This window comes from Falco punctatus (assembly GCF_963210335.1).
Source record: "Falco punctatus genome assembly, chromosome: 11".
Classification (NCBI taxonomy): domain Eukaryota; kingdom Metazoa; phylum Chordata; class Aves; order Falconiformes; family Falconidae; genus Falco; species Falco punctatus.
In genome coordinates, this window is record NC_137591.1 from 26104192 (window position 1) to 26210940 (window position 106749).

General features: G+C 45.2%; 1 protein-coding gene across 6 annotated transcripts; it reads right to left on the reverse strand.

The window, feature by feature from the left end:
- Nucleotides 1-30082: 30082 nt before the first annotated feature.
- On the reverse strand, nucleotides 30083-103658 carry TEDC1 (tubulin epsilon and delta complex 1). 6 transcript variants are annotated; one of them, XM_080406774.1, is made up of 8 exons: nucleotides 103503-103658; nucleotides 102409-102487; nucleotides 95307-95509; nucleotides 82520-82690; nucleotides 76116-76214; nucleotides 54877-54963; nucleotides 51722-51934; nucleotides 30083-31319 (listed from the first exon to the last, which is right to left on the reverse strand). In XM_080406774.1, the coding sequence occupies exons 1-8, from the start codon at nucleotides 103632-103634 to the stop codon at nucleotides 30960-30962; spliced, it is 1344 nt and encodes a 447-aa protein (XP_080262900.1). In that variant the 5' UTR covers nucleotides 103635-103658; the 3' UTR covers nucleotides 30083-30959. The 6 variants fall into 6 exon arrangements, with proteins under 6 accessions (XP_080262900.1, XP_080262901.1, XP_080262902.1 ...); XM_080406777.1 differs by lacking the exon at nucleotides 30083-31319 and adding an exon at nucleotides 31326-37597; XM_080406775.1 differs by lacking the exon at nucleotides 76116-76214.
- Between the last annotated feature and the right edge of the window lie 3091 nt (nucleotides 103659-106749).

A 106749-nucleotide genomic window follows, 5' to 3' on the forward strand; every position in this document is an offset into this window, starting at 1 on the left:
TTTTTCCAAAGTGCTGTGCAGTTGTGGATGAAGACACTGTCAGGAGGCAGAGGAATTATGAGTGCTCATGGGGAGTTTAATGCTGTGCACAAATGGACTGATGAGATTCTTGGACGAATAAAAAAGAAAAAAGCAAAGCAGAGATATGGGCTAGTATTGGCACTTACTGATTTGCCTACACATCTAAAAGCACATGTAGGAAAACCGAGAGAGCTCAGAGAAGGGTCATCTCTAAAAGCCACTTTACAGGGAGAAACCTAATGGTCTCAATCCATTTAGTTTGTCAGAAGATTGAGATGGTTTGAACACAATTTTGTAAGAATCTATGTGAGGAGATTATGCTTCCAGTTCTATTTATTTACAGGGCTTGTTTATATACAGGGCTCTTAAATCCAGCAGGCAAAGCCATAAAAAAGATTAAGGACAGGATGCCCTAATGTTTTTATGCAGGGAACGTAATTGACCCTCAGATGCTCCACCACAACTCCAGGCAAGCTGTTCCATCATCAGGCATTTCAAAGCCAGATTTCAACGACTCTTTAAAGAGCCAGTGTGTAGCTACAGGTAAAACCTCTTGCTAAGCTGGCTGGAAGGAGCAAATGATGCTGTGGGGGGATCTAAGCAATGCCCAGTGCTGGGTGTCTTGGAGCAGATGCCCTTCCACAGAGCAAGGGGCATCCCCGGGTGGCTGGCAACTGTCCCCACGCCTTGCCAAGGAGCGGGCTCGTTGCAAAGCAGCCTCTGATCAAAGTGCTGAGGAGCAGGACAGTGGCCAGCCAAGCAGGTGGCTGATGGCCCCGGAGATGCAGCAGCTCAGGCCTCTGCGCGCAGAGCCCACCAAGGACATCGGGGAGAACACGGGCCCTGCTCCTCTCCCCCAGCGCGTCCCATTCCCTTTATTTTTCCCTGCCTTGTTGCTGGGTAGCTCTGCCCAGCGTGGAAGGGCTCTGTTTTCAGAAGAACTCAAAACTAAAGCATTTCTTCTTCAAACATAAGAAATGATTAATCAGAAACTTGCTTGCTTTTTTGGTTTAGATTTTCTACAAAAGTGCAGCCAGTATGGAAAAAAAAAGGGGGGGGGAGTGCAGGGTGCGGGAACAGGCCTATAAACTTTTGACTACAAGCAGGAACAGATCTTTCTGCTGCTCTTGACTAACCTCACCTTAAAATTACATCTGACTTCGAGGTGTCAAGACTGCCATCGGTGTGCTAGTGATTTAGACAAGCAGAGATCAAGCTGTCGATGTGACGTGGCAGGGGAGAATCCTTTTCCTGGCCGGGCAGGGCCCTTGCCCTGTTTTGATGCACGGGCTGATGTTCCTCTCGAGGACAATCCCCTTCTGCTGCTCCTTCTGCTGTGTTTGCAAGTGCCCAGAGGTTTCCCTGTTAGTATCAAGCCCTCTGCAAAGCCAGGGAAAGCTTTGCTCTCTCTCTTCTTTCATGGCACAGAGCCTGCTCGTGGGGCTTATTGCAGGGCTTAAAGGTAGCTTGAAATATGGCCATCAAGACCTCCCAGCACTTTCTTTTGAGAACAGGTCACCTCTCTGCAGGGATGGTTACCAGAGCCAGCAGTGCCTCTGCCTTGTATGCTGCCTTCAGGGACCTGGACTTTCCCTGGGAGATTTTTCCTTCTCAAGTGCAGATCAGGTTAAACTGTTATCTCAATCTAAAATGCAATGGATTTCTCTTCTGGCTGCTGCAGCCCACGTCAGAACCAGATATTATAGCACAACACAGCTTGTGAAACGCTAATCAGACACCTAACGGGAAATGCTTAGAATAATGAGCTGAAGAAAAGCTCTGAAATTCATTCCCCATGGCAAAGGGGAAGCTGGAGGGAAGGCAGTTTGCTGTTGTCCAGGAAAGTGCTGTATTTCACAAAAAGAGAGATGTGAAGCAGTCCCAAGCCTATCTTCTGAAATTATTTAGCACACACTAAATCACTTAAAATGGGCATGATGGGATTTTTCATAAAGCAGTGGGTCACTGCCTAGCTTTTATTTGTGTGTATAAATAAGGGCGTGTAGGGAAGAGTGGGTAAATGAGAGCAAAACATTCAGAAGTCGCAGGGATGCAGCTCTGCACCTTAACCCAGGGAACCATCACCACGTCCAGGTTGTGATGAACTCACAGCAGTGACTGCTCAGAGCTTTGGGGTCGATCCTCCTCCTCCTCCTCTCCCTCTGCTCCTTCTGCCTTTGGGCTGTGCCTTGCCATGACCCGCGCTCTCAGTACCAGCCATTGCCATTGCACTCGGGCTTCACCACGGCGTTCATCAAAGAGCAGGCTGTCGATGGAGGCGACCTCATTGATCTCATGCAAACTCTGGTGAGAGATACATAATACATGATCCTGGATTTAGACACAGCGAGCTGAACCGCTGCTGCTTCCCCAGGACATTTGAAAGCCTCTTTTCAGCTGTACGGGATCTTGGGTCGGATCAGGCATGGCTGGATTTGCTGGCTTACACCAGCTGCAGGTAAGTGTTTTCTTTGATGTCCATAGGAGTACCTGCATTTTCCCACTCGTGTGTTGTTCAGGCTTTGTCTTCTGCCTCCAAGGCCAGGCAGCACGGGACTGCACTCAGAAAATGCATGTGATTTATTGCACCTCCCCGCAGGGAGAGAAGCACCAAAGGGAAACAGGACCAATGCCAACGTACACCATAACTTGCCAAATCATCCCATCGCGGTGCTGATACCAGCCGCTCGCTGGTGGCAAGCTCTGCTCAGAGGCTCACCGTGGGGTGACTCCTCCTGCATAAGCCAAGTCTGGTCTGCAACCAGCTTCACCAAATGGCTAAAAAATGGGTTGAATGAGAGGCAGCCTTTTTCTCAACACCTGATGCTAAAAGATGCTGGGTTAATCAGCCCCCACCAGCGGGGGAAGGATGGAGGCTGGGGGAGCCGGCGTTCCCCCCTTCACCCACCCCGCTCCCCGAGCTGGGCAGGATCAGGGGATGCACCGGCCAGCGCTGGGCAGCACGGCCCGGTCCTCCCTTGGGATTTGCTCCTCCAAGCAGCTGTCCTGGCTTTTTGCTGCTGCACAATCACGCTTGGTTAGTTCCCGGAAATACGGAGCAATATTTCCATTGCAATTTATTACAGTCACTGAGACGTAAATTCGGGAGGAAGGGAACAACAGGATGCTGCAAGAAAAGGCTTTCAGCAGGCGCGGGCGGGGGGGGCAGGGAGCAGAAATGAAAACCCTTTCCATTTTGTAGCTTAGGAAAGCTTATTGTAATGTAACACTGTTGAGGAGCCATTCGCAAGGACGTTGCTGGGAGGGAGTCCTGAAGAAAACAAATTGGATGGCAGAGCAGGAATCAGGGGGCAGGACAGGCCCGGCACAGCAGCGAGTGCTGAGGGGGCTGGCAGGAGCAGAGGAGCGGACTGCGCTTGGAGTGGATTTAGCCGCTGTCTTTGGTCTCCTGGGATGCATCGCCCTTTGCACTCCCTCAGAGAGAGATCGAGAGATGTGCTTTTGAATACTGAAAATCAATGTTTCTGTTGGTATTTAGAGAATTACTGCCAGGTGCCTTGTATCAGGATTTTGCATTGGATAAGGGAGCAAAATATGGCAAGGGTTGAGGTTTTGTGCTGTGGCACCACGGTGCCCACCTGGGACCATGCAGCTCCCCCGGCAGCAGCATCCCGCCTGGGCAGTGATGTGCTGCTCACTGCACAGACGCCTGCTGGAGCAGCAAGAGCAGTCCCTCAGGAGGAGGAGGAGGCACTTCGCTGGCACTTGGTTAAATTCAAACCGAAACCAGCCTGTGGGTGGTTGCTTGAATCCTTGCCAGTGGGAAAGAAGTGGGGAGGGAGAAATTATTTCTTTAGAAATGACCTTTTTCTCTTGGGTTTATCTGGATTCTCAGTGTTGTTCTTGATCAGCCAAAGAAGACAAAATGAAAGGAAAATTCCATTTAATGAAAACATATTGGTCAGAAATAATTATATCCAAGTGTAAATGTCCAACGCAACTCACTTTGCAAGGCCAGGAAGTGAATGGTCCGCCTGCAATCCCTGTAAAAGCACCAAAAATGGAGAGACACCTGAAGGAGGGAACCCCAGGAACAGATTGAGCTGATTTTGGCATGCTCTATGGGTGAGTCACGCCTGTGTGAGACAGAAGCTGCTCAGGACATCATGGGGACTTCACAGCCATGCGTTTCCAGCAGACATACGCTGTGCCGTGCTGGCCATCCCACTGCGGGCCAGAAGAACATTTCCATGCTCCAAACTCATCTTCTCCATGGGGTCCAGCCAGGCAGAGCAAGGGCTGAAGTGTGTTGATTGCTTCGTGCCAACAGCCTTATGCAATGAAAAACTGTGGGGGTTTTGTTCAATAACGTGCATGCACGGGGAAAAAAGCAAAAAAAAAAAAAAAAAGCTATGAATTTAGAGTTATTTGTGATTGAAGTGTTGAGCTCCTTCTGTCAGCCTGGATCTTCAGGCGTGTGGTGGACACACTCCCTCGCTACTTCACCAGCAGCAAAGATGCTCCAGGGATGAGGAGTGTCCTGCAGAAGGGATGTGCCTGAGAGCAACTCCCAAAACTTCAACGCAGTCAGTCCACGGTACTTGAGATTTAAGCACATGGCTGTTTGCTGAAAAACCCACAGTCCGATAATGCACGTAGGGGGAGAGGGATGTGAGGGTGGAAACTGCTCCAGCCACCCAGAACACCTCTGCGGAGCTGTGGCCAGGCCTGGAGGCACTGGGTTAAAGCCTGTGGCTGGAGACACAGAGGTTTCCTCAGAGGGCTGAGGATGAGCCGTGTGGCAGCCAAGCGGCTCAAGGCACGTGCAAGTAGCATGTGGTCCTGGCACGTCGTCCTTGCCTCGCCACGGAGAGCAGCGGGGAGAAATGACCGTGGGGCCAGGGCCAAGGAAAAGGGAGAGGGAAGAAGCCGGCAAGCCCTGTAAACGTCCCCCCAAAGCTACATCTGTGCTCGGTAGGGAGGTGTGACTCTCCAGCTAGCTGAGCAGCCATTAGAGGCGAAGCAGGGAACATGTTGAGGATGGTGACGTCGATGGAGCAAAACCCACGCTCGGGTGGACGTGGATGCCTGTCAGTATCTTGCCTTTGATGTCTCAGTGGCTCGAACCCATCCCAAGGTGCCAAGAGCCTGAACTGGAGGTTTAGCCTGCACGGAAAGGCTGTGCCCCTGGTGTAAAGGGAAAAAAGCACATGGGGTGAGGGACACCTGCCTTGTGCTGCAAGAGATGCTGGAGTTGGCCATGCAAAGCAGCAATTGCCTGGAGCCTGCAGCACGCCAGGGCTCAGGGTTTCTGGTGGAGGCAAAATCTTTTGAGGCAACTGTCTAATCAGTGCAGGGAGTGGATGTGGTCAGCCAGCCCCTGCCGCAAATAGGTCTGGTGTTGCTGAGTCGGTAATTGGGGATGATTTTAATGGTGTTACTCAAGCCCCCCAGGAGAAGCTGCTTGGCATCAGAGAAGATGAGCCTTGACGCAGGTTTCTAACCAGGCCAGGCAAAACACCGCAGGGAGCAAGGCAGAGACGTCCTGCTAGTGCCAGCATCTCACCGGGAAGCCAGCATCAAAAGGAATAGGACCGAGAGGCTCAGAAAGCCCAGGTCATGCTTGGTAGAGCCTGGGGCAGCTGGCAGGGCTGGGCAGGAGGGTGGGCATGCCCAGGCTGTGGGCAGGGAGAGGGGCGGCATCGGCAGGCAGCACCCGCCAGTCCCGAGGACCACATTTCCCCTGGGGTTTGGGCTTGGCAGGACAGATGCTCTTGGCTACAGCCACAGCTCGTTTATTCCGAGCGCTGAGCTCCAACTCTCGGTGAGTATAACCCAGCCTGCAGATAACGTCTCGCGCTGCTGCAAAGGGCCGGGGCTGATTTACTAGCTTCCTTGTAAATTTAGTAACTTGGAGTTAACCGGAGCAAATGGAGGCTCAAACCATAAACAAGGGTATACAGATGATGGGGCTCTCCTCCCTCTGCAGAAGCAGAAGTGTCTTGTAGCTGCAATGTTGCCTGAAATGAGATTTTCTGTGTTTTAAAGGATTTGCATTTGGGGATGCACTTGGGGAACTCTAGAAGCAGCCCAGAGCTCCCCGGTGCTGCCCCTCTGGCCCTCGGGGGGCTGGCAGGGAGCAGGGACCAGTGCCAGAAGCACCCGGAGCATGTCCCGAGAGGGTGCCGGGGGTGTTCTCTGCTAAATAACACATCAGCCCTGAAGTTAAGCACACACTGAATAATTCATAGGAAGCAATGAATTATTAAATAACTTCTTGTTATTGCCATTCTAATTACATACCTAATTTCATACCTAAAAGGTGCTGTAATATTCTTGCTGAATCATATCTTGCTGGCCTCAGATTTGAGGGTTTCAATGCACCAGTGGTGTTGGAAGATAAAATCAAAGCTGGGAGGGAGCCAAGGCCAGCACCTCAGGGGCAACTTCACCATTTGCCTTGCAGCAAAATAAATAATTCTTAAAATCCCCTTTCCCCAAACCCTGGGCAATATCCAATCCCCCAGATGCCTGTACCTTTTTCCTCTTACTGTATACAACTCAAACACATTTTAACAGGAGAGGTAGTTTGGCAGCCAGAGGATCATTCTGTAGGACAAAGATCTGTTTGTAGGAGACCAAACCTTGTCCAAAGGCTCTCCCAGCGGAGCAGAGAGACTGCCCACGGTGCTTTGCCAGGCCCGGGGAGCTGCATTTGCCGGGACAGCCACCACAGTGGGACCTCTCCAGGCAGCTCCCCGCGGTGGGCTGTGTGCTTTGGCAGCCTTCCCAGCATCACTGGGGGTCTGGGAAGTGCTGCTAATGCGCTCCACGCAGGTCCCTGTCACAGAGAGAAGAAAGGATCATTCCGGGGAAACGGCAGTTTTGCCTGATTTGTGTGAGTTTCCTTGCACTTTTATGGCAGCCCATAAAACGGATCATCTGTCTTAAAAGGCGTGGGCAGGTAATTGCGAGCTCGGCGGAGGGCTGCCTTGCACACTGGGGCGTGCGGGGGGACCCGGGGGGAGGCTCCAAGCCATCAGCCCCATCCAGAGCACGTCACTGCTGCATTTTCACCAGCAGACTGAGCTATGTGGAGACTTTTTGGAAAAAGTGCCTGGGCGGGGGTGATGCTCTATTCTCCTTAGGAGAGCAGGAGACAGCCACAACTCTATTTCCAGCTGGGGTTTCCAAGGCACTTGTTTACCAGCACTGCCAACGAAAGCTGTTATCGCATCAGCACTGCTGACAGCTCTGTCTGGAGCTGACTTTTCAGGAAAAGCACCTCAAGAGCACTGGAGGTAGTGCCTGGGCTTTGTAGGAAAGATACAGCAACCGCAGGCACTCACCCAGCCCTGAAACCTGTTAATCAGCACCTGAGACCAGGGACCCCACTCTCCGATCCCTTGCTGGGATGAAACCAGTCCCTGCTGACTGGTGCCAGGGGGTTGGTGTGTCCCTTTGGGGTGCTGCCTGCTCTGGGAGTGGGACCTGGGCTGTCCCTGCTGGAGAGCAGTCCCTGGCAGCTGGATCCTTACCAGCCCTTGGCAGGGTTACATGTCTAGGGGTGGCTGCTGCCACGCTGATGCCAGCATCCCCACTCAGCGTTGCCCTCTGAGCCTGCCTCATCGGCCAGGTCCAAATCTGCTGCATTCATACCTGATCTTCTCACCTCACCTGGGATGCGCCAGGACTCGGAAGAGGCTCTCCTGGAGACCCTGCTGGTGTATCTGCTGTGCTCCTCTCAGCTGGTCATTAGGTAATTGCCTGGAAAGTCAATTGCATCTGCCTGCATGAATCCTTTGCACACCCACGCTGCTGATTTCTCTCAGGCCCACAATCCATGAAAAGCTTCTCCCAAGCCAGGATGCAAGTGGCCAGCATCCTCAGGAGCTGCATCAGGAGACACTGAGCTGCTCTGGTGGAGCAGAGAGCAGCACCAGGATGAGCACAGCCGTCCTCCCTGTGCCAATTTGCAGGGTAGCATCTGTGCAGGGGTCTTATCCTGTGCTCCAGCTGCTGCTGTTACTGCCAGGACGCCCATCCTGTGCACCCCAACCACTTGCTGCCACATTAAGGCCAGCTTGGGTGTGCTGCCTCCCTGCCAGCAGCCTGCAGCATCCAGCCCTGGTCCAGCCGGGGTCTCCATCCCACAGGGCTGCCACAGACACCCAGGGGAGCGAGGGGACGCCTCTCCCCATGGACAGGGAGATGTGCCGGGGGGGCTGCAAGGTCCCATCCACTCCCATTTCAACAGCCCTTGGAGCATGGTGGGGTAGGCGATTTGGGGGGCATCATGTGAAGTTTCCAGCCTCACGTCAGTCTCTCATCAATTTCCTGAAGTAATGAAGAGGTAATTAAATTTTGCAGGGGAAGGGAATCTTCACCGATGGCAAGAGCATATTGAAGCTCTCAATGTCATCAGGGGAAATGCTAGGCTCCAAATTAAATGCGTTTACTGTTTCATGTACCCTCGCTTACAATCGTTGTAATGAATCTGGGAATTAATTGTTTGCCCATTTAAAACAAGTCCCCTCTTGCACTGTGCCATGCTCCCCTCCTCCCAGCCCTCCGTAATTTGATATTCTGGTTAGAAAACAAATTGGCATTCATTGGAAAATCAATCTTTTCATTGTTTAACTCTCATTTCTCTGGGGAACATGTGGGAATGGAATTACATTCTCTGATATGAACCCTCTCTGAATGCCTAATTGCAGCTGGGGAGCAGAGGGGCTGCCTGCATCCTGGGAGCCGCCGGGACCCCGCGCCGGCAGCATCCGTGGTGCTGCCTAAGGAGGAGCACGGTGATACACTGGCAAGTATCAGCCAGTCGCCTCGGTAATGAGCCCAGTAATAGAGTCTGTCATCTATTAGCGGGGATAAAATGGAAAGTGCTTGTTACGGCGGAGGAGATGACAACAGCATGAAGGAAAGCCTGAAGACACACCGTATTGTGTTTATTCAGGGTGAGGAGGGGAAAAACAAACAAAACATGTCCATTCGCACCGTTTTAGAAAAGCTCAGCTCCTGCACTCCGCATCCTGACATGCCGCTGCTCCTGCAGCGCTGGGCCTCAGGCCAGCAGGGTCCCCAGGGATGGGGGCTGGCGGGTCCCCAGGGTGCTCTTAAGCCTATGCCAGCCATCCCCTTTGCACAAGGACAGAGCAGTACCCACTCAGGACTTTGCTTTTTCCTTGTAAGAAGTCACTTTCTAAGTATGCCAGCCAGCTGGCCTGGCAACGATGCTTTTGCTTTCCACGGAGACACTGGCTGCTGAAATAAACTGCTATTTGTATCGGTAATATTGGTAATCTTTTAAACTTACTGCAGGAAAATGAATAGCCACTTTTATGCAAAAAGGTTTTACTGCGATATCAGAAGGCACTAATGAATATACAGAACCAAATTATATGGTACCCCATGAGTCAAAACTCCTGGACAGAGATTTACAGCAAAATCAGTAGCAGGCAAAGATAAAAGCCTGCAACCTAAGCAGGTCATATAATTAGAGACAATAAATTCCTGAAAAATTGAGCTGTCAGTCCCTTCCATCCAGACGCCCAGCTGCATTTCAAAGCTAAGTAACTTTGTAGTCGCAAAGAGTTAATGCAGCAGAGACAGCACCACAGCAAAAGCAGCTTCTGCACTTGCAAGGGAAGAGGTTTTCTCCGACCCGCCCCACACCTGCCAGGATGTGCTGGGTGGACGCTCTGATGCATGGGACCCCCCAGGGCATGGACAGCGGAGGGGCTGGAGCCAACCTACCAGAGGCGCAAGCCTCTGCCAGCAGCTTTCCCCCCTGCCAAAATGAAAGGTCCCATCACTTGGAACCCAGGGCACACGTCCATCCCCCGGCTGGGTTGGTGCTCCCTCGCTCGCTTTTCCTTTTCCCCTCCCTCTCTCCATGCACAAATTAGCAACAAACACGTTCCAGGTTGTACTAATTAGTTGTTTGGAAGATTTTAAGGGACCGTTTGGGCGAGCATATGCCACCGCTGGGAGCTGGCTCTGGCAGGCTGCCTCCCCACCGCCGCCTGCCAGCCACCCCACAGCCACCCAGGGCACCCACTGCCCACCCGTGTCCCCCTGCCAGGAGGGAACCTTCAGAGTCCCCAGAGCTGGCTGTACAAGGTGTAGTCACACTGCCAGCATCCTTCAGCATGGGGGGTGGGTCCGGCTCCACATAGCCAGCCCCTCGCCCACGTCAGCCCCAGGGTGGGTCTGGCACGGGGGGCATCAGTGGCGGTGCCGTGAAAGATGGTATGTCGTTCCGTGCAGCACCGTAATCACATTCCCTTCCTTTTCTCGTGGTCTCACTTAGCAACACTCCATGAGCATCTTTGTCAGGCACATATTAGGAACCATTCTTCATAAAAAATTAAGGGCTATGGAAATAAAGTGACCTCTCCGAGGGCTTCAATTACACTGTAAGGTAATTGTGTCTTCCCCAGGCCTCCATCACGGTGTTTGGGAGTCTTCAGCAACAATTTATGTATTTATTACAATTTAAGTATCCTTAGCCCTCAGCTCTTTCCAGTAATGAAAATATATAGCGCAAAACCCGGCAGATACAGACTGAGCCATGCGTAAAATATGACAGCAATCCTCCCGGCCATCACGCCGCAGAGAGAAGCGGCAGCAACCCCCCGACACCCTCGCAGGGCTGCGAAGCCGCTCCCCGTGTGCCCTCCCTGGGGCACATGCAGGCAGCAGGACAAGGGGAACCGTGGCAAAGGGTTGGGACTAAAACCCTCCGGACCAGGACTGGTACCAGGGCAAGGCATAAAGCCTTTCCTGGGGAGAAAAATACAGATTTAGTATTGTTCTTAAAACTAAAGGTTGCTTGGAATTGGGACAGAAAGGCAAAGCAGACACTTTTTTATTTTATTTTTCTTCCTGCAAAGTCTTTTTTTTGTGTGCAAACCTACCTTTTTCTTGCAGGGAAGGGCTGCAGAGGCTGGAGCCAGGCTCAGCTCGTTACACCCCAGGGCAGCGTCCCTGGGGCCAGCTGAGGCTCTTCCCAGCTATAAAGGCAGCGGGGCTGGGGCTGCCTCTGCCTGGGGGGTTGCCCAGAGCAGAGCCGGGGCAGCCCTTGGGGTGCTGTGGGTGGGATGCAGGTGAGCCCCAGCAGCCAAGCCCCGACACCGTGGGGTGTTTCCACATGAGCTGGTGGATCCAGCCAGACCAGCCACTGTGAAAGGAGATGCTGTAAAAAACAAGGTGATTTGGGTCCTTCCCCTGCCATCTCCAGCCTTGAAAGGGTCTGAGAATGGTGGCAGGGAGAAGTAGTCTGAAGGGACCAGGCTTTTTCCCCCCCAGCTCTGAGGAGCTGGTCTTCCTGGGCTGCTCAGTGCAGCAGAAGTCTGTGCTGAAGGATCAACAGGGAAAAAATTAAAAAAAAGGAAAAAGAAAAAAAGCCTTGTAAGATGATACTGGAAAAAAAGAAAGACAAAAAGCAGATATTTTTTTTCTTGTCAGAAAGACACCAAGTCCTGCACCTCGGGTGAGAAAGAGATGATTTAACAAGCAAAAGATGTCACTAAATCCCTGAACTATAAATCATTCTTCTTGCAGCGAAAATACTTAACAGCCGTTCTGTGCCATATCAGTGCCAGAGCCTGGGCTGGGGACTGCAGCTGATGTAGGGTAAATGGGCAAATGGGGCCCAGCCACTTGTCTTGTCGGAGTTGCAGGAGGAATATGGAGCAGCTAGGAAATATTCCTTGCTCCTGCTGCGTTCCAAGCTAATGTCATGAAGATGATGCAAATGGCATGAGGTGTGCCTGAAAGCCTCAAGGACTATGTGCTGGGGGCACCCTGAGGGACGGGTGTTGTAATAACCTTTTGATCATTCATTCATGTGTCATCATCAGGCAATTTAGGATATTATTTTTTTTCAAACAAAAAGAAAAGAGGGGGTGGGGAATGTCTGTTGAGTTAAAGTAGAGATGGGTGCCAGGTCCCAGCAACCTCTCTCCTGTGGGGTCCGGGTGGTGATGCTGTGGGGAAACCTCCACTGGGAATTTGTGGGTGACCGGGGTGAGTGTCAGGAGAGTTTCCCAAGGATTCAGATGGACATTTCCTGATACCGAAACTGTTAAGCCAGATGCAAGAGGATGCTGCGTTGCTGCAATGATTTAATTGCTAAAGAAGTGGTAATTGCTTAGGGAGTAGTAACCGCCATCTGATTATAGTCAGTAGGAGCAAACAGAGGGCAGCCCCAGCCAGTAACGCAGCTACTAGGCGCTCCAGAAGGGCTGCGATAAATCAGGGGGAATTACCAGCAAAACTGACTGGGTGGAAAAAAACAGGAATTAAATGACTGCGAATGGAAAGTTAAAGAGCTCTTTAAGAAGTGTTTAAGAAACAGTAAAGGAAACAAGTTTGTCAGAAGTTTAGCCTGACAGTTGTTAAAAATAAGTAAACAATAGCTGGAAAAGAAGGAAGGGAAAGGTGTCTGTGAAGGAGATGCTATGAGAAACAAAGTAATAGGGAAATTTTCAATGTTGGTATAGATGCCACTGTTCCAAGGAGGAGAATTTACCCAGTTAGAAAAGAGAAAGCAGCTCCTTCTGTGGGCAGGAAAGGCTTGCAGTTTGGAAGGAACAGGCAAGTGTGATTGAAAGAAGGAGGGCATGCATTTATACCGGCTGAAGATGATGGATGCTCTCTCTTCTGTTTGCACTAAGGAGGCATATTTTAAACTCGGCTGACCTACCTCTCTGCCTCTCCAGAGCCGGCAGCACTGCCTGGGTGAGCCCTGCCCCGCTTCGCAGCTGAACCAGAGCAGAGCCAGCTTTCCCTGGCTGGAGCGTGTGAAAAGGGAGGGAAACCAGGGGCGTGTGAGCACCATCCAGGGATGGATGGCGATGGGGATTGTGCCCAAGCCATGGTGGTGCCACTGCCCTCCCGCTCCCTGTCATTTACAGGGCTGATGCCCCGTGCTAGTGATGAGAGCAGCTGTGTGCCCACTGCTCCCAGTGCCCACTGCTCCCAGTGCCTGCTGATGGGGTGAGAAGAGGCCAAAAGCTGTGTGTCCACCTGGGAGCTGAGAAGACCCCACCAGGCTCGGCGTGCCGATTCTTAGGCACCTGGTATGGCCTTGATTATTGACTTGCTGGATCCGAGTTCAACTTCAAGGGTAACTGGAGAAGGCTTTTGGGTCTAATGCAGCCTGGTAATGCTGGGTGCAATGGGCCATGTCTCCCTGAGGAAAGGCCAGGCGGTTCAGCCAAGCAGCGGCATCCCTGCCTGGGCAGGCAGGACCTGCTGCCGATGGGCTGTCTGGGAGCAGCGCTGCTCGCCCACCCTTCTCCAGGCAGTTTTGCTCACCTGAGGGAAGCCGCTGTTCTAGTAAGTGCCCACTCAGTATCTCACTGCCCTTTCCCCCATGGAAGCTTTCTGGAAGAAAGCACCACAGACACCCTCTGCCCTGATTTTCACATTCATCTAAGCATCAAAAAGCAGATGTGCCGCCTAGCCAGCCAAAGCACAGCGTGGAGAGCTGCTGGCACTCCAGGGGCATCACCTCCTAATTGCAGAGCAGAGTCACCTCTTGGGCTGCCTGCTCTGCCCTCGGACCAGAACAACTCGATCACATGTTACTTTTGGTTTAGATCTTCCCGTTCTGATCCCAGAGAGAGCAGCCAGGAGTTAACTGCCATTTCTTTTCCTGAACCCTGCCAGTGCCACAGCAGTGAAGGTCTAATTATTGAGAGATGGACATTAACCTATATATGAGCCCTGTCTTGCTGCTTTTCATTCCTTTGTTTAATTGATTTTTTTTCCCTTTTTTTTCACTTTGTTCTTCTCCCTTTTAAAGATTCCTAAATTTATGGCCAGCTCAAAGGGAGTGCTGCTGTGGTAATGAAAAAATATAGTGGTTTGGTGCGATAACATTCTGGCTGTTTTCTTGGGCCCTTGTTACGTTTGTTTTCATCTGAACACCATTTCTGTATAACAGTTGCAAACAATATTGCATTAGCCTTAATTTTGACCTTGCCGCAATTTCTACCAGAAAATTGTTTCGGCTTAGAAATGGCCAGACTGACTCTTGAAGCCAATGAAAATAAGTCTGCAAGGTTGAAAAGAAGATGTCAGAAGCAGGCACTAAAGATCACTTTAAATGATAACAGTTGTACTTGAAGCAAAAATAATGCACAAAGCTTTCATCTAGCAATTTTCCTTCTTGGACAGCAAAGTGCTTTACAGTTGAGTTCCCTGTCAGCGGCCCTGTTTTTAGAAGTGAGCAGAAATATGGCTTTCCCTTTCTTTGCTGTGTTCTTCTACCCCAAACTGGCTTGTTAATCAGACTTGCCATCCCTCCTGCTCCCCGAGGATGTGCCTGTGCCCACCTGGCTGAGCAAAGATATTTGCAGCCACTGCCCTCCTCTTTTTTTTTTTTTTTTTTTTTTTTTTTTTTCCTTTTTTCTTTTTTGTCTTCCCATTGAATGTAGAGAGTTGGCTTTAGTCTGAGGGGGCGGGTAATGCAGCCATTTGGCTTTTGTGCCCTGTTGGCTCATCCTGGTGCTGCAGAGGTGGCTGGAGCCAAGGTCTTGCTACCCTGCTGCAACATGTCCTGTATCCCTGTTGTGCCCGGGGGATTGAGCATCACGGCATCATCTGAGCCAAACCTTAGCCCAGGCCAGGGCAAACCCAGGAGGTGGTGCAAACACATCCCGAATGGCCTCAAACCCATCAGAGCAGCTCTATGCGCCAAGAAGATGCATCCTACAAGAGGAAGAAGCAGGACCAGCCTGGACACCTGAGTCTGGTGTCACCCCCGAGCTGGGCATCCCTCAGCTGCCATCATGTCTGAAGGCAAAACACTTCTCTTTGCATTGAACAGGGCAGCACCAGCCTGCCAAGGGGGGCTAAGAGTCAAAATGGCAACATCCTGCTCATGAGGACTTTGTTTGTCTGGCTGTGGGGCAATGTGGGGCCTTGCTGCAGCTCCCCCTGCAACACCCCAGAGAGTTACATCTCTGTGGGCGAATGTGGTTTGTTAAATAAACCTTGGTGTCTCACATTAGTAGTTCTGGACAGCCTATTTCTTGTCTCTGTGTCCCTGGGGATGAGGACTGATTGGGATGAAACACTCACTGCACAGGCTGCGTTAAAGGAGCCGCTGCTGGAAGGTCTCTGTTGCCCCAGGAGTGGCTGCTCTTCATCCCGGACTGCACAATGCAGGTGCCTTTGAAGGTCTGATGCTTGGGGAAATGCAGGCAGGGCACAGCCCTGTGATGCTGCCCAGCCAGGGGACTCTCCTTACCCCATGGCTCAGCTTAGGCAGCCACACAGGCTGTGTGGTGCCTGTAAAGCACCAACCCCGAATGCCTGGCTGCCTGCTGGGGAGGCCAAGCTTGCTGTCTGCTGCCTGCCCTGCGCCTCTTGGGCACCTTCTCCCCATTTCCGAGCCGAACTGTGTCCTCATTTTGCTCAAGTGGCTTTTCTAAGCGCTGCTGAAAGTGGGTGGATTTATTCCCGAGCCGAGTGCTGCCTGATGGCACCTTGCCACCTGCCCGCTGGTCTTTCTCACCCCTGCCTTACACCCTTTCTGCAAAGTACCCGAGTTAAGCCCTGAGACGCAGCAGAAACGCCCGCTGAAATAGCTGCACAGAGGCGCGGATCAATCCTGTCCGCTGGCCGAGAGGCTGCACCCCCGGCCGGGCTGGCGCTGGCCTTTGCCTTTGCACCTCCTTACTGCTCTGGGAACGCTGGCACCGCAGAGTTTGCTGCCAGGTAAAGCTCAGCGAGTAAATCATTACTGCAGAAAGTTTAATTGCAGCCATTAAGCCTTTAATCTAACAATGGTTTGTACCTCTAAATGGCGATGCTGTCCCTGAAATACAGGCACGCGTCCACATACCTGCTCACTGCTTGTTCAGTGTTGTGTTTATGGCTATTTTTAGTGAATCAGAAGCAGGTAGTTATACACTTATATGGCCATAAAATTAATTTAAGAAAAAAAAAAAAAAACCAAACAAATTAAAACCCCCAAGCAAACCTATGCATCCTTGAAAAATAACCCCCTGGCTCACGGTCCCACTGACCGCGAGAGCCGTTTGCGGCTGGCTGCCTCCACCTGGTTTTCTGCTGTTGAGGCCCCACGTCCTGAGCCCACACGGGACACAGAGGACTCCCAGCCCCCCAGCTCAGACCCCTCCCTGCCACTGCAGCCAAGTCCCGGCCCCAGCCCGGGGCCACAGCCACCCTGCAGGGCGTACGGGGGTGCACAGGCAGGAGGGAAAAGCCCGTCAGTGTACGGTGCTCTGCTCCCTCTCATAAGCGCAGAGCAGCCTAGCTGGGCCGGACCGCTCCCCTTCCTGCGCCTGTGACAGTGACTCTGCCCAGCTGTCCCGTCACGCTGTGTGCGGGCCCTGCAACATGCCCACGGATGCTCACAGCAACGATCAGTCCCAGCGCTTGGGCTGAACACATGCTCCAGACCATAATAGTAATGGGGTGCGCTGCATGGTGATAAAACTGCAGGACCGGCGTGGCTTCCCTGGTGGGGCTGGGGAAGATGATGATGGTGACCAGCACGGGCTCGTTCACCAGCGGAGGCTGCTGGCATGGCTGTGCTGCAGGTGTCTGCCCCTGGCTCCCTGCTGGCTTCCTCAGCAGGGAAAAGCCCAGGAGCTCCCAGCAGATCCTGCTGGAGCTGTGTGACAGGCACGAAGCCTCCCCACGGGGACGGGTGGCTGCCAGAGACCCACCAGCTTCCCAGCCCACCTGACGGGGTTCGGCTGTAAAGCAGAAAGAGTATTTATATTTGTCCAGCCAAGTTTAAACGAGCAGTCCTGTGAGAAAACAGATGCTTAAAAGTTCCAGACAAACACGGACAAAGTGGGATACCCCCCAAAAGGCTGCTTTAAATAGAGACTTCATTTCATCCCAATGTCTTATTCCAGTAAAATCTTATCTGCGAGTTTCAGGGCTGCCTGGGAAATCTTGCTGCCTCACCAGGGAAAAGGATATTTAAGAAGGATTAAATCTGACAGTCTTATACTGAAACTGGATTTTTAAGACATAAGCAAAGATTCAGGAGGAAAAGGTTAGTGGGCTGTTGAAAACACAAATGCATTTAGGTTAATAAAGCTTAATTTCTAGTTAGATATTAACAGGCTGAATGTGATGAGCCAGGCTGGCTGCCGGGCTTGGGTACGGGTGAAGGCAGCGGCGATGGGAGGGGAGGGGAGCCAGACCCCCCCTTTCAGCACAGCCCCCCCCCCGCCCCCCCCAGACGCTGCTGGGGGTGAACAACAAGCACACCACAGGGCGAACAGCAGGTGCATGAAAGCAGATGCAAAGGAGGGGCTGGTTGGTATATTTAGACCCCAGAGGCAAGAAAAGTTTTGACCTAAATTTAAAGTACATTAGACACCGAAGAGCCCACTTCTCTTTCTGGGTGCGAGGTCTCACTCCCCTGGCCCACAGGAAAAGTCGTGCATCGATTAGGGCTCAGCTCACCCTTCTGCTGTGGAGGAATTCCACTCAGCATCCTTCTCTGGCAACACTTTCCAGGCCAGAAGATGCCGCAGGAGGACAGGACGGTCCAAAACCTGATGGCACAAATGCTGCCGAGACAGGATCGCTGTGACCTCAGCCATGTCAAGTGCCATCGAGACCCTGGCAATCACTGGGAGCTGCCCGCTGTCCCCCCTTCCTGCCCGCAGCTTGTTCCTAAATTCACCGGGAAACGGAGCAGCTTGTTCCAATGCAGACCGAAAATTCCCACCACGGCCCTCGCCACAAACGAGTTAGACCTCTGCGCTGCCCCTAACACACAGCAAAATTGCTTTTCAACTCTGTGCTAACAAAAAGCAGCCGTGCATCACTTACCAATATCGAGCCCGTTTATAAAAACATGGTTTTGCTCCGCTCTAATTGCTTCAAATGAAGCAATTGCATTACGCACCCCCCCTTCATCGTACCTTGCCGACAGACGCTCTCCACCAGCTCACTAAGTTTGCCCTCAACATGAATTAGATCTCAATGTTCAGGCGGTGGAAAAGTGGCCACCCTGCCTGTCATACCTTGCTGGGATGCAAACAGGCTCCCACAGGGTTCCCAAAGCCCTAACACTGGCAGGCTGGCAGGGGGGATCAGGACCTGGCCAGGCTGGGCAGGGAGCCCCTTCAGCTGCACCAAGGAGAGGGGGTAGGAAAGACGGAGAGACTGGGCAGAACTGCTAGCAAAGCAGGGATGGAGCACGCTCCTTTGCGCACTCTTGGCTCCTAAGCGGGGCTTTTGGTGCTGTTTCTGCCTGGTGAGGCTCAGCCTGGCTCTGCTCCCATCCCGGCGGGTTTTCAGGTACCCAGAGGATGCCTGGAGTCTTGCAAGCTGCGGACAACAAGCTGTCGCTTCAGTGCTAACCTAGCCCTTCGGGTGAAGAGCAGAATAAATAGTCTTATAAAGCTGGCAGACTTAAATATGACACAAGTTAGGCCATAACTCACCTGACCTTGTATTTCACATCATTTCTAATGACATTTGTCATTAATAAGCAGCTTGTCACCTCCCTCTGCTCTCGGGCTGCTGCAGCAGAGCACAGGACATCCCTCCCGCAGGAATTTACACCTGGGAGATGCTCCCCTTCCGTGGGCAATGTCACTGCTCTGGGTTTATTCCCTCTCCTCCCATAATTTTCCCATGCAACATTTAGCAGCCAGCAAGGGACACAGGACCAAACAGACCGGGACTCTTCTGCTTTGAGATGGCCCTGTTCTCCAGGGACAGCACCACCAGGGATGGAGTAGGAACACTGGTGCTAAGCGCCCCTGCACTTTGCTGCGGAGGAGCCGGGCAAAGGGGAGCGCGAGGGCTGCAGCACTGGCAGGGTCTGCGCTGCTCGGAAGGCTCCGGGCTCTGGCCTGGGGCTGGTTGTGCTCCCCGTGCCACAGCTCCTGTGCACACACACATGCGTGTTCACACACACACATGCACGCTTCCTGCCGGCCTCGGGAATCTGCCCATTGCCATGGAAACAGCGGTGACATCAGGCACGGCTAACCAATGACTAATTGCATTATGAGCGGTGAGCCCAATTACTGAAACAATTCCCAGGCCCCAGAGATCCATACCTAACATCCCAGGCAGATGCCAAAAAGTCTCCTTCACCTGCAGGGATGCCAGGCAGGGCTGGAAGAGGACAGCTGGGGACCCTCACCCAGGGCTTGGATGTGGGGCACAGAGGGGCTGTTTGGGCTCCGGGTCACTTCTACTTTGAATCCTAATTTTCTGAGGCTCCTCAAGAGCCATTTTGTACCTGTTTAAGCTGCCTGGGTAGTGCCTCCAGGGCTGCTCTCGCTGGCACCTCACTGCAGCAGGGCTGGTGGCACCGTCGCTGCCTGGTGTGCAGGGGAAGATGCTGCACAGCTGGAATGGCAGCCCAGGCACCCAGAGGGGGTGACCATGGACTGGTGGCAGTCACCTCTGCCAAAGCAGAGCCAGGCTTCTTTATTTGCTCCCAACATCGTTAAATTTAGAGATTTCCCCAAAACTTTTAAGGGCAGCCAGGGCACCTTCCACCCTGTTTCTGCAGTAGGGAAGAGCATGGTACCCAGAGCCATCCTGCAGCATGTGGGTGTCCGGGCCGGGGGATGCTGGTTATCCCCTCGGTAAGTAGTTTCAGAGACTTCATCAGACTTCAGAACAAGGAAAAACTCGGGGGGGGAAGGCACTTTGCCACAACAGCTGATGTGAAAGGCAGTCAGGGGGTTAGCTATTCAACTATTCTGCTTTTAAACGACAAACACCATAAAAAAGGTCCCAGCCAGAGGCAACTCATTGGACAGGACGATGAAACTCTGGCACTCAGCAGCCGGCAGGCGTGTGCAGGGCTGACTGCTCCCCGACTCCTTTTCTCAGTAATCTGCTGGATCCTGGGGCCATCTGAAACAAAAACAGGCTAGCTCTGTTTGCTTATTCATTTATATATTTTAAATCCCTTACTTAAGATAACGTGATGGCTTATTGCATCAGCAGTTTATAACCCCTGGCTCTCTACAGCATCCTAGCTGTTTACGGCACTGTATTATTTACTGCCTGACACTGAAATAAGAAACGTTATGAAAATATGTTAAGGAATTACTGGGGTGCCCTGGCTGCAGCCTGAAAGGCACCGGTGTTCACATCCCTCTAACACATTTAACCCTCCATCTGCCGACCTGCAGGCAGGACAGTAGCGGTCCCTCCCTCCCTCTCCGCAGCCCCCATCCTCCTCCAGGCCCTGGAGGACAGCAGGAGCAGGCGCTGACTGTGCATAATCATCTTCATTAGCGGAAGGCACCGATTTCACCCTTGCGCTGCTCTAGGAAGCATTAATTACAGCAGAAGGCACCAGTAACGCAGAGGCATTTCTCCCCATGCCCAGACCTTGGGCAGGATGGGTGCAGTGCCAGTATTTAGGAATTACCACGGTACGTTCTCACCAGGCTCCACGAACACTTCTAGCACAGCAGCTCTACTCCTAAATCCCCATCCACCACAAAAGGTTAGCCCCTCCAAGTGATGTCCTTTAAGGACAGACCAGTCATTTTTTTCCACCAACAAATTAAAACCAGTATTATTTCTCCTTTTTTTTTTCCTTTCCCCCCACCCTTTTCTGCACAGAAGAGCACTTCCCCACACTGGACAGACACACGGTGGGCAGCCCGGGGCTCAGGCTGCAGCCCGGGCGAGGGGGTGGCGGGGAGCCTGCATCAGCTTTTTCCCATTAATGGGCTCATTTAGGCAGCCGCACCCCGCAGCGCCCATTAACACACATGAGAGAGCGCCCGGAGGTGAGAGCTTCAGTAATCAAATGTGCTATTAAGATCCTAATCCATTTCATTAGCCCATTTCATTTGACACTTGGTGAGGCTCAGAGATGCTCTGTGTAACAGGGATGAAGGTGCATGGCCTGTCCTGCAGAAAAATAATCCTTTTCATTAGACCAGTAATTCCCTTTTATCATTTATTAGTTTATTTCGAAAGCCAAAGGGCACTGGGGGTGTGCAGCTCTGGCAGAGATGCTGTGGATTTTCCCTTTGTCTGTGTGTCACCACACAAAGTGCAAACTGGGAGGGATGCACAGACAGCAGCGATATTGGGGGGGGGGGGGGGGGGGGAAGAAACCCTGAAAAACAGGTCACCCAATTACTTGATTACATATTACTGGACCGTATTTTGGGGATGTTATCTAGAAGACCCTCCAGAGAATATTTTGGAGACTGAAATGATTAAATACCTCATCTGTGTACTCATTACATACCCATCTGCAATAATTTCTGATTTCTTTCATCCTTTGATTAGGAGCCATGTGAGATGGTCTCAAAGGTCAGCAGGGAGGCGGGAAGCGGAATTAAACACAGATTGTTCAGGAGGCTGATAAACCAGCGAGCTGAACTGGCACCGCATTAGGCAGGCAGGCTGACACCACTTAATTTTCAGTACAGATTCTGTATCACCTCTTCAAAACAAATGAACATGACGCTGTGTGACTCTGCCTGGGAACGGCACGCGGCCACGGGGATTTTGTGCATGGGGAAAGGTCTTAGGTTATCAGATAAGCATGCCTTAAGTTATCAAATAAGCATTCCTAAAGATGTGGACACCCTGCACAGAAACACCCTTGAAACTACATTAAACCTTCCTAGCAGTAAAGAAATATTTTATGAATTAATAATTTGGTGAATATAATATTAATTTCAAGGACTAGGTCACAGCCGTTCCTCAGGAATAGCTGGGGGAAATATCCACATCTTGCTGAAAGGCTTCCACTGAGCTAAGCTGAAGTGTTTCAACCCCAGGTTTAGCAAGCCCCTACCTGAAAGCAAACTTCTCCCTGGGTGTCTGAGGGCGATTTGGGAGCAGCCCAACGTGCCAGCAAGACTCCCAGGCCGTGCGCTGGCCCCGAAACCCCCCCAAGCTCACCCCAAGGGTCGCTGCTGGCTGCTGCCCAGCGGGAGGGCGGATGGGCCGGCCACAGCTGGGCTGGCCAGCAGCTCCGTCCTCACTGGGTCGGGCTGGTCCAGCATGGAACAGGTAGATGCAGCCCCGGAGCATCCTGTGCCATCCTCCCCTGGACACCCAGCCCCACTGGCAGGGCCCCCAGGTCTGCCCAGCTTCACCTTGCTCAAGACCACAGCATCGCCCTTGGTCCGGGACAGCAGCACACCCCCTGGTTTTCATCCCCAAGCAACATGTGAAAGGTGAGGAGCGACAGACCGGGGGGGGGCTCCTCCTTGCTTTTTCTCACCTGTGTTGCTATCGAGACAGGGAAACGGTGAGAGACCCCATCCCCACAGCCACAGGTGGAGGGGATGAGGGCAGACAGAGCATCTCGTAGAGCAGGACTTTTAGCAGGACTTGGGCCCTTCTGAAAATTTATTAGCATACAGAGTCTCTGTAGCCAAAACAGCAAAACCCCTGTTGTTTCCTCTGTTCCAGCCCATTTCTTTTGAGAATTTCTGAGCAATTGATGCAAAAACATATCTTGAAAAAGCATCTTTGCCCTTAGAAATTCAATCCCCTCTGCTCCCTCAGCATTGCCGGGGCCATTTGCCTCCCCCAAGAAGCTGGCAGAGGAAAGCTGGCTCCCACCCACACCGCCAGGACCCCCAGGCTGCTGCTTCAAAGTGCCCTGGGATGTGGGGGCGGGGAAGGTCCCCAGGAAAGCGGCTCCCCCACAGGCACCATGGTGCTCCGTAGGATCCCTGCCGGAAAAACAGCGCTCAAAGCCAAGTGCCCCACGGTTGCACTTGGGAAAATGGTGCCAAGAAAGAAGCAACGTGTGGCACTGCTGGGGGGTTGGGTTTAGCTCCAGATCCACCCTTGGCAATGCAGCCCGGGGCCAAGTGCACATGTAGCCAGGGCTTGCGTTGGAGAGCAGCAGCAATGCTGGGCTGTAGCTGGAACAGGAGGGAATATCCCCACCAGCCCCTCGGTGCTGGCTCAGCGCGCCCCACATGAACTACTCACGGCACGACTGTGGTAAGCACTGCCTGGACAGCACTGGGAAACTTCACCCCCAGGTTATCACTTCAAGCGTAGGAGAGAGAGTTTGTTGTTTCTTTTTTTTTCAAATGCACCATCATCTGCAAAAAATCCCTGCTGAGCAGTGAGGCTATAAATCACTCCCTTTCCTATCCCTGCCGGCTGCAGAGGCTGGAGCGTGGCCATGGCCGGTGGGCAGAGGTGTGCTCTGGCAGAAAGCATGCTCTCCCGTCCCCTGGACTCTGCAATTTTCTCCCTGGGAAGTTTCACAGCCCTGTGAGCTCATCCACGTTCCCACTGCAGCTCCCAGGGGAGCGGGAGAGCTGTGTACCCCTGCGGCTGGGCTGGCCACAGCAGCACCCTCACAGAGGTGGCATTCAGGGGGATGCCATCCATCCCTCCCTGCTGCAGTCCTGCCCTTCCCACCCTGCAGCCCCCTCCCTTCCCACAGCACTTACAGCCCAAATCACGGCTGGCTGACTTTCCATGGCAATGCAGGTTTGTGCCCCTCCTGTGCCGTGAGCCACCGTCCCCCTGCCCAGCCATGGCTGCGCCACGGAGGTGCAGACCCCAAGCGCGTCAATGAAAAGCTCTTGACTTTGTGATATGAATTACAGCATGATATAGAGGCCTATTAAAGGCTGCTTTCTAGAACAAATGCTGCCCCCGTGGCTAATCAGCAGAATATTTCCTACATTGAGAGACAAAATTAATATTGTTGTTTGGCAGATGCAGCGATGCCAAGTAAATAACTTGCAATCAAGCTTTATTGTTATGATGCCTTTTGTTGCTGGTCTTAGCCTCGAGAGGGTAGCAATGAAAAAGGGAGAATACAAATGGAAACCTGTAAGAGCCTGAAATAAATGCGTGCCCTGAAACTGTGGGGAGCCGGGAATTAATGGGGGACGTCAGCATTCCTGGCGCAGCCTGGCCACGCTGCCCTGTCCCCCGCCGTGGCACCCAGCCGGCAGGGGGATGGGCACGCAGCCTTGGCCAGGACATCTCCCCCAGCCCCACAGGCAGCCCGCACCCTCGGCTAGGGGCTTTACAGCATTATTTTCATTTTTCAAAGGAGTTAGTAAAGAGAGAAGGCGTTATGTCAGTGCCATGAAAGCTGGCATTAATCAAGGGTGACAGCGCGGTCTCCTTGTGGGTGGTTAGCATTATAAAACACATATTAGCATTTTTAATATTAATCAGCATAAGCAAGAAAAATCCTTTAAAAAAGCTAATTAGAAAGCTCATTTACTTAGAGGGTAAGAATGAATTAATATCACATCTCAGGGCCATGAAGCATTCGCACAGAGTTGAACTTCTCCAGGCTCATGGCTCGTCGGCACCTCACACATCCAGGTTCTTCCCACACCTGATCCAGACACCCTCCCCTCCCAGCTCGGATCGGGGGCTAATCCCGTTCCAGGAGTCACAAACCGTCTGGTGCCAGACACAGGATGAACTGCACTTCAGAGCTCACCATCAGCCTAAGGCTTCTCACAGCTCCCTGCCGAGCCCGCGGCAGGAGCGGTGCAACCTGCACCTGGAGCAGCCAAGTCATCACGGGGGCCTGACGCTGCCGAGTGATGGGGCTGGGCCAGCACAAGAGGCAGCGATTTCTGTGCTTACAGAAAAAGCACAAGGTTTTACCTGCCTTTCATCCCTCCCCGGCAAGGGATGCAAGGGGGTTGCGGCAGCAGGAGAACAGGGGGCTGGGGGACCCACCGGCTCCCACCGGCTATGCTCCATAACCAACCTGGTGCAACAGGGACACTTCATGTAAATGCAACCTGAAAAAACCTCTGCCTGCTCCCTTTCCATAGCCAGACCCCTCATGGCACCTGGCTGCCAGCGCAGCCCTGGCACCCATCAGCACACAGCCCAGGGAACCTGCAAATCCCACATGCAAGGCGAGACAGGCATGATTAAGAAAAATCCTTTACTTGCCCCGCCAAATGCTGGGAAGATTTTGCCAGCTGAGCAGTCAGAATAGCAACAAACACCCATTTTTTTTACCTCAGATTTGTATTTATAACATAAAGGTGGCTCCTGCAAGACAAGAGCAAGGGCAGGCACGGTCCTGCCGTACTGGCTCACCCCTCACACCCCGCTCCCTCCTGGTGCTCCGGTCGTGCTTCACTGAGCCATTCAGACCTTCCAGAGGTTTCGCAGCTCCGCACCCTCCAGAGCGGCCGTGGGCTGCTGCGAGGCAAAGGAGGCATTTCGCCAAACAACCAGGCTGCGTTAATAAGGTCAGATGGGAGAAGGAGAGCATTAGCAGGGGCCGAGAGCCTGCTTTGACAACTACCCTGGCGAATTCCTGACTTGCTTGTCTTTGAGGCAGTCAGCCACGCTAGAAAGCCAACGCTCAAAACATTTCTTAGCTGTACTTAATGCTAAATCAAAGCTTGTGTCACCAAGAGAGCACGGCTCCCTCCCAGCCCCGGCTGCCCACCCGGCTGCCTCTGCCCTGGCTCCCTGCAGCCCCTCAGACCCCAGAGCGGCTGGGGGTTGCTCTCCCCAGCTGCTGGCGGCTGCCCAAGGCACAGGCATCTACTGGGGTCCTGCAGGACCGAAGAGAGGTGAGCCCTCTGCCTCTCACTTTAAAAGGGTGAAACAAATGAGAGCCAAGGGGCAAGGAAATGTTCAAACTCGGGGTAACTCCCTTATTTCCAGGCTTGCAAAGCACTCGCGCTCCCTTTATTTATGTTCAGTGTCTAGATGGACCTGTACAAGGAGTGTTTCTTGGTGGCTAATGGGCTCTCCAGCCCTGCAGAAGGAAGCAAACCAGAAGGGTTGGTTGCAGACCCTAAGATCCATGCTGGGAAATAAGGCACGGCGTTAACAGTGAGGGTACCTGACTGCTGCAGCCCCTTGGCTCAGCGGGGCACAGCTGCCTTGTCGCTGGGGGATGCTGCTGCAAGACTGGTGGAGTTGTTCGTGTACACAAAGCCCATCAGACCCAGAAGCCAGGGCTGGGACCCGGGCCAGGAGCTTGCACTACACGAGGCTGGATGCTCGCACAGTCCCCATGGGCTATACACCTCCGTTTTCCTCCTCACCCATCTCAGAGCATCCCGTAGGGCTAGGGATCTGGCCATGGCGCAGCAGCTGGCACACAGGGCAGGCACAGTGGGGCTGGGAGGATGAGAAGCGCCCAGCCTAGAGGCCACAGGACACCAGGGGCTGGGCTGTCGGTCGAGAAGCAGTGGTACTGGCAGACTGCTCCCTGCAAGCCGTCGGCTCCAGGAGGCAAAGGGTGAGGGTGAAAGATGCGAAACTCTTGCTGCAAGAGTCCGAGGGTCAGAGGAGAGGGAACTCAATCATCAGGCATGTGTTAACTCCCACCGAGTGTGCACCACGCTGCTATACACACATGCTCACACCAACTGCTACCAGCTCATCCTCCTGCAGGAGGTGGCGGAGGAATCCCACAGGGAACCCAACACTCTCCAGGCTGGAAATCACTACTCCCAGCAGCTCTTATTTTTAAACATAGGTTGCAGCCCTTATTTACCAGCAGGCGCAATGCTGTCAGGAGCAGTGACTGCAGATGCCTTGCTTGCCTTTTGTGAAGTAAACCTCCTGTTTTGACTGCAAGCTGATTGATGCTCAGTTATTTGGGGAGGGATATTTCTGGTTACACGGCACAAAAGCCAGACTTACCAGCCAATTAAGTATTTATGGCCAATTCTATTTCCCTAGCAAAGTGTTCAGAAAGCAAGTATGGGTTACATCAGAGAAACGGGTTAAACTGTGCTCTTCTGCATCACCTCCGTGCTGGCCTGCCAGGAGCTACACCCATATAAGTCCTGTAAAAGCTTCTCTTAAGGCTGCACTTGAAAGCAATCCATCACCAGAGAGCGTGGCTTAAACACTGCAGCTGTAACTCAGCCTGTCTTCAGCAAAGCATTACCAGAGCATGAAGCAAAAGGCCACACGCTCCCAGTACCGTGAGGAGGATTAGCTGCTGGGGGGGCTTCCTGCGGACAGGCTTTGCTGTCAGCTGTCCCCAGGTGAACCTCTGGGACAGCTCTTTACTGCCTGACCCTGCCCAGGTGTACCCCACGACCACGTGCAGTACCTCTGGCAGGTATTGATATAACCCTGGCTTCCTGCTTTTCCAGCACAGGCTGTTGCCTCCAGCATGCTCCTCTCCTCCAGAGATCATTTAGAAAGCCTGGATCCAAACCCAGACTAAACTCCCTCCCTTTGGGATACACCACAGGGAGAACTTCTGCTGTAGCCTCTTCAAAAAACAAACCAAACCCTGCTGCTTCTTCTAGGTGTTAGGACAGCATCACCACCAGCCTTCCCCCACTGCTAGAGTTTAGCAACCAGTTGCACACAGCGCATGACTCACTCTCCACCAGCTTCTCCAGCCGATACCCACTCTTCTCTGTTCAACTTCAGCAACTGTAGGGACCTGCCCTGCTTTCACAAGGAAAAGGACAACCAGCGTGGCGATACTGCAAAGGACAAACCCTGTAACAGCTTGTACCTTTGCTTTTCAGCCTGTAGTGGGTTGTTTACAACACTCTCCAATTTCTGTGAAGTAATACTTAACATTTATTGAGCATGCTTGAGCCCATGGATGAAACATACTGCTTGAGTCATCTTCCGCCTGTCGCAGCATCTGCCAGAGACCAGCCAGTCATTAGGTTGCTGGTTGCCACACATCTCCCGGGACAGCCATTCCCCCTTCTACAGCATCTTCAACTGCTGACATGGGGCCAAGCCCCAATGACAGACAAGGTCACTGCAGCCTTCAAAACCAGTGGGCTATGACGGTGGGTGACAGAAGTCAGCCTAAACAAGAAAAACACTTCAAATGCCACAGTTACGGTATGAGGTGACAAACATCTATTTGTTCCTAGGTTATACCCTATGAAGTGTGACTGTCATCACCCAGTTCACTTTCCTGCCCTCACTGCAGCTGGTGTTAATCCAAGAATGATTCTCTTAGGCTTTTAAGTGGTGTTTATCCTACAGCACCTCCCAGCCGTATTGGAGAGACAGCTGACAGCTCGCCAAGCTCACAAGGACTGGAAAGCATCTGTATTTCAGACACATCAATATGTCTCAAAAGCAATCAGAAATTGTGACCAGTCACCGAGGCTTGACCACAGCTTGGTCCCTTTGTGCCCAACTCCTGTGGAGGCGCTGCGATTTTTAAAATGCAGCCTTCACAGGAAAACCACCCTCCAAAATTTGGTCATGACAGCCAAGCCCTTAAAGCATCTTCTGTTTTGTACTGAGAAGGGCAAAGGAAAGAGGGGGCTGCAGGTATTGGTTTTAAAACTGCTGCCAGCTCAAAACGCCCCACTGACCTTCAGTGGGGACCGTGGAATATCTGCTCTGGTTTAAACTGCTAATTGGTACCTGAAACAAAAGGCAGTAGGAAATCGGTGCCAGAAAATAAAAACTGTACTTGCCTATGCTCTTTGCAGGAGGCGTGTGAAGTGCTCGACGCCAGCGCAGCACCACGGGGGGCAAGGCCATCTTTTCAGCTGCTTTCAGCTCCTCTCAACCTGCATGCCAGGACAAGCGGCTCCGACTCCAACTCGCCAGTTCTCCTGACGGCTTCCCACATGGCCACCTCAGTACAGTGATTCGTGCCACATGGCAAAGAGTTCACTGTAGGCACTTTTATACATCACACATGCATATATACAGACATACTGAGCACCATCATTTTTTTACATTCCACCAGAGAGAAAAATAATTCTTCAGGGTCAAGCAGGGGAAAGGCGCTGCCAGTTGTGGTCTCCGCCGAAGCGAAGATCCTTGGATGAATACTGAAGCATGCTGCACTAAGTGCTGTGCAGCGACAAATATTTGATACTAGGAAGTAAGTAATCCCATGAGTGACTACCGTCAGTTTAAGTGGACAGCAGCATAATGCATCGTGGCATTCACCATTAAGCCAACCCTGAGAAGCCACAGCAAGGCATGAGGTAGACCTGCACTTGAATCTGAGTGCTCTCACCCTGATCAAGAATATTTGCCCACTCTCCTCTGCTGAAAATTCCAGAAGAACAAAGGATTTTTTGAGGGCAATGCTTTAAACCTAAATGTGATGCAGTACGAAAATCCCTTTGTGTAAAAGCTGAAGGAGGATATAAAATGCTCCAAGAGAGAGACTGGTGCTGCCACTCTTGTTAGTTCTAGGATATGCTGTTTCTTTCCCAATCATGAATAATTTTCTGCGAAACCTGTGTCGGAGTCCTCTTGCACATTGAATGCCAGCAGCCCTGGAGCCAACACCCCCCCACCCCCCCAAAACTGTAGCAGCTTGAAACAGTTCAGCACGTGGTACCCTGCACCTACAGAGCATTTTAAAAATCAGAGCAGTGTGGATTGGCTTTTTAAGGCCAGGGTTATTCTTCCAGGAACAGCAGCCTGAGGCCACCTTCCCCAGAGATGGATCCCACCAGCCCACTAGGCTTGTGTGTCCCAGGACGATGTTTGTCACCCTGGGTGCCAGCTGACAGCAGGCACGCTGGTTATGCCTGACAGCCTCCAGTCAGTGAGTGCACACAAACAGCCCACTCCCAGGGGCTGTCCCGTCTGCGTAGGGCTGACTGGAGTTGAGGTCTCTAGCTGGGAATCGCACTTCGCACCAGCCTTGCTCAAGCCTGTTCCTTGCACCAGCCACCAGGTCCACGCAGAGGAAAGGCTGCCTGAAATGTGGCCCATATTAAACTGAGCTTGTATACTCCCGGCTGCTAGCAGTGCTGCATTCAGCTGGGTGAAACCAGGGCAAACTAGCCCTCCCTGCATGGCTCTGCACTGGCGCTTGCACTGCCAGTCCCTTCTACAAAACCTGTATGAGAACCAATATAAGCGGTACAGATGAGCAGGGTCTGGAAGCAGCCAAATTGTACTTGGTGCAGCAGAAACCAGGAGACCTGAGCCGTGTCCACCCACTCCTACCCGCAGTCTCCCTGCAGAGCAGCAGTCGTACTGATGCCTAGAAAGAGTTCCTTAAAGGTTCCTCACATTTGGCTGCTGAGCAAGCCAAGAACGGCTGGTAATCAGCAACACCACTGAGCTGGGGTAGTAGACAGAAATCCAGATGGAGGAAAGCCCATTGCTCATAGCAATTCACAAATGAAAAGAAAGCTGTTTTTTTAGAATTTATTTATTCCTGAAAGTCTACAACCAGAATATAAAAAAATTCCTTGGTGAAAGCAAAACAGAAAAGGGGAGGAAATGGAGTGTAAAGTGTAAAACATTCACATGTTCCAGGGGAAGAAGCCTCCAGAGACAGAAGTTGGAGACTCCTCAAGCTTGTAAGTTAAGGTCATATTTCTATTTTACAGAAACTTCCTACAGTGGATCCATAAGTTATCTCATTGTGACTCATAACTCGAAGGAATGGGTTTCTAGATTGTTCTCTTCAAGAACCCAATTACTTCAAGTGCATCACACCAGTAAATGAAATCAGTGTGCTGCTTTATTTATTATTAGGCATTTGTTTTTCCTTATGGTGACTGCATTATAGCTGCCACAAATATGCAAACCAGCTGAATTAAACCAGCACACTTTCTCGAACATTTCCAATCTCTCTAAGCCTTGGTACTTTGCATGTTCTCCAATACCTGGATTTTTCTGACTAATGAACTCTTCCATTTGCTGGAAAATACTGAATGCAATTAGTACTTCAGTGCTGTGCCTAGCAGCTGAGCACTGTAAAACAGCCTGGTGCCTGGCAGAAGAACTAGAAAACTGAAAGATAAAAGGGAGATTTACACACACTCCCACCAAGGCCTGCTGCAGAATTTAATTGGCAAGGTTAGCAATAAAGGGGCTGCAGAAAGAACCACCAAGGTTATGGCCCCAGTGCAAGTCACAAAGCCGTAACAAGTTATGATTCCCAGGCTTAAAAATTGGAAATTATATTTGGTTCCTCACCTCGTACTCCCCCATGCCAAGCTGCACAATGTGCTCTGATCAAGTCAGTCTATTCCTTTGCTCTTCTCAGTCCAGCTTTTATCTCTTCAGGGGGAGATACAAATCACTCCATCCAACCCTTCTGCAATTTCATCCAGCCTCTGTCTGCACTCTTCCTGCAGCTGTTTCAGCTCTCTCTCCAGGCTGGCCTCTCTCATCTGCAGGTCTCTGATCACCTCTGTAGCACTGACAGCTGAAACAGGCTCCTTAGATACAGAACTACTGAAGCCCGTTTTGCTGGCAGGATGTTTGCTTCTGAACACCAGTCTGCACAAACCATGCATCTTATTTTTTGTTGGAGCACAAAGGCATGTAAGATCTAGCAGTTTTAGTTCAGCACTCTCCTGTATCTTTTTAGCAGCAGTAGAGAACCCCTCCTTCTGTAGTTCTTCTTCTCTTATTTTCACCTGCAGAGAGAAGAGAGAAAAAAAAGGGAGGGAGGGAAGAGTATGGTAGATTTCTGTGAAAAAATCCTCCCGCCAGGAAACAAAACAAAATGTCATGTTTGGGCTAGCATGTACCAAAGAGAAGAGAGCCAACTGCTAGTATAAACCTAAGTGCGTGGCAGTGAAAACTGAATTAAGCTAACATGTGCTTTCTATCAGGTACCAGCCTCAGCGACCAAAAAGCTGCCTGTAGCCATTTGTTTGCGGATTCACAGTCTACCAGCCCCTCCACTGATGACTAATACACAAGGGCTCTGCACACTTCCCTCTTACCGAGGAGTGGGTGGTTTGACTTCAAAGCAAAACACATGGAACAAAAAGGGAGATCCAGCAGAGTGACCTTCATCACCGTTGTGCTTTAAGCCACCATGCTGTCATAACAGATTAATTGCCTCACGATTAACAGTATTACTTCAGTTTGCAAATGCTTTCGGTACTTGGCAATGCTAAAAAGTAGGGATGACAACTGTAAGCTAGAAATTCCTTAATTCTCAATTCTCATTATGGGGTTACAAAATAGAGAAAGGAAAATAATGGAGCAGAGACAAAGAACTAGAGGCTAAGACCAAAATGAGTACCAGGCAGCACACTTTCACTGAAGATAGGGCCCAATAAAACAAAGCTTCTCTTGTGACAGAATCACAGTCTGAGTGATAAAAGCCATTGTGTACACTGGGATTTCTCCAAAGCATTTGATTTCATATTCTCTAACAATTTGATTTGAAGAACTTGCAAGATGGTAATTGCCTTGCCAATTTTACTAGTGGATTAAACATGAATTAAGTGACTCATCTAAAACTATAGTTGTCGGTGAGGAAACATCCATAAGGAGAGGTGCCCTGCTAAGTCCTTCAGGGAGACTGTTCTTGGTCCAATGGCATTTTCCATTTCTGCTACTGCAACAAGCTGCCAAACCAGCTCAGCCAAAAAGCAGCAGTTTCAAAAAAGCGATGCCGCCTCTGCAACCTGCACAAATCCCAGAGCTCTCCTGGAACTTGTGCACAGTTCTGGAGTTTGTGCTTCAAAAAAAACACAGGGAAACAAAGAACAGGATTCAAAGGCAGGTCACCCAATGACTCACAGCCCAGAAAACAAGCCTTATAGTATGAAACATCAAGAGCTCAAACTAATCCATTCATGGAGACACATATATAATTTGTTTTAGATCCTAAAAGAAAGTGGTGAGAGACCAAACTCTGCCCGCAAAGCCGTAAGAAGATCAAATGGATGAAAATCTGAGTTAGATACTCAGCTTCAGAATAAGACATTGTTTCCTACTGTGAGGATAATGAACCGTGAAATGCTTCATTGCAGCTCCAGGGATGAATCCTTTGGCCAAAGCTCAGCTCAGGTCAAGCTCAGTGCTAATGACACCCCCCTTCCAGCCTTGAAACTGCTCTGCAACCCTCCCCTCCCTGGCTGTGGGTGAAGCTGAACAACTCCTTGGGGCTTAAATCTGCATTGAGATATTGGTGTCTCACATATTAGGGCTTTGACAAGTTCGCTGTAAAGTCAGGGATACGTTAGCATCTCTCTGAAGCACCAGAGATCAATCAGAGCTCAAAGCACCAGCTGCAAGGACAAGAGTCCTAAGGTAGCAAAGCCCCCCCACCTTTGCCACTGTAGAGCAACAACTGCTCAGGGTCAAACCAGCTGCCGTATCTGGAGAAAAGAGGATCCCCCCCCCCCCCAGATCAGTAGGGAGGGTTTCACTACTGAAACAAATTCAGATGCTTATGACATACAGGGGACCAAACTTATGTTCTCTTACGGTGCGAAACACGCAGGCATGGGGGCTGCAGTCACAGTTAAATTTCCCCACTGACACCAACTTCACCAGGGCTTCACTCTTCCCACATCTTTTTGCAGAGTATCTTCGTGAGTTTTGCAGCCAAGCAATTAATCCTCTCAACATGGTTCTGATGCGTTATTCTTCCCCCCACCCCCACTCAAAAAAGATTAAGAAAATCAATCAAATCAGAAAAGGAGTAAATTTCTCTGAATTTTCCCTAACACATTAAAGGCTTTATCGATGCAGAACCATCTGTTAAAGGAGATCTCTGTTGATTAAGGCATGTGAATAGAGAGTTGAAGCCAACAGAAGTCTATCTTTGCCCTTGTCCAAGAACCAAGGGTCCCTCTTTATCATAATCCCCAAGGAATCCCAGGACATCCCTCTCTGGCTGCTGGCTACAAGAATATCTGAGGCCAAATTCTCCAACACCACTTTTGAAGAAACAAAACTGAAAAAATAAACAGATTCAATGTTATCTGGTCTCCCCACTCCCAGTGAATAAATGGAAAATTATGTTTGCACAAAGTGGATTTAACACTGGAATCCAGGATGGGGGGTGGGGGGGTGGAATCACTCAGCAAACAGAGCCCACAATGGTTTTTATTTTTTGCATTACACTCAGGCAGAATACTAGTAGGGCTGTATAAAGGTATTCCTAATGAAACATAGGTTTTCATACTCTCCAACAGCCAAAATTGGAGAATTTTATTATCCATTGTGCAGGACACATAATGGAAGAGCATGCTCCTCTCAGGACTAAGTGCACTGAGTTCTAACTCATAGCAATAGCAGGAACAGGAATTACTACGCTGAAGCAGGAGCAGCTGTAAGGACAAGCACAACAGCTTTGCAGTTCAGCACTCGGGGAAGCAGAAATATAACAAATTCTGACATCCAAGTATCAGAAGGGCACTGCACACGCTATCTTCTGTAAAGAGAACTAATATTTCCTGGGACAACATTAGATAAATTTAACAGGGGAAATTTTCAGAGTAATGAATATGAAATAAGAGAACAAGTTTACCAAAGCGCTCTTTATTTCGTATCAGCACAATCTGGAGCTGGAAAGCTAGCTCCAGGTTCCTTTTTCCAGTGTTCCTCCTGGTAAGCTCTGCAACCTATGTATGTCCACAGATACTCTGATTGTGGTTTGTAGATTTCAATAGCTAAAAACCTCTGAGGGATACCCTCAAGTAATATTCTTTATTCTTCACATCCTGAACACTTGTGAAAATACTCAATAACCTCTTCCTGTACGGTTAATTGATGCTCTTTAACAGCTTGCTGTCTCCCATTAGTCAGCACACAATGATTATTCTACACTGCAAAACAATCTCAGCAGACCACTTTGTATTAAACAAACATATTGTAATTAGGAACCTCAGCATTTTGTGCCTGCCCAATCTCCATCCCACAGCTCTGCCTTTCAGTCTCAATCTAGCAGCTGGAAGGTGAATTCCCAATTAGGTGCATAGGGCCGTCTGACAGCCACTGCACATCCTCTCTGAATCAGTACAACATCATCGTTTCCACTTCCACAGAACCAACCTCATCCCAAAGGGATCCCATGCATTTTGCGAAAAACCACACCAAACGTTGACAGAATCAACTGATGAAGAATCAACATCTTCCAACTGAAACATACACTGCTCTGCAGCGAGTGCTGATCTGGTTAGCTGTTCACAACAGCACAACGGAGCAGTCACTCACAGGCACTGTAACTGAGTTCATGGAAGCACGCCGTCCCTCTACACGCTCCAGGGTCAGTGTACCCTACCAGGTTTCACACTCTCAAGACTTTGATAAGCTAGCAAGAACCTCCCATGGCACACAAGTGTCCTCATCAGCCTTATGAGGGCTGCAGATGGACAGATGCCATGAGTGTACACTGAGGCAAATACTCCTACTGGGTTCCTTGTAGCTCTTCACCTCACCATGTCACCAACCACTGTTTGGGACAGGACAGTGGCCAAACTGCCCCAAGTGCTCCTAGATTGTTTCCATCAAAATAACTCAAGTCTACCAAAAGACCACCCTAGGTTTTCAAAAGGTAATTAAAAGCTAAAGGGCAAACTAGAATAATTTTCATGTGCTAAGCAGAAGCCAATGAGCTAGTGTAGTTGCAGACTGGAGTACAGCATCTTAAATCACAGACTGAAAAGGGACCGAAGTGACAGATAGCCTGTGCTGCCCTTCCCAAACGTGGCACAGTGCGAAGGGTTGCAGTGTGCACAGACGCTGCTGGCAGATTCACATGCAGGAATATGCCAAGTACTAAGCGCTAGAATAAAACAGATCTCTTCAACGTCGGCTGGAGGGTGGGCAGAGGAGACAGGTGGCCTCCAGTTCCTGACATGGCAGAATTAATCCAGGCAAGACATCCCTGAAGTGTGGAAAGGTTTTCCCACCTCCCCAGAGACAGTGCCAACACCGATGCTGCATTTCCAAAAATGTTCAGGCTGAAAACGGCCCAGCCAAAACAGAAAAAGAGTTGGAAAGGGGCAGTGAGGTGAGGCATATCCAAAAAAAAGGCTGAGCAGGTACCTTGGCTCCATCCCCTCCATGGAGGATTAACTTACGCACTGATGCACAAGAGAGACTTCAAGCCAGCAAATGCCTACATACATGACTAACTTCTCCAGCACTTCCTCATCCCCACCTTCTCTGAAATGTCTTCTAACTGAAGATACTACTGGCTGTTCTTTTCATCCAGACAGCTATCTCAGCTGTTTTCAGTCACAGGAACCTTCTGGTGCTAAACAAATTTTATACCGATGAGTTCAATGGGCAAATCATGGAAAAGGTAATGTGTCACACATTTTAATAAACAAGCTGCCTTCCAGTTTCTTTGCATGTTTCACAGTTTGGAGGCCAGAACAGTATTACGCAACTTCACCTCCTCTAGGCATGTGCTAATTCTGTCACATCAACAGTCCCAGTCTTTCAGTTGCCCATCATGGGGAGGTCTACTTTATCAACTGCTTAGATGACCTACACATGTAGCTCATTTGATCTCTCCTCAAAGAGGAGACCTTCCAGCCCTTCATAATTACCACTGTGGTTTCCTCAGCTCCCTCACATTTGCCTGCACCTTGCTGGCAACAAGCTTCCCAGAGCCTTATGTCTCATTCTGTATGGCTCAAACATCCCCAAGAGGCTAATCTAACTCAGAATTTTAACAGCTCACTAATGAAAAGTGCAGTAAAAATATTCACAAAACGGTTCTTTTTCTGCTAAGAAGGAAGCTGGATGCAAACATATTTGGAAAGAATGCAAGACATGCCAAGGAGGTGCTACGAGGTCTAGATAACCACATCACGTTATTTAAATCATTCCCAGCAATGACCTAACAAAAGTGACAATCTTCCAAATACTGGAAGTCAACATTCAGCTTGTTAAAACTTCACACGTCAACCTGAAAGCCTCGGAAAACAAATGAATGCTCTGCCTCTCAGTTACATACTTGAAGGAAGCCACTAGCTAAAGAGGAAGTTTAAAATGCAGCAGGAGTATTTCCATTTTATGATCGCGTTGTTGCCAGCTTCGAGTAAGGAGCAGCAAACCAAATTGTTGGAGTTCCTTTTGAAGTGGATGATAAAGACCAGAATCATGTCATTATACTTAAATCACAGTCTCTTCAACTTCTTCTAGGAGTTTTGTAGAAATGGCTGTAATGACAGTATTGTTCAGAAAAACAAACTACACAAGCCTAGAAATGGCACATTTTCTGCCTTCAGTCCTATCTGTCCACTCATTCTCTCTTGTATTTCTCTTACAAATAGGGACAGGCCCCCAAATGCATACAGCATGAAATACAAATTATTCTTGCCATTCTATACAGATGCTACAAACTGCGATGCCTGCCTTTGCTGGAAAACACAGTGCAGCCTGCTCCTTTGTTCTCTGAGTCACAAGGAACAAACAGAAAAATCTCAGATCTTGTCTTTTTGGATTCGGGAATGAAAGGAAATTAGGTAATATAAATGGATGCAATATGCAAGCCACCAAGTCATACTGCCTTTGCTATCATGGCATAATCACCCAACACCTTTCATAAACTCATCTGGTTCCTCTGAAAATGCCAAACAGCATTTGACTTGCAGAATTCTTTTATTCCTAAGCTCATTTCCAAGCTTTATTTTAAAGCTACCACATCTAAGATGGCCCTCTGTACCTGGGGAGTTGAAAAGGGTGCAGTGAAATGTTACATGCTTGGAAATGCATGATGAATGAGGGGCCAGACTGCAGAAATAGAAAAGACCTGCCAGGTCAGATGGTGCACTCACCTGCCTGGCTCCAAATGGCTCTCCAGCACATCACAATATCCCAAGCACGAGCCCTAAGAGATGTTCTCCAGGCTAGAGGAGCTGCCCAGAGCTCTCAGTCTCCATGTATAATGAGCAGACTCCCAATCAACAGACAAGCACGAATTATAGATAAAGATCTATAAGTAAAAAATGAAAGCAGGATAAGCACGGGGATACTGGCATCGCTCAGAGACTGCCAGCATGGATGCTACGCAGAAATCCTGACAGCTGAGTGCTGGAAACCAGGCGTGGCAAATTAAGGCTAGTTTAGGAATTTAAGTTTCCAGACTGGATTCCAGATCAGTCCAGGGGCTGAACCTTGCAAACGCTTGTCTTTAATCAGTACAAGCCTGAATAACACTTCATAAATGATCGTTATTTATACCTTTTTCTGTCTTAGTTTATATCTAGGGTTTATCCCACCACCACCACCTCCCACCCCCAGAGAAAAACCTTACAGAACTGCAATTCCAGCTGACAGTCTATCTGGGATACAGAAAACAGGACAGAGAGGGATTTGCAGTCTACTTTTAAGAAAGCTCTCCTTGTCAGCACCAAGTACACAAGGGAAGAGAGCAAAATAAAATAATAAGCAAAAAGTATCAATAACACAGAAGGGGGAAAAGCAGAGTCCACTATAAGCACAGCATAAAGATCTGCAAGCATTAAATAGAAGTGGAATAAAATAAAAATAGCCACAGGGATAGGGATCCCACAATTCCCACCCACAACCTCTTTGTGCTCCTATACAACAATTTCCTGGCTATACAATATGCATTCTGTACCTTGCTGCACACAGAGCAGCACTGAAAAACACGCACCATGGCCTGTTTGTGAAAGAAGATCCCCAAGCAGAGTTTGTTTCAAACATCATTAGAGGTAGCAAGAACTGAACAAGCCAACACTGTTGCTGTCCATGTTTGTCACTGTTTTCTGTATAGAACTGAACAGTTATGAATAACCCAAGTGTTTTGTGTGCTTGTGTGTCCCCAAAGGCATAAAAATAAACCCTTTTTCACACATAAGTATGGCAAGGGCTTTACACTTCTGTAACAATAAACAAGTAATAGTTTGGCTAGGGGGCCAGTTTCTTTTAACAAAAGTGTTTGCTTTTTTTTTTTTTTTTTTGAACAATCATGGTTACGTGTATGACAAATGTTTTCCTTCCATAGCTATAGACAGTGACCCATTCAGCCTCAGAGAAGCAGAGAAAGGCACCATTTCAAGGGATGCTGTGAATGCCAAAGTGATGGAAAACTCGGATCCTGCAGCTCCTACTTCTGGGAATAATTAGTGAGCAGGGGGGAACAGGACCCTGCAGAGCCTACGAAGAACAGTGACTTCCAAGAAAAGCAGACCCCCAACCTTCAGAAAAACACCTAAATGCATTTACTGCTTATAAAAAAAACCCCCACAAATTAAAGCAAAAGCAATATCTGCAATCAGCTGTTCTTCAAACAATACAACACTGAGTAAGCAGGTGTTTTACTATAAAAAAAACCCCGACTAATTTCAAATTCATGTCTTATACTAACTTGCCCAAATGCAATTTCAAACCTCCAAGAAAGTTATAGAGTTAGTACTGCAGCTCTATAAAACTTGTCTCATTGAATCAAGCTTCTTTGCTGTAAGCTTTCAAGGTTTTTAATTTTCTGCAGCAATTTCTACACACTGAAGAGTAACCAGTTAAAAACGCTGGAAACCATCATTTTCTATTTTAATAGCTGAACACTTCCCACACTGTCCTGCCTAAATGAGGTCTCTTTCTTCTTGTGAGATCCTTGATTGTACACAAAGAGACTTGATGTTCTTCTGAAATAGCCCATTTAATAGCAATGCTCATGCATTTATGGATTTAAAGTCATAAACTGTTTGATTAGCCTAACCTAACCACAAAGCACAGGCTACAGTATCTCACCTAGTAATTTCTGCGGTGTTCTACTACATTTTAGCGAGTTACAGGGTCTCTTTTAGAAACATACAATTTTGGTATTTTAAACACAGGATCTAGCAGTTTAAGAAATTACGCTTATCACTGTGTTATCTCAGCAGTGAAATGTATTTATGGTTAAAAATATGCCCCTTTTCAGTGAGTCCCACCTCAGCCACTGGGTCTTCTTATACTATCTTTCACCTAAAGTCTTACACCCTCAGAACCGCACTTCTGTCTCAGAACTTGCGGAACGTGATCCAGTTATAACATTCCCTTGGTTAAATCATGCTTTTCTGACCTCTCAGGAAGCCAGATCAAGTAATTCCTTTATTACCCTTCCTTTAATCCTTTCCAACCTCTCAACCATTTTCCAGTTGCAATGGTGGTGTAAGTGGGGCCAGCACATTTAATTAAGCTCTGAACTGTGATCTGTATCTTATCTGTAATTTTATGACCAGTAGCAGACAGCAACACCTAGCTGCCAATAACCTAACAACTTTTCCATGACCCATTACCATTACCTTCTATTTCATAAGGACATGAAATGGAAAGGTTTGCACATACCCAAAATCTGATGCTGTAGGTAGATCAAACCGGTTTGAGGTACATGCATGGGGGTTTCTTATTAAACCCAAACCCCAGCAATAGTAAGAAACTTAAATAATTTCTTTTGGCTTAACAATTATAGCAGCTAGAGAAAAATGTCACCTTAAATAATAATTTCTAACATTCATTATTATAGTTCAACAAGAGGAAAAATCTTAGGCCTTTGCCATTGGTGGTGAATAAATGAAAGGGGTGATCCCAAAGTAATATTAATAAAGGGCATTATTTGTACCATAAACTATGAAGACATTTTAGAAGGGTTGTAAAGCTGAGCTACAGCAACTGACAGAAGATGTAATTATACAAGCAGCTGCATTCCAAACTTCGCTGGGATTCGCAATTTCCTGCAATTAGAGAGGAATGTATGCATCTCCATCTTATGCATTTTAAAGACTTTCACTATTCAAAATGCTAGCTCCTGGGCCCACCCTATTGTCATTCCAAAACAAACTGACAGGGAAGCCACAGAGAGGCAGCTACCTATTTTATCTAGGAATAGAAAGTCATCTTTTAACTGGGGGAGGAGTCCTCTGAGGAAAAACTCTAGTTTTAATACCAGGAACGCACATAGGTGCATCCAACGAGAACGGCTACCACGGTCTGGCAGGGCACTGCTGCTCTGTGCTTCCTTTTATCACGCATTGAATACTGCGCTTTGTAAGCCTCCAGAACAACATCCACGCTGTCCTCCAATGGAAAGCTTTTAGATGGTGAGGAAGCACAGTAATTGAAAGTTAGAAGTTAATTAAAGCATTAGAATGAGATAATTTCATAAAAAAGACTGACCTGATCTTGACTGAATGGATAACATATCTGTTGGCTTTGTTTGGTTTGGGGGCTGTGTTGGGGTTTTTTTTGTTTGGTTTTGGGTTGTTTTTTTTAAAAGATAATTGAATGGATCTGTATTTAGACTTCTGTATCTAAATACCACATTGATAGGAGTCAGAAAAATCAGTTTAGCTTAAGATAAAGGAAAAAGGATATAGGTTTAAGAAACAGGAAATGAACAACATAAAAGATTTTTCAGGGTCTTTACCAGGAAAACACAAAATATACCTCCAAATATTAACACAAAGCACAAAAGCACATGACTGATAAAACCACTGCCTGTTTGCTGAGCCTACAAATATATCTATCACACAGGCAAAGCAAAAGAGAAATTAATCCTCTTAGGCCTAAAAGCAACTGAACTCTGTGACTGCTGTGCTATGAGCCCGTGTGAGCAGACCTGCTTACAGCGAGGGCTTCACCCGGCTCTCCTCGTGTGACAGAACTACGCTGGATCCTGCCATTGAAGAGATGCACAGAGAGGCAGCTGCTTCAAGGACAGCCTTTGGGTTGGATTGCTGAAGGACATATCCGAGGCAAACAGCCCAGAACGAAGGCAGCTAGGCTGAAAGCCTCAGGAGATACATCCCTTTTCCACAAAGCTACAAAAAAAGTTTCTTGTCATATGGATATTTTCTGAAATCTCTGTTCCTGAGGTTTTGGCATGAGTAATTCGCTTTTCCAGTGGTTAAAGCTCAAAGAAAAAAAAAAAAAACAAAACAGGTGGGAGTCAGAAATATAATGTGATTATTGTATTGCAGCAACTCTGTGGGAAGAACCAGCCAGGGACAAGCCTTAAAATAATAAATGGTCTTCAAAGAAATCAGTAATTTCTGCGTTACCTCTATTCAGGTAAAAAGGATGTCAGTGATGCCAGTACAAAAAGAGCAGACGTGAAGCAACAGCAACAGCATACAACAAGATGGCCAGAATCACCGTGCTCTGGAGCCAGGAGCTTATCTAAACCTCTTCAGCTGCTTCCCAAGAAGATATGCAACCTGGCCACCCAGTATAGTCCTGCTGCTCTCAGGAGGGTGGGATAACTCCAGGCAGGAGCGTCACACTTGCAGATACTTTACCATTGACTATAAGGAGACACAGTTCAGACTTGTGAAGGTCCAAATGCTACACAATTCCCAATGCACATCGCAGGGAATAAGAGATAATACCTATCTCCTCCTCCAAATTATAAGTCTTCAGCATTCTACAGTAATAAAAAAAAAATACCATTCCAACAGCCCAGCCTTTTATAATGAATTTCTTTTTGACTGCAGTTTTATCTCTATAGACTTTTCAAAATCTTTGAATTAGAAGATCACACAAATTAATGCACTAATAGGCACATACTGAAAATATACGATATGAAAACCAGGGTATGTCAGTGTAAGTAATTTAGACACTTGCAAAAAGGCTGCAGTGCTACTTTGAAAAAGACCCTGACAACTACAAATTACAAAGGAAGGCAACAGACATGTATTGCTTCATATAATAAATTGCTCACTTATTTTTCAATTTGTTCTTCCAAACTTTTATCTTGGGCAGCAGAGACAAACACTGATGATGTATCATCTCAGATCTAAGTGACTTGCAGAGGCTTGGAGGGTCCCACTTTGTGTTCAGCAGAGCTTTATCACTGTGCAACATGAAAGCAGCCACTTTCACTAGGAACAGAGTGCTGCTTGTGACTTGCACTTCCCTGTATTGCCCTGCTCTAGGAGAACAGGATTGAAACAAATTCAAACAAGGTAGTTCCTGTATACACAGCCAAACAATGGAACATTTATACAAACACTCCTAGAACACACAAATGAGAGAAAGGTATTACTACCTAGTCATACAAATTTTCAGGAAAAGGTCTTTCTTAAGCAAAAATTACTAGGAAAATGAAAACAAAAATGAAAAACCCATAACCACAACTTTTAGGGAATTTCTTCACCCCAAAACTGGTTTAGTTTTCAGTTAGAAAACACTCCCTTGTCCCCTCCAGGGGCTTTGCATGACTCCTGCAGAACCTCCACCAGCACCCAGCCCTGCAGCTCTTCTCCCTGCTTTTGGGGGAGGCAGGAATGGTGCACCCAGAGCAGCAAAGGTCACTCCAGCAACCAAGCCTATCCACAACTATGGCATGAGGAGGCAAAGGAAGTTTTAACTTTCAGCTGGAGAACAGTCTACATAAAACATTTTCAGAGTTTCAGTGAAAAAGCAGACCTTATCTAATGCCACTACTCTTAAAATACATTCAGCAGTTTATTAGCTCACAGTTTTGACAGTGAGTAGCAGCTGTAGGTGGATGTGGAACTGCCTGAATGGTCACTGTGACTCTTGCAGCAAAGGCTGGGTCCTATGGCTAGCCTGCAAAGCCGGGGGGGCGGGGCCGAGAACAAACAGCTCTCAGGGCTTTGAGAGAGCTGACAAAATGAAGAATTAAAAGTCAAAATTCTGAGCTCAGTAGTGTACTAAAGCTTCATTTAGATGCATTTCTGGCTGGGAAGAAGAAATGTGACAATACTAAATTAAAGATACACTTTTATGTCAGCTCTTCTACAAGTACAAGGGACAGACACAGAAATGAGTTGGATGCTTTTTCCTCTTACGATCAAGTACACTCAATTTCAGGGCAGACAACTGAGAGAACAAGGCCAAGGTTTTAAGGAAAAAAAAAAGCTGTTTCAGGTTAAGCTTTGAATGCATGAATGCAAACAGGCCTTCTAAAAGCACCTCTATCAACTTACCTAAAAATCAGGTAGTACTGCAAAGTATGCAATGCTTCTAATTCCTACTGTCAGAGGAAGAACCTGTCCCAACAGTCTGCCTGGAGCTGTAAAGCAAGTCAGATACCTCCTGGAAGTTAGTGTCCCCAAAACCCTCTCTGAAAGGTTCTGTAAAACACAGTAACAGTGTTTCAGGTAGAGCTGCTCTGAAAAACAGCCACTGGCTATGGTGTTTAATATGGCTTCTGTCAGCCAGAATTAGCTATGTTCCCAAAATACTGCCCTTGTGGAGGACAACATTTGTTGCAGTGGCTCACCGCTTGCAAGAGAGTCTCGTAATCCAGCAACCTTGTGGTCACCTCAAATCCCACCCATCAGCCTCCAAGCTTTTCCCATTCAAAAAGACAGAGGCAATGCTGGGACCTGCAATCTTATATACCTTGCACATCTGAGCCCTACAGGCATTCCTCATCTTCATCCCTGTTTTACTGTGCATTTTAACTGTGAGAACCTAAGTACTATACTTATTTCTTTAAAATGCACTAAAACATTTACAGTGGCTGCAAAACACGTTCTCTCATTGGAATAGGGTTTTTTACAGTTTATTGTTAAATAAAGCTCATCTAAAATTTGAGTATAATTCTTCAGCTGCATTTACTACATGTTTCATTGCCTTGGTCAATATCCAACATCTTGGCAAATAATGTGAGTAAAATATTAAAACAAGTTATTGATTATACTTGAACTGATCCTGTCACCTGAGCAAACATTCTGTATCTCGACAAAGGAAGGGAAAACTGCATCTTTTGGAAAGCAAGAAAAACTTTCACCCACGCTTACTTCAAATCCCAGAGTTCTGCATACAGAACAGGAGACGGCACGCAAGTTTTTAATGTTTCTCTCTTCCCTAAGGAGCCTGGAGTCTTTTAGAATACATAAGCCCCACAAAAAATGTCAGGCTAGGTAATTTATTTTCAGTTACAGTTTTTGTGTGTTTGAAATCAGTTTGCTGATGTAGCAACTGGTACACAGAGTCTCTCCATCTCTCACACAGTTCAGCACTCATTCAGCAATCTCACAGCAAGTTGCATCTGCAAATGCAGAATAAATACTTATCTTTTTCATCTCCCTGTATGCTGCAAGCTTAACTGACTATTCAAGTCTGACCAACCTGCACAGAGTTCTCAGAAGCAAGATTCTCTCAAAAGTGTCCCGGCTCTGCTTACCTGCAGTAACTTTCCACATGCACGCCAGTTTTAAACCAGAGTAACTAGGGGCTTCAGGTCTAACACAAATGCAAGATCCTGCTGTTCAGAGAACCAATGCATGAAGGTGGTTTCTTTCCTCCTTCCAGCACAAGAGAGAGCACACTGCCCTCCAGGAACAATCACTTGCATCTCCACAGGCACTTACCAAAAGCAAGCAGCCTCAGATCTCCTGCTAGGGATATTGACGAGTGACAAAAACCAATGTAAGAAAATACAGGGGCAAAAAGCGAAAAGAAGCATTAGGATCTTACTTCCTACTGTTTACAGCAGATGCATGCTTTCTAATAACCTAAATCTGCTAATACCATGGCAATTCCATCAGCAACAAATTTAATCCTACATTTAACTAAATAAGAACTACACATAAAAGGCATTAGCCTTGTCTGTCCTTGCCATCCTCCTGCCCATGTCCTCCATTGCTCCTTTTGATGGATGTTTCTGTTGATCTCTCTGGGTCTGCGCCCCTTACCCCAGGCATCCGGGTCCAGCCAACCCAGCCAACCATGCATTTCCAAAAGCTACTTCTCTGGCCTTGCTAGTTCTTCAATTTCTTTTTGCATGAAAAGCTCTACTGACAGCTGCTCAGTGCTCCAGATGGAGGTTTGCAAACACAAAGTGGAACACAGACACACTCTGGGACTGGGGAAGGGGCAGCGGAAGGGAACGTGCTGACTGAGGAAATAGATCGGCACAGAACTGTTCCCTACCACTCCTCCGCTTCCTGCACCCCAGACAGCCTGGATAATTAACTACTCGCTACACTAACATCTTCATATTAGCAGAAAGCCCAAAGAACTAGAATGAACAGCAGAAATAGCAAAAATGCAACGTGAATAGTCTGCTTTAAAAAGTGAGCTATTGACAAGCCTTCAGAGAGTTCTTCGGTGAGAGCTCAGCTGTCCCTTTGCCACAATTCCTGGGTTTAAGGCAGCAGAAACACAACCCAGCCCTGCACCGGTGCAGGGAGGAACACAGCACACCAGGAGCCAGTCCAGCCCCCACCAGTGCTCCTCAGCATTCACACAGTGCAGAAAACAATGAGCCTTCTTATTTCCCTCACCCACACGCATACACTGCACCAAGTTTTTATTTTCATGCAGGTTAGTCACATAGCATGGCCACCAAGCACTAGCAGTGGCTACTAGGGTACCCACAGCTCCTCCTGCTCCCCTCCAGTTCCTTATGAGGCATATAGAAAAAAACTGTGGAAGTGTACTTGTTTGGATAGATAAAATTCAACTCAACTTCAGTAAGAAAAAACAAAAAAAAAACCAACCCAAACCAGAAGGATGTAGGACTATGTTTCAGCATCAGCCTCTGGAGCTGCTTCCCTACTTCAAATAGTAAAGCCTTACACCAAAGTGCATCAAAAATGATTCAGTCTTTTATAAATGTAAGATCCTTACAAAAAAAAAAATCCCCTTTTATTAGACTCTACAAGGTTTCCAGCAGTGTGCTGTGATGAGCTGGTAGTGGCAAAAAGTCTGAGTGAAGCACAGGACTCTTGGGATGGAATGAAAGCCTCTCTACATTTCAGTCCCCACCATCCGCACTTGATGGGGTGTCCCAGACCATTCCTGCCACCACCACTGACCACCCCTGCACCTACCCTCTCCCTAACAAGAGAAAACAAAACATCCTTGTCCCATACAGCCCCTTCCCAACACATTAAAATTCCAAAGGGCATTTCTTTTGAAACGGGCAGCCTTGCATCCCCTCAGCCCTACCAAGGACGCAGGTGCAATGGTTTGGGAAGGTTAGACGTTACTGAACAGAAGGGGAGGTGACTGATCAGGAGAAAAACACAGAAATAAAGACAAAATGCAGGTTTCAGCATGCTCTTCCACCATCATTACAACCTCTTGAAGCGTCGGCTCTGGGTACTCCAGGCATAACATGAGCCAAGCACGCAAGCACAGCCACCACCATTTCTAGAGAGGACTGTGGTGTGGAAATCGCGTATTTAAGCTCAGATTAATGGCTCTAAACCTTTCTGGGCCACGCTTAACAGGGGCATGCATGAGCAAGCTCCATCCCATCATACTGCCATCTCAGAGGCATCTGGCTTGCTTTCAAATGCTAGTCAACACAGAGGATCACAAAATACAATACCCCAAATTTAACAAAAGCCCAGTATGGCGTGAGCATTTATGTGATGAAAACTGAAATGATCACCATTTGAAGTCAAATACTCTGCATTCCAGCTTGTGGATGCCAAATGTTTAAACAGACTGAAATCAAATCCCCCTTTCAAATAGAGAGGTAAATAACAGGGAATATTCAGAAAGGAAAAAAGCAAACAAGCAAACAAGTTCTCTTCTGGAATTAGGAGATTTCATCTTTTACAGTCAAGTTTGTTTCTAAGAGGAGAAACATTTTTAAAGCTTAACTATTTCACTCAACTTTTTGATCATTTACAAATCCCCGAAGTGTCAAAGAAATGGTAATTATTTGCCCAGTACTGCATGGAAAAGAACAAAGCTAACAATAAGAAAGCCACATATTCAGATCACACCTCTGTCATATGCCTTTTCTCCTCCAAGATACTGAACACATTGCTGCCTAGAGATGGATATCAGTTAAAATGTCGCATTAATCAGGGTTTCACAAATCACCCAAATCCCATGGCAACATTCAGATGTCTTCTAGTGAATGTCCCTGAAAGCGGAAATGGTTTCAGGGTCATTCTAAGCACATAACCAAAGAAAGAGCAGAGGCAGGCAGAAACAAACAAAAAAAAAAATAAGGAAAGAAAGAAAGAAAGAAGCAAAAGAAAAGGAGCAAAATAAGTTGCTGAATTTTAAAAAACTTTGATAATTTTAACTACCAGAATCACAGTGTGCAAATGATCAAGCTTGCAACAAATAGACACATAAACCCTAACCCCACATCCTGAATAACAAGCAGCTGTGTACAGCGGTACAAACCAGGCACTGTGGCACAGCAATGACTGTAACACACCTGAAATATTTCTATCCAAAATAAATCAATCCATCGCAAGTGAGAGACTTCCAGATTTTCAAGCCCAAGCCACAGTCTTAGAGCACAACCAACTCTTCTTCAGCCAACCCTGACAGATGTTTGCATAACCTGTTTTGTGCAGGGTCTGCACACAAAAAAAAGTATGATTTTTTTCCTTAGTATCTAATTTGAATGTCTGTGTTGCAGTTTACATCCAGTCTTGTCCCATTCATTGAGGACATGGGGAAAAAAATAAAAATCTTTCCCCCAGAGAAAACTTCTTCATATCCAAAGAACCATATACCTCAGCTCAGTCTTTCCATTTTTAACATAAAGACGTTATGTTCCAGACTTACGATGACTTTCGTTTTTCTCGTCTGGACTCTCCCCAGTTTCTCTTCTGAATTATGATGCTCAAAACTGGATGTAAAGGAAGAGAAACTGTACCTTGTTATATCGAGGTTCACTCTAACCCAGCAGTATGTCTGACAGTCTTCAATAGCAAACAGCTAGGGAATAAGTTTAGGACCAGACAAACATGGAACAATACCTCACTAGAAGACACAACTTCCTGAACTCCAGTAGTTTGCGACTGAAGGACTTTCCTGACCAGAGAATACTTTCCGTATTTCTTGCTTAACAATGGTTTCATTCTTCATTAATTTGCCCAGTAATTCCCTCAAGGTTCACCCATCATGAAAAGGAGCATCAGAAGCGTGATGCCCCTCTTCATTCTCTCCTCTTTTACCTAGGCAGGGGCTTCTTGTAGTAGATTTCCTCACAGAGAAACCCTTTCACAGCTTGGGTCACCATTGCTTCCCATCCCTGTGCCTTTTCAGCTCAACTTTTTTTTTTTTTTTTTTAAGTTATGCTGGGACCAGAACAGCACACAGCATTCCAGGAACAGATGGGAATATTTTGGTTTGCTTTCTTCTGCTTTCCTAACAATTCTTAGGATTCAGTTCACTGTTTCTGACCACTGACATTTCCACAGAACCACTGTTATAACCCCAAGAGCTCATTCACATGCTATAACAGTCATATTAAACATGTAAAATTATGATTCTCCCTTCAGATGCATTTTGCCAGATTTACCTCCACGCAATATTATCTGACATTCTACCACTTCACTACTCAGTATAAAGACCCTCAACAATCTTTTGCTGTTGTCCTTCACGTGCTCTCAGGGATTTAGTCTCATCTTAAAACTTGGGCATCTTGCTATGCACCTCCTTTCCCAGAGCAGTTACACACATGCTGTGCAGCACAGGCCCCCAAGGCTCCAGGGGTGACCCCCTCCCCAAACCAATGACAGCCACTGCCTCTCTGCTTCCTGCTCTGCTGTGTGCTTGAGGGTAAGAGAAAGACAGACAGGTGGGCAGTTTATCTTTGTGGAGAATTTTTAGGGACTTTATCAAACGCCATTTATAAATGCAATTAAACAACGTCAATCCAACCTCCCTTGCCCACACACTCACCAGTCCCTTCAAAAAGCTCCAACCGATTTTATATTCATGATTCCTCTCTGCAAAACTCGTACTGTCTCTTCCCCAATATATCGCATTTCATCACGTGCCCTCCATTCTGTTCTTCAGAACAGTTTCTACTCGGTTGCCTGGCACAAACATCAGGCCTACTGGTAACAACAGACATAATTACTCTGTGGATTATCACATTTGTTGTGAAGTACAAGGTAGTAGGCACAAGAGCTGTAATAAACTGTACTGTCCCTCAGCCGGGCACAATTGTGAGAGCCAAGATAATTTCCAGATGTCTCAGTATCACAAGAGATAATGACCACTTTAGCTACTGCTGGATCTCTTCTCTTCGTTTGACTAAAAAAAATATATAGAAGGAAAGATTTGATAAGCTTATTTCTCCAGGGGAAAGACTGAAGGGGGCAGAAACATACAATTGATAGAGGAGCCTGCATTCAGCAAGCATCCTGACTGGGGAGAAAAGACGGACTGCGGGCAGAAAGCATCACATAAGCAGCAACACTACTCAAAGCAAAGGCTGATATAAAAAGGATTGATGGAGAGTCATCTGACCCCCAGCATTCCAAAAGCTGTCATGTAGCATTACAAAACAATTCTGTTCCAGGGCACATAGAAGAGGAGGCACTTGTGATAAACCATCCTTTTAAGAGCACACTTAAGATGCACTGCATTTGTTACCCACAGTCATAAACTCGCATGACATTCAGTGAATCTCAGAACACTGGAATTTGACCGACCATCATTCAAATCCAATCAAAGCATCTATTTCAAAGTACAATGAAGAATTCATCAGTTAATATTTTTGGACTTCATGTCCAAATTTAAGCATAAAACAACCTTCAGTGTGATTGTTATATAATATTTAACAGCATTATGTTGATACATATAAGAGGAGTCAGAGTATATCTTGCTTTGGAAATCATGCATTGGGAATTTTATTTTTAGAATTCAATGTCTGATTTGTCCTGCAACAGTCATGCCCATTTTGCCAAAAAAGCGACCAAATCTGAAGATGCTAGAGACCTGCCTAGTCCAGCACCCCACCACTGACAGTGACCGACAAGTGCCTAGAGAAGACTGTGTAAGATGAAAGCAAATACACAGAGGTACTTCCTCGGAATATTCCCCCAACCTGCAATGATTTGTACTCGTGCAATTACTTAAGTTTGTAATTTGTATCTGTATATTTGATAATCTTTGCTGGATTTCATCTTCCAAGAATGTGTCCAACAGATTTCAAATTCATGTACACTGGTTATATCCACAGTGCCCTGTCGGAAGAAGTTCTGTACCCTGTGTGAAGCAGCATGGCAGCTCCTTGTGCCTGTCCCTATCCAACTGATCCCAATTAGTTTCTTATCCTTACAGTGGAAGAGAACAATTAGCTCTCACACACTTTTCCCATGCCAGATCCTTTTGAACTCTTGGGCAAAGAGTTGATCTGACTTGTCAGATCTCTTGATCTGACAACCTGCCACTTTTCATTTTGTCAAATGATCTATAATCCTATCTAAAATAACCCAACAAACCAAAAGAAACAAAAAAACAAATCAAAAAATGCCTCTCCTTAGTTAATACAGGCGTAAAATTGCAATACAGCATTTTTGTTACTGCTTTACCTGCCCCACCTGTTTCTTTCACTTTTTCTGCATCCACAGGTTTCATAGATTCCCTGGTACCCTTCTTTTTTCTTGATGCCTGAAAAAATCACTAGCTTTCATGCCTTCATCTTCATCGTATTTTCTTTTGGCAGTATGTTAATATTCACATTCACCTTTTACATCTACATCAACAGCTCCTCTATTTATGCCCCAACCGCCCCCTCTGGGTGCTTCCCAGTGTCTCCCCATCCCTATGCCAGTGAACACCATGTACGCTTCCTTCGTATCACCTGTTTTCCTCTGCAGCCAGCCTCCCACAGCCAGTCTGTTCTTCCACCAGATCTTCTGCTTAGTCCCTTCTCTCACTTCACAAGCTTGAAATCCTTCTTTTTCCTCCCCCCATCAGACATTTCAAAGACTACTAACTCAGTGAAAGATGACAAGCTCTGGCCTCTCCCACCCTCCCGTCCCTGCAAATATCTATCTATATTTTTCTCACTATAACCATTACTGATGCTTTCAACCTGCTGCCTCTGTCCCCTCCGGGGGCTGCCATGATTTCCTTTTTCTCTCCTCTCCTCCCCTATCCTTTGATGACTTCCCTTCCAAAAGAACACTTACTTTGTTTCAGCATGCTGCCTCCCTGGGAGAGATGCCTACTTTGTGTTTGAAAGAGTACCTGGGATGCTGTGGGCATAAACAGACAAGTAACTGCAGATCTGTCATCAAGATTTCAGCAAGGTTGACACAGCAGCAACAGGGAAGCTGCCCTAGGATGGGCCATAGTGATAACACTAAAAAATACAGGAACTTAAAAGTCAGTAATGATCCAAGAATGCCACCCAAAGCCTTACCTTCTCACACCATGCAGCCTTTCGACGAGTTACAAGCTTATGCAGTTGGTCACGGAAAGTCATTAGATCTCTGGATAATCTGTCAATTTGCCCAGTCAGACTGTCAGCCCAGGGACAGCACAAGGTCGCCTTTGGCAGCCTGCTTTTCTCTACATGAGCATCCCGGGACTCACACTTTTTTCCCTCTTCAGCCATATTATCTAACACAGTTTCCTAAAGGAAAACAACAATGAAAGTTACTTTTCAGCAGAAGCTAAAGTGCTTCCCCCACACACACACATCTTCCTGGTAGTTCATAACTAGGAATTCACTGCTGCCATCTCAGTGTACAGTTGCTCTACAATTTCAGTTATTTTAAGATATAACCCCCTCAGTTCACTAACATATTTCTAAGTTAACAGAAAACTTATGCTGCTAACCTAGCTTATTTTAGAAAGGACTGCATACTGTCAGCTACTCTCCACTGCACTAAAGGATAATAAAGTAGCACTCACGGTACAGAGATCATCAGTACTGCAGAAGCTCCAGATACGCCCTTTCCCCTCAAACTCTGAGGCTGAATGCACTTCTATGATCTTTTGCAACAAAGTGATGTCCAGGAAGGAGGCACATGCTTGCATTGTTCAGAAGAGCCTCATGTGCTACATAGCACCGTAAGCTGCAACACCCACAGGCTCTCCCGTGTCCATCCTCTACAAGTTGAGGAACCCTAAGAGATCTCTGCTCCAGGCTGGTCAGGAGCTCTGTCAGCTCTCTTTGACCATGGCCACCTAGCTGGGTCTATAATTAATTCTGCAACTACCTTCAGAGATAGCAACAATTATCCAAAATACTAAAAAAAATGCCAAATAACTTTGGGGTCCTTGAAACGCATGTACCTATAAACCGTGGTGCACAGATTATGCAGAAACACAGTTTTCAAGCCAGGGTAGCAGAGCATAATTAAAGGACCCAGGCTTCCTCGCTCAAAGAATATTAAATATTTATTTCCATATTCTTATCAAGGCGACATTAAATAGGAGAGGTCATAATCTCTTTTAAGGACATAATTTGCATTCAGTATTATCTTTAGAAACTTGAGAAGTCATGTGAAAACAGTGTGAGGGAATTCAGCAGTTGAGCAGCATGGTCTACACACAGGCAAGAAAAAACCAGATGCATAATTACTGGCTTAGCAGCAACACTGCTGGAGGAGACGTCAGAAAACCAGAAGTCACCAACGTCACACTGTTAAAGTCAAGTACCATTTTAGAAAGTATAAACACAAATCTCTGTGATAGAAGAGTGCTGACTGTAGCACTGACATACAGGTGAGGCACCTGAAGTCAAACACAGACACATGGGAGAGAAAGTCACATACGAGAGCAGCAGCAACCAGCAGAAGCTTGAATGAATGGCCTACAAGGAGACAGAGAGAACCAGCTTTGTTTAGGCTAGAAACATGGACTGGGAAGGCAGTGACATGCTAACAACCTTCACTTCTATGAAGATCATTATAAAGAGGATAGGAATGCCCCCCTCCTTCTCTCTCCTCTCTGCAGGTAGGTTAAAAACTCTGGCTTTATTCACAGCAAGAGATTTTTAGGCTTATACAATACACAGCTTTGTAAAACAGCAAAAGACACCCTTACAAAACCTCCTTCTCAGCAAGCATCAGCATTGCAAATTGGCACAAAACAGCACTGAGGCCAGCAGCTCATGCTGACCAAAAGCCCAGCTCATGACAATGCAGACATGTTCTGGGCACCAACCAGCTAACAAACTGCATGGAAATAAAACAAAGCTGTTTTGGGGTTTTGGGAAGTTTTGTTTGTTTGTGGGGGTTTAGGGTTTTGCTCTGTTTTTATTTGAAATTCATTAAATGACAGAATTTTAAAGTAACATTACTGGAGTCACTCCAGTTGCTGTAGTTACGTCATGCTCTATCATGTTCCTGCCCATAACCATCAGGAAGACCCAGCAGCAGCTATGCAAGAATCAACCTGATCCACCAGATCAGCATGCAAAGCATAAGCTAAAGGGAAAAAGAAAACTATTGTACCTAAAAGCACATCTCATTCCCATACATCTTACAGAATCCAGGAACAACCACCATCAGCAGCAAAACAAAAGAAAGGCAAATTTGCCATCCAGCCTACTGAACGATTTAAAAAGATGTGCTCCTCAGTTTTTTTGCAAGTATTTCTTTAGGACGTAACTCCAGGAAGCACACTAATACTTTCAACAGTCCCCACACTGTTCAACACGTCAGAAGGAAATGGTGGTGGATACCCTGAAATGCCGTAACACTTGCATTTACATTTTGCCTGTTTGGAGCCAGGTTTATGCTCGTGTTGATGTTTTCCGAATAACCAGAAGATGGTAGACATGAAGAGCAAAACCCACTATAAAATTAGTGACAATCTCAATGGCTTTGCATTGGAAGCACTCTTCAAGACAGGTAATTTTACTCCTTTGCCTTGCTTTTAGTGCAGAACAAGGCATATGGATAATTAACAGTCAACTCACTGATTCTCAAAATTTCGTAAACTCATATGGCTAATGTGGTGCTCTAAAAAATTATTTTCAGCAACTGTGAACGGGCAAAAGTTGTAGAGAGAAGTGAGATGGATGGTACCGTTTACACTCACTTGAGAAATCGCAAGATGCACAGAGAAAGGCTTATTGATTTTCTTATGATCATTCAACACAGTTCAAGGGGAAATTGGCAATTTCAACACACTATTTGATTGGGAAAAATGAAGATGTTTTCAGTATCAGCTGCTCGCAAATTTAGTTGTTCTCAAGTCTGCAATAAAGCTTAGAGGCCCTATTCTGAAAAGCCATTTAATTTTAAGAAAACGTACAATTGCTATGTTTAAAAAACATTTAAGAGATGAAGATCAGACATTTTCATTTGTGTTAACTATATGAAATTCTGCCACTCTGTGCTGCAATTCCTCAGCTTAGCTGGGTGAGCCTGACTGAAGAAAACAGAGAGATGAGGAAGAACTAAGAAAACATTCCTTACTTTACCAAAGGCTTTTTTCCTTTTTCTCAGGTGCTGTTAAACAGCTGGTTTGCAGCGTTTACTTTTGTGGGAAGGGGCCTTTGGAAGTGATCAGCTGTGTTAGAGTCAAAAAGCTGCACCCTTCAAAATCAGTTTGATGCATTACCATCCACTGCCAATACACTGGTTCCAGTTGCTTCCACTCCAGAAAGGCTTCTAGTTGCATGGTTTCAGACTCCAGAAGCTGTAAGAGCTAGAGGAAAGGAGACAAAGGAAAGAAAATCAGGTAACATTGCTCACCTGTGACCTAAATGAAAATGTGTTTGGTCTGAAGTATAAAAAGAACGTCAGTGGTACACAGGGTAACACAGGGTTACTTTACAAGAATACTGTAAAAGCAGCTGTGGAAGTGTGATGTGAAACACCTTCCCCAGGATCACCAACTTACTCCTCACCTCACATGTACAAAGACCATCAGCTTTTATATACATAAATGAGTTTCCATACTGTTTTGAGGAATCAAAGAGCCATAATTCTGATATATTAAGGCCTAGATGCATGACCACCTTCAAATCTTCTATGCTTCTTGACTATAACAATAAGCTATGTTTCTCCAAGAGTATTTTTTTCCATCTATACATTCACTCACATTTATCAAGGCTGTAAGGTCTAAACACCTTCTCTTCCAGGTCATAGACAGCCTTCTCTCAGGTAAAACTTACACAGTTGGGCTTTGACTGGGTCTCCTCATATTCAACAGTAATGACCCCAACTGCGATATACAGGTACCTCTACTACTCCAACATATCTCCTTCTCATGCTGCTCCCACACCTGTAAAAACTCAGAACTCCGGTATCTCCAGTCCTCTCTACCTCCTCCCCCAAAACCTTTCATCCCTTCTTCAGATCACTCAAACTGAGATGATCTCTGATGCTCCAAAACAGCACAGAAGTTGTCCCTCTAAGAAGCGTTATATATTTTATAAATTGTCTGATCTGCTGCATGAGGAATCCCTCCCTCTGAGAGCACATGAAGGATAAAGGTTATGTTCTAGCTAAAGGAATTGTAAATTTTTCATGAATATATACGTAACACATATATGCACACATGTATATGGAGAAAGAGACGTTCCAAGACTAAATATTTATAAATCAGTAAAACAAAAGTTCTTGGAAAGAATGATAGATGAGCAAACTAGGTATAAATCAGAGCTTACCAGCTGTAACAATTTCAGTACTGGCCATGTACTGCCATAATGAATAATTTTAACACCAACTGATGCCAAAGGCAACTTTTTAAGATGACACACAAATAGTGTATGATCTCAAAGAGAATGAGAAGGACCAGATCAGTACCAGTTAAACCCACCTTATACAGAAAAATATCTGCTAACTTTGTTGGGTTTAGTTACTTACTACATAAAATATAATTTAAGTAACTGTGAAGCATGAGTTGACTTTGCAATTTTATTCTACAGATATAACTTGAAGATAAAGAAATCAAATAAAGGAATGCATTTTGCAAGAGTAACTGCTGGAAATTATAAGCAGTTTGCTCTAAAACACTGCTGGATCCAAAATACAATTATTACACGTTTGTTCGCACAACTGACATTTGGCATTATGCTTAATGACTCTGCTAGTTTCAAGCTCAGCTGGTATATATAAAAGGTGGAAGAATGGGTTTGTCTCCTTTTTTCTTCTCTTCTTTTTTTCATAGGTATATCTACAGCACAAACTGCTTACGTTATGAGATCTGGTGCTGCCAATAAAACCCAGCCAAGAAGTTGATTAAATATTCAGGCAACAGTGAAGTTACTTGATTTTAAAGTAGCTTTGTAATGTGGTCATGAGGTGTGTGTGATTGCAGTATGAACACGTCTTGTGACAGCTAAAGAGAGATGAAGGTTGAAATGGGGAGCTTTTCATTCTAAGCCTAAAAAAAAATCTTAGTAAAAACCATAGTCACCATCTTTACTTTTAGTCTCACTAGAGGAGCTCCCGAACATTAAAAGCACCATATGCCACTTGCTTTCACACCACAACTGAAAGGATATGGTTCCGAAACTTCACAAACCTGTAAATAATCTGTTGGAGTTAACTGACCTTAACAGCAATCAAAGTTTTCTGAGCAGTCTCCTAACCTCGAGCCTTCCAGGATCTTTGGTATTTTAGGGGGGGTTTTGTTGCCCTTTTTTTTTTTTTTTTTAAAAAAAAAAAGCCTGCTCCATTAGTTATGCAAAACATGAACAGCTCAGTTGAAAGCATTCATCTGATTCACCTACTTATTGCATCCTCACCTTTTACTAAAGCATTACCACGCTCGGAAATACCCACAACTGTGTGCTAGATTGTTTCCGTCATATATCAGCAATAGACTGACTACACTGCTCATCCTAGGAGGACAGTTTTCAACCTCGCTGGAATGCGCGGTGACAGCCTTAGGCAGCCTGCAATAGCCAACATTGGAGTTTCTGCCCTGAGGGACTTAAGGCACTGCTCCTGGACGCCAACATTCTCTGCCATCCAATATATGGACCTTGCAAGACTCTTGATGTTATTGCAGCATGGAGAATAAAGCAGAACACAATAAAAACTAATGTACTACAAATATCCTTGAGATACCTTAGCAAAAACCATAAAAGCAAATAAATGTTCAAGGCAAGGACGGGACAAGAGATTGTATGTCTGCATGCCATGAATTTGGTCACAAGGACAGTCTCCATATGACCCAGGGGTGACAGGCTTTCACTCAGGCATACCTGTACTTAGCGAATGAACAGCTATTTGTATCAGCCAGCTTCCTTCTCCCAACCTCATCTTTTACTCAAGCTTCTCACAAGCATCTATTGTTCTTTAACTAAAATACACATTTTGTGACTTGGAGGTCAATGGTGTACACCTTCTCAGGTCACTCATTGCAGTCACACCTCAGCTGGTACTACAGCTGTAACTGCAATTGTGGAAATCAAAGCCCAAATTGTACCTCTGCATTTTCCCCAAATACAGTACCTTTTCTAACTTACTAATAACAGCAGTTCACACAGAGATCCCTTTATATGTGATGAGCAGTACCACTTCCACTGATACATAAACCTCTCAAAATGCAAAAGAAATTCACAAGTTGCAACTAAAGCTGCCTGCTCATTTTCAGTGACCTAAGGACCAAGATGTTGCCATGCCTTTGAAGTTTAAAGACTAACATCTGCAGAAGAGCATAAATTTTGTCTGATGAACAAAGTGAAGCAGCAAGTCAAAAATGTACCCCATGTGAATATCTAAGTGATACTTAGGGATAACGCATGAAAACTGTCTTTCCCTCCACACGAAATTAAAAAGGAAATCCATTTCCTTCATTCTTCTGGAGGAAGTTATTGCTCTAAAATACTTAACACTGTGCAGAAAAGTAATGACAAATTCAAATTGCTAATCTCTGTGGAGAAGTTATCCCATAATGAATGCCGAGAGCAAACACTTTGCAGTAACAACTTCTGTAAACCATTGTGAAGAAACCATCACTGGTGCGAATGACTTGCAACAGCTTTGTTATAGTGGCTAAACTGTGCTTAACTGAGCTGTCTCAGAGTAGGATGCCAGGAAACCTCAGAGTGATGCAGAAGAATGCAAACTCTGTAAAGAATGTGCCTTGCTCCCTCTGACATGCGGCTGTGATCTCCAAAGCCAAACATCCAGCTTCAAACACGGCTCACAGACCTCAGGAAGCTCTTCTGGGAACTTCAGCTGCAAAAGTCCAAGGTGACATCATCATCTTGGTGGTTTTAGATAACCAAGAAGAGGCCAAAGTTGAGTCCTCTGTTATCCACAAATCTAACTTGCATCAAAATCATTATTTAAACATCTTTGTAATTACTTTTTCTGTTGAGATATTAGTCTTTTTCATATTATTTACTAGCATATTGCTAAGTTCATTGATGCCTGTAGACTGTTACAGAAATCAATATTTAATAATTTGCAGCATAATGCATCCTTTTCATAGGCTCAGTTCCAGAGAGTTCACTGCAACAAGTATTTAAACTCTGGTGCCCACAGATCATAATTCAACTACCGCATCACTGGCAAAGTATTTTTAATCAAAACCTGCTCTGCCTAAATATTCAGAAAATCAGCCTATTGTCAAGACAAAAAATGGTCTTTCAGCAATTAATTATGTTTCTTGGCTCAGAGACAAAATACTGCCGATTCATCACCTATTCATGTATGACTGTAGATAGAAAACTTGCACCGGACTCCAGATCACTGCAAATCTCACTCCAAATGCAAATATCTCTGAAGTACGACTAAACGCTTGAGACAGGGTTGGCTTAGTGTGAAAGCTTATATGACAAAACTATCAAGAGACTATTTCATATTTTTATTCAATCGGAAATTGCTTTATTCAACTTGAATTTTGGTAATATGAATACTAGTTATGAATATCTAACAATCACAGGAGAGAAATGGAGAAGTTCCTTCCAAAAAATGCAAAGAAAGGAGTAAACACTCATGAAAAAGTTACACAATTTACATTATCTGTATTAAACCATAACTGGGATTAAGGCTTTAGAGACCTAACCAAGCATCCGATGAAATAAATTACAACACAACCTCATCTCTGCTACCAGTACAAAAGTCCCTTACCAAAAAAACCCAAGCAAACCTTGATAAGTGAGCGCCTTGCAGCAGGCAGGCTGCTAGGCAGATGACATTTGGTTTAAAAGAGCACATACTGCCAAAATTGCACTTTCATAGGGCCAAGTTTTGAGACCCCTTCACCAAAAGACAGATAAAAATCTTGATATCATAAACATCTCAGGCTGGACAAATACACAATGCTGTAGGTGGACATACTCAGTGCTCCAAAATTCAGTTCCACGCTGATTTCTTCAGAGGCAGAGCTAGATACCCCTTGAAGGCTGAAGCAAAAATAGAGTCCTGAAAACTAGGAAGTCACGCTGGAGTTGTGTGAAGTACAAGCAGCTAAACAGCAAAACCCAACAGACCAATAAGCAGCTTCTAGCCACAAGGCAAAGAAAGATCTACTCATGTCATTTCTTCATTTCTCTGCCTGTGAAATACTGCTGTGGGTTGAGACAGAGCAAGAGAAACACCACAGCCCAACCATCACAAAGTGAGTGGGGATCAGAAAGGCTCCTGGATGACAAAAGTGGATGAGAACTTCTCCCAGTACCAGCTACAAACCCCACAGCAACCTTGACCAAAACACCAGCAGTGATGGGGCATGTCCCTCTGTAGCTCCAGAAGCAGGTATTTCTGTGCCTGCCGAGCATCATCTCTTTCGGAATTGTAATGGTATTTTTCTTTTGTCATGCAGACTATAAGGGAAAACAGGACTTGGATCTTTTGCAGAAGGTAAAATACATAAAATACAAAACACAGCAGTTTTGGGTGGAGGAGAGCAATTCCAGATGCCTGGATGTGTGCAAAACCTTCAACTCCTGAAACAAAATATGTGAGTTTTCAACTCACTGACACCAGTTTGATACCACCATGGCTTGAACTTCCATTGAGCTATCTCAGTTTTACACTGCTGAGAGCAGGGAATCAAACCACTAGTTAAAAACTTAAGTGACAAAGATCATCATTATAAAACTTAATTGCTATTTGTGGAGGGATTTAGAAAACAGCTGTTTAAAGTGAAACTGAAAGAAAACAGAATGTAAAGCAAACAAAGTGAGGCATTTGGCACGTAAAAATTGTACCACAGCTTTCACATTGATAGGCAATGAACTGGGAAGCACTAACAACGACATTCATTTGCAGAGGAACAGGTCAATGAATGGACCACTTTGAATTTTTCCCCTGTGGAAATGGCACATGTTAGAACAGGGAAAAAAGATCAGGAAGAAGATGACTGAAGTGTGAGTTTTATACTCTAACAGCCAAGATCAAGACATATAAGAACAGAGAAGGTACATGTTTTCTTCCCAATAGGTACCACTGATTTTGGGTGCCTAACTTGGCATACTTGAAGAGCCAAATTTTCAGGCAGTACTAAGTACCTTTTGCTGCATATATGCTCAGCTAAAGCACATGCAGTAAGCACCAAAAATCACAATTTGCTTTAGACAAATCTCTCCTGCCAGACGATTTCAAAAGAAAGCACCAAATTGTATCACAGTACTGCCCAACAGCTGTTCATATTGTACTGCCAACCAGAACCCTCATGTAGCTGATGTCAAAAAAGACCATTATTCATCTGCTTTTATTCAGACTGTTTCTGTACACAGAATAAAGCATTACCCATACTCAGGTTTGGGGTTCCCCCCCCCCCCCCCCCCCATATACTTGCCCATTTTCCTATATTTTTAACAGATTGCAAAAATGCACGCAGGTCAACATGAACAAGCAATTTCTAATTTGTGTGTGTGTTAGGACTAGTGACTTCAGCAGGGGAACTAACCCTTTAGGTTTTACCCTCTCCCCTTTATCATTCCATCCATCCTTCCCACCAGCTTATTATATCCACTTACCGTGTCCTTCCTTGACATCTTTATCCTGCATTTGGCAGTGAACAGACAAAAACACTACCCTTACACAAAAGCAAAGGAATGCTTTTTTTTTTTTTTTTTTTTTTTTTAATTCAGCCTGTATTGCAAACACTTACTAAGCCAAGGGCTTGGCTTTTTATTTTTTCCTCCCCTTGAACTTTAGTACTTTCTCTTCAAAATAAAGGGCTATGTTGCACAAGCTGTGCACAAGTGATGTCAAACTCCTGTGGGGAGTTCCGTATTCTCAACTGCATACACCACAGGCTGCCAGTCCCAAAGGCCACGTAAGGCTCCCCGGCCTCCTTCTCCTGCTCCCTGCGAGAAGAGGGACCCAGAGGCACAAGTGAGGTGCCTTCCTGATGCAGACCTTCCCACAGGTGCCTGCCAGTTCAGGTCTCTGCCACCTTCTTTGCCTACTGGCCCGTAAGGACCAGGTGGTCCCTAACCTAGAACTGGATGAACAGTGACATCCAGGGCTTCCCCAGTTTCTGCTCATCAGGGACAGAGCTGCATGGCTTCACCTGCACTCCCAGGGTACCAGCAGATGTACGTCATGACTAGGGACTGGCTTCTACAGCATCCACAGCAACGGAAACCCAACCTCTAAGCACTAACAAATATAAATGTTAAACAAAATTTAGCTCTCACCCAAAGACAGGAAAAACAAACACAAAGAAGGATAGCTTCCACCACTGCAGACAAACAGCACAGAGAATTATCACAAATGTTCATGTTAGTTAAAAAATGAATTTAAAAAGTCATTTGCTATGTGGATTAATCTTAGCTTGCCAACTTGATACGAATACAGTTCCTCCCAGCCTAGCTCTTCTTTGACAAGCCATCAAAGCCTATCATGCATGCAGGTATTTTCACACATTTTAAAAAAATGCATTATTGACTAGAGAAACTACTAATTTGAAGTCTGCTACAGTCTCCCTTATGTCAATTCATTCTTCTTGCTAGTCTTTTAACACACTCCTTTAAATTAAGCAACAAACATTTAAAAAGAACCACAAATACTGAAACCACTTGCAAAGCATGAGTAACAGCTGATTTTATAACTCTATTTCCTTGGCTATTTAAAAAAACAAAAATACCTGCCAGGAGAGCTGAGTTAACATTATGGGCCAATTGCACAGAAAGTTTAATTTTACAAGGCTATAAAAAAAGCTCTGCCAGTCTCCTCCCAATCTGAGCTGCATTCTCACCTCTAAAAAGCAGAGTTCAACTCAGTTCAGCTTTCCAGCAACAGTTCAGTTGTGACCAAAGCCATTGCAATATATGAATTTAACTAGTTTTCTTCTTTAATTAGCCTGAGGCTGGAGAATGCAGTGGTCCCATTTTGCTTGACCTTCTAAACAGGTTAAGTGTTTTTTTGATGCAGTGGTGGATGCAGAACAACAGAGGTCCCAACGAGGGATCACAAGATCATCATAGCTCCGGGGCACTTCAGGATCAGCCTTCACCAGAAGCCATAATTTGGGGACAAGAGAAGAGTGACATGCCTGAAGTCCATTTTGTGTTAGAAGCTAATAACCGATAACTTTTAGATGAAAACAACAGTCAAGACTCCACAAGCAAAGATGCTCTGCACTCTCTAGTGGCTACTGTTGGCTTCAAGGCACAATTCAAGAGATTGGTTATGAGTTTTAAAGCTCCTCACCTTAAAGTTTTTTTCCTGAGATTTAATTTGTTCCTTCAGCACCCAATACCTCAGTTAAGATCCACTGGGCTGGACTGATGAGACCCTTTCAGACTCCAACACCAAAGAATGGCAGCAAGTAAGCAACTCTCGCTTTGAAGCCTCCTACCAAGGAAAGTTAAGAGGCAGCATGACCAGGTTATTTTGATATGACTATGGAGACAAGACAGACTTCACACCACACGTGCCCCTGCACATCAGCCTCAGCTGACAAATGTGAATTTCATTATTCAGCTTACAGACAACAGATATGAAGTTGGCACCACCTTTTCCGTAGCACCATATGGGACCACAGAGCCTGCCTGGCCTCCCTGTGCTGGCCCCAAAGCATCACCTGAGCTGGGGCAGCTTCCTCCCACCGCTGGATTTCTTAGCACTTCCACCAAAAACAAAAATCCAATGCCAACTGATGACAAAGCACCTCAGACTTATCTCTCCAGCTTATTAATTCCAGCTGCATTGTCTCAGGTGAAATTATATTATAGTATATCACTGTCATTGTCACTGTCACAGCATTCAAATTATGTGAAGTACAGCATAAAACAAGCAAAAGCACAAGAGCAGCAGTGAAACTCAGTATCATCTTATCAGTTTTCCTGTCACTGGCAATCACAACCAAGCGTTCGTATCAGTCAATCCACATAATGCAGTTCCTACTTCAGTGCAGTATGCATCTACCATGGTTTAGATTTCTTCCTTTCTTAGGGTGTAGGAGACTAAGATGTTGCTGCTACATAGTCCAACAATTTACGGGGTCCGTGATGAACCACTGCATCATTTTTCAAGGACCAAGAACTCTACATGCTTGGTCAATAAAATGTACAAAGTAATAACTCATCTGCAAAAAATGGTGATGGCACCTCTAGAACTGCAGCAATATTAACTCCTCTTTTTTTTTTTATGGATAAATTTAGCTGAAGGTAATATTAGTGACAAATTGCAGCCTGGGGAAATTTTCAGATCAAGGTAATAATGCCATGAGGTAGAATGATTTGCTTTAGCATTGCTATATAATGCTGTCAGTTCTTCCAATGGGACACTAATTGCAGCCAGAGGCCACCTTGCTTAAAAAAATACCTGAAGAAATATTTTAGCACTAAAACTGTCTGGAGTAATAAAAAAATAAAGCATCCTTCCCAAGAAGGGGCACTGGGAAAGTAAAATTGGGTACAGAGTTCAACAACTAAATGATTCATGGCTGGGTGACAAGCTAGCGCTTGTCAGCTGAAGAAGCTGGTCTCGTGCTAACACCGTCAGCTGCCCAGCAGACTCACAAGGACGGGAAGGGACCTCTGGAGGTCCCTAATCCAACCTCCTGCTGAAAGCAAGGTGCTCAGGGATCTGTCCAGCAAGTTCTGAACAACAACAACAGCGATGCCACCCCTTCTCCAGATCTGTTTCCAGAGTTTGACCACCGTTCATGGCCATTTTTTCCCCTTATATTAGGCCAGAATTACTCACGTTCCAACTTGTGTCTGTTGCCCCTTCTCCTGTTGTAGTACACCTCTGAAAAGAGCCTGCTCCATGCTCCAGCTCTGACCACTTCAATGGCCTTACTGGACTTGCTCCTGTATGCCATTGTCCTTGTGGTGGGGAGCCCAAACCAGACACCTAGCACTCGGTCCCACGAGCGCTGGGCAGAGGGACAGGATCCCTCCGTTTGCCCCACCAGCTTTATTCCTGCTAACACAGCCCAGGATGCAGTCAGCCTTTGCTGCCTGGGCACACTGCTGGCTCCTGGGCAACCTGTTGCCCACCTGGACCCCCAAGGTATTGGGTTCAGGGCAGGTTTTGGTTTTGTTTGTTAGGATTTTTTGCAAAGCTGCTTATTAAGCAGTCAGCTCCCAGCCTGTTCCATCCCAAGGGGTTATTCCATCCCAGATGCAGGCCTTTGCACCAGCCTTTACTGAGCTTCCTGAGGCTTCTCTCAGCTCATTTCTGCAGCCTCAGTCCCCCTGAACAGCAGCACTACCCTCCACTGTTATGCCCAATGTGGTACTGTCCACGCACTTGCTGGTGGTGTGCTCCACCCCATCATTTAAGCCATGAATAAGACTTTAAGCAGTACTGCCCCAAAAGCTGATCCCAGAGAGCTACAACAACAACCAGGCACCAATTCGAGTTCAGTGGCCCAAAACATTTTCCGCTCGCACTGCCACTCACTTACCCAGCCCACCTCTAACCAGCTTGGCTACAAGGATATTCCTTTAGTGATACAAATGCAGACACATTCTCTGACCCTGTGTGCCTTTCTCAAAGCTCTTTAATGACACATTTCTGGCTCCTTCTAGGATGGGATACTCCACACTACTTTGAAAGGGAATGACCAGCAGGATCCGAGGGGACTGCGGAGGTGGAAAGTGCCTGACCCAGAGCAGGCAGAACTAAACCAGCCAGTAACAGCAGCCATCAGATGAGCAGAAAACAGCTTGACACTGCAGTTGCAGGGAAGGAGAAACAGAGGAGACTGTTTTATCATATTCATTGATATTTAAAGCAGTTTAGCTCCTGCAGAAGCTTCTTTCTTTCTTTCTTTCTACAGCATGAGGAAGAGTCACTCCATGCATTTCTACCCTCTCCAGTCTTCCCAAATTAACTCACGCACAGGTACCCACATTCATCCCTTCTCCTGCCATCGACCCCAAACTTCCACCCTGACCTCCAGCTGCTTCTTGGCTCTGGATAGTCCTTGTCAATCTTCCAGATAGGATCTGGAAGATCTGCTGCTTCCAAAAGGGGGTAAAACCTCCAGCAGCAGCACAATAGGCATGACCAGGGAAGTTAGGAGAGGAGTTCCTCACCCAAGACAACTGGTCCACTGTCTGCCCCAACAGGAGATCACACAAAGCATCCAAAGGCAAGTAATTTTTTTTTTCCTCCAAAGACATCTTTTCTAAAATTGACTCAAATCTGCCTTAGAAATACTAATATACACTATCTTGCACAATTTGATTGCTCTTGCTTCTACAGTGCACAGCTGGCTGGAGCCTTTCACTTTCTCCGTAAGGATCAGGAACTCTGCTACAAGTAGAGACAGTCTAAAAGTAGCTTTGAAGCCACCTGACCTCTGTAATACTTCCTGATTTTACACTGGTAACAAGGGTTGCATCTGCTCTGCCTCATTTTTGCAAATGAGTACCTGATCCAATGTTTCCAACAGGTTTTAATAACTACTATAGCAAACCATGTTTTACATGATAAATGTCAGCAAATGAAGTGAAAACCAATTGCCTAAGGTATTTCAGAAGGAAAATGACATGGCAGCCTACCTCTCCTTTTGTAGAGTAAATCATTAAAAAAAAGCAGGAATAAAATCTTTTGTTCCTGCCACACAGCACAGGGTGGGCAGCACATGCTGTCACTGACAGTTTCTTTGTTTTCTTAGTGCTTATTCTTTCCTTGCAATGAAATGTGAAAAGGAAAAATGATATCTGGATCAGGTTTTTTTATCTCATTTTTAAATTCTTTGTTCAGTAACCACTCTCCTACTCTACAGGAAAAACATAGCAACCACCAAATCAAATTGTACAAAGACAGTACAATTACTGGACCAGCAGTGGGTAACGAGGGGTTCCCATGTACACAGCCAGAAGAAACAAAATCAACAGCTTTTTCCAATTTCAGTAACCTTAAAACCAACAGAGCCTTCTCCCAGAAAAACAACAAGTGGGAAGTATTCTGCATGTTAAAGGTGATCTAGGCAGTCCTGCTAAGAGGACCAAAACACTTTAACGTATCATGCTGAACATCCTCACATACAAGGAAAATGTGGGTTTCCCAGTACAGCTTACCATCCCTGCAGGCTCTGAAACTCTACCCACCCCAGTACAGCAGATTTCACTCCGCACAGCACTGCAGCAGGCACTCTGCTCCTGACACTACACCACCGAAAGACCAAAGTAGAGATTTCTACAGAGAAAGAATGAATCTTTCAAGCAACATAACCCATGGGGATTTAAGGCCAGTTCTTGCTCCGCTGTTCTGCTTACTGATACCTGGGCACCAAGGGGAAAGCAGGAGTCTCGGACAGGGTCAGGAAACCAGCTCAGACCAGCCAAGTATCACTGACATGCTCTTGACCCTGCTCATCATACAGCAACACCAAGACTATATTTTGTTTGAGCCTGAAGACAACCTTCATATTAAATCCTTTTAGCCTCCACTCTCTCTTATTTGAACGACCACCATCAAAAATAGATTACTCAGGATCATTCAGCTCCCTCGAGCTTTGTGTGAGCCTCCAGGCCTCCTGCATTTAGGTGCTGGAGCTCCATATATAATTCAGTACGTTATCAGATCTGTTCTCTTCTGCAATATTAATGTCAGCTCCCATGTTAGTTCTCACCAATCTGACTACCATGCATGTAAAATGTCTTAAGTAACTGGCTGGAACAATAACACAAAACATTAAGTAATTTAACAGGGGCTGGGAAGCATTTGACTGTCAGTGTTATTCAGAGCTCATAGCAGTAAGTATGTTTTACACTTTTAATGGACAATCCAGCAAGATAAGTGCTAAGGTTGGAAACTGAAGTATTCGAAGTTTAAAAGTGACTGAATTCAAGCTGCCTAAACAACACTAATTTGACCATCCCAAGTGTATAAACTAGAATTATGTGACCAAAATATTTCCCTTCATAATCTGTCTCACCAAGGACACAGAATGACTGTGCTCAGTCCAGAAGCTATTCCTTTCCCTTTTAAATTGCATATTATTCTGTCTGTACTTCAGAGGGAAGCCATGGACTTATTTGCCATACATCATTCAAATCTCATTTTGAAGACAGAATTTTTATCTTCCACATAAACAAGTTATCTTTCCTAATGACCCATGTGAGATGAGATGATAGTATTATTGTCATTTTACAAATGGGAAATGAAAGCAAAGAGATTAAAGTAAAATGTTTCCATTTCTTTTGGATGCCTTACCTGAATCTTCTGAGACTGGATTTTTCAGATCATGGATACCCAGTGCAACGCAACAATTTGCAGAGATGCTTGAGGTAGTTTTCACCGAGTTAGTTCCTGAGTCAACATAGCCATGGCACACCACCTCAGCTCATCAGCTCTAGCAGAAGAAACTAGGCAGATGGCCTAGGCTGCATTAACACGCACCACTCTACTGACTAGGATCCAGCCTAATACTTCAGCAGAGCAGTCAGTGTGCTGCAAGGACCTACTACACCATCTGGGGTTACAGCTAGCATTACTAGGTGATGCTGTCTGCACTGCTGAAACTCTTGAGGGGCTCCAAGCAGAGGTCCCAGCAAGTTCAGTAGCAGCTAGGAACACTCATCATGTCCAGAAATCAGATCTCCGAGCATCAAATTTGACACATAAAAAATGTGATCAGCAGTCCACCATGCAATCTAGTTTAAGTAACTTGACACAGTGAACATGAGAACCCAAAGGCACAGAAGTATTGCAGCTCTCCAGGACAAAGCTCTGCTGCCTCAGCACTTAGGGCTTCCTTCCTCTTCCAATGATTCTCCCACTCTTACTGCTACTTCTTCACCTTCATGAATCACTTTCTTCACCACAGCTCTGACTCAAGAAACAAGGCACTCTGCTCTCTGAACAACGCAACAGCTCTGGGATAAAATATCCTAATAAACATACATTACACCACAACATCACACTCCAATTTAGACTTAACATCTTTGATGTTGCAGGAGGAATTTTACCTTTCTAAAAAGATACACAATGGATATCTCTGATGTACATCTGCAAGATCATAACTTCTAGAGATACTAGACATGCTTCAGACTCTTGGGTCAATAAACTAAATAGCAGCAACAGTAGGTTGTCCACTCAGACCATCGCTGGAGGGGTATGACATTTGCCTGCAAGTAGAGAATTTCTCAGAGCAAGGAGCAAAATAGTGATTTGAGTCCTTAGACAGACTCATCTTCCCTGTTCACAGCTCCATCCTAACTCTCCTCCCCAGTCCTGCCTCCCATATTCAGCCCTTCCTGCCACAGCCATTCTTCAGTGCCTCAGTCTCTTTTCACCCAGACAGTCTGAATTCTTTCACACCAGAGACACCTTGCCTCCCCAATGTCCTCATGCAGGCTTCTTGTCCAGTGGTTTCTTCCAGCTCCTGCCTTCACTGAACAACAACCAGAGCAAAGAGGCTCTTCACTGTCCATCCTATGCCCTTCCTCTGCCTGTCCAGAACCCTACTTCTGCTCCCAGCCTAACACAGTCAGTCCATGTTCCCTGTGTTCTTCAACGAATAATGTTAGAATGGCTTAGTAAAAGGAAATTAAACCTGGGAAGAGAGGAAAACCTGAATATTTTAAAAGGGCAAAGCATTTGCAATTTTCATTCAAAGTGCTGTGGCAAGCATAATTATGCAAATGCAAAAAACTTGTCATAATTGACCTTTTCAAAACATGTGTGTCCACGAACATACAATTCATTGTTGAACCCTGAAATTTATTAAAGGTCAGTAGTTCTAGAACTTCTTCTCATTTCATCATTAAAGAACTTCAGATGCACCCAGTAGCAACCAATGAAAACCAAACTTGCTTAAAAACAGGTAAAAAATCTGTACCTTTAAAAAGTTCTGTAAAAGGAAAAGAAAAAAATTGTTCTTGCTACAGAATCTATCAGTTTACTTGCTGTTCTGAAAATTCAGCAATGCCAGAATCCAAGGACTCTGGTAATCTGATGCCCTGTGAGCAGATTTAGTAAATGGTCAGGAATCACTACTGACTCAAACTGAGTATATTCTGGCAGTGTGAAGTCTCAAATCTCATTGTGTTTAGATCCTTTGGAGCTGGCCACTTCTTCTGCCCCATTGCTCCAAAAACTGTGTCACAGACCTCTGTATTACTTCAGGGAAGATCGTTCTTCAACTCTCCAATCTCCTTCACAGCAACACGGTCTTCTTTCCACCTTGAAAATTGGTTCATGCTACAATCTTTCAGCGAAGAGATCACACAAAGCCTGGCATAACACCTAGTAAAATGAAAATTTCTGTGGAGTCAAGACTGGCCAAGGAGGGATTTCAGACGGAACATGCACAGGAAAAAAATACCCAACCAACCCCCCCCCACATTTTCACCAATATTCACAAGCTCTGAGGCAATTTACTCTTGAACTTTATGATGTATCATTTCTTATGCAAGGTCCACTTGAGAAATTTTTTTCCTTTCAAGAAACTGAAACACGATGACAAATAGGCAAAGCTGTCCTTAATAAGAACAGTAGTTGCAACATGAAATACTGATCCTGTTCCATGACAGAAATGACAGAACTATGGCTTTTACCAAGGGAATGAAGTAACAAATGTATAAAAATTGAGGGCCAGCTCAAACAGAATTAGTTGTCAGAACATCACAGAAGATAATGAATCTATGACAACTTATACCATTGAAGGCAGCTTGTCCTTGAAGCTCAAGGTCATTTTTTTAGAAAAGAACAGATCTTTCTTCTGGTATTTGCATGCAGCACAAGCCTTCGCTTCCTGAATTAATCTTCTACACAGCAGCATCACAGACTATAGCATAAATGAGATTTTTTTTCCATTGGTATCTACACTCTGAGAAATGTGTTGGTTCAACTGCTTCTTGCACAGCAGATGGAAGGACATCAGAAAATATCAGATTGTCCCCTAGCAGGCTCTTTGAAACTCAAATAAGGTTACATACCCTTCACCCCACCATACAAGACCATAACAGGGTTGATTACAGAAATACTACATACTAGCACAGGTCTGTGTCAAATCAGTAATGTGACACAGTGTCGGGCTTAGCAGCAGGGTTTTAACTGTTTATTTTCATTTAGCATCTGCCTGCAGCATCTGTCACCCCTGGGAACGTTCCATGAAGTCCCAAACAACCAGCACAAGGGCACCAAATATAGCCTGGCAACAGCTGGAATTATCCGGCCATAGTTAAACCACTTTCATCCAAGACAGTCAGCAACTTCGGCTCCATTTCTGGAGATAATATAATACCATAGGAATTATTCAGTAACCAGCTGAATAACTTGTATTAAGACTTCATTTTTGTTTGACGTATGTTCCAGGAAGCGGTGCTGTCACTTGGACTGAAATGGACCAAAAAAACTCTTCACATTTTTGGTGTTTGTGCACTGAACATACTGGTTGATATTACCATTTTAGCATGCCTACGCAGATAAAATACTTCAGCAGATCAGGAGGGCTTTACACAAGTGCGCAAGCCCACATGAGCATGCACATGATGCAAAGTGAAGACTGAAATTTCATGCAAAGTAACTAGTAAACGCACGTTTAACATATTTGAAAATTCAAATCCTATCAGTTCCTAATGCTTCCAATCTGAATACACTTGTTCTGAAAAGAACAGAAGCTTTTTAGTGCTTTGCATGAATTCAAACCACGGGCTATTACTCATAGAGAATAAACCTGTTGTGTCACCCATCTGTAACGGCCATCTGGGACAGATGTTTTAAATGGAAACTCATGAGATATAGGGTCCACAATCAAGTTATCTTACAACTTGATCATTTACCCCTTGAATGTCCCAGTAAGAAGTTATGGAGTCCTGCCTGACTGAAGGAAGCAATACACAGACTGTACACTGGCTCTTCCCTCCCTGATAAGTGAACAGTCCAGAAAGCGGATCAATGCTATGCCCATACCATCCTATCCCATCCCACACAATCCCTGCTGCTTGGAGAGCTAAAGCTCACCTGAAGATTTTATGGACATGGAATTGATCATACATTATGTACGCTAGGTCAGACAGACTATTTGTTTGCTTCTATTTGCTTGCTGTCAAGGACCTCAGCTCCTTAAGCCCCTTTAAAATGTGTTAATGATCAACAAGTATAAATATTTTTCACAAAATTCCGAAACAATGTTATTAGCTATTCACATCCAAATTCCACAGAATTTTTTCCACATCCATCTGGCAGACAGCTGCATTATTTATTTGCTGTAACACTCAGTAAATTGATCTACTGGCATTTAAAGGTGTCATCTTTACTCATTACAATTTCAATGATCCCTCCAGCACTGTCAGCCACCATTATACCAATGACCCGAGTTCTGACTACAACTTTTAATCTCTGCTAATCACAAAACCTGCAAGACTGAATTACACATATGAAGTAGTATATGAAGACGCAGAAGAAACTGAATGACTAGGCTGTTTTGCTTCAAAAGTTCATTGATCTCTATATGGTAACAATTTGATGAGAAAGATAATTTAATGACTTTTAAGTGCAACATACATTTTTTTCAAGCTCAAGGTAAAACATTAGAACCAATGACGCTGCAATGTAGAATTAAGGTAAATGGATTTCACAGACAAGCATGGGATTATATTCTATTATGCTCACAATAATGAAAAACTACCTAGTTGGTCATATGTCAAAACCACTGCCCTCACAGTCAAAGGAGGAATGCAACCACATCTTCAGAGACAGACCATACTGCTCTGGAAAGTTTGGGGCAGACGCTGCTTACCCTCAGCCACATCTTCTGCACATTCTCTCCAATACACCTCAAAACTATTCTAGCCAGAGTGCCAGATTCCAGAACTCCATCTCTGCCCTGAAATATTTCAGACTGGCAGGTAACAGCAGCCCGCCAGACCAATTGACTAGGGGAACCATTACAAAATGAGCAGCCCCGAAACAGCTTGGAAAACGTACCACAACGCAAGACATTCAAGACACTCTAGACTATGTTCTAGCACACTGATACATGCAAGAGGTTTTCAAGAAAAGACACAATGAACATCCAAACTCCCGAGCGATGCACAGGCTGTTGCACACTGTCATGCTGTAATCATCCCCAACTTACAGGCTCTAGCATGGCCTTGCAGTCAAATGGCAACACCTGACTGACATGTTTCTGCTGAGAAAATGACCATCAGTGTATTTCTCATGCAACACACTGCAAGCCAGGGAGTACTCAAAAAGACATGACAGCATCTTGGGAAAGAAAGGACATACATGTAGATGTCAAGAGCTAACACGAGCATGCACATGTACTTCAACTGGAAACTGAACACCAGCTGAAATGTCACCACCTATTCACTGACACCCTGGGCGTCACAGGAACTAAACACGATGGTGACCTGCAGCTCACAGCCACACACATTATATATAACCACAGCCAAGCCAACCACAGGAAAAGTTGGAATTTTGATCATGCCTCACTAGAGAAAAATATAATTAAAACTATTACGCTTGGAAAACTTCCAGCTCTATGAATCTGACAAAGACGTTTATGATGATAAAAGAATAATAATGTCCAGTAAAATCCCTGTACATAAAAGCAATAAAAGATTTTTATAGTCAGAAGATCAAGGGAAGAACATTTTAAAGAAGTTAACGTGCAACTTCTAGAGGAAAGGAGCAGCATAACTTTTCCATTTCATAAACTGAAGTTTAACTTCACAGCTATCTGTATCCTATCACACTTTTCCCATCAGACTAAACATCTCGTTTTATTACGGATCACAGCAACTTATCTTGTTGGATATTTTTTGATGAAAATGAACTCTAAGCTTCAATAAAAACAGCCCAAAGTCCTCTCTGTGAGAGATAATTTTTGACACTTCAATCCACTTCACATTTCTATCCTTTGAAGGGTGCCTAACATGAGAAGGAATTCCTAAAACCATCCAATAACAGGGGTGCATTACAGTAAAACATACTGACAAGCTTGCTCTTTCTATTGATCCATGTAGCAGGTTGTTATCTGAGGTAACATTAACAGAAATGTCACATTACTTTAAAGAGAAAAAAATTATTTCACAGTTTTTGGAAAAAACATTTGGCAGAGTGCTGCCATCTGCACCAATATTTGAAAACCAAGCTATTCAAATATGCATAATTTACTTAATCTTATCAAGATATTTGAAAATTAGATGCTTTTTATTACATTTTCCAAAGAAGCATCACTTTGCATATTGAGTATTATATCCATCTGGAAAACTGAGACTTGAAACAGCCTTGCCTTTTCAAGTCCATACCACCTTGTTGTATAAGGCTTTTCATACACACTGAGTGTATGACTTCTGGAAGCTGCTTTTGGGAAATAAGGGTAAAGGGAGACAGAAACTACAAAGATTGCTCAAATGATGGCAATAAGAATTTTAAATCTTTCAAAAATATGTATATTGAAGTGTTGTGATGATTTCCTGCAATTTTTCCTGTTTATTTTAGAATCGGGTACAAGAGAGCAGCTTAGAGGAACCCCTTTTCTTGAACAAGTTTGAGAACTTCAAGAACTTCACAGCTGATTATGCTGCCAAACAATTCCAATTCTGGACCAGTCCAAGCAGTTAAGTGACCTGAGAAAAGAATTTCAAACACACATACACTGCAGTTTGTTTGGGGTTGTACCTGTTAGAGCCCAGAAACCAGAGATGGTGACTGTGGCCACTCATTTATTTGCAGAAAACATCTTCTGCCACCCTGCCTCTGTCCCTCTCAGTGATCACCCCTGAAGAGGTGCCCTTTGTTTCATGTATTTGCTGTTTAAGCCTGGGAAAGGTGGAATGAAGACACCACAGATTTTAACTAAGCCACACAGCTGCCCACTAAACCTTCTAGATGATAGTGCTTTTACCTAACCACAATGTTCAAAATACAAAAAGATTCTTTCCATTTTATCTTGAGCCTCCACTGAAAAGCACACACCTGAAGCAGACATCCAGCAAAGGGAGCAGCATGCAAGAAACAAAACTCCTGGAATGATTCATTAACAGCAGACTCAAAACCAAACAGACTTCAAGAGTATTGTTTTGCTTTACTGTAACAGACCAGTGTCATACTCAGGGTAAGGCTTTGGAAAAAGGTGGTTGCAAAGTCCTTCTACACAGCCTAGCAGTTTCTAGTACCAGCCCATCAGACCTTTCTAGACATTTGCTAAGCTCTGGAAGACTCTCAAGTACAGGCTTCAGAGGTCTGTGCTGCTGTGTGCTCTGAGCTGCTGAGCAAACCATAGGAGGCGGACTGTGAAGCAGAAATGGAAAAGAAATCTCAAGCTGACTTAGCCATTTACTCTAGAAAAAACGTAATTTCCCAAGAAAACGTTCTAAACAGCTGAACGTGAACCATTCATCCAAGGAATACTCAGTAATGAAAGATTAACATCCGCTTTACTTCAGGGAGTTTGAACATAAGACTGTCTCCCACCTTGAAATCTACTTTTCTTAATTTCTTTGTGCATGGTATTTACAATGGCCAGTTCTGTTAAGGCGGCAGCAGAAAGAATATCTTTGAGTAAACAGATTTGGACAGATAGCAGAAATTTGCCAAATACCAATTTGGTTACGGACGAGCTTAAAACCTCAATTTTGTTTCAGTTTCACATAGAACGAACTCTGTTACAAAGTGATAGGTAAAACAAATGTATTATATTGTATTAAAACAAGTGAATTGTACTACTTCAAGTAATAAACTGAAACATTATAATGGGTATTTGAGAGCAGCAGGAATATATACCTAAGGGTAACAGACTACACTAGGAAAAATGATGCTGTCCTAGAAGGTTCTGGCTGAACACACAGAGAAATACTTTTTTACTGTGAGGATGACTGAGCATGGAGCAGGTCACCCAGAGAAGCTGTGGAGTCTCCATCCTTGAAAATATTCAAAAAACATCTGGACATGGGCACGGGCAGCCTGTTCTGGGTAGATCCCTGCCCACTTCAACCATTCTGTGCCTCTAAAATATTTCCAAAACAAAGCCCCTTACTACCATCCAAGAAGGCAGTCAACTCAGGAATACTAGCATCAGGTGTGCTTTGGCTCTCCAGGAGAGATAAACCAGATCTCTCCATGTTCTCACTGGCAGTCCACTCAGCCAAGGTCACAGGCAGATACTCTGCCTGGCTGGCCCAGATGTGGTTACTGGTAGTATAAAACAGCAGTCAGCCAGCTGATCTAGAATGTTTTATTCTGCAAGTCTTTTCTTCAGTGGCAGTTTCAGTTAGGTCTCTTCCGACTCCCTCTCTACCAGTTTTTACACAACTTCGCCTAATACCTTTGGGTCTGTGTTACATCGAACTAGAAGAAACCATTTGGTGAATACAAGTTATAAGAGAGGAAATTGGCAATCCAATATATAAGCCCTTCTGTTTGGAAACCAAGTTTAAAACACGTTACAAGGAGTGCAGTCTTTTGCTGAACAGTGTTTGTGTAAAGCATTATAAGCACATCCAAGAATTACAGGAGAAGCATTACCTGCTTGTAGTTCTCCGGTTGCCTAACAAGATCTGTTTCTGTGACAGAAAGATGTCCAAGGATCTGGTCTGTATGGGAGCCACTGGTGAATAAATGGATCTGGAATAGATTAATTTAAAAGATATTTGTCAGTACAAGGCCCAGATCATTAGCAACATCATTAACTACCATTTAATGGCTGCATGGATTGGAACAGTGATGTGAACCAGTGGTTACAAGCCCATTCCCAATGGACAAGTTCAAACGTAACTACTACCACCAACACAACAATAGACCTTTTCAAAACAGCCTGCAGCAAATTATGATCATGCACCACAATCATCTCACAAAATGGTCCATCTGGTATTGTTACCAGAAACACATGCAAGAATTGCTACTGCTGCTGCCACAGTAAAATGGAAAGACTTCTCTCTTCATCCTGCCTTGAAGTCTTTTTCCTTACACTACACATGCTCTTGTGCATAGCATGAAAGGAGAAACCATTTACACAGATAGCAAGTGTCTTAACAGAGGTGAAGGATACCCTCAAAATAATTTTTTATTTCTTCCTCTAAAGCAGAAAATACTACCTAGTTACAGTAAGTTTCTCTTTTCGTGCTATATATTGTCAGCTTTTGCTTACTGGGACCTTGTCCCAGCTGCACTAGTGACGGTATCATCAATTATTTGACGAAAAAGCTTCCCAAGTTAGTCAAGGGAACAATAAAAAGCAATTCCTCCTATTCAGAGCTGATCCCTTTGTTACTGTAATAACTGCAGCTGCCAAACAAGATAGCAGTGCACATTTGTCAGACAATCACTCATATTTCATTAATATTTCTGCCAGAAGACAGAGAGTGTTTCCTGCTTTTCTTCCTTTATTCTAATATGAACTTTATCATACACTTGGGTATTGACAACTATTTTAAAGTTGACAGGCACTGGGTAATTATCAACCCGTCCCTGAAACTTCAGAATATTTTAGCGTTCCTTTGCCAAAACTCACTTCTGGTGACAACCATCTGTCACATGTGCAGAGCTATGTGAGTTTAAAAATAAAAGAGCACCTCCCCGCACAATGTTCTTCCTTTCTACTTGCCACTCCTCTCCCTGCTGCACTCTTGCGTAACTCTGTCTGCCAAATCTTTGGGCCTCCAGCACAAGGACTGAATTTCAGCCCTTCTTCAAAAGTATGTGGCAGCAGCATCACTGGCTAAAGCCCAAAACAAATACTCTAAAGCTGTAACAACAGAGCAATAAAATGTTCCCCTGAGACCAGACTAGATGAACACTGGAATAATCCAGTATTTGTATTTTTACAATCTGTTAGTGATAACCACAACATACTGAAGATGAAGCTAGACTTACAGAGAGAAACAGTATCAAGGTAAAAGAAGCAGGTGAGAGGGTGAGACAGAGCGTGTGTATATGCTTCACCGCACTGGAACAGTCTGAGGTGGAGGCAGGTCTGATTAACCTTACACTAACCTTTGCATGAGAGTACAGGCAGAGCCCCCCACCGAGCGCCACTTCTGGGGAGTTTCCCATACCAATTCCTAAATGCCCTTGACACCCCCGCAGGGAGATCAGCTTGTTTAATTCACCTAAGAGAAGATGAAAAGGGGGCTTGTTCATACATCTCACACACTTGCACAGAGAGAAGAAACTACTGCATTACAGAATGCACTATTGAGATCTAATGGCAAGTGCATTTTAGGAAAACCCAAAGATTTTCAAACCAAATATCTCAAGATATAATTAACCAATGCAGTAATTTACAGAATAACATGGTAGATTCTTCACACCAAGATACAGATGCGCCTAACAATTATGGTTAATTCACCCAAATTACTGACAACAAGGTAATTGCCCTGCACCAGCCTCTGCCCGCTGTTACTCAGAGATCAAGACTTTGTCCCTTTACTCTTTTACTTCAGCATCAGATATATAGATACAACCCATCCAATCCATTGTAACACATTTTATTTTATATAGTTTACCTTCAGAGGCACAAGAAACCACTTTGTTCATAGGAGGTATTTCCCAGTGCTGCTCTGCATTCTTACTGACAGAACACGACTCTTGCTCTTAGAGTTTCCAAGCATATTACAAACATTATTGTCATTTTACCATGATCTGATAATGCCAATTATGTTAAACTCCTTTACCTTCAAGAGCTTCATTTAATACCATTTTATTCCTACAAATCTATACACATAGTCCACAATCAGATGTTCACCTGCATAACAAAGTTTACCTTTGAACCTGATCTAAATCCCCCATTTCAGGTACAATTTCTGTCCTAGACTTATAGTGGATGGAGGATAAGTGAATATACCCACAGGAAATCCATTGGTTTTGCTTACTTTTTCTTTCCACTTGCTGACTGTGGCACAGTGCATTTAACAGACCCAAAAGACAATGCCAGTTTTAAACTATTCAGGGGTCTCTACCTGTTTTTCTGAAACTATGCAAGGCTTCTCATTCAGACTTTTTAAGGCAAAGCAGTAATTCAAAGCCTAACTATAAACAGCTGCTCTCCCCTATGAATTCACGAGGGATCAAAAACCAGGCAGACAGATATTCCTCTGGCACTTGACAAAAAGAGGAAGAAATAGAACACAAAGAACCAAGAGGCATGCCTTAACACAGTACTTTATACTTCATGCTTCCATATATTTGAAGGTATATCAGGTAAATATGTACCACTGAGAATTTTGAGAGAATTATGATGGTATTACTATATCAGACTTTCAAAGCAGGCCAACCTGTCCACATTGAGAAGCCACTATAATGTTATTCAACAGCTCATAGCCTCAGGCTCCAAAATTCCTAAGCAACAGAGAGGTTAAGATTTCCCTGAGGAAGTAGTCTTCCTACAGCAGGTCATGTGTGACTGTAAGCTTCAACATGCCTTCTGGGAGCTGAAGTCACTGAAAAGCAGCTCATCAGAAGAGCTAGCAAAGAGGAACAGCCAGTCAGAACACCTAACAAGCAATTCCCAACACATGACTGGCTGTAGCTGCAGGGAGGCTTCCTTCTTTAGCAACCTGCGCTGGTTACTGCAGAACTTTATACCATCAACCTTAGGTGTCTGCGGGCAGGACAGAGTAGTTGAAAGCCCCAGCAATCAGTTTCAGTTATCATTTATGTACTTTAGAGAAAGAACAGCCATTTATTTTTGCCTGTTTCCCCCTCGTATCTGCCTCCTACTGCTCCCTTACCCTTTCTTCAGGCAGTACGGTACTATTTCATTAAGACACGAGTCACCACTTCCAAACTGAAAGTACATGTCCCTGATCATCCAAGCGATTCAGAATTGTTTCATAAAATCACAGAAACTGAAAAGACCTTTGGAGGTGTTCAGTCCTACCTCCTGCTCTGACAAGGCCTATTGCCAACATCAGTTTGTGGCTTCGTGTGTGTGAGCCTTGGAAGCCTCCAAGGGTGAAGACCATTCAGCATCTCTGGTGACCAACTCCACCACTGTCCATCATCGCAAAGCAGCTTCTTCTAATATGCTTGAACATGCCAAGCTATAATCAGTGGCCCTTTCCCCTTGTCTTCTGGTACTGTTAAGAAGACTATGGATACATCTTTGTAACTACCATCCTCATAAACTACCCAAATAGCTGAAGGCAGGTAATTAGATGACCTCCCTCTCCCTCAGCCTCCTTTCCACCAGAGCAAGCAAGCCCAACTCCCTCAACCTCTTCTTGGAGGTCATACCGACTTAGCTAGTCTTTGACTATCTTGGTAGCCTCTTACTGGATCCTCTATGTACAATTCTTTCTTCCTGTAGCAATATCCATACTGGAAAAAAAAACAAAAAACATACAGAGTGGAAAAGCAGTCATCTTCTGAATGAGAACATATTTTCCAAGTGTGATGTGTTTTTCTCAGAAAGCCCCAAATAAAGAATATGGTATTTTAAAGCCTGTGTGAGTCACAGAATGAAATCTGTGGAAGTGTCGCCACTACTTGGCAAAAATTACAGCTCGTGATCACCAGTAAATAAGACTGTTCCACAGCTGAGATACATAACCCGTTAAGTTATTAAACAGAGCAAGCAAAAGCCATAATTATAATTTTGTGGAGAAAGCCCTCCATAAACCTGCCAGGATAATTAAAAAACACAACACTTATTAGCCTTTTGCATATTGTGTTCATGGTTTATATGAGAAAAGCAGCACTTCATATAGAGGTCATATTGGGTCAGCTCAGTCTTCTAATAGACTAGTTTCAAAGTTTTAAATTAATGCAGTAGCACAGAAAGTTTCTCTATAAAGAGTCAGGAAATATCAATTATTGTTTATGCAGCTGTTAAATTGTAGAAGCATGTTATATTTTGTGTTACTATAAACGTTAACGTTACTGTGGCACTGTAATGAAGTCCCTTCCAAAGTCACTTTTACCTTTCAATTTTCCTGCTTTTAATTCTGACTGAAATATAAATCAGAGCACTGCACTTTATTACAGCTCTGAACAGAACTCCCACAGCTGCACATACATATTTGAGCATGCATAATATCAGTGTGCAAACACACATGGAGGAGCTGGGCTCCAATCTATCCTCTTATGTATACGTCCATGATGGCAGCCCTCTACATACACTGCAGAACTTAGTCTGATCACAAGAATCATCACCAGCACTGCTTACACTTTCAATTTAGTCCAGTGATGACTGCTGGGAAAGGCAATAACGGCAGCTTTGGGAAACTGGATGAACAGAGAAACATTCTCCCTCCTGCTTATTTTTCCAGATTCCGGAAATTGTGGTCCAGGGAGTCACAGCATAACTGACCTGCCTCATATTGATCTGACTGTAACAGTCCTAATTAGCAAACATTTTTCCTTGGACAACCACAGGGAGGAAAAAGGTCCAAGTTCATTTCAAAGTACAATCTCCATAGGAGGCCGCCATATCTCCTGTCATCCAGTTTAGCATGCTGCCCAGTCAGCACATCCCTTCATCATTTCCATGCCTGACCTGGACCATTGAGAGTATCTATGTCTGTACTGGAGGCCCCAGGTTCAACCTGCTCTTAATTCTTCCTTGGTCTTATTAACTGTAAGCTGAGGTACTGAAGCTACCTAATGATTTGTTACTGCAAGTACTACATAAATCAGAGCACTGATGATGAGTTACAGAGGTATTTGCCTCACCTACTATAAAAATCAGCATACCTTAAATAGAGGTAGCTTATCAAGGGGAGAAGATGCCAATCATTTCATTTGAGTTTTATATCACTAAGCCACCTCTCCCAACAGCATCACTGTCTGTAATCTCACTGCAAAAGACAAGGACTGCACCTGCACTTACGGTGAATTGCTATCTTCATTCCCAGATCAGGAAAGCACATTCACAGTGGGCAATGAGAAGCAAAAGGTTATTTTAGATGCTGCACACACAGCACCTGATCTTTCCCTAGGGCTGTCGATCAGACATCTTCCCTAGCAATCAATTCATGTAAAGAACAAAATGTAACCTCATTAGTTTTCAGCATTGCTCTGTCAGACACAGGATTAAAACCAAGAAGGCATCTTCATTCAAAACTCTCTTGTTCCAATTCTGGCAGCTTTCTGACAAATGTTGTTCTTTTGAGGTGAAATTTCTCAGAACTGTTCTTAGCCTCAAAAAGGTTTTCTGTGGAGGTTCTGGGTACAATACCAAGTGGCTCCATATAAGTTACCTGAAGAGATATGGATGGAGAAAGGAGGTCTAGGGGAAAACATTACTGAATAATTTTTAGGACTATCTTTAGAATCGTTTTTTTAAATTTGTCTCTGCAGTCACCATCACTGTCAACTTTAGGACTGCAGGCTGTTTCCATCCTAAGGAGACATAATGCTCCCAGATGTCTGTGGTTTTCAGACAGGTATATAAACATCATTCATAAATGGGAACAGAACTGCAATCTTAGCAATGTAGAGACCACTACTGATTCCCAATTTAAAAGCAGGTCGATTTTGGGTTCTGTTCAGACGTTCCCCAAGGAACTGGGAAACTGCATTTTATTTGCTGCTATTACTTTCAACATCTGTGCTCAATATTTTTAATCTACATTTCCTATTAACTTAATAGTTCTGAATCACTACTTCCTGTCTGTGGGACCAGAATGCTCTGTCTTGCTTCTACCAGGCATTTTCTCAGAGAAATGAAAAGACAGCCTATGGTTGGAGAAGGGACAAATGTGCCAACCTGCAAGAGACTTTCACTCAACAATTATAACCTTACAAACACTGAAGTTACTTCATTTTCTTATGGCTCTGCCCCACTGGGGAAAGATGGGGGTATTTAGAGTAATTCACTCTTATCTACAGAAAATGCAGAACTAGCAAACAAGAATAATTTGCACATTTAGCACTAGCTCAAGGCTTTTAAATAATAAACAATGCCATAGTGAGTTAGAAGAATCATTTACCTTGTGCAAAAGTTTGCATTGCTCTTGGTGCTGAGCATGCAAACTCCGCCACTGGAACTTCAGTCTCCCGTTTAACCACTGTAGGTATCGAACATCTACTCTGTCTTCTGGCCCATATTCAAGTGCTATTTCAGCTGTACCCTTCTGGCTGCTAGGCAGATCATCTTCACACTAAAAGCAGAAGAGAATACCAAAAGGTTTTAAGTTTGCTTCAATATTTTCAAATCATTCAGTAGTGAAGAACATAGAAGGCAAATAGGTCAAAGATTTTTAAAAAAAAAAGGAAGTAAGTTCCAGCAGTAGAGAGAAATTGTAACCTTTCAGAATAGAGGACTGGGAACAGCCTAAACAAGTACTGAAGTCTGGAACAAATACCAGCTTCTCAGCTATGATATAGTGAGCTGTCTCCTCTCCTGTCTTTCATTTTCCATACCCAGGAAGACACAGTGTTCCTGAGACAGCAAAAGCATGTTCTTTACCCAGATGGGAAAAAAAAAAAATCACATTTTGACTAGATTCTAATAAGTCAAAGAACATAAACAGATTTAGCTCCTCCAGTGTCTTCCTGAAAGTGCTGCAGGCTATATTTGGTGACCCTATTTTGTAAATCAATGACTTATATAGGCACAAAATTGCGGGCCTGTGCTTACCCAGCTACTTTCTTTTCTCCATCCAGCATTTCCCTTCTTGCAGGATAGAGAAAAAGAAGCAATCATCCAGCTGACATTGACCAGGAGTCCACAGAGGCACTCCCAGCTACAGTTGTACCATCTGTCTTGCCTTGTTTTGTATTTCTCTAGAGTAATTTGGAAGAAAGAAGGGAGAAGCAGAGTTACCTTTTGTTCATCTTGTCCCACTTTCCTTCAGCTGCAGGGGAAAAAAAAAAAAAAAAACACAACCAAAAAACCCAACCAAAACCAAACAACCACCTTCATCTTCTGGACGAAATTTCTGCTTGGCCAAAAGCATAAAGCAAGCAAGACATTTCTGTTGTATCTTTCTTAAGGAACATGGGGGGAATTCCACCTCCCACAGCCTCTTGCACAAAGAGATCATTCATACTTACAAACAGATCTCTCTCCATTTTCAGCTAAGACTCGTGCAGATTGCAAATTAAAAGGGGAGGAAGACATGGGTTGTTTTGCTTCTGATGCCAGTAACACCACTGAAAGTAAGGCTGAGCTGTCAACTTCATCTAGTCTATAGAAAGTATATACAATAAACATAATCCACAATTCCAGATTTTTTACTACAGCATATCATAAGTAGAAGTAATACAGAACTGCAAAAGTCTGGTTATTCAGAACAGGTGTTTGCCAGCTCAGAAACTGTGTCCCAGTTGTTGGGCTTTCAAGACATTTCTTTAAAGCAGAAATTTAAAAAGCCTACTCGAAACATGACTGTTTTCAAGAAAACATTTAAGCAGCTATTTGGACCCATAGACCTTGATAGTATTTAAACACATGTGTTTCCCTGCTTCACAGACTTCCATGCTCAATATAATCTCATAAAGATTCTACTGGCAGGCAAAGCTTAAATGTAATTCCAGTTCGGATCCTAAACTAAAAATGAAAACTGTAAAGTGAAGAGAGTTTAATCTTGCCTTAAATGCATATTTCAGCAGCAGCATATCTATAATCATGATCAAATAACCCCCTAATGCTTGTTTTAACCTAACCATCACCTCAGTTGACAGGGCCTCTAATACAATAAGTGTTCCTATTATTTATAAGCACAAAAATGCTGTTCTGGTCACATAAAATGTATCAAGATTACAAGTTTTTTCCCTTTGCTCTGTGGCTCAAATAAACTCATGCTATAAATCACAGGGGCAAAGGGTTGGTAAAGGGCTTTTCTGTTTAAAGACACAGATTCATCTTAAAAAAAAAAAACCAAACACACACACAAACCACAGTATCCCCTTTGTGCCAACTGCAATGTCACTTTTTCCTCAGATGCCTTCAGCCTCATGCCCCTAAATCAAAAGGCACTGTGTCCTAGGGCACTGCAGTCTTCATGGTTCTGATTGTCTTGCCCCTACCAGGAGAGGTTTCTGGACTATGAAACCATACAGATATGATTACCAGGTTGCCCATAAACATGATGAGGTAAGCAATTGGATATTAGTCACTACAGCAGAGAAAATGCATGTGTAAACAACATTAAACATTTCACATAAGCAGCCAGAAAGCTGCAAGGCCAAAGACAGACCTGGGACTCCCAGATTAAAATCTGCATTTTCCATAATTTACAGTTCAACTCCAACTTCCCTGGTTAGAGGTTTCTGAACGGCACAAACACTGCTCTCCTGGGAATTCATTTCAGGAAGGGATGGCATTAGATTCGATTGCTTTGCCAGTACAGTGACAAACACCATGCACAGCTAATTTTATTGCAGCAACCTGCCTTATTAATATTAAAATAAGGAAGCCAGCCGATGCATTTTTTAGCAAGATCTCTCTATTATTTATTTCACAAACTGAACAAAAAATTTACTTTTACTATGAAATACTTAGCCTGGCATAAAGTAAACAAGGTAAAAGAAAAAAGGTCTTGCATATTACACCATGACCTCAATTTCTAGTCCCATCTTTACAATCTAAGACTATTTACTGCTCTCCCAGTGGGAGAAAAATCACTAAAATACCAGCCCAAGCTAGAGCCTTTGCTTCAAATATCACTGTGAATTTATCTAATCTATGCAGCAATATGGGTACACACCTACATTCACTTCTGAGACACAGAAGTGCACATTTTTTAGTCAAAGAGAGCAGCCAAAGCAACAACCCAGGGCTCTCAATGGCCTCTCCACATTTGGAACGCTCCACACCAGCTCTGGAAAAGATCATTTCATAGCCACTTACCAGAAAAGCTTTTTGCTTGTAAACTGTTTGCTGCAATTATTGTTTCTCTTTGATTTTGTTCTGAAAGTGCATGGACTCCAGCTACAGAATGGTGCCACAGGCTTGTAGTACAAAAGCCACATCAACAGTATTGATACCCTCATTACAGTGTCAAAGTCTTTACCCATTACACTGGTGGTATCAGAGTTAGCCAGGTCAAACTGGATGACATGGACTCACCAGAGCACCTGTGATTAGTGTAACTTAAACAGAAGCTAGAACAAAACCCCTCAATTCCACTCCCACTGTAACTCACCCCAAACAAGCCTTTCTGTTCTAAAAGCTCAAAGTACTGCTGCTAGAAAGCCTCAATATCAATTTATTGGCAAGACTAAGAAAAGCAACAAAGACAGATAAAGCGACACACATATATTTACATGAACTCTCTTCAAGCCAATGCCTGAGCTATCACCCTGCCTGCACTTAGGTGGAACTTAAACCCAGCTCTCCTGTGGTAAAAGATACAGGCAAATAACCAGCTAAGCCCCATAATAAATACACGTTCCAGGACACAATGCATCACCATCCCAACTAAGGTAGCTCACAAACTACAAAACCTACCCCAAGCTCATAAATGCATCTCTAGCTTAGAGCTAAACAGGGTTTATGTCCTAAAAGCATGTTTTTAAAATCTTTGCAAGGCAGCATAGAATTCAGCCTCCAACATCACACCAGTTTTGCCCCAAACATTCTTCCCTAGGCTATTTCAGGTCCAATTGTTATGAAAAAAGATACCGGATCATTCTCAAAACATGTGAATCTACTTGTGGTTAGACAATGCAGCAAGGGCAAAAAAAAAAAAAAGCCAACACAGTTCTCATGGCAGAAGTGCTCTGAACAGACAAGTCAGGTTCAGGAAACACTGAACTGAAAAAAAGCCACCAGATATAAAAGTACTTAAGAGGAAAAGAATAAGGGGTGGGAGAAAGGGTGTGAAAAAAGACATGGCAATATATCAACTTTCATTTACGTTGCATACATCTAGGCAAACAACTTGCATCTGACATGGATCTGACATGGTTAGAGAGGAATTAAAGATTAACAAGTTTCAACTTTTGTAGCAGAAATAAAACTCTTTTTGGTTTGAAATATAAAGCAATCCCACGTTACTGGAAACTGGAAGAGCAGTTCTACTAACAGCCGATGAAGATAAATTAAACAAGTACTTCATCATATAAACTGGTTATCAAAGAAAAACATAAGCATCAATGTGTTTCCAGACATGTCAGAAGGAAACATTTTTTGCACTAGTTAGTCCACTTGAGGATTTTAGTGACCTGGTATGAGAATGACCTTGCTCTATTCATACGCTTTGAATTAAACTCTAAAAATTGTTTTAAAGCAAAATTCCTTGTAGATTCAGTGGTGATCTCAAAATATGCCACAAGCAGTACTGCAAAGAAAACCCTTTGTTTTGCAACTTCACCACATCTCTACACATTCTGTACTTTTCCAATTCATACAGCTATCTTAACACTTATAAATTTTTAACTTAATAAATTTACTGTGTCCTGTACACATGATGGACATTAAGAGGCCTATGCTGCCTGCATTGCTGCAAAAACAATGCTATCTTAGGGCTAGTTCCCTGAAAGATGCGCTTTTCTGACTAGGAGCTGCCATCTGTCGGTAAAAGGACAGACCCTGCTGCTGCCGGCTCAGCCCCTGCGAGCTGCGCCTTTTCCCCGGACATCTTCTAAATCCCTCCAAGGATCAGCTCTCTGCTTCCGCATTTGGACGGCCAGCAAACAGCTTCCTGCTCTTCCCATGGAAAAGCAGTCCTACCAGAACATGGATAACACGTTTAACTCATGGATGTATGCATTGTCAACTCCCTGACATTAATCCTTGAGCAGTGCAAAATAAAACAACTGCCTGCTGAAACCTCCAACACACACTCCCAGCCCACTCCTCCCTTGCACCTGAGTTAATCTGGGTCTAGATTTACTCCCAGGTACTACTCAAATCTTAACTACACTAAGCACACAGCCTGGTAACACGAAGGTGGGAAGAAGCATATCTAGATCCCTTGCTGCAGGACTCAGGAAAGGCAAAGCAATCACATAAATCAAGCCAATAAAGCGCTTCTGCAGCTTTTACTGAGCGCTCATTCTGAACCACTCATAATTCAGACAATGGTTTTGATGTGACATAACATATGTTAAGCTGTGTAATTACAAATCTTTAAACTGAGCATAATTTTTTTGTAAAATTAAACACCATAGCGAGAAATAACAGTATCAGACATGCTCTCTTAATTAATACAGCCATATATCTATCTGCAGGAGGGGAAAATGTGAAAAGGAACAATCTGAACAGATGAATGTGAAAGGGACAACGCTATTTTCATTAACAGCACTATCAACAACACTAATTGGATTTCCTTCTAGACAAGTTAGGATCCAGATTAGATATATGCACAGAAAGATGGTGTAAGAACCCACTCCCACATGATGCACATACCAATTAAATATCCAGGTATTTGCACAGAAGAATATGTTTTCTACAAACCTATGCGCTCACAACATAGAGGTTATGCTCCTAGCATATTCAGCGATTAAAAAAAGTAAAATCCTGTGTTTCCACAAGGCCTTTTAGCTTTTTAATTTCAGTACCTTTTGTAAAAAGTACTACTCACAACAGCACTCCCAAGAGCTCACTCTGAGCAAAGAGTGAAAAAGAGAAGGTGCTGAGGGAAGACAGAAAACATGAACACAGCTCCTACCCATTTGTGCCTTGTTCAAACAAGCCTGTCTGGCAGTAGCCACAGGCCTGAGGCACTAGAGCAAATCAGTCCCTTATCCCATCCCTCCTCACTCATTCAGGAGGTTACTTAAGAGCTCTGCAATAGAGTGAAAGCACTATGCCTTTAAAAGAGCACAGCAGCATTGCCTAATCTTTGGAGCTGCATGGTTTCAAAATAACATTTAAATCCCAAAGCTCACTGCATCACATATTCAGACAAAACACAGAAACCAAATATACTAAAACAAACACATGGCAGGATAGACCTTAACTCAGAGCACTGCATTTTGCAGGGCTCAAGAAATGCAATATGGGCAATTCCTTGCACTGCATTTCCTCTGCCTGCAGCCCTGCTTGTCCACGTCCATTATGCTCCACTGTGGAGCTGGACAGGACCAGCAGAGAGAAGAAAGACGCAGCAAGTTACATCAGCAGCAAATCTGCAGCAAGAGGCCACAGACAAAGAAACAGTAACTGCCCTCCAGAAGAGGAGAGGCAGAGGCCTGCCATATGTAGGAGGCCTGCCATGCCCCTTCTTCGCACGCTCCTTTTGTCCTCCTGAGGAAAAAGTGCCTTCTTTCAAACGGTCCGCCGATGAGAGTTAAACCCTGGTCACTTAAAGTGGGACACCAAAAGCAGAGGATGTTCTCAATCAAATCAAAAGGCCACAGAGTGAAGATAATCAGAAAGTACCCAAGGTACTGGCTGCTGCCTGACGCTGGAGGGCAGGAGAGGCACTAAACAGCTTAGTCACTCGGCTTCCCCAACAGACAAGGAGCTTCCCACACAGAATTTCAGCAGGGTACCACCAGTATGACCATCACCACACTTCATCTTCCTCTCCTCATGTGGAAGGTCAAGTGACTCCACTGCCTGTTGGCTGAACACCATCCAGAACACATCAGCTGTAACATCAGGTTCAAGAATTTTGCGTTTATTTGAAATTCAGACATTACCAGAGCAACAGCAGATTCAAATAATTATAAGCCTTTCTGATAGTTTCAGACTTGCCTTTTTAGAGCATTTTACCTTGACATGCTGTCAAAAAAAAACAACCAAAAAAACTCACTCTTTAAAGGGTATTCACTGTGTCAGGCAAAAATAGATGTTGTTAACCCCATGTTTTCCAGTGCAGTGCACCACAGGAAATTGTTTTGCATTTGGAAAAAGGTTCCACAACAAGTCCAAAGCATGGAATTAAAAACACAAAAAAGATCAGAAGGAATAGCATGTACATCCCCACATGCAGAACAACACAGAGACAATTCCAGCTAAGACAATTTCAGCTATCACCTGTAACTTGTGCTTTAACACAAAAAAAAAAAAAAAAAAAAAAAAAAAAAAGCATTTTTAAGAGTCCAAACTGAAATGTGCTCCAGTTCTTGTATGGCAAAAACATATTCTGAATTTAACCACATCTGACCACTAAGTATGTTTAAGCCTACAGGCAGTATCAGTAAGTAAACACAAAAACAAAACCACAAAAATTAACACTTGAGCAAACACCAAACCATCACGCTGCCACAGGCAAAGCAGCGCTGCTCGCTGGCAAAAATGGTGTAAGGGAAATTCTGCAGAAGAAACTTTAGGTTTCTTCTCTGCTTAGGTTTCGGGGACAGCTTTTAAAAAAACCTTCCTTAGCAGATACTGAAGAGAGCAACAACTGTAGAAAAAAAAGGGCAAAAGATAAATGGTGAGAGTTACTAGGAAGATAGGAGGACAAAGAGAAAAGAAGTGTAAGCACAGGGAATAAGGGAGAGAAATCAAGAAATGAAAGCTGACAGACTAATACAGCCTATAAAGATCTGGAAAGTAATTATGCTTTCTGAGTCACAATCAATAGGTTAATAAAATTCCCTCCTCCACTCCCACTGGAATAGGTGAAGAGGGGAAAAAAACCACAGAAAATTTATATTTACTGACACTAGTGACAAAGGTTTCCTGGTTTTCTGCTGTGGTAAACATCAAGCTTGGCCGTTACATTAACACTTTCCTCTAATAACATGGTTTATGGAACAGCAGTGACAGTCAAGATTTTGATAAGAGAAGGCATTTCAACAAGATTAGACCAAGCACAAGCCTTGCGCTGTAATGTAAGTAGCCAGTGAGCCAAACCAGACGGTGACAAACAAAAGATTAATCAAATTGCAAACGTAAGAGTCAGAAAGCATGTTTTGTTTCATTTTTCCCCACCACAAGTAATTAAACTGAGTTCACTTTGGCATGAGAGAGACATGCATGAATTCCAACTATAATAGCCATAATAGCTCTATTTGTTGATTAATATAAATTCACAAAAGGAGAGGGGCGCCTAATTTTACTCAGAGGGCAAGAAGCAGGCAGAGGGAATTAGTGGAACCAAGAACCAGTGTTTGTATGACATTCTGGTGATAATGAGGGATATAACATCACTACCTCCATCTAAAAACTCAACAGCCTCCACACATAATTAAATTACAGGACACAGATTAATTTCAGTTGTAGAAATAACACCAGTACAGGCAGTATTCCTCCCTGGAAACAGAAATAATACATGCTCCCAGCATATTGCTATTATCTCCACAAACCATCACAGATCTGGAGAAAGCTGTGATGAAAACACTAAAATTTTAAAAGCAAGGGGGGAAAAAAAATTAGTCAAATACTGAATGTGCTAAAAAGGCAGGTTTACATCAAACAATTATCTGCTTCTCAGAAAGACAGAGAATATGAGAACTCCCCAGGTCTGCCTTACAGGTTCACTGAAGGACAGCATTTCACCTACAGGTTTTCAGATTTGTTTTGTACTCTGGGATTTTCATGTGTAAACAGGAATCAATGAATGGCACTTGAGAATAATCTGCCTGTACACAATCACCAAAGCAACAGAAGATGTTAAGACTGACATCATGGCAGTGCATATTTGAGATAGAAATCCACAAGGGGTATAAAAAGCCTTTGAGGACAATTTCCATCAATTAATTGCCCAGTGCTTTAAGGCAATAACAACAGGTGAGAATTCCCAAGTAGGCACTTCAATAAATCAATGTGAACCTCCAATTCAGACTGTACTTAAGTCTTTATAGATCTAACAGAATGAAAGATTACTTTTTTTAAAGAATTGACCAATGCAAGGTTTGAACTTTCTCTTACTGCCTCTGGAGTCACCAAGGTGCTGGCCGATCAGCACAGTAGATTCAGAGAACGGACCTGCACTACAGCAGCCAGGTATTAGAGTCAGACATGCACCCTGGCTCCCCTCTTCCCTTCTCCTGCTCAGCAACACGGGTTCCAGTTTGCTCTTTTAACTGTCTCCCCCGCTCAGTTCAGTTTACAAACTTCACGTACTGGAAGAGCACTGTGGGTGGAAGGCTAGAGGGTGCAGTGGCTCCTTCAGTCCTGCTGACTGGGGCAAGTACTGCAGCAGGCACGCAGTACCCTGGCTCAGGAGAGACTGCAGCACTGCCCTTTCAAAAAAAACCAGCTGGAGGCCACATGAGTTGCCCTGAAGGATTTTCTTACCTAACACACAAAAACAGTCAACACGTATATTCATCCTAGGCTATTAACCATACTTGTCCTTACCAAACACCACCTCAAGATTATATTTTTATTTAGATTAGCCACATTAAGCACTACTTCCTACCACCTTAACCCTTTCGTCATGCTTTCACCACTGCTTGTTTTATAATTTTAGGAATCCCTTAACTTCTGATTCTGAAGACATTAAGTGCACGTCAAAGTAAGCTTGTGGAAGCCTTCTCCAGCTCAGGATCTTATGATTATGAATTCTACACAGCAGCTGAGCTCCATGTCCATCATGTGTCATGAATACCCTTGTCCCTCTATAAATAACCAGCCTGAAATCCTTTAGAGCTGATGGAAGTGTTCAGTTTGCAGGGGAAGAAAACTGTGTTGCTAAGGAACTGCAAAGAAAAAAAGGCCAGAGAGCGGTAATCTGAAATGAAAGGAATTAATTTAATTGGCCCTTGATATGTTGGGTATTTGGCATATTATCGGCAATTTAGCAGGCTGTAGGCTTTGTTTCAAACTTGGGCTGAGAGAATAGTCAGAACATGATTGCATCCTTAATTTAGGGATTAGCTGCATTGTCTTCTTCATGCAACAGACCCTGTCCACTTTTGTAGTTTCAGAGAAAATTTTAAAAGCAAACCACGTGAATACCAGTTTGAACTACAGCTATGCCTACAGTTCTTGAGACTCCATTTTTTTAGATTAAGATAAAGGGTAAGGATTTTATTCACATTTATTCTCACTAGTAGACCAACCCGTGCTTTGCCAGTAAGTACTGGCTTTCATGCTTTGCTTTGGCAGAGATCTCAGCAATGCACAGAACCAAAAGCTATTTCATGGATTTTTGTTTTGCAACATTTTCATTTCAGGAAAATATCTTCAATTTATTATAATGATATGAAGGGAAAAAAAGACTCCATGCAGTGGAACATTTTTCAAGCTCTTTCTCAGCTGAAAATTTCAGGTGTTTTAAAGAGCATTTGCTTTTCTTTCTTCCTTTTTGAGACAGAACTTCCTCCAGTGAAGCTTTTTTTCTTCTTTTATCTTTCTACTTTGATTTACTTAAATAGAAGAGAGTTACAACTGCAGAGACTACATCTCTGGCATACGTAGCAATGCCTTTACAATCTGTTACACATCTTCCAACACTTCAGCTTAAGTATCACAAATGCCTGATATTTAACATTCCCAGAGTCAACATTCCAGTACTTCAATTGTTCAAGTTGTACTTTAACTCACAAGATGTCAGGTATCAAACTGACAACCTCACCTTCTTCCTTTCTTACTATGATTTTAGGGGCTACACTGTTGAATACCGACTGATGAGTAGACTTTGCCACATGAAGGTAACCCATAAAATAACTATCAAATAACAATATATAAGAACCCTATCACACTTTTATGCGACAAACAACAAGCTTTCATGAGAGGTTTACAGGGAACTGACTTACTAACCAAAATGTGGGGGGTGACCCACCTGTCCTCTTCTTACCCATTACATCCTTATGTCCTTATCCATGCATTCCTAGATCTTAATTTGGTTGGGTCTTACTGGTTGAATTTATTTGTTTTTTAATGCCCAGTTAATCAAATAAAAGACAAGATCTCTCCCTCAAAATTCTGTTTTGTTTTAACTTTATGATATAGAATCACAAAACACACCAGTTACACTGCAACTACATTCTATCATATTTCTCCCTATGAACATCCATTTTTATTGGAGCACGAAAATTTGCTAGATGAACACCATGCAAGAAACGTTGCCATTAATACATTGAGCTTTACATAAACATGCTAACTCCAATTCCCAGTCTATAAAATTTTCACGTGGCCTATTGAAAAAAATTTTCCAGACCTGTAAACCTTTCCAAACACTGCTCCAGACAGTTACTAAGTTATTGGATAAAAACATGAAATATGTATTGCACGCTTTTTGAGAAACACAGGTAAAGCAGGTTAGAATAGCAGTAAAAGGCACAGCAATACATTTCTCAGCGTGCCTCTGTGTGGCCATAAGTGACAACATTGTATTACAATAGTTCTTTCATCTCTTTTTGGAAAATGTAAAACTTAAGACCTTCAGAGAAAATAACATAGGCACTGCCTCATTGCTTGAATTCCTGTCACTGCCACACTTCACTCATTACTCTTTTGTAATATAAATTAAGGACACAAAAAGTAATCTGCCACCACACATGAAAAAAAAAGAAGTTTAAAGTAAAAAGTTCTCCAGAAGTGTCTTTTTCCTAAAGTCTCAAGGCAGCATTCACATCACTGGCAGGCACCACCACTAACACCTAGTGCACCAAACATCACCTCTTGTGCTCCCTCTTCTGCACAGCAAACAATTGTAGTCTAGCAAGAGTGGTCCGTTTCCTCAAAATACTGTTAATACTGTTGTTAAAGGTGACTTCCCTTTGAACTGCTTTCCGCTTGTACAAATATTTTCCTTCTGAAACCACTATCTATATTGCAGCTCTCAAAACTCCCTTTCCTGCTTTGATGTCTCCTAAAGGTTCTAGAAAACCAGGTAGCCTACAGTCTAGGGGAACACGTGTATGTGATCATGAAGACCACAAGGTCTTTGATGTTAGGAGATTATCACAGGTAGGGTTTCGGACCTACAATGTCCTTTGCCAAAAAAAGAAACAGTATTCTGTGAGCTGGTCATTTTGAATCAGTCTGACTAGACGAAGATGACTTAGAACAAACTCACAACCATCTAGACAGGCCTTGTCCACACTAACACACTGCACTGGTCAGTTTAAATTCAGCCTACATCATCCGTTGTATTAAGAGCAGGGACAGTTTACTCACAACAAACAAAGTATAAACAGAAAAACCATCAACTTCTCTCCTAAGCTTCTCACTCCATGCTCCAGAGCAATTGTCTATACAGCAACATGTGCACATGGCCTTAAATGCAAGGAATGGATTTTAAAAGCAGTGATACTAAACATTACTACACTGAGTTGGAGGGGGTGGCTTTTTTTTTTTTTTGATCATGCATATATACTGCAGCTAAAGCAGACACACAGCTATCCTTAGCTTATTTCAGAGCAGGCTTGCTATGTGCTAACATTTTTTTATTGATGGAAACAACAACATACCCCACTGTGCTCTCAAGAAGGCTACAGGGTCATTAGTAGTGCCAAGAGCACTAGCTGCCATTTGAGATCTTGATGGTTTTAAAAAGTAGTTTGCCTTAGGAATATTTGCTCCACCCAATGCTAACATACCCAGCATTCACAGCTAACCTGTTTGCCTAGACTGCAGAACCACGCATGCTACAGTCCAGAAGCACAAAACTCAGAAGCACAGAGATCAAAGACATTCACTTACTTGCATTCCTCCACACTGGTCTCACCTATACAGGAAATAAAAATCAGGGAATTCAGGCAGAGGTGGGAGTTTGAAAAAGAGAAGGAATCCAGATCACCTGCACACAAAAAGTTCAGAGAAGGGAAAGAAAACAGGTTCCAGATGCTGGCCCCTTCAAGTTTTTTTAAAGCTGGACTAAGGCATAGATACCAAGATATCATGCATTACACACTAGTGATAACACAGCTGCTGTCACAAGATGTTACTCATGGTCAGATAAAATGGAAGGATACAAGCATGCTCACCGTGCACACAGAGGTTTCATCCCCAGTCTTTACTCTGTTCCGAGCCAAAAGCTGCTCCAAGAGGCTGTGTCTGTGCAGCAGCCAGGAAAACGCCAGCAGCAGCTCCCGACTACCCGCTGAGCCATCGGAGGGGAGCTGGTAGAGTTCTGGCCTGTCATAGCCATGGTACCATAGTGCCGATTTTACAAACCTAATTTGGTTATCTGAAAAGAAGAAAACAATTAAGAATAACACACTGCACTACTCAACGCATTTACCAGTTCAGTTCCAAAAACTGCTGCCTCCTCTGAGAGGAAGATTTTTAATGAAGCCTAAGATTAGTGGAGGGCAATGGGGACTACAGTCTTTATCAACAACTGATAAAGGTCAGGAGGTAAATGGTAGAAACCTTCCTTACGCTGCCCCATTCTGATCTATACGAACTACTGCTAAGGGAAAAGAAGAAATTCAAAGTTGAGATCAAGACTAGTAATGGCCTCTAGGAGATTAACAAAGACAAAAAGGATAAAAATCCATCCCCACTATAACAGGACTCCAATTCACATGTGTTTTATGAGCCACCAAGCATATTACAAATTAGTAAACACTCCAGGTCACTTTACTCCTGAATGAAACTGAAATATAGAGATAGGAGTTTCACAGCCTGCTGTAAAATCTCTGAGCACCAGTGAGCAGGCAGAGATAATGCAGCACACCACACAGACTATTTAATTCTCAGGAATGCTCTGATCCATATTCCTTCACACCAGCAAATGTTACCTGACACCTACAAGACAGGCACTACAGAACTGGAAAATACTGAACAAGACACAGAGAAAATTGTTATTAAAAAAGGTTCTGACCAGTAAGCCTCAGCTCTGTACTAAGCCAAAACTATACTAAAGAACATAATTAGGGGGCACAATGATAAACAATATATACTGGGGAAGAACCAACAGCTGCTGTAAAAGGAAGTCCTGCTCAAAAGGCTACTGGAGTTCTCCAAAGGCAACAACAAGCGATTAAGGAAGACTCAACCAATGCAGGACATTTAGACTTCCCAGTGGGACTCAACTAGCACAAAGAAACTAAGGCACTGCGATTGAGAGAGAAGGCCCTTGCATCAATGATGAGCGCCTAGCTGGTAACAACCAGAGGGTAGGAAGAAATGGTGGTTTCATGAGGGCTTTGTGCTACACAGTTGCTGTTCAACCAACTCAAAATGACACACAGACAACATGACAGTAACAGAAAATTTGGTGCTGATGTGATATTACTCAGTATAAGGAATTCAGGCAGATCATGAAGGATTGCAGAACCTAATGAGCCCATTCTTTAAAATGACATAATAAAATTCTTCTTAGAAAAAATGAAAAACTATGCACACAAGGGAAAAAACAATCCTAGCCTTACTGACACAGCAACAGGCTTGGAGCTGACCACTGGACTCAGAACACAATCTTGGATAATAAAGATCTTTTGTGACAGTATCACACTTGGTTCTCACAGGTATCCAAAGGCAAACTGAACGTAAGAAATCTAGAAAGAAACTAAACCAAACATTATATTGTTTTGTATATCTACTGTGAGCCCACATCTCAAATTCAGTGTTGTTTTATTTCTTCAGTTCCAAAAAGGCTACAGAAAACTTGGGGGAAAAAACGAAGATAAAAGATCAGTATGATCACAAGTACAGAACAGCTTCATTGTAAGAACCGACAACATATGCCAACAAGATGACTGAGAATGGGTATGACAAAACTCTTTTAAAATCATGAGTGCTGTGGAATGGGTGAATAGGGAATAATTTGTTTGCACAACATTTGATACAAGAACTGCAAGCCACCAAATAAAGTTAGCAAGCACGCAAGTCAAAACAAGTTAAATAAATGTTCTTCACACACAAAGTAAAGCTCTGAAATTTCTGGCCATGGGACACTGGGCACTGTTACACAGGCCCAAGGAGGAACTGGATTTACAGAACAGGAGTTCATGGAAGCTTATGAAATACAAAGATATGCTCTCTGGTTTGAGAAGTCTGAGAAGTAAATTACTAGAGGTTGAAAGAATACTCCCCTGAAAGTATCAGAGCATATTTGCTCTTTTCTTTCCCCTGGGCATCTACTTTTGACAGCTGCCCCAGATGGATGGAGCTAGAGGAACCTTCAGTTTGATCCACTTTAGGCATTCCTACATACTAAGGAAGAAAGCTACTCCCTTTTTCCAGCATAATGCTTCAGTATCTCCATTGGGTTTCATAAAAAAGCTACACACACACACAAGTAACAGGAAGCACAAACCTCTCACAATCAGAGACTGTCACTGCTGTCCTTAATTAACATAACAATCCATTACATTACATGCCCATTTGCCTGCTCCCTGCCACTTGTAGTAAAAACATCCCCTAGCACTGAAACGTATCATAATCCTTCTTTGTCTGGTATCAATCACTGAAGCTCAAAAACCACATAATGACCAACTTCAAAATAAAATAAAAAAACAAACAACCCAAGAAAAAAATCCTGTTGCTCTCAAAAGGATTTTGTTCATTACATGGGACTCTCACAGCGAAAAGTGGCTGATTTAACTTCATTTGCAAAAAGCTAAAGGAGTCTTACCCACCAAAAGTAATACAAAGCCAAGACACAAGGAGGAGCTACAAGCTCCTACTATGCTAGTAACCCTACAGGAGCAGTACACTGCTACAGCTCTGCCGAGGCTGGAAGGAGCTGGTAGTCACAACGGGCGACCAAGCCCTTTGCACCTTAACAGACCAAAGGAAGGTATATTGTCTGCACTGTCTGACCAGCTTCACGATTTAGGGAGACTAGTGCGGCTCCCTAAGGAGATGCCTACTTCCAGAGTGCTCCTCAGTCTAAATCCACAGCTGAAACTACTAAACAGATTACTAGACATCTTCAGCAGTAGAAGCAGAAATACAGTTGGCCACATGAAAGCTACAAATGAATTCCTGGCAAAGGCATGAACCATGACTGAAGAACAAAAACCAAGATCAGGAGCACGATTAAGCAGGTGACAATGGTGCAGAGCTACTATTTTTTTGCAGGACTAGTGTTTTGCACAGCAGAGCTTCTGCAGAAACACATGACAGTTGGACAAATGATTTTGAACCTAGCTTGTTTCTGCATTACAGAGAAAAAGGAAACTCAAACCCCTAAATCACTCTGCTCATTTTGCAGAACCTGTGAATGTAAAAACAAGCAGCTTCCCTTCACGACACTAGGGTGGCAGAAATGCCGATGGTTTGCTAATAATCTTGCTGTAGATATGCACTCCATTCCCTCATGCACAGGGGGAGCACTCAGATATTAGAGATATTAATTTGATCGCTCTTGAACATTCTCGCACGAGCTAGGTTTTCATGTTGCCCTTTCTTTTTCTTTGTGCATTTGTCAAGAAATTAAGTAACATAACAGGTAAAGGCAGAAATACTCCAAAAGGAAAGGTCAGTACTTACTTTCCACCTATTTCAAAGCAAGCAAGCATCACATGCTGCCACCTGCAGTTCAGGCAGCTCCCTAAGAAAACATCTCAAAGAGAAGGAATAGAGAGCAAGCCAGGTGGTTTTTCCCTTTATCACTGTTTCCCTGCTCTGACACACCACTCAGGACCAGATCCACCAAGGCAATTTGCCACCTGAAATTCTGTGTTGCTCTGGTCCTTTCTCTCTCCCTATTTCATCTCTCCCACTGCAACACACTGCCTTCACACGAGAGGGTATGATTTGTGTGAGTATCAGGCAGGAATAATGGGTGAGCAGTCAAAGCATGGATCTAGAACTGGGGCTCAAAGAGCCTTTCCATGACCTTAGAGAAGTCAGTTTTCCTCATCTCTAAAGTGCTCTGCTTACAAGGAAACAGTGCTTAGATAAATGGCAGCAGATGCTACATAAGTACCCCAAGACCAAGATGGATTCCTTCATAACATGCAGCTGAGAGATGAAAAAACATCACTCGGCAGATTAACACCAGTCACTCAAACATCTCCTCTTTGACAACATCTTCTTATGGCATTTCATGAGGATTAGGCAATTTAGAGAGAAAGACCTACACAGTCCTTCCAGCTAATCCCCTTCTGCATGCACATTATTTATAGAAGTATGTTTGGCAAGTAAGACCAAGCTGTGGATGAACCTCGGGTTTCAGCTCTCTTAAAACTATACTCAAGCTGTGCTCTTCCACTTTATGAATACTGCAGAACATTTTCAGTGAATTACAACATGATACACAAGTAAGGGTTATGCATCAGCCTGGCAGGCTAAGATGAAAAGGCACTAAATCAAGTACAAGAACAAGCACAGGTACTTCATGCACTCAGGCAAGAAACACCTGCATAGGTAGTGGTGTTATGGGAAACCATTGCTGCAGAAGAATGTTCTCTGCTTCATTTGTCAAACAAACAAAAATATATTACAGCTCCAGACTTCTTCCCCATACTATAAAACCTGAATTGCGACTCCAGAAAAGAAAGATTTCTGCCAACTATCTAAATGCATACTGCACTGCTACGTGCTGTGGCTGTTAGGTTGTTAACCGAGTCCACCAGCTTTCAGCTTCTGTGAGGAAAGAGCAGCGTCAAACCACTAATCATGACTTCATCAGTGTGGTTATGCCTGGAGTACTATTACACAGCTTACTTTGACTTGTGCTCCACTGACGAGAGACCCATTGTTCCAACATGTTTACAGGGCTGGAGTGTATTAACGCCTTCCCACTGGAGTTTACAGTGAGTGCTTTATGCTGCGTGAAGAAAAAAAATCTTCCAAAATGAGAAACCAAGAGCCATTTGCAGAATTTTATAGCCACTGACCGGCAGGCTTCAGCGCGGTTTCCCATTTCTTTCTGCAAGAACGCAATAGTTCTTACATTTTTGAAAACATCAAACTGGATTTTTTTCTATGTAATTTTTCAAATATTTTATTTTCTGCTAGCTAGGCAATAAAATACATCTACCATTCAAAAACATGGTGCAGAAAGTTTTTCTAAACAATGTCACATCACAAACGTAACAAGGAAATGACTAGTAGCTGTTCTAATCAAAGCAAATTTTAATCTCCTCTATAAAATTCACTGACACAACAAGATCAGATCAAAAACTGACTAATGAAAACTACTAACTTGAAACAGAAATACACACTGGGTTACAGCTTCAAATGTCACTAGATAAACAGGACTTCCCAGACCAAGGAAAACTGTTCTGGAAAAATCTGTCCTTTTCCATGGGCCAATCTGTAAAAGCATTCTATCCTTGCAATACACTGCTTTCTTCTAGCGCCTCACAACTGCAAATGGCCCAACATCTGGCAAGCAGTCCTTGAAACGTAGATCTCGTTCTACAGGGTGTTGAGAACCACTGTGACCCCAACACCACACACAGACTGCAGGTGAAAGTTCAATGTTTCCTTTGGAAAAATAAAAGGTACAAGGCCATTTGAGTATGGCTTTTTTCCAGAAAGCTGTTCATATGCACACAGTAACCTGTATTCCAAAGGAGTCTTCACAGCCTTCCTCTGGGATCTGGCAACTGCTGCTCTCGCCTTGTTTTAGCTAAGATAATTAAGAGGTTGCATAAACCAGCAAAGAAAGCCTGATCCATGGACTAAAGCACTAGACTTGGACTAGAGGAATCTGTTTCAATTCCTTGCTGTGCAACAGGATCCTGTACAAACCTGAGAAAATTATTCAGTCCCTATGCCCAAGGCCTCCACTTCATTTACATTATATAAATACCTGAAAGACCACAAGTGCTCCAGAGCAGCGACAGAGAAGGCAGTAAAATATTGATCGTGTTCACAGCAAACAACTCATTCACTTGGCCAAGCAAAGGTGATTAGTGTAATTTGAAAAACAGTACAGCCCTCCAACCTGAATTTCAGCTTTAATCACCAAGTTGTGAATAACTAAGTTTCTTAAAAATCAGCTCAGCAGTTCCGAGCAGAACCACACATTCCTACTTCACAATCTACCAGCCAAGGCTGGGTGTGCTCTCTCTAGAGCCAGCAACCTGCCACATGCACACAAAAATCCTGTCTCCAAACGCTACAAGCGACTAGTATGGGAACAGCCAGGATTCAGTGAGGTTGCACTTGTGCAGGCCCACCTCCACAAAGCTGTATGAGGCAGTCAATAAATGGACTTGCCATACACAGCAGATTGTGGATGAGCAGAAAAGCAAAAACAACCAAATGAAAAATAGCAGTACTGTGAGTAACACAGAAACATGCCGATTTCCTGCTGAGCTACCAGCAAAACTATGCAGTTTTGCTCCACACTGCACAATTCCTTTTTTAACTCTTGTTTACAGAGCCATCAGATTCCCAGCTCTCCGGGGGGTTAAACAATGTAATCTAGGTTCTTTTTGCTTTCAAGAGCAAAAGTGGATTTTAAGTGGTTTTGGTCCAAGGAGACTTTTATCCATCACAGACAATCCCATTCTCAAAACTTCCTCTGACAATGAAAGAGGTCAAGAGACATCTTTCAAGAGAGAAGTCTGGGGAGTAGTATCATACCTGGAATCACGTATACTTAAATAGTAATTAGTGTTCCATCATTGTGAGAAGCCAGCCGGCATTCAGCTTCCCTCTGGTGCAGCGGCCCTGTCCACAGAGATATTCATGGTCCCTCTACAATACACACACTTTTTGTTTTGTCTAGAACTTCAGAACACTGCCTTTATGGTTCATATACTGTAATTCACAGCCCTGATATAGGACTTGATAGAAAATTAACCACAGAATCATGTGTCATATACAGAATGGGAAAAGAAGGAATCAAAGGAAAAACAAATCTATTTCTGTAATTATCTCTGCAGATGATGAGAATGCCTAAGATCACTGCACAGATCTACCTGTGGTAAAACATCAAAAGAGAAGCAAGAGTCCCTGACAGATGCAAGAATATCCCAGTTCCCTAGACAAAGCAAGCCAAAGAGGAGTAAACCTGCCTGCACAGCTGCTGTAAAACAGTAAGTTGGTGGCACAAGTATTCAAAATAGAGCATTCCTGGCAGGGAGCAAGGGCCCAAAAGAAAAAGTGCTACAAGACCAGTCCCAGTACTTCCCTGGGACAGATGGGGATCGCAGTCACCCAGACTGACTAGGTTACCTATGGCATCAGACTCTGTCCACTTGCTTCCATGGATTTGTTTCAGAAGAGCATAGAGCAGCCTCCAGCAATCCAGGGTCTGCGAAAAAAGAGGGGTGGAGGGAGATCAGTAGGCAAAATATTTGTCATATATTTAGTCTTAACTAGACATTTAAACCCATATCTGAGCATACATTTTTACATGGAAAAGCACACCAGTATCCTGCCAACGCTGCCGAATCAGGCAAGTTCACCTATTAGCTGCGTTATGAATGTTACCTACAGCAAGGTGCACGCAGAAAGAGAAGGGCTACTAATGCTGGCTGCACAGCAAGATCCAGCACTTCCACTTTGAGGCACATGCGTCCAGGACCACAGCTTCTAAAATATCTGCTCTGATATAACCACATATGGCACAACTCACCCACAGTCAAACAAGCACTTGAAGACACCATAAAGATCTGACCATGATAGTATCAAAAACTCACAAACAAGAGGCAGCACACAGTGAGTTGGAACTGGAAATCATTTCTTGGCCACGCAAGGACAACACGCTGACAAACTGAGAGTGATTCTTACAGCTAGAATTTCAGCCAACACTCGTAAAATGCTTAAAATAGCTATCTGAGCAAGTGGAGCACCCTGCATGTGAGCTGAAGGCCTCGCACTCATCACCCTGTAAAGCCCTGAAACAGAAAGACCCAGGCAAGTGTACAGTAAAGGGAAGCACACCTCAGGCGGCACTAGAAAGGTGTTGCAGACCACGGTGCAATATCATGCTTTGCGTTAAAACCGCAGTAAGAGAAAGCCCTTCCCAGCGCAGCGAGCTCTCCAGGACTCACACAACACATGCCGGCTGGGGCCCACACCGCGGTCCCCCCACGCAGGGCCTGGCTCCACACAGCTGCCCCTGTCCCAAGGCCCAGCCCCACCTAGGTGCCACCGTCCCGCCCCCCCCCAGGACCCGACCCCACACGGGGAGGACCCCTGCCCGCCCACAGCGATGTCCCCCCAGCGGGGCCCGCTGCACCGCCCACCCACCCCGAGACCACGGAGGCTGCCAGGCGACAGCCGGGGCCGCCAGCGAGGGGTGCCCCGGGGCGGCCCGCGCTCACCGCCTGCGGCCGGTCGAACCTGGCACGGCGCAGGGTGTCGGGGGCGGGCCGGGCGGGGGGCGGCAGGGCCCGGCACAAGGCGCCGACGGCGGCCGACAACGCCCGGTCCCGCCGCTCCTGCCGCCGCCTCATCGCGCCCGCCGCCGCTTCCCGCCCTCCGCCGGCGCGCGGCGGGAGCATGCGCAGTCCGCCGCAACCCCGCTAGCCCGCCCCCTACGGCGCCCCCTGGCGGCCGGGAGGGAGCACCGCCGCGCCAGTGCGCCTTGCCGCCATGCCCTCTCGTAGCGCACTGATCTGCCCCTTGTTTGTTCTGCCCTGCAGGGCAGAGCTCGCTTCTTGCCTCCCCCAGCAAGTGACCCCCCGGGCGAGTGGGAAGCGCCCGGTGGACGGTCGCCCCCGCAAGGCACGCCTCCCCCACGGCCAGGCCGCACCGCCCGCCCGGCCGCAGGCCCCGAGGAGAGCCGGCCGCTTCCCCGCCCTTCCTGGCTGGAAACGGCAACAGCCCGCTTCGGCTTTCCGAAAAACGCCTCCCTGCTGCTGTCAGACCAAGAAATCCTTCCTCGGCCGATGGGAGCCGAGGCCTGTCCCCCGGCTCCCCGCCTTCCTCTCGGCGCCAGGGGCGGTGGCGCAGGCAGCCTGCCTCCCCCGCGGGTGAGCTCACCACTGAGGCGATCCCAGGGGTTAATCCGGCATGAGGAGGCGGCCCTTCGGGAGATAGCCTTGGTCACTGGGGTGGGAAGGCCACCTCTTGGCTGGGGTTTACGTGGCAGAAGCCTGGCCGAGGTGGGCTCCAGCTGCGGGCCTTGCGGAGGGACCTGGCCTGCTCCACCCGCACAGCCGGGCCCCTGCCTGTGCCTGTACACCAAACCTGCTCAGAACCCCCGCTCACTGATGGTTTCTTGGCCAGTTACCCAGTTCACAACCCATTTAACACACTATGCATGAACCTAGTGTGATGCTTTTATCTACTGTGATACTTTTCTCCCCACACCCCCACCCCCAATATCTGAACACCGTGAAACAACACATGAAATCCAGCTATGGAACAGCCCCTTGCAGCCTGAAACAACACATGGAATCCCTTCCAGCTATGGAACAACCTCTTGCAGCCAAATGGCTCCTCGCAATGAGGAGAGAAATTGCATTGGTCCAACGAGACCTTCAGCAAAGCCGGCTTGCTAACGTGAACTGCATTTGCACTCTTTCCCTCCATTTGCTGCCCCTCCTGCTTCCCACCCCTGTGCCGGGGAGCGCAGCCCTTCCCGACGCCAAGCGCTGCATCGCTGCTCTCCCAGTCCTGCAGATCCTGGCTGCTGCTCCAGCCAGCCCTGAAAGGACCCCTGGGTGTGAGTTACCCAGGCTTAAGGATTTTTAAAATATCTCCTCCAGCAGCTGTTGTCTCACATCCTCCTTCATTCCTAACGGCCTGGAAAGCATTTTCCTTATCCCTTGTCCAGCTCTAGCTCAGCAATCTCTATCTGCTTCCTTGTTCTCCTTCCTTACAGGTTTGGCATCTCCATACAGTTCCTTGTCTTTGGTTCCCAAAAGCCCAAAGTCCTTTTTTATTGCCCAGAGCCTTATCGGACCTGGATAATCCTCTGCTGTCTTTGGCATCCTTCGCGGCTTTCCGTACCTTGCCGCTATCAGGCACTGTCTGGTGCCTCCGTGACACATCACTTGTCTATTTTCCCGTCCCTGCTGCAAACTCTGGGCAGGAGGACCCTCAGCTGCAGCCAATTTCCTTTGTTTTCTTGACCACTCCATAAACCCTGCTCAAAGCCATCCCTGTCCCCACACACATTCCTCTGTCTAGGCCTCTCCTCCCGGGGGCAGCTGCCTGCTTTCCCGCTGCAGAGACAAGGGCTCTCCTGCAGCACCCAGCGCACACACCAGTGGGTGGTTCTGCCCATCATCCCCGCTCTGGGCTCCTGTCCCCCAGCCAACGCACCCCAGCCAGTGAGCATCACCACCTGGCACAGGAGCAGCAGCTGGGATGCACGCCATGCTGGCATGCCAAGAGCCTGTGTGCCACCTCTTCATCCCGCCGGCCAGGCCAGCCCCGCGGTGCCCCAGAGCCAAGCTGGCTGCCCTCCCGGCTGGTGTCCCCTGGTCCCCAGCCCCACGGCTCCCCCGGCACGCAGCCCCGTGGGCGCAGCTGACACAAGATGCCTGGCGCTGCGGAGGGTTGGCGCCTGGCCATGGGTGAGTCGGACGCCAGGCAGCTTATCCCAGCCTCTCTGGCGCGATGCGGCACAGCACAGCGCAGCGGGGGCTCAATCTCAGCACACAAGGCCCCACTTATCTGCTCTGCCGGCTGCCGGGGCGGTTTTCCCAGGATGGGAGAAGCTGATGGGAAGGCAATGGTTTCCTGCTGCAGAGATGGACCTAGTGCTGCGGACAGATGAAGGAGGTGATGGTGTGACAGCCTCCAGCATGCTGTCCCAGCAGTGCTGGGGATGCCATCCCACTGACAGCACAGCCCCTGCATCCAAGGCACCCTCACCTCCGCTGTCCCCAGTCCCACCGGGACGGACAGATGCAAACAAGCAGTGACAGGCTGGTGTCACTCTGATGGCACTGTGTACACCTGAGAGGTCACGGGAGACTGGCGGGAGCCCCCAGGATCCCCTGTATGGCAGGGGGAAGCAGAACAGAGCTCTGGGCCCTACAGCTCTGCCCTGGCACCAAGGCAAGCTGCTGCTGCAGCGAGCACAGCGAAAGGGACCACAGTGGGAAGAGATGGTCTGGGCTTATATTGAGATGCCAGGGATGCTCCTCCTGGGGAGGGGTCACCGGGCTTCACCCTCGCTGGGTTCCAGGGGCTCGCACGATGCCGTGCAGCCACGCAGCGGACCATTTTCAGCACATGTGTCAGCTGGGGTCATTTCCGCCGCGGGTGACTCAGCCGGGCCCAGAGGCCTGTTTGCGCCTGCACCATGGCAACCCGCTGCCGCAGACAGCCCCACTGCTGGTGGCGTTGCCAGAGATGACAGCCACATCACATTGCCTCATGCAGATTGTATGCAATAACGGCAATCTCTGCTCGCTCCGGCAGCAGCACAGCTTCCTGATGCCACCACAGCCCAGCCCTGCCAAAGGGAAGGTGTGAGCTCTCCTTCTGGGAGAACAACCACTTTGTTCTTTTATTTTTATTACTTTTTTTTAATGCTTTTATCCCTGTGCAGGCGCAGGCAGGAGCCAGCCTGTCTCCCGGCCAGGTCCCCAGGCCGTGCATGGGTGCTTCCCA

Excerpts from the sequence above, each read along its gene's own strand:
- TEDC1 (XM_080406774.1), bottom strand. The coding sequence starts at position 103,634 with ATGAGGCGGCGGCAGGAGCGGCGGGACCGGGCGTTGTCGGCCGCCGTC. Across the intron at positions 95,510-102,408 it reads GACAGAGTCTGATGCCATAG|ATAACCAAATTAGGTTTGTA; the intron begins GTAACCTAGTCA and ends TCTTCTTTTCAG. Across the intron at positions 31,320-51,721 it reads AGGCTGCATGGTGTGAGAAG|GTGAAAATAAGAGAAGAAGA; the intron begins GTAAGGCTTTGG and ends TTCTCTCTGCAG.